Source organism: Vipera berus (assembly GCF_964194415.1).
Source record: "Vipera berus genome assembly, chromosome: 2".
Taxonomy (NCBI): domain Eukaryota; kingdom Metazoa; phylum Chordata; class Lepidosauria; order Squamata; family Viperidae; genus Vipera; species Vipera berus.
In genome coordinates this window covers 238,258,487-238,402,665 of record NC_138203.1, presented here as the reverse complement: position 1 = coordinate 238,402,665, position 144,179 = coordinate 238,258,487, and the positions used below count along the sequence as shown (strand labels likewise).

Here is a 144,179-nt window from a genome sequence, read left to right as displayed (position 1 = left end):
CAACCATTTATTTAACAAAACGTGGAGCTTCTGGTTAATATGCAGAAGTATTTTGCTTTTGCTAGTCCTGTTTTGCTAGTCCAAAGCAAGCAATACTGAAGTCCTCCTTTTAAAATTAGAAAGAATAATTTTTTTTAGTTCTACTACAATAGTTTGTTACAACTCAGAATCGATGAATTGGGAACCACAGTTCAGTGATAAGTAGATAAATTGTTGGACATATCTTTCCACCTATTTAGTGCTCAGAGGAGACTATAAAGTGGAAACAAACTGGAGCAAAAGGAGGAATAGAAAGGACAAATAAATGAGATTAATAAAACAAAGTATATATCATCAAGTTGAAATGTACAATTGATTTTTCCTTTTTTGTTGCATCAGGGCATTTCATGAGCAATTATTTAATCATAATATATAGTAGTTCCCAATTTTTCTCCATTATTCAGATTTTAGTGCACACCAATTAAACTAAGTGAAGATATTATTAAGCTAGAAAAAGTATGCTTGTTGGTCTGGGATAGGTTTTCATCAGACAGAAACTGTATGCCTTTCAAATAATGGGTACTATGCTCATCTCAGAAATGTATTAATTCTCAAAAACATTACTCTTAGCTTTATCTTGTTCTTCTAAGTCATGAGTTCCAGCTTGGAGAAGGAAATCAAACATTTTTAAAGATGCCTCTGAGGTACAGGGAGACAAGTATATCATTGAGGGAGCTAGTGGCAATTGTGAGAATCTCTAAGGGATGAGAAAAAAAAGATATAACCTTGATTGTAATATGCTAAAAATGAAATTTATTTTATTAATTGATCATAAATTTTATACAAATACATTTGGAAACTTCTTACACTATTTGTAGGACCCTTTAAATACTACAGAAACTATGATTTGACTCACTAAATGATACATTAGCAGTGGTTATCAGAAAGGTTGGGCTATCTTAAGTATTTCCTTTTTCCTTTTCCTGCTATATTCATCACAACAAAATCATGACAAAGAAGTGTGACCTTTAATTCTCAACTCTATTAAAGTTGTGCTGCACTGGTTAACAATGAAACATTTAACAACTCCAATATTCTATATTACTTTGTATCCCACCCTTCCTTCAAGTAAACCTTCTAAACAGTTATAGATTTATTCATTTTCAGAACAACTTTATTGAGGTAGATTAAACAAAAGCCACCTAATGAGACGAATGAGAAAGTAGATATTACTTAGAAGACGCCCCCCAAAAAAACCTCCTTTTTATCTTCAATAAATAATAAGAAATAGCTGGTAAAATAGGAAAGAATTTTGTTTCCTTTCCATTATACTCTTAAGAAGTTTATTCTGCTGGTGTCAAATTTCATGGGTTTGAGACCATCATTAATTCATCTATTCACGGTTTTATTCATTAAATCACACTAGCCAAATCTTGTAGAGACTGGATAGAAGTACATTTTTCTTTATATTGTATGCCTTTTGTATTCTTACCTTTCCTTTCTTCTCTGGCAAAACCTCCAAATCCGATGTAAAATCTTCAGTGAAGGCATAGCCCTTATAAGGCACCTAACCAAAAGAAAACAAACAAACAAAAACAGTAAATATATCCATGGCATTATAACTTTTAACACTATATGATATTTATGTTGGAAAGTTAAAATATACAAAGGTTGCCTTGTATATTTTACCTCTTTATTAATAAAAGGAGGCTTATGCTAAGGCGAGTAAAGAACTGAAATCTCGGTGACTTAAGTGGTTTGCACTGTAGGAACAGTGAAATATGATCCCAGTGAGAAATCAAAGCTAAGCATCTACTGAATTCTTAATATTTTTTAAAAAAACAGAAACCATCATGTAAGAACATGCTTTTACACATTATAATGAAAAAAATATGTTTTTGTTGATACCATATCAACAGGTTGACTCAGCCTTCCATCCTTCCGAGGTAGGTAAAATGAGGACCCAGATTGTTGGGGGCAATTAAGCTGACTTTGTAATAATGCCGCTTGGGTGTGTGTGTGAAAGCCCTAATAAGCAGGCATATACATAGAATGAAGGCTACTGCTAAGCTTGTAAGCCGCCCTGAGTCTTCGGAGAAGGGCGGGATATAAATGGAATTAAAATAAAATAAAAATAAATAAATATTCTAAACTTACATTTTAAAGAAATCCTACAACTAGAATTTCCCCTTGGTGTTATTATGCTAAAGTATATCTAACAGAGGGTGGCAGACTCTGCATCTAATATTAAATGCTGCTTCGTTTACTGGTCTACGTCTTTAATGCTCAGTGTGTTTTCAGGTCCTCAGCTGATTAAAGTAATATCAAAAGAGTACCTACCAGATATGAAGCCATCTCAACTGATTTAGGGACATCCATTTTGTATTGGTAATCTAAAAGCTGGCTTTCAAAAATATAGGATTCTAGAAAGGAGATCACAGTGGTGACACTTATATTGTAATACTACATGATAGCTAAATTTGGTTAAAAATCCCACTTAATTTTTTGTAAAATTTAGAATTAAACAAGGAACCCTAATTTACTTTTTGTGTGAATGATACATGTCCCAGGATAATGTTGCAGGATCCAATCTTGGGCTCATGCAGAAGCCCGTCATCAGGGACCTTCTCTCTCTTCAGAGTATCATGTATGTCTTGTATTCATTACTGATATTCTTTTATACTTTGCTCAAACGAATAGCAAACACAATTTGTTTTTCTTGAATTCATATCCTGACAAACTTGATGTCATTTTGAGTTCTTGAAGACATACATTACATGTAAAAAAGCCTTTAAAAAATTCAGTTTCTCATGTTCAATAATATGAATCACTTTACCCTTCCTTTGTTGCATTTAACCAGAAGCATGGGTATGAGCAGGTATAAACACCACAACGTAGGATTTGCAATGACACTGAGATACAAAAATCTAAAAGTGGGATTTCCATCATGACATCACCATGCAAATGTCATCATTTTGATGTAATTTTGGTTTGCTGCAGCTGCTCATGACCAGGAGTTACTATTTCAGTTAACTTCACTATTCACAGCTCATATAATAAAGATATGCAAATGTGTCACGAACCTTACTTATGAAAGAAACTATTGTTTCTCCTAATAATAATTATTGTGTCTCTTGCTAAGGAAAAAGCGGAATGGCAATATTATATTTTTGATGGGTAGCATTAAGCAGGAATCACTTGGAAACACTCCTTATAAAGAAATAATTAGTTTGTGAGTTTTGGTAACTATAAATTTTGCCAACTAGGATTTTCACAGCAAATAACTTGCTTGGAGGAACTAATGTGCATTCAAAAAATGGAATTAATAATGCAGGCAGGTAATTGGGCGGTCTTCTGGACTTGCAGGTACTGCTTGAAGAGATCTTGAAGAGACCTTGAAGAGACTTTGAAAAGACCTCAAAAAGATCATTCATATCCTTGTCCCTTCACAATTGTGATGTGTTCTGAGGACCATCTCAAAGCAACAGCTGGTTCAAAATGCAGCAGTGTGGAGAGTAATGGGTGTTTCTCATTACGCCCATGTCTTCACATTGCTTTGCAAACTGCATTGGTTACCAGTTGGCTTCAGGATATAATTCAAGATGCAGGACAAAACTTATAAAGCCTTTCATGGCCTGGTTATTTGAAGGACTACTGTCTTCATTTGTTTCTTCCCATCCAGTACAATAAGGGAGAGTAAGTATGTGCAGGTCCTTCAATTAAATGTCATCTTGCAGACCCAGGAAGCATGCTTCTCTGTTAAGCCTTTGCCCTCTTAAATAGTTCCCCAACTTATTTATTTATTTATTTATTCAATTTATATACTTCTCCCAAAAATATGTAGTTTCCATGCTTGCAGTCACATGGCTATGGTTCAAAGTGAGGTGAAGAGGTATCCTTGGAAATAGGCTATATATAATAATTTCCATGTTCAGTAGGTATGCACGAACATTATTCATCTGTTTTGAATTCCCCTTCCATGTAATTATTTTTAGTTCATGTTTTTGTAAATTTCCCAACATTTGCTGATACCTTCCCTTTTTGTGCAAATACTTTGGCTATCTGAGAATCCACATGCACACAGTGAATTCCCTATTAACACATAGAACAACTTGACACAAAGAGGCTGCAGCATTGCAAGGTCTTAAATTCCATTAAATATACTGTAGTAGTGTATGCATCTGAATTAAAAGGGTTGGGATAGACTGATATAAAAACTCAGTTAATATCATAATTAAGATTACCTGCTTCTGAAACTTTGGAAGTTTGAATACTAGTTCTCAAATTGTGCAACATTTTACTGTGATATAAGATATAAATATCATTTTTGAAAGCCAGTAAAATATCACCAGAATTATTGAGGAAACAGGCTGTGCTTAAAGTATTATCAAGTGCAATCTCAGCCATTAGATCTTTATCAATGTTCCACAGTTTTATTGTAGCATCTGAACTAGAAAATAAAAGAAATAATCATTATACAGAATTTTATTTATTTTTATGCAAATGCTTAAGTTCAAGATCCACATACTACTAAAATACATAGGAAGGAAATAGTATAGACATTTTTGCTTCAATTAAGCTTGTACAGTAGTCAAATTTCATCCCAAAATTGTATTTAAAGAGGGACTAGCTCAATACCTTAGATGAACAAAGAAAAATACTTCCTCTTCAAAATAGACAGTATCAGATGCATTTTTTATTTTATTAAATAATTTTCAGACTAAATTTATTAAGATTACTAATTTTGTTTACATTTCTACATTCAGTTCACATTTTCAAATATAATGCATTAAATGTATATAACAAAAGGCATTTACAGACAACTTCGATGTGCAATCTTTCTGTCTCAGTCATATAGCCCCAAATGAATAAATTTGGTGGTCTGTACAGAGCATTTCAGTTAAAATAGATAGATGAACATTTAAGGTGATAGCATTTTTGTACTTGTTATCCCTTGCCTACTTAAATGAAAAGCACAGAAGATTCTAAAACTGCAAATTTTACAAAGAGGAATGGAATTATAATGAAAGGGTATTCCTTGCTAAGAGAAAAAAAAATCAAGTATAGTCCTTTTTAGGAAATTCCTGACTTGTCTTACTGACAATTTTATTATTCAGATAATGGAGAAAACAGGAGAATCAGTTATACATGCTTTGATACTAATCAATAGGGAAGACATGAGGAAGTTTCTGTTATGAAACATTCTGTTCTGTTATAAGTTGAAAAACCAGGGATATGGGGATAAAAGATCATCATGCAATATAAAAGTCTTGCTTGTAACATAAGCTATAATTGAAAGTAGTCAAATATGTATCCCAGATTTCAAAACAATATATTTTAAATCAGTGGTACTTAAATCAGTGGTAAAATCCTTAGCAGAAGTAACTTAACAGAAAAGATTCTCAACTGGATGGGATTCCTAAAGTAGGGGATAGTAAAAATACAACTAATTCCATCTAATTCCTATGAGGAGAAAAAGAAAAATAAAGATTCAGAAGCAGCATTACTGTACACACAAAACTTATGGAGGGTCTAGAAACAAAACAAAAACAGCTACAAGAAATGGAAAGAGAGCCAGGCCACAAAGAAACAGCGTAAACAGAGGAACAGAGAGAAGGGAGAAAGGAGACGGTCTTTCACTGAGGAATCTAAGACTCTGGCTAAATTCCTCAGTGTAACACAATTCCAGCTTATTTCATTGGAAGAGCTGTGGTAGTGCAGTGGTTAGAATGCAGTATTGCAAGCTAACTCTGTTCACTGCCAGGAGTTCGATTCTGACCAGCTCAAGGTTGATTCAGCCTTCCATCCTTCCTTCCTACTAGATTTGAAAAGGGTTTGGGAAAATGCCATGAGTGCTTCCTATAATGTTGAGTTTGTTAGGTTGCAAAGAAAGAGACAATGCCCCCCTCTTGCTGGGCAGCAGTAAGAATGAGCAATCTAATGCTGAAGCAAGAAGTTTCAGAAATAGCTATGGCAGCCCTCCTAATCAGAAATCTGAATGAAAAATTAAGGAATAGCCGCCAAATACCCTGCCAAGCATTATTTTTCAGAGTACCAATTTTTCATTCTTTTTCAAAGAGGCACTCGTTTGTCTGCAAAAAGAACTGATGTAGTTCCCATCTTCAAAAAAGGGGAAAAATGGATCCAGGAAACTACAGACCTGACCTCAATACCTGGGAAGAGTCTGGAAAAGATAATAAAGCAACAAATCAGTGAACACAAAGAGGCAAACAAAGTCATTACCAAAAGCCAACATGGGTTTGTCAAAAACAGATCATGCCAGACAAATCTGATCGCATTCTTTGACAAAATTACTGGACCAGAGGAATGCTATAGATATAATTTACTTGGACTTCAGTAAGGCATTTGATAAAGTAGACCATAACCTATTACTTGATAAGACAGAAAAATGTGGGTTAGACAGTATCACCACCAGATGGATTCGTAGTTGGCTGATTGGACATATTCACCATGTGGTCCTCAATGGAACTGCATCTACATGGAAGGAAGTGTGTAGTGGGGTGCCCCAGGGTTCTGTTCTGGGCCCAGTGCTCTTCAACATCTTCATCAAAGATTTGGATGAGGGGATAGATGGGGAACTCATCAAATTGCAGGTTTAAGATACAGAAAGATCTTGACAGACTTGAACATTGGGCACTATCTAACAAAATGAAATTCAATGGTGAAAAAAGTAAGGTTCTACATTTAGGCAAGAAAAACCAAATGCACAGGTATAGTATAGGTGGTACCTTGCTCAATTGTAATCACTGTGAGATGGATTTCAGAGTCCTAGTGGACAATCACTTAAATATGAGCCAGCAGTGTGCTGCAGCTGCCAAAAAAGCCAACACAGTGCTAGGCTGCATTAACAGGGATAGAATCAAGATCATGTGAAGTGTTAAAACTACTTTACAATGCTTTGGTAAGGCCACACTTAGAATACTGCATTCAGTTTTGGACACCACAATGTAAAAAAGATATTGAGACTCTAGAGAGAATGCAGAGAAGAACAACAAAGATGATTAAGGGACTGGAGGCTAAATCATATAAAGAACAGTTGCTGGAATTGGGTATGTCTAGTTTAATGAAGAGAAGGGTGAGGGGGTAACATGATAGCAGTGTTCCAATATCTCAGGGGTTGCCACAAACAAGAGGGAGTCAAGCTATTCTCCAAAGCACCTGAAGACAAGACAAGAAGCAACCGATGGAAACTAACCAAACAGATAAGCAACCTAGAACTATGGAGAAACTTCCTGACAGTTAGAACAATTAATCAGTGGAACAACCTGCCTCCAGAAGCTGTGAATGCTCCAACACTGGAAGTTTTTAAGAAGAGACTGGACAGCCATTTGTCTGAAATGGTATAGGGATTCCTGCCTGAGCAGGGGGTTGGACTAGAATCTAGATGATCTCCAAGTTTCTTCCATCATCATCATCATCATCATCATTTCATTACTTTATGACCTTATTTTATAGAAGGGCAAAACTGATTTATTTACCTACCCACAACTCAGAAAGACAGAAAGATTCTTGCAGGAATCCACTGCTATCACAGGACCCTCATGGTAGGTTGCTGGAAGATTTTTTTCTTCTATTTTCTCTTGAAGAAAGAACATGAATATCAGTTCTGAATTATGCTACATAATTTCAGAGTTTGAATACACCTTTCAATTTAAATTATTTTAATACTATCTACAGGTTTATGTCTTTTTCTCTGCTTCACTGAGTCTATAGATTTGCTAATTGCATTATGGCTAATTTGGACAGTAATACTACAAAATATAGTATGACTAAAATTAACAGAGGAATATCCTGCGGGGGGAAAAAAACAATTCACACTTACTCTTTAACATATTGTAAGACACAGGGTTTTTTTTCCAAGCACTTCAATTTACCTTATATAAATCTCAATGGCAATATTTATAATGATAACATTTGCTATCATTAGATTTTTAAATTGCTAGTATGCTGGCCAAGACAACATATCCTTGTTGTGCAAAGACTGATCTGAATGCAGCATCCAGTCCATGCAAGATATCAAACACTTTTTTTTCAGGTACTTTCCATGTCCCAGTTATGTTCTGCACAGAATAAAGGGTCTATATCTAGTCAGTGGTGGGATTCAGCCGGTTCGCACCGGTTTGGCAGAACCAGTAGCTAATTTTTTGCTGACTTTGGCAAACTGGCTGAAGCCCTAGCCCATTTTTGCAAGGCCCAGAACTGACCACCGGACGTGTGTGGACACTGCTTCCGGAAGTCTGTTCTGAGTCTCGGAGGCCTGTGGGAGGCCACCCAGACCGGTCCACCGGAAGTGCATGGATGCCACTTCTGGAAGTCCGTTGACATCTGTTCTGGGCCTTGGAGGCCCAGGCCCAGAATGGACTTCCAGAAGTAGTGTCCACACAGAGAATAGGTTGTTCAGGTATTTGAATCCCACCACTGTATCTAGTTGTGATGGCTTTTAAATGCTGTACCCAACAAGTGCAGTTGGCTAATATTTCATCCTGTCAGGAAAGCATTTTAATCTGCAATGATAGGAATTTAACACTGTCATAACTGTAGTAGCAGTACATTACTCATAAACAGTACATATGCTAGTATTGCATTAAATTAAGTGGAAATGGATTTAGCTGCCTTCTTAAACATTTCACTTGTTTCAATTACAATCTATTGGAAAGTTAAATGAGACAATAAATTACAGCTGCCTATATCTTCCTTGAAAGAATTGATGGTGCATACTGTAGGTCGACTAAATAGAAAGATGTCTTAATTAACAGGAAGTAACACTGAACTATCCACCTACCCTTTATTGTACTTCATTTCCATATGCAGTGCAATTAATCTATCTCACAGAGTAAATAACCAGAAATACATGTTTTTCTTTATGTAATCTAACTTTAGAAAACTTCACACATTGTGTATTTTATTTTATTTTTTTAAAAAATCAGCTAAAAGCAGATAAGTGTGGAGGGAATGCTTTCCAGTGGCCAGCATGGGCTCTTCCTTCATTTTGTTTTCTCCACTTTAAGGCAACACACCTGGTTTCTAACTATAAAAGAAAAATGGTGATAAAACCAGTGTGTGTAGGTTGCAGAAGATTAGAGTTTTGTTACCTAGCAGAGAATTAGAATTTGCAGCAGCCAACCTAGCCAACCTTAACAGTGACCAAGGCATTGGAAAGTTTGTCTCTATCATGTTTGGCCCCAAATATGCACTTAAACACTGCTCAGGAGAGAAGTTCTTTTATATTTTAAATAAGTATTTAATATTTATTGTTACAAATGTGATAGTTGAGATACATCATGTCTTTATAAAGTATTGGGATCTCCCTCTTTGTTTCTAATTGTTTATTCAAAAAGATTTAATAAATAAAAAAGAAAAACAAATATTAAATAAATGGAGTGGTAATTGCAATTACTGATAGTCTGGCAAAACAATGTTCAACAAGTCATGAAGACTTGAAAGCATCTGAACAACAGAAGTTAAACCGTGCAAAGTATTTGAGAAGTGTTACAGAATTCCTAACTAGAATATTTTTGGGTGGAATTAAACAGGTGACATGAACTTCAGAGTTCATTCAATTCAGAGAAGAGCAACTAGGATGATCAAAGGCCTGGAGGGACTTGGGTTTGGCTAGTCTAAAGAAAAGAAGAAATAGGGGAGTGTTTCAGTATCTGAAGGTCTGCCACAAGGCAGAAGGGGTCAGGTTGTTCACCAAAGCACCAGAGGGCAGGACAAGAAACAGTGGTTGGAAACTGATCAAGGAGAGAAGCAACCTGGATCTAAGGAGAAACTTCCTGACAGTGAAGACAATCAACCAGTGGAACAGCTTACCCCCAGAAATTGTGGGCACCCCATCACTGGAGATTTTTAAGAAGAGACTGGACAATCACCGGTCTGAGATGGTGTAGGTTCTCCTGCTTAAGCAGGGGGCTGGACTGGAAGCCCCCCAAGGTCCCTTCCAGATTCTATTCTATTCTATTCTATTCTATTCTATTCTATTCTATTCTATTCTATTCTATTCTATTCTATTCTATTCTATTCTATTCTATTCTATTCTATTCTATTCTATTCTAACTATATTACACAATATGGTATTATTCAGAGAAGAACTCTTGTCAATTATGAACAAATTACTCAGCTTTCTGTCATCAACCTCATCATCAGCTTAGCCCATCCCATCCTAGTAATATTTGATCCCTTGGAAAAAATAGATACTTATGATTTATACCAGCAGTTATCAACTAAGGGTCAAAGAAAAAATTCTGCTATTATAATGATATGACAACTAGACAAAACTAGATCTAGAAACAAAAGAAAACTAGAATAATTAGACCTAGAGGATTTGACTATACAAATTGTATCCATGTACGTAATAGTCATCTTATCTATTTGAAGAGCCTTGTGATTTAAATAACAGTTGCACAATATTCAACTTGCCTTTTCTGGGCATGATGCCCAACTAAATGATAAGTATCTGATTTACAGATAGAACTAATCTAAGTGAATTAAATTGTGCGTCTGCTGCAAATAAGTGAAACAATCAGCCCCACCTATTTGCAATCAAATGGATTTACACAGCATGATGACCATAATATGATTCTGTTCTTACTGAACATATGTGAACTCTAACTGTTAAGTCATAACTATCCCTTATTTTCTTAGTCAGATATCCAGGGGGTAAACTGTGTTAGTGGCCCGTGCTAGAAAAATTTCTAATACAGAAATGTATGTTTCAATTCTTCTAATTGATTTGTACATTAAATTTTTAACAACAAATTTCATACCTTTTTCAGGAAATATCATTTCATTGTTTTCCTCTAGAATATTTAAAATATCCACGATGCCAGATTTCAGGCCAATAAAAAGTGATCTGTCCTGAAATAGGCAAATGGGTTCAGAATCAATAACAGCTTTATAATAGGTGTCAAATCATTGCTTTTTTCAGCTAATACATAAAACAGGTCTGTTTTCAGATAAACAGCTTCTGCTCCTAGTTTTTCTCTTTCCTGAAACAGAGGAATTAAAATAGCTATGTAATGAAACTGAAGAGTTAAGCATAGAAAATTAGTAAAAGTGTTTTCCATATAATTTCCCATATATTTACTGGTATTGTTCCACAAGTTCACTATTAACACCATTATTTTATGAAAGGTAAAGGCAGTTCAGTATCATTGGTCTAAAATCATAATAAAAAAGTATGTCATATTTATTTATTTATTTATTTGGATTTATATACCGCCCCTCTCCCAAGGGACTCGGGGCAGTGTACAGGGCAATTAAAACACTATGAACAACACATAATATACAAAAATTAAAATGAAATTAAACCAAATAGCCCTAAACAATAAAACACATTCTTAAAATTATTTTTTTTTTAAATTTAAGATCTAAAATCCCAGTCCCTCAGTCCAGGCCGGCAAGTTCAAATAGCCAAGTCTTCAGGTCACGGCGAAAAGAGCGAAGGTCGGGAGCCATCCGGAGCTCAACAGGAAGCTGATTCCAGAGGACAGGTGCCCACAGAGAATGCTCTCCCCCCGACGGCACCCTGAGGAGGCCCTCTCTGTGGGAGCACACAGGACGATGGGAAGTTAATGCCGGCAAAAGGTACTCCCGTAAATAACCCGGACACATACCATTTAGGGCTTTATAGGTCATCACCAGCACCTTGAATCTCACCCGGAAGACAACTGGAAGCCAATGCAGAATAATTAGACCTCGCGGAGCAGATGTGTTACATGGGAGTATCGGGAGACCCCCATCACAACTCGCGCAGCCGCATTCTGCACCAGCTGGAGCCTCCGAGTGGTATTCAAAGGCAGCCCCATGTAGAGAGCGTTGCAGTAGTCTATCCGAGAGGTCACGAGCGCATGAGTGACTGTGCGTAGTGCATCTCGGTCCAAGTAGGGCTGCAACTGGCACACCAGGTGAACCTGGGCAAAAGCCCCCCTGGTCACAGCTCCTATATGATCTTCAAAACTGAATGTCTAAAAGACAACTTGGCAAGAATTATACTACTTTAGGAATAATCTCCATATAAAGTATAGTGAAACCTGAAAGTCAACTGGTCATATCTATTCATACCATTTTTTCACTTTTTTTTACTTTGTGTGTAATAGAAGTGCTCATCATTCACGAGTCTTGGGATAATAAATTCAGTACAAATATTAAAAAGGTCTCCTCATATGCCTCCACAATTAGAACCCTTTTCTGCTATGTGACCAGCTGCAGAGATATACAGTAGCCAGATAGATCAAGCAACATATAGGATCCATACATTGTGATTAGAGGAATCATAAAGAAACAAGCAGTTATAATGAATAAATAAGTATAGTTCTTTCAATGCCATTCAACTCTACACTCACAATATTATACTCACAAGCCTTGTGAAAACAGTGGAATCGTTTGGCACATAAACTTGAAAGACCAGTTCCAGAGCAGGTAGACTCCTGTAGTGAATCAGTTTGTATTTTGGTTTCTGGCACATGATTACCAATTGATGATGGACTATATCATGATCCAAATGGATGATCTAAATGTTGGATGTATTTTTAATAAAAACAATTTCTAACTGATTAAGTGATTATATAAATTAAAAATAAAAACAAATGTAAAAAGTTATTGGATTAAATGGGTTAATACTTCTATATAGTTTTGGGAAACAAAATATTAATATTTGAGGAATACTTTTTTAATATAAGCTTAATAATATTAAATTCTTACAAAACAAGTTTGAAACTCAGAAATGTGATTGCATTTTTTTTATTACTATTGTTATTAAAACCACCTGGGCTGACCCAGAATGGTTGCTTGGTACTTTCCAAATTCACAAAATTTCACTGTATGAGACAGCGCCCATGTCAGCCTTGTAAATAAATATTCCTTTTATATAAACAAGTAAATGTCAGATAGGGTACGTAGCATGTTATTGATTTCATCATGATATTTAAACTCAGTGAATCAGCTAACATTTTACTTCCATTTCTAGAAATTTCAGTAACCTCAACCCTTTTTTTTCTGAATTCCAGAAGTACCAGTCATGAGAAAAACATGCTAGATTTAATGTTTAGTTCATAACATTTTAGGAGTTGGTAAAACAAATTTTAATGAATATTGGAATTTTGCGATTGAAAAATCTCCTCTGAAGCAACTGAAGTAATTTTTTGTGTGTAATACAGAGCTCTGTGTATATATGCAACCTTTTATGCATTGATCAAAAAACTGTGTCTCAACCTTTATTACATAAAGGACATAGCAAATCAAGATACTATAACACATAGGACTATTCTTGTAGCAGCTTTTGATAACTGAAATGATAATTTTTGCATAACTGTACTGAAATTTTCCGGACATCTAACATTCCAAAATGGATGAAGATCTGCCCAGCATAGCAGATCCCAGTGATATCCATTTTACACAATCAAACCTTACTTTAAAAGCATGACAAAGTAAATTTATAATTCAAAGTGGCATTATATTGAATTTTGAAACAAGAAACTGATTCATGTTTGTACATATCTTTGACATTAAATTAAAAGAAATATTAGGAAAGATGCACTTACAGGATCTTCATAAGTAGCCATCTCATAATATACCAAGTTTTGAACTGATGTATGGAGAAATAGAATTCTTCCATCCTTTTAAAAGAAATATATATACCAAGTATGATGAAAATATGATATACCACATGACCATATACATATAGATATATGGAAATCCACAATCAGAGATTTTCTATGGAGCATTATGGGATGATTTCTCATTGTATCACTGTGTTCAGGAGACAATGACTTTGTGTTATTCATTTTATATGAATAAGCTACTTAAAATGTTTAAATTCTTGAAAATAAATGTTTTATAGATCAGGGTTTTTCAAAGGTTTTTCATTCTAGCATTTCCTAATAACTGGAAAGACTAAGGTCAAAAAATATCATTCGAATGCAGCCAACTTTTTATTTCTAGAATTTTGCCCCTTGATCAAGGATTCTGGGAAATTCTAAACTGTTGCCCCAAAATGTTCAAAGCCCTGTTATAGATATCTACAGTTTGATAAAAGTCACCAAATAAAAATCTAATGACTAAGTTCTAAATTCAACCTCATATTTGTTTATAATCTTTGAGTCACAACTATCAAAATATTAGAGACCCACTCTACAATTATTTAGAGATACATTTTATGATGTACAAAACTCTGTGGCAAATTGAAATAATGTTACATCACATCTCATATGTACATTAATGAATGGATGAAATATAAAGTTGCTTATCCTTGTTTCCAGTAATCCTAAAATGATGTACTGTGTGTTGATTATACTGTTCAAATGTTTAAGTACCGAACAAATAAACTGATCATTTCATACTGCATTATACATAGTGCCTGAACAAACTAAAATATGTATTTATACATAATCTGAATAAATTGCTATACTTGCTTAAAATACACTAAACACCTCAAACATAATTACTGGTTGTCACCTAGCATGAAAGACAAGGAATATAAAACTAATGAAAGTTTATGCCCAATAATTAAACTCATCCTAAATCAACAAATCGAAGTTTAATTTTATTTAATTTTAATTTTAGCCAATGAAACTTTGATTTATTGACTCAAAATCCTAATTTAAATGGTTGAATGAAATTTAATTATTCCCTTGAAAAATGAAATTTCAGTGTTCCCTAGAATCACAGAACGTTAGGTTTAGAAGGGACTCTGGCAATCCCATCCAGTTAGGCAACCCCTAATATTGCATCTCTGGCACATGGCATTCAGCCTCTTTTTAATAATACTTCCATCACCAGTCAGCCCACCACTACTCGTGGGAACCTTCTCCATTGCTGAACAACTATTATCATTAGGATTTTTTTTCCTGATATTCAGCTAAAATCTACTTGTTTGCAGTTTGAACACACTATTTCTTCTCCTATCTTCTGCAACAAACCTGAACATTTCCACATCACAATTCTTCAAGTCTGAAGATAGCTTTCATGGTCTACATATTCTTCTCTTCTCCAGGCTAAACACAGTCGATACTTCAAATCATTCCTTACAGCTTTTTGAATTCCAGACACTTATAATTTTGGTTACATTCCTATGGACTTATTTTTTTCAATGCTATGTGCTCACCTGATACTATTTTATAATCCCCATGCAGTGGGCCACCCCTTTTTTCCCCTTCCATCTCCTTTGGTGAGTTTGCTCACTTTCCTCAATCTCAATGCCCATTTCCTTTCATACTCAACTTCTCATCTTTCATATCAACCAATATGTTAGATGAGAATAAACGTGCCTTTTAGTCTAAAATCTTTTCTCTCACACTGATCCAAACAAGCAGCATTTTGATTTTTAATTTGACACTACTTTACCTTTATTTGACAACGTGGCTCATATTATTTTCTTGAAAAGTATAATTCGATTTGTGATGATACTTTAAAGCAGGGTTGTCAAACTGGGGCCTGTGGGCCGGATGGATCACATGCAGGCCTGGCCCAGCCCAGCTTTGCAAAGGCAAAAAAAGTCTCGATATGTCATGTGAGGTGATCGAGTTTGACACCCGTGTTTTAGACTATATCAGTACATGTGAGCTCTACTAGGTAAATCAGACTAAAATTACTTTTATTAAGATTGACTATAATAACAGAATCTTAAAATTCTGATTGTGTGTACCACCTTCTTAATGATCAGTGATTTAGGGAGGAATATTTTTATTTGTAATATTTGTGAAACATGCCAAAGTTGTTATCATTTTCAAATCATCTCTAACAGCAAATACACACACACACACACACACACACACACACATATATATCTAGGTGCATTTTTACCTGCATACCAAGAACCAGAAATTCCTGATTATCTGCATACACCATTCCTTCATCTACCAAGTAACATAGTGGTGAGGACAAGCTACAGAGGCATTCACATTTTGCTGAAGTCCTAAAGTTCCTTTTCTGTGTATGTTGAAAATATCCATTTTTCTCAATACATCTAGAAAGGTATATTGAGATACCTTTTAATCAATCTATCAGTTGTAAGTCAACTTACTTTTATAGAAAAGACAGCAGTTTCATAAAGAGATTTTGATCAGTTGTTTTGCATTTACCAGCCAAAACTATTATCAATTATTAGTCATAATACTATATTAGTCATAATACCATATCATTTTCCTAATAAAGTTATTCCATCCCAACAGAAAAAGTGAGCAGACATCCACAAAGTACTATTTCAACATGGTGTTGTTATTAGTTGCGAAGTCGTGTCCGACCCATTGCGACCCCATGGACAACGTTCCTCCAGGCCTCCCTGTCCTCTACCATCTTCTGGAGTCCATTTAAGCTGGACTTGGTAGGCAGTAGCTTTTGCCCTTCTCAAAAAAAAACCTGTGTCCCTGAGTTGCTGAGAGTATAGCAGCATATAAATTTAATAATTTTTTATTATTATTTTAAGAGGTTGCATGTGGAAATGTAGTAGCCCATGGTCAGGGATCATTTCAATTTCAGTGAAAAGCCTCTTCAACCATTTGTAGACAATGAGAAACATCTTTCTATTTTAGTAAATAAACCTCTGCATCAATCTTATTTCATTTTTGTGAGTTCTTTTCTTCTTTTGAGATAGTATTACTCGGAAACTTATTTACCCTATTGTTTACCCCCTCCCCCCCCAAAAAGGTCTTAAGTGCAGTTTCTGTGCTTTTGGTTTAAAAGTCTATTCTAAAATCCTTTGTTCTGATTAGTTAATGTTCACACAGCTCAAAAAGAAAATCTTTCCCTTATATAAAAAATGTAAGCATCCCTACTACTTTGTATAATCTTTGGCTTATGATGTATTCCAATTTCTTTACGGCTTACAAAGATGAGAGATACACACTTTAAGCCAGAGTTCTAATTTCCATTCCTGCTCTGATCAGATGTTTCAATAATTTACTTAAGTTCTCAGATAATGACTTTATTTGCATGATATGACGGACTCAGTCAGCCAATCTTAGGGAAGTGCTTATCCTTCTGCACAGGCTACACAATCAGTTGATCCGGTCTGATGGAGAGCAGTCTTACAGCTACTCCAAAAGGGTAACTGGGAAGCTTTTCTTTCCTGTTTTGTTTATTTTTATGAAACAAAACAGGCTTCTACCAGGATGTAAGATTGAGACTGCTTTGACCATTGTGATGTGAAAGGGATAGGGAGAATGTAGTCCTATTAGTTTTCTTTGATCTCTTAGTAGGATATCAGCTGGGTTTGCATTAGCAATTAGCAGTTTTCATTCTTTACTTTCAGGCCATGTTCAGAACATGTTAAGTGATTATGCTACTTTAAACATTGATCTGCTGCTCCAGAAAGCTAAATAAGGTAGTCTTAACAATTCCCCCCCCCCCCCCGCAACACTGCAGAGGCTTTTTTTTTCATTCTTTCTGATTCTTCAGATCTTTTCCCAACTGTGTGATCATAAAAGGCTTTCTGGGGGAAAAAAACCCAGTCTCTATTCTCTGGAAAGCCATTAGGTGTGGACTTTCACAAGATTAAACCACCTTCCTTGTAATCCAAAAACTAATTGGTTTTTCCATTATTACCAATTCCTGCAGCATACGAAATAACAGTTCTAAGCTTCCATGCACAGCCTTAACAACCTAAAAACATAGTTCATATATTGTGCCATAAACCTTTGCCTTTTCATTTATAATTAAACCTACACTTTCATACCCTACATGCATTCAACTCTCTTCCGCTAGATTAGACTATTTCCTTGTCACTGGCCTGAGATGATATAGGTTCTCCTGCTCAAGCAGGGGGCTGGACTAGAAGACCTCCAAGGTCCCTTCCAGCTCTATTCTATTCTTTCAGACACAGGGAGCACTTTGCAAGTCAACATAGATTATTTAACATCTAATGCTGAAACACACTACGGATGTGTGTGCTGTTAACTATCACAGTACTACGCACATGTTACCTCTATGTTGCAATTCCTATACTGTTTTCAGTTTTATTCTGGCCACAGTATAAAATGTTGCTTTTGACCTAAGTATCTTAGGACTTGACTGGGAGACCACGTCTGGGTACTGATATCTGGACAAACCTTCTTAGAAATGTTTTCATTTTTGGTTGTTGCTCCAGGGCTATCGGATGCAGTTTCTTGGGAGATACCACTAATTGCTACTATTATTTTGACAAAGATTCAAGACTCTCCTCTTTAGCTGGATCCAGTGGTGGGATTCAAGTACGTAACAACTGGTTCTCTGTGTGGATGCCCCTTCTGGAAGTCTGTTCTGGGCCTGGGCAACAAAAAATTAGCTACCCGTTCTGCTGAACTAGTGCGAACCGACTAAATCCCACCACTGGCCTAGATGAATGATTTTTAATTTTAAAGGTGTTTTTATAATTAGCTATCTTCTGCACTTTCTAAATAGAAAAGATAATTATAAATGCAATTAATAAATAATTTTCATAATGATCATTATATTAGAAATTTGTGAAACAAAATTATGGTGTGTTTTGAAAAATGAGTTATATATACCCAATATTTTAAATGTTGTGTGCTAATACCACCAAAATGTCTCGTCTTGAACAAACCAAAATTGTTCATGAAATTCTCTATAACATATAAAAAAGCTGTCCAACAATTTGGTTTAACTACAACAAAAATTAAAGATACTTGCGAAGCTAAAGGGTGTTTTCGATGTAAATGTTCTTGTAGTTCTCTTGTGGTCCATACTGCTGCTCTACATGCAGGATCAGTCCTAAAATCAAAACCAACCTCAGGTATATAATATCAATAGCAATAATAATGGGACTAAGGTTAAATTGAAATTAACTATTGTATTAGGAAGAACAAGCAATTTACACCATATGTGTACGTACGTATGTATGTGTGTATGTGAATATATATATATATATATATATATATATATATATATATATATATATATATATATATATATATATATATATATATATATATATATATATATATATATATATATATATATATATATATATATATATATATATATATATATGGTAAAGGTTCCCCCGCACATACGTGCTAGTCATTTCCAACTCTAGGGGCCAGTGCTCATCTCCGTTTCAAAGCCGAAGAGCTTGTCCGAGGACGTCTCCATGGTCATACATACATACATATATACATACATACATACATACATACATACATACATACGTAAAGGTTCCCCCGCACACGCGTGCTAGTCGTTTCCGACTCTAGGGGCCGGTGCTCATCTCCGTTTCAAAGCCGAAGAGCCAGCGCTTGTCCGAGGACGTCTCCGTGGTCATGTGGCCGGCATGACTAGACGCCAAAGGCGCACGGAACGCTGTTACCTTCCCACCGGAGTGGTCCCTATTTTTCTACTCGCATTTTGACGTGCTTTCGAACTGCTAGGTTGGCAGAAGCTGGGACGAGTAACAGGCGCTCAACTCTGTTACGCGGCACTCGGGATTCGACCCGCCAAACTGCCGACCTTCCGATCGACAAGCTCAGCGTCTTAACCCACTGAGCCACCGCGTCCCTCTACATACATACATACATACATATATATATATATATATATATATATATATAAATATATATATATATATATATATATATGCTAAATTTTTGGATTGCTAACAAAGAGTTAAAGGGTGACTGGGATAGCTGTTTTGAGCTAATTAGCTCTCATCAGCCAGCCCTACCCTTCTGAGATTTGAACCTGGTCTGCTTGCACATTAGGCAGGTGTGTTGACCCTTGGGCCACAGGCTCTTTCTCAATTTGTCAGCTGTATCAGGGAGGGAAGAGACAGGGGAGGAAATATGTTTTGAGTGTTTTTTGATACACCTGTCGGCCCAAATATGGGAAGAAGAAATCTTTAGGATCATCCAAGTAATAAGTCATCCTAATTATTCAGCTAAGCAAATGTATATATTGGGCAGCAAAGATAGCTCATTCTTTCTCTTATTTCTTTCCCATGCAAATTAGAAAATCAAAAGGCACTATGAACACTAAGAAAAAAGAATTTATAAAATGTATCATATATTTCAAGATGGCATATTACTGTGGATTGGAAGCAAATTCATATTATTATATATTAATTTTTTATCAGATTAACAGTTTAATTATTTTTATGAATTAAAAACACAAGCAAAATTGGCACAACATAATTATACTGTGGACATACAAAAACAAATACATACATTTTGCAACTGTTTTGCTTACATTTATTAAAATGTTTTTATTTGCTAAGACATTTGAAGCTGAAAGCAAGTATACACTATGTGTGTTTCATTTTAGTTTTGAAATATATCAGCAAAACAAAGATGCTTTCTTTTTCATTGAAATAAGATCCACAACATCCTGATGTTACAAGTCTTGGCCCTTTTCTATAAATTAATTCCATCAATTCTACCACATATTAAAATTTAAATACAGAAAAAGGTACTTGCTATTTTTTTCCCCTTAGATTTTTAACTTCAACTTTTCTCATTTTTCACATCCAACTCATTATCCTCTCCAAAAATAATAATTACTATTTTGAACTGTTATTAAAATAGAGGTGTCATACTTTCTATTACCTTGCTGTATAAATCCATATATCATAGTGTGTCAATAGAAAATAAATAGTTCCACAAGTTCGGTTGTAGGTGAAACTGAGAACTGGCTGAAGCATAGGGGGATAAGGAGGTGGCAGAACGGTGCATAATCTCTTCCCAGTTTGAAGAGACAATATTCTTAAACTTTGAAAATAAACAGAGAAAATTCAGTATATCTTAAAAAAAAACACTTCACAGTTATAGCATACATAAATCTTAAGTAATGGTTTTGTTGTCATAAAATGCTTCCCTATAGACAGCCGTCATAAATTAGTGAAGTTTATTTTAGTTATATATGATAACATTTTAAAAGATATTATTATCTACAAATGTACTTATTTGGGCACTATTTCAGTTCTTATCAGAATTTATTATTATTATTATTATTATTATTATTTAAACTTGTATACCGCCCTATTCCCGTAGGACTCAGGGCGGTTTACAGGGAAAAATTAAAAATACATACATACAAAGTTAAAATCGAATTAAAACTAAAATTAAATTAAGTCCCTGAATTTAAACTAAAACCCCATTAATAAATAATTAAAACCCCTCAGTCTGGGCCAGACAGCTCAAAAAGCCAAGTTTTCAAATCCCTGCGAAATGAGCGAAGGTCGGGGGCAGTCCTAAGCTCCATGGGAAGATGGTTCCAAAGGGCCGGCGCACCCACAGAGAACGCCCTTCCCCTGGGGATAACCCGCCGGCATTCCTTGACCGGCGGTACCCTAAGAAGGCCCTCCCTGTGGGAGTGCACGGGATGATGGGAAGTTGATGCCGGCAGCAGGTGTTCCCTTAGATAATCCGGACCCAAGCCATTGAGAGCTTTATAGATCATTACAAGCACCTTGAATCTCACCCGGAGGGCAACCGGAAGCCAATGGAGTTCACGGAGAAGAGGTGTTACACGGGAGTATCGGGAAACTCCCATAACAACTCGCGCAGCTGCATTCTGCACCAGTTGAAGCCTCCGAGTGGTCCTCAAGGGCAGCCCCATGTAGAGAGCGTTGCAGTAGTCTAGCCGGGAGGTCACGAGTTCATATTAAAAACATTAATACCTAACAAAAATCCTAAGACAGTTTAAAGGAAGATTGCCAGTTTTATTATCATTTTCACATACCTGTTGTCAACACCCATTGCAGCCACCCTGCTGGATTTCCCAACAGCGCTATAGATGTGCAAGTGACTTATTGGGCTGTTAACATGACTCCAAAAGCTGGTAAATGAATTCAGATCATAAATATGAACATTGTGAGCTGAACAGCAGTAAAGAAATTTATCTTCCATCGTGCCAATTGAAAGTATTCCTTCTTGGAAGAGGGATAAACTGGATAAAGAAGAATGATAATATAGACCAAATGTAAGAAGAAAAAAGAAGTCAGTTGCCAGTTATGTACTGCTGAAGAAACCAGCTTCAAATGTGTTACAGAACAAAATTAAACATGTTCATAAAATGATAATAAAATGTGTATAATTGAACAAAATTAAACATGTTCACAAAATGATAACAAAATGTGTATAATTGAACCAGAGTCCTCATATATGTTTTAGAATATAATTCCATAGTTACTGTATGCATCACTGAGATATTTACAAGGATTCATGCAAGGGAAAAATCCAACATTTTTATAAAAATAAATTTATTTTATAGACAGTAATTCAAAATAACTTTTTATTAATATTATTTTATTTATTAATATTATTTTATTAATATTAGTTCCAGCTTAGTTTGAACCCTGTTCTGCACTACAACTTTAATATTTATATTTTTATATTCTATTTATATTTTTATATTCTAAAAGCTTAATACTAGCCTACTTATTGTAACTGATATGAAACTCATCCAGAGGTATCCTGTCACTCTAAGTCCTTCTGAATATTTTTAAACTGCCAACAGAATGTCTCATAGACTCTCATTTCTAACCTGATGTTTGTACAGCTTTCTCTTTCTGTATTTCTTGCTGAAAACTCTTTTCCCTTTTAATATATACAATGTTGCTGACATTACTCTATCAGTGAAAACTTCCATAACATTTGCGTAGCTCATGAAAATTCCCTGCTTTCCGTAGGTGGAATTTTTTACCATAAGCCTGATTCTTGACTTCAGTTTCACCACTTTATTTTCATCTGAAATCAGAGCAGGTAACAGTGTCTGCAATCAATCCTCTCCCCATGGCTCCATTAAAGTCAGTGTTTTGTAATGGAATTTCCATGCCCTGATATTTGTATATGCATTTTTATAGCTGCTATTCCTTTGTTCTCCCTACCAAAAGGCTTCTTAATGCAGGTTTACCACTATATCGCCATAGCTAAAAGCATGTGTTTATATTTTTAAAATTCCCTTGCTATTTATCTTTTAGCTTTCCAGAAGTGGGTAGTATATGATTTGGGGGTTTTTTTGCAAGCTACCCAATATTTCTTTAAAAAATTAAGGCATAGATTACATGCTATTTAATTGTTGAAAGGGAATGAAGAGTTTTCATTAACTCATAATCTGATGCACTGATAGTGGGTTCAAAGAAGAGTTTAGTTACTGGTTACCTCCAAGATAACAAGAGAAAATAATGATAATCTGACATCCTCTGCATGTTCCAGAGCTGCAAAGTATACTCACAATTATACCACTGTCAATGTTGGTATATAAAGTTTTTTTTAAAAAAGCTTCTGAAGCTCCCTGATTTTTATAGTACACATTTTAATATAGGAAACACATGGACTGATGCTCAGGAAACTTTCTTTATAACAGTGTCTTTGGATTCAACTCAGGGGATATGAGGATTTTAGAAAAAAAGTTTTTTTTCAGCTACCTGTAAAAAGCATCCATAGTATCGAATGACCAGAGTTTGACCGATCCATCTAGAGATCCAGAGATAAATAAAGAAGTAGTGTTTGGGTGCAGTAGAAGCTTTGTAACCGTTTTGGAATGACCTTGAAATACATGCAGCAAGCAGCCTTGGTCATTCCAAGATTTTACTGGATTAAAAAGATAAGAAAAACATAGATCCAGTTACATATATAAAGTTGGAATCCACGTATGTGAGGTGGGCAGTTATATGCATTGAACAAAGAAATAAACGTATGTGCATAAATTTTATTTATTTTTATTTTTTATTACATTTATATCCCGCCCTTCTCCGAAGACTCAGGGCGGCTTACAAGCTTAGCAGTAGCCTTCATTCTATGTATATGCCTGCTTATTAGGGCTTTCACACACACCCCAAGCGGCATTATTACAAAGTCAGCTTAATTGCCCCCAACAATCTGGGTCCTCATTTTACCTTGAATCACAATAAATGAATACAAAAGGTGCTATCTTATGGCATTTTCTCCTTGTAAAACCTGAAGGGAAGTTCATTGTGTGGCCCCTCTAACTAGATCATTATTTCCAACCTGGCCAAACTTGTATGTCAATGCATATCTGTCCCCAGTCAACATATTAATTGCTGAAAAATCCAGGAATTGAAATCAATACATATGGACATTGCCCAAGTGGGAAATATTAGTCTAGAACTAGATTGGAGTCCTAGTGGACAATCACTTAAATATGAGACAGCAGTGTGATGCAGCTGCCAAAAAACCAACACAGTGCTAGGCTGCATTAACAGAGGGATAGAATCAAGATCACATGAAGTGTTAATACCACTTTACAATGCCTTGATAAGGCCACACTTGGAATACTGCATCCAGTTTTTGGTCATCATGATGTAAAAAAGCTATTGAGACTCTAGAAAGAGTGAAGAGAAAAGCAACAAAGAGTGAAGACAGGCTAAAACATATAAGGAACGGTTGCTGGAATTGGCTATGTCTAGTTTAATGAAGAGAAAGTCTAGGGGTGACACGATAGCAGTGTTCCAATATTTCAGGTGCTGCCACAAAGAAGAGGGAGCTCAAATTATTCTCCCAAACAGGAGAGGGCAGGACAAGAAACAATGGTTGGAAACTAATCAAAGAGAGAAGGAACATGGAATTAAGGAAACACTTCCTAAACAGTGAGCACAGTTAACCAGTGGAACAGCTTGCCTTTAAAAATCGTGGGCGCTCCATCACTGGAGGTTTTTAAGAAGAGGCTGGCCTGTCACTTGTCTGAGATGGTACAGGTTCTCCTGCTTGAGCAGGGCCCTGGACTAGAAGACCCCCAAGATCTCTTCCAGCTCTATTCTGTTTGATCTTCTATACATTCATCTGAACACCTTCTTTCTCCAGATGCTTGGTTTTGTTCTTTTATTATGACAATCTTGTATAAAAATTTCCCTTGATTTCTGTAACTTTTTTTATACTTCCAATTTTCTTGTTTTCAGTTTTTTTGCACTGGTATTTTGACCCTTTGCAGGAGGTGTTTGCAAATATGTATAATGGACTGCAGATAGTCTTCATTAGGATGGATTTCCTACCCTTTTATATTATTTCAAGGAACTAAACCCAAAAATGCTACTTGCTGAAATTAAGCTATTGGGTCAAGAGACCAGAAATTGTAGTTCACACCAAAGCTCTGTTACCTGCTGTCTGTGTGTACAGACAGCAGGGCCCTGGACTAGAAGACCCCCAAGATCTCAGAGAGAAGCAGCCTAGAACTAAGGAGAACTTTCTTCACAGTTAGAACAATTAATCAGTGGAACAACCTGTCTCTATTCTATTCTATTCTATTACCATATTTTTCCATCTATAAGACGCACCCTTGTATAAGACGCTCTCCGTGCTGATCAGCTGTTTGGCAGAGCGCTGAACAGCTGAGCTGGCAAATCCACAGGTTTGGCAGGCCAAAGATCATGCCCCCTCCCAGCTCCTGTTAATGGCAAGCCCACAGGGGCTTGACACCTGCACCAGGTGGCATGGCAACCAACACAGGCATGCCCTGGGCTGCAGAGCTTACCATTATTTTTCCATGTATAAGATGCACCTGATTTTTGAAGAGGTGTTTGCAGGAAAAAAATAGCATCTTATACGCGGAAAAATACGGTATTTCACCATATCATTTTGCAAAGTATTAGTATCGCGCAAAGTATCGGGACAGTTTTGCCACTGCTGGCAATGGGATGGGCGTGGCTTCCGGATGATGCATCCAGCCCGTGGGCCGGCAGTTTGACACCCCTGTTGTACTCTATGTTAAAGCACATGCTCTTTTTCTATCTGTCTTAATTCTGAGGAATTAAAACTGTAGCTAGTAAGTAATATTTCATAAAAAAGCACACGAGAGATTTCTATGGCCCTAATACTGTAAATTACATTTTTGGATTTTGACAAAAGGTGTGAGAGAACATGGTGCCCAGAAATGGATAGCACCCATGCTGCTTTAAGCCCTCTCCCCAGCTGGTGTTGCATATTGACTATAAAAGCTGTTGTTGTAAAACAGCTTTGTAGATATAAAGAAGCCTGAAACAGATAGAAAGAGACAGTTTTCTCTAGCAATATGCACAAGGAGTAGGAATAATAGGACTCACAAGTAGGAGTAGTTGGAGTAGAAGTAGTAGTTAGCAGCAGTGGAGAAGAGTGGAGTAGTGGTGAACAGTAATAGCTTGTGAATGCTTCTGTGTGTGTGTGTGTGTGTGTGTACATGCGCACTGTCTAGAGACCCATTTTGAGTTGGCTGTTTTATATTTTGAGCCCACTTAATTGGGCATAGTTAAAAGAGCCCATGACAAAGAGTAGGTGCAGTATGGTTCAGGAACCATCTCAATGGAGTGTATGAGAAGATCAAAGAGAAAAATGCATCCCTTAGCATTCCTTGTTGAAATTTTTTTGCAGAGTAAAAATCCAAGGCCTAACTCCTTCCTTATTAAGCAGTGCAAGTACCTTGCACAAATGGCACTCTTGAATGCAGAACTGAACTCTGATAGCAACCCTTCCCCGTTCCAAGTCATACTGGAAATCTCCCCGGAAGGTCAGACTCCTCCAATTGAACTCCTTGTGTCTGTGGCAGGAATTCTTCTTCTACATACTACTACTTGGTTGCAATACCAACCATTCCCTCGAATATTCAAAACTCTCACACAGATACACAGGTATATGCATATACATATACTCTCCTTCCTCCTTATATTTCTCCCTACACTCTCCCTCCCTCCCTCCCTGTTGTGTATATTAATAACCAAAAGGAAGTGCAAATGAAACTGCAGTGATATAGCAATACAGTATGGGGACAAATCTCATCTTCTTAGGAGGCAACTGTAATATATATATATATATATATATATTCTTTTTAAGTATTAATTGTACAGTAGAATTCATAGAATAAAACAGGTTTTTAAAACTGCAAATTTCTTTTAGGGGTTTAATAGAATAGTTAGGAGAATTAAGAAGAAATTTGGGAGGGAAGTAGTAATTTAAGAAATATAAAGTATAAATCAATAAATTTCTCTTTGTAGAAAGCAAGCTCAAACCTCTGGTACTAGCTCCAACTGAGATTTAATCCATGCCAAGCATATAAATCCTTTTAAAGATTATTTTACATAAATTTTTGTATATCTGCTAGTCTTCACTGGATAAAAAGGTAGTATCTTTTGAGGTGTCACCCATTGTTCCTGTTCAATTTTCTGAAAAATTTACAGGTAACTAAATACATTAAAATATCTGTTCTGTTTTTATGACCTTGCTGATTAAGCAGTGTAAATTCCATGTTAATGAACATCTTTCGGTTAACACCATTATTTTTTTTAAAAAAATAATAACTGAGTCAATAACAAGATAAGATAAATGTTTGTACAGTATATTTGCTTTTAGGTGCCAACTTACTTTCATTGCCTTTTGAAGAAGTAAGCAAAATGTTAACATTAGATGAGTAGACACAAGAGAGAATAGAACTTTGGTGTGCATTGAGTATCTCAAGTAGCATTTTCCCATTGATATCATAGCAGAAGAAGTGGCCATCAGAAAAGCAGTAATATCTTTGCATAGTGACATCAAAATCCATGTTTGTACACCATCTCCTCCCCATATGTGGATATTCTGTACTACAATTCAAAATATTAGCAACATGTTGAATTATGAAAATGCCATAAACATTCTTTAAATCCTTTTTTCTTAAAAAACAATAACTTCAATCAGATATAGAAAGAGTCCCAGCATTGTAACAAATAAAAGCATATTTGTTTTAGAAACCTAGAAACAATGCAATGAGAAAACAATATTAATAATTTCTGCATATTTTTTATAAACCTACAAACAATGCTGTGAAAAAACAATATCAATAATCTCTCACTTATTGAGGATCACATTTCACACTGCTAATTTGCGTATTTGCTGAGAACTGAGCTGAGGTGACTGAGTTTTGGCAGAACAAAATCTGAAATAGCTTGAGTGCTTTTTGCTCTAAGCATGAAATAACATTTCTGAAATGTATTAAATGTTGCATAAAGAACAAAACATATGAACTAGCCAGTTTCAAGGCTGGAAATGGTTCTTGCTTCAAGGTGACTTTATATTACTCAACATTCAAACTGCAAGATTAGGACAAGACTCTCGGAACACATGGGATTTGTTTTGAAAGTCAGAATATTCAAAATGGTTGTTCTAAGTTCAAAATGTTTTTCACAGCAAATATAACATGACCATAGGAATTTAATTTTGTATCCTATTCTTTAGCTAGACATAGCTTTCATTATACTGCATTCCCATACATTTAAGTTACATAATTTGTAACAAAATACAATAAAACATATATACAGAGATTTAGCTCATAGCTACATAGTATGTAATTCAAAACTCAGATAAATAATGTACCTAAGGAAAAGACTGTAATTGTACATTGGAATAGGATTAAAGTCAAGTGGGAGCTTCTTTTCTTTAAACTTCCAAGTCTAAAAGACAGAAAGAAATATAAATGTATGTATAAGCTTACCTAAATATACATAAAAATAAACCAACTATGATTTGATATTTGAAGTGGATATCCAGGAATTTGAGAAGAAATAGTGTAACACAGTGCTGGGACATAATGGAATTATAGAGAAATTACAGATCATTTATGGTGTTTAAAAGAACTGTTTATTGAGATCCATGATACGATTAAAGGAGATTATTGTAGGTCAGGGTTGAAATGAGGGGTCCTTGGTGCTCTCATCCTCAGTGCTAGCACTGATGGTATTACCTAGTCTGGGTAATGAAACGTCTACAAGAAAACAACCAAGCTCAGAGAGCACCAAGGGCCCTTGAGATCTGTGGGAAAATGACCCAATTCATGGCATCGACACTTACCTTGATTACATTTCACCCACGCCTGTTTTTCTCTGGTGAGTATATGATATACTCTGTTATCTAATTCACAAAGATAAACCAGTCTATTCTTTTAAAAAAACTGCTTGGACAATATATTTATATAATTACACACATTTTTATGGGAGGGTAAAGATGAGCCTTATTTCTTTTATGAAGCCAATAAGTCTAGTTAGTAAGTCAAGAGAGAGATGGAAATTATATTTTTATGGACCAGATTGTTCTTTTTTGAATAAAGCTCCTGCATTCAACAGTACTTGAAAGGTGCCAATTATTAATAGAAACTACCTAAGAGGTTTCTGATCATATAGAGATATCAGGAATAACATATAAACCTGTAGGGCTTTAAATAGCAAGTTACAGTATCTCCTGGTTTTATACAGATCTCTTCCCCAAATATCCATTTTCACATATTACGGATCATTTCAGCAACAAGCCAACCTATCAATAATAAGGATAAAATAAACCATCACCTTTACTCCAGTGATTCCTCCACTGATAAGTTCCTCTTTCACTGGGTTAAATGATATAAATGTTAATCGACCTAAACCTGGATTTTCCACAGAGCAAATTTCAGCGTAGTTCTTGTTGTAAACCTTAAGAAACAATTACTGATATCAAAAATTGAGTGGAATACAAAACAAGCAACAAACCAAGAATTTAACTAGATACCTGATAACCTTTCAGAAGCTGAAGACCTTCATTTTAAGGATGGTCTTAGCACACAAAGTTTTTGCGTTTTTTTTTTATCAATTTCTGCTTTTTAAGCATGATTGGTCTTAGCTGCTGTTTTCTATTTTTTATTTGTAGTTTATAGCAATGATGTATTAATGTATTTGCTGTGAGTCACCTAGAACTCTGTAAAGGACAGGATATAAACTTTCTAAAATCCAAAATCAGCATGTAAGCACGCAAACAAGTAAGGAAGCAAACCTGTTTAAAACAGAACCAACACTGCAAAGAAAATCTCATCTACCAAAGGTGTGCACATGTTACCCTCAATATGTGAAATTAGGCATTTTAGGGTTAGAGTTAGGGTTAGACTAATCGTAACCTAAACTCTTCATGACTGTCTTTTCATACTTTGCCTGAATAGCTGTATAATAGTATTATACAAAATACCTAGGGAGAGTAACTATGTAGCATATTAAAACAAACCATAATACTGACATTTCATACTTTGCCTAAAAATGTCATACATCGATTTCCTAGACATTCTATACAATGTCAGCTTTCCACACATTGCCGGTACCGCCTATATTATATGTAATCTTAAATTTTAGCACAATCGTTATTGAGACTCCTTCCATGCCCCCCCATTTTTTTTCTGTCCTTAGAACAATTGCCACTAAGTAAGCGCTAAACAGAGTCCTCGACCTTTTTTAAACATTACCTATTGGCTAACTGTGACCACATTAGGTTTAGGTTAGATTTATTAAATTTATATAGGGATAAAATAGCTGCAGCTGCCCCAAATCCATTCTCACTGATGCAACACAGATTTTTTTTTAAGAAAAACATTTTCTAAACTGAAGGCTGCCCTTCTGGCTCCTTCAAGTGGATCGTGTTTTGTTAGAAACTCTAAGGAATTTAAAGAAACTCTTGGAATAAAACAGTATGAATGTGTGTATGTATGTACATATGATAAAGATGCTTGTCTGATCCAACATTATTCTCCTGATGTTCTTGTGGTTGTGGTTGGTTTTTTTAATTGATGCCGTCACGTCAGACTTGATTCCTGGCAAACTGCTTGAACAAATCCCTGCAGTTTTCTTGGCAAGATTTCAGAACAAGCTTGTCGTTGCCTGCTTGCTATGGTGGAAAGATTCAGCAAGATTCATACCAATTTCATTAATTTTTTACTGAAATAGAGGAGGAAGAACTTCTAAGGACCAGCTGTGAGACGTTAATATGACCTCAATATTCTTGGTCAAATCTTGACTATTTGCAGTCTATCGGAAGATTAAAAAAAATCAATAATTTTTAATTGACTCTTAAATACTTAACCCAACTTCCTGGATTAAAGGTTGCAAACCAAGTTGTGCAAAACCTCCAAGAGTGAGAACCATTATTTACAATAAATTGTAACAACCATATCTCTTTTTTTTAAGAATATGCATGCATAACAACCATTATTTGTTCTCAGAAACTCTTAGTTTTTAATGACATTTTTATATTACCTTAATGTTTATTGTAGTAACAATATTATCTCCTGAGGTTGAAGTTAGGATGAGTTCATCACATCCTAAATACATTTTGAATGAATCAATCTTATTCTCAAATCTGTAGATATCATTTTAATATATTAAAAAACCTGAATTCATTGCTATAACTGTCAGACCTTCAAACACTCTGAATACAGCCATTTTTCTTCGTTATTTGGCTGCCACAGCAATGGGAGGGGGGGAGATGCATTCTTATAGTTGAGTCAAAAAAATAACTTTCTTTTGGAGACCAAGGTCAAGCAGCCTATGTGTTTGTAGGGCTGGAGCTACTGTCAGGAAGCCTACCAAAGGTGTTAATTGGAGACTGTGATTTATGACACACTAATGGGTGGGGAGTTCAACTTTGTAACTTTTTTGGGGGGGGGTAACTTTCAGTTTTGGTTTCACTTTTGTTCGTGCTGATATTATGTAGCCATTAAAAGTGTTCTTTGAGGAAAGAAAATGCCTCAGAGTTCTTATTTCTACCGGTCTCATTTATCGGAACCATTACAATAGCTTTATCAGAAATGCCAATTCTTTCTTCCATCTTTCAAATATTCCAGAAATGTCCACTTAAAAATATTCTTGAGCTTTTGATAGAGATATAATGTCCACTTTAAAAATATTCTTGAGCTTTTGATAGAGATATATTATAAGGAAATATATTAGCTTACCTTTATTCCAAAATCTTTTTGCAGAACAAAGTAAACATTGTATTTTTCAGAGTAAGTGATTATTCTTGCCAAATTAAACTGATACTTTGGAAAATACATCTCTCTTTTAGCTAAAATGTGAAAATAAACATTCTGATTAAACCTGATAACCAAATGCAGTCTCTTAAATGAGTATATAATACTATTTTCTTAAAAATAATTAACTATTTGTCTATGAAGACACTAATAATTGTGTTTCTATGTTGGCTACATCAAAAGGGAAAACTATTGGATACTAAGCATAGAAATGCAACTACCTTTTTAGCAGACTGTTAAATAAATTACTCCATTTAACCAAGAAGACAAGCAGAGAAAGGAAGGAGTAATGTATACTCCATCGATGTGTGTACTTACTTGCTTGTGTTGCAGTATATGTATATCCTAGTGCCTACAGCCCAATCTTCCTAGTAAGATAATATGGTACAAATCCATAGAAACACATATGCATACTTAATGCATAAATATAATTTATTTGCATAAATGCTATCAAAATGTTAATGAAAATGTAAAATTTAAATTTTAAAAATTAAATTCATGTATTTCCGATAATTCTGTAATAATGGACAGAAAATTATTTTCTAAAAGGATTTAAATATCCAGTAAAAAGCAATCATACTATTATAAAAATATTGGAAAGCATTAAGAACACAACAGAGAAATGAAGCAAAAAAGAGTTAATATCAAAGTATTAAATATAATACTAGAACAAAGCTTATAAAGGAGTTCTGGATTCTTATAATAGATACATCTCTCCAAATAGAATATGTAAAATGAAATGGAAGACCATCCCTTGATTCACCTCACCAGTAGAGTTGGACGGTACCAAATCCAGACTGAAAAATCCTCTTCCATCTATCAGCACCAGTTTTTTACTCCTGTTATTATAGGTTGCTACAAAGGATTGTTAAAAGGAATGTTTTCAGATCACATCAACAAAAAAATATTGCTTTGTTTTATAGTAAAAAGCAACATGAGATTTAAAAAAAGAGGACAATAAATATGAAGTCTACTGAGTTTTATGACTAAGCTCTTCTCAAGACATGCTCCTTTGAAGAAAAATAGGTAAGAAGCAAATGTTGTCAAATTACTACTATTCCTGCTTCAGTCTTGGTCCTAAAGGTGCTTTTTCAAAAGGCAACTGGACTTTCTTGTTTTTGTCCTTGAAGAGTTTAACTTTTCATCCAAGAAATTCTTCAGTTCTGACTGAATGGTGGGGGAAGAGAAGGATTTATATTCCTTGCAGTTATCTGATCAGGTGCTCTCTGAGCTTGTTTGTTTTCTTGCAGACATTTCATTACCCTAACTAGGTAACATCATCAGTGCTAGTTAACTGATCATTAGCACTCTGAAGGATGTTCATTATTCTCTGAGAGTCATTGAGGCCACTTCTTGAGTCTTGAAGGAAAAGTCTTCACTTGAGTCTTCAAGAAAAAACAAAGAAAGTCCAGTTGCTTTTGGAAAGAATACCTTTGGGACAACTGTGACCTGGATGACTAAGAATCTCCATAGACATGCTTCAGTCTTTAGTGCAACTTCCTGATGCTGTTTGATGGTTCCTCCTATTCTGAAAAGCAAATTGGGAGTGGTGATCTACATGACCTCTTAGTTAATTCAAAACTTCTGTGGAATTCCTCCATGTTTTCAAAAGCAAAGACTAAGTGAAGGCAACAGTGTTTGTTACAGATTTAAATCAAGGCCACTGACTCCTCAACACCTCATGTTTTCCAAACAATAAATTTTTTATTTTTTTTATTTTAATTCCATTTATATCCTGCCCTTCTCCGAAGACTCAGGGCGGCTTACAAGCTTAGCAGTAGCCTTTATTCTATGTATATGCCTGCTTATTAGGGCTTTCACACACACCCCAAGCGGCATTATTACAAAGTCAGCTGGAGAGTGGGATAAAGATAAAGAGTTAAGGATTTACTCTGTGTCCACTATTTGCTTATCACTCTGGCTGCTTTTTGACTAGGAGATTGCTTAACTGAGATCATTTCCCTTTCTCTTTCTTCCTAGGCACTTACATATGGTGCATATGGTTTTTGACCACTCTCGTGGTAGGATATAGTACACTAGGGGTTGAGATTGGCCTACTTTACACATATGGGTGTAAAGTTTGTTTCACTCATCCTTGCTAACATGAGGTCTTGCTCTCTCTAATGCTCACATATATGCAAACAACCTTTTAATTTTCAACAATTTCTCCGGACTTTTTCTTTAAATAAGTAATTTATTTTTCTCTTACCTCCTACTATATCTAGACTGTGGTAAGGTAAGCTTTTAATAAAAAAAAAGCCAAAGGTAAGGTAACTAGGAGTCTTTGCTGTGACTCTGAAACAGAGGGGGGAAAAACCAAACGTTAGAACGCACTGTAACAGTTTTTAAAAATATTTATTTATTTATTTATTTATTTATTCATTTTATATACCGCCCTTCTCCCGGAGGACTCAGGGCGGTGTACAGAGCAAAGTAAGTATACAATAAACCAACAATAAAACAAATAAAACCCCAGATCTACAAATAAAACCCCAAATCTATCAGGCCAGGCCGGCTTGCTGGAATAGATAGGTTTTTAAATCTCGCCGAAAGGTGCGAAGGTCGGGGGCCATCCGGATTTCGGCTGGTAAGCGGTTCCAGAGGATTGGCGCACCCACCGAGAATGCTCTCCCCCTGGGGGTCACCAGCCGGCATTCTCTGACCGGTGGCACCCTGAGGAGGCCCTCTCTGTGGGAGCGCACAGGACGGAGGGGTGTTGACGCTGGCAGTAGGTGCTCCCGTAGGTATTCCGGACCCATGCCATGTAGGACTTTGTATGTCATCACTAGCACCTTGAATTTCACCCGGAAGGCAACTGGAAGCCAGTGCAGCTCACGAAGCAGAGGTGTAATATGGGAGTATCGGGGAGCCCCCAAAAGCGTCCGTGCAGCTGCACTCTGTACCAGCTGAAGCTTCCGAGTGATTCTCAAGGGCAGCCCCATGTAAAGAGTGTTGCAGTAGTCAAGACGAGAGGTCACAAGTGCATGGGTGACTGTACGTAAGGCATCCAGGTCCAGATAGGGTCGTAGCTGGCGCACCAGACGAACCTGAGTGAAAGCCCCCCTAGTCACAACTCCTATGCGATCTTCTAAGGAGAGCTGTGAATCTAGGAGGACACCCAGGTTGCAAGCCCTATCTACGGGGGGCAGTAACTCGCCCCCAATATTAAGGGATGGAATACTCTGAATATCCTGACATGCCGGTATGTACAGCCATTCAGTCTTGTCCGGGTTGAGTTGAAGCCTGTTCCTCCCCATCCATTCCCGGACCGCTTCCAGGCAACAGGACATCACGTCAAGGGCATCACTGATGTGGTTTGGGGTCGAGATGAAAAGCTGGGTGTCATCAGCATACTGATGATAACCCACTCCAAAACCACGGATGATCTCACCTAGTGGCTTCATATAGATGTTAAACAGGAGAGGTGAGAGGACCGACCCCTGAGGAACTCCATAAATGAGAGGCTTCGGGGTCGATCTCTGGTCACCCGCCAACACCCACTGTGAACGTTCCAGAAGGTAGGAGGAGAACCACTGAAGAACAGTGCCTCCCACTCCCAATCTCCTGAGACGCCGAAGTAAGATACCATGGTCGATGGTATCAAAAGCCGCAGAGAGGTCTAATAGGACCAGGACAGAGGAATGACCCCTGTCCCGAGCCCGCCAGAGATCATTCATCAGAGCGACCAATGCCGTCTCCGTGCTGTGTCCGGGCCTGAAACCCGATTGGTACGGGTCTAGATAATCAGTATCTTCTAGGAACAGAGGAAGCTGATGCGCCACTACGCTCTCAACAACCTTCGCAAGAAAGCGAAGGTTGGAGACCGGGCGAAAGTTGTTTAAAACAGCTGGGTCCAGGGAAGGCTTTTTGAGGAGGGGTCTCACCACCGCTTCTTTCAAGGCTGCGGGGAAACTGCCCTCTTTCAATGAAGCAGTTACCACTGCATGGATCCAGCCTCGTGTCCCATCCCGAGCCGAATAAACCAGCCAGGAGGGGCACGGGTCCAATAAGGATGTAGTGGAGCTTAGCTTCCTCATGATCCTTTCTACCTCGTCCAGAGTCACAGGATCAAACTCTTCCCAGATAACATCAACAAGACTGTCCATGTTCTCATCGTCAGACTCTGCCCAGTTGGAATCCAGACTGGTCCGGATCCGAGCGATTTTGTCCAGCAGATGTTGGCTAAATTCCTCAGCACGACCCTGCAAGGGATCCTCCTTCACCTCTAGATTAAGGAGGGAGCGGGTCACCTTAAACAGGGCGGTCGGGCGATTATCTGCGGACGTGATAAGGGCAGCAAAGTAATTAGACCTTGCCCTCCTTAGCGCCACGAGATAAGACCTCATAAAGGACCTTAGTCGCGATCGGTCGGATTCGGATCGGCTGGATCTCCAACAGCTCTCTAGGCCCCGTCTCTGCCGTTTCATCTCCCGGAGCTCCGTAGAAAACCATGGAGCCCACTGGGATCTGCAACGGGTCAGGGGCTGCATGGGTACAACTCGGTCGAGTGCTTCTGTGGCTGCCTTTTCCCAGGCTTCCACCATGGCACTGGCCGAGCTATGAGCAAAGGAGGCAGGTGGGGGGCCAAGCGCTGTTTGGAACCGCCCAGGGTCCATAAGCCGCCTAGGGTGGTACCATTTCATTGGTTCAGTAACCCCACGACGGGGAGTGGCAAAGTGGAAGGTCAGCCGCAGGAGATGATGATCTGTCCATGACAGGGGCATAACAATTGGAGAGCCCCCACCCAGATCATCTAACCACTGTCCAGATAGGAAAATCAAATCGAGCATGTGTCCTCCTACATGAGTTGGGCCCTGGATTATCTGCGTCAGGTCCATGGCCGTCATGGAAGCCATGAACTCCCGAGCCAACTCAGATGATCTCCCCAGGGATGGTAAGTTGAAGTCACCCAAGATCATAATTTTGGGGAACTCAACCACCAGTCCCGAGAGGATGACAAGAAGCTCGGGCAGGGCTGCTGCTACGCGACTAGGTGAAAGGTACACTAGCAGCAAGCCCAACTGAGCCTTAGGGCCACATCTAAGGAGGAGAGACTCACACCCGGCTATTTGGACAACAGTGGCCTCTCGCGGATACAGGTTCTCCCTCACCGCTACCGCCACTCCCCCGCCTCTTCCCTGAGCCCGAGGCCTGTGTAGCACCCGGAAACCTGGTGGGCAAAGATCTACCAAAGGGACACCACCCTCAGGTCCTAACCAGGTTTCCGTAATGCAGGCCAGATCCGCATGTTCACTCTCAACCAAATCTCGGATGAGAGGAGCTTTATTGACTATGGATCTGGCATTAAGATATACAAGCCTGAGCTCAGGTGGTTGATTATCTTCGCTCCCGGTACCACGGGCCGAAACCAGAGGGTCGGAGTGCATCAAAATATGTTGAAAACATATAAATAAAATATGAAGAAAAATGAATCTGAATCACAGCTAATTATCCTCATCTTCAAAAGACTTAAAAGGGGAAAATTTATCAACTTAGAATCTTAGTATGCTTAATATTAAAGCTCAAAAGAAAAGCTACATCCTAAAACTCAAAGTAGTACAAAATCACTTGTTCAAGGAGATGTGGAGAAACCCAGCCCATAGAATTGCCAAGAGTTGGACATGACTGAATGGATAACATCATCATTATTCAGGTAGATTCCACAGTATATATACTTACAAATGTTTTGATTCTTTTACAGTTAAGTCCTCTTCAGGATGGGTTTCATCTTGAAAAGTTAATCTTCACAAAAATAAATATATGAATTAAATAAGGAATTGTTATTATAATTACAATACCTCCTATTACTATGATAGCACACAAAACGTACCACAATGGCAATTTTTCAAATAAATCAGCAGCTTTTGGTCATGACATTGTTCTAGGGAGCAGGACTTGAGACAGTAAGAGGAACCAAGAGTGAAAGTAAAATTCAAGGCCTTTGTTCAAGATTTTCAAATTTGGAGAAGCTGGGTTCTCCTATTGAAATGTTGAGATGCTTTTGAAAAGTTCCATTTTATAATTCCTCAAAAATTAATCCAAATGATAATTATTGCAGCAGAAAGGAAAATTATTAATTATATATGAAATATATAATTGCATTTAAATTTACCATAAATTAAATTTAGTTTTTCTTTTAAAACCGCCCATTTTTTGTTCTAGCCTTCCAAACTTTCCTTTAAAGTCTTAGACACACCATTAAAAAGACAAATTATGAGTTTTAACCTGAAGTCTTGACTTCCTATATAGTTGAAGTCAACAGAGAAATGAAAGCCTGTAGTGTTTCTGACACATATTTAATAGTAAACCCAATTAAACTCAATATAACTGAGTTTTAAGTAGACATGGATAAGTAAATTGCATCTAATTTAATACTGCAGTCCTAGGTAATCTATGCAGCTATTCTTGATAACAATGGTACTCACATTTGTTCTTGTGTGCAATATGCAATAATCAAAATTCTTTTATTTGAACTGGTTCCTCCCATTTCCAAGAGATCGCCATTGACAGAGACACTCAGTTTTATGTTAAATATATTTTGGATAAAATTCAAAGGCTCTGTGGCCAAGGTTCTCTCCATGGTACCTGGCTAGCATTAAGAGGATGTAGCTTATAGATGGAAGGATTGTCTCAAAGAAAAGGGTTTATTTGGGGATATTGCAGTGTTATATTCACATAGCACCTTATTTCTTTTGTGGTCTTAACTTTTGCTGCATTTACTGTTTGTTCATTTCTTAGGTTGTACTGAAGCTTGTTGCAATTTCAATATCAAACAAATTGTGAGGATTGCAGTCTTTGAAGAATACAATTTTAAATTATCAGTAACTAGTCTACAATCATGAAAACATAAATATATGGATGGGTATGAGTTTCTTCCTCACTGAGAAACTTCAGTTTTCAATTACAAAGTCTTCAGAGTCTCGGAATGTCAGGAAAATAGTAATGCAGATAGTTCTTTATTTATGACCACAATTGGGGCAAAGATTTCCCTTGCTAACCAAAATGGTTGTTAAATGAGTTGTGCCTGATTTTGCTACCTTTTTTTGCCACAGGTGTTAAGCAAATCATTGCAGTTGTTAAATGCATCTGGCTCTCCCCATTAGCATTGCTTGTCAAAAGCTGGCTGGGAAGGTCAAAAATGGTGATTACATGATCTCAGGACACTGCAATCATCATAAATACATGGCAGTTGACAAGCATCTGAATTTTCTGCACATAGCTGTGGGGATTCTGCAATGGTTATAAGTGCGAAGACTGTTTTCAGTGCTGTTGTAACTTTGATAAGTAAACAAATGGTTGTAAATCGAGAACTACCTGTAAAGTGATTTTTCCAGGTCAAGACACTTAATCTGAATTTACAGAGCTGGTGTGTGATTACCTGGGGACACATTTTTAACCTAAAATATGTTAGAGTTGTTTTAGGGCATAATCCTTGGAATACAAAACAAATGAAATATTTCCGAGCATGTTCTAAAAATAAATTTATTGAGAATCAGCTTTTACTCATTTATGGTCAGTGAAAGATATTTCCACATTATACAATTACACAGTTGGAAAGAATCATTTGGGCTTTTGAACCCATGCTTCTGTCTAATGCAGGAATCTAAATTAAAAGCAAAAAAAAAACAAAAAAACAGCAGCTAGCTGCCTCACCTCTGGATGGATATTGCAAGAAAAATAGAATTTACTGAAAAAATTTTTTAGAAAAAGAAAAAAAAACAATACTGTAACTAAGCATCCCTGTCTATGAACTATTGAAACATAAAACACTAAAAAGACAAACCCTTGAGGAAAAAACAAAAACAAAATGCAAACATGTTTACATATAAAAATTCAAATTCACCTTTTCTTTTTATTTTTGACACCTCTTTTTTTTGGCTTTTTAATAGCACTGGCAGTTGTTTGATTGATATCCATTCCTAAGCCTGATGAGCAGCCAGAAGGAAACTTGGCTTAAGCAGCTTTCTGGTACTCAAGAATGCAGTCGTTAACTAGTAAAGCATTTACCTGAAATTAAAAACAAAACATTAATTTCCCTAATAAAGAGGAAGTGCCACACATTTATTTTAACAGGAGTTTGACAAACTCTTAAACAGAGTTCAGCTCAGGCTAATTCTGTCCAGCTAATGAGAAAGAGTGTTATAAGAATCTGATCGAATGCAAAATATTCAGTACCCTATTTTTTTTCATCAACTAATCTTAGACCTTGAAAACGGTTTCCTAACTGAAAAATAATTCTTTGTTGTTGTTAGCTGCGAAGTCGTGTCCGACCCATCGCGACCCTATGGACAACATTCCTCCAGGCCTTCCTGTCTTCTACCATCTTCTGGAGTCCATTTAAGCTCACGCCTACTGCTTCAGTGACTCCATCCAGCCACCTCATTCTCTGTCGTCCCCTTCTTCTATTGCCCTCGATCTTTCCCAGCATTAGGCTCTTCTCCAGTGAGTCCTTCCTTCTCATTAGGTGGCCAAAGTATTTGAGTTTTAGCTTCAGGATCTGGCCTTCTAAAGAGCAGTCAGGATTGATCTCCTCTAGGACTGACCGGTTTGATCGCCTTGCAGTCCAAGGGACTCGCAGGCCTCAATTCTTTGGCGCTCAGCCTTTCTTATGGTCCAACTTTCACTGCCATACATTGCAACTGGGAAGACCATAGCCTTGACTATACGCACTTTTGTTGACAGGGTGATGTCTCTGCTTTTTAGTGTGCTGTCTAGATTTGCCATGGCTTTCCTCCCCAGGAGCAAGCGTCTTTTAATTTCTTGGCTACAGTCCCCATCTGCAGTGATCTTGGAGCCCAGGAAAACAAAATCTGTCACTACCTCCATTTCTTCCCCATCTATTTGCCAGGAATTGAGAGGGCCAGTTGCCATGATCTTGGTTTTCTTAATGTTAAGTTTCAACCCATGTTTTGCACTCTCCTTCTTCACCCGCAACAAGAGGCTCTTTAGTTCTTCTTCACTTTCTGCCATTAGAGTGGTATCATCTGCGTATCTTAGGTTGTTGATATTTCTTCCGGCAATCTTAATTCCAACTTTTGATTCATCTAGCCCTGCCTTTCTCATGATGTGCTCTGCATATAAGTTAAATAGGCAGGGCGACAGTATACAGCCTTGCCGGACTCCTTTCCCAATTTTGAACCAATCAGTGGTTCCGTGTCCAGTTCTCACTGTTGCTTCTTGACCCGCATATAGGTTTCTCAAGAGACAAATAAGATGGTCTGGTACTCCCATCTCTTTAAGAACTTGCCACAGTTTGTTATGATCCACACAATCAAAGGCTTTAGCATAGTCAATGAAGCAGAAGTAGATGTTTTTCTGGAACTCCCTAGCTTTCTCCATGATCCAGCGTATGTTGGCAATTTGATCTCTAGTTCCTCTGCCTCTTCGAAATCCTGCCTGTACTTCTGGTAGTTCTCGATCCACATACTGCTGAAGTCTAGCTTGTAGGATTTTAAGCATGACTTTACTAGCATGAGAAATGAGTGCAATGGTGCGATAGTTTGAACATTCTTTGGCACTGCCTTTCTTTGGAATTGGAATGTAAACTGATCTTTTCCAATCCTGGAAAAATAATTCTATACAATATTTAAAGCATTTAACTTTAAAAAATGCCAAAGGTCATTAGATACCCAAGATTACTCAGAGGAATTGATCAACTGGGCTGGGCACTGAGTACAAACAAAAGAAATCAAAATAATTTGGCAGACTACATTGAAAATACTACAATATTAAAACCCCATCAAACAATCATGGGAAGTAGCACGAATGCATCAGTTTTAATTCTTAATACAGAAAATATAGGGGAAGTGAAAGAGGAAATATGATTATGACAGAGGCAATACCGACCCAATATAATTAAGTAGAGAAGAAAGTACGGTAGTAAGTTTATCTTCCTAGGTTCCAAATTCACAGATATAGAGTCTGTAGCCAGGGAATAATAATATTAAAAACGTATTATTATTGCTAACCACTGAATCTGTATTGCACTGATTCTGTGCTATCAAGTCAGGGTCAGTCAGCTCTATACAAGCGGAATGAATAAAAGGTGGAAGAGAGTAAAAGTGTAGTACAGTGATTAAAGTGTTGGACTAGAAATTGAGAGATCCAGATTCTATTCCACCTTCAACTACACTGGATGACTTTGGGTTATTTACCCTCTAGCAGCCTACCACAAGGTTGTTATTGTGGTGAAAAATATGAAATATTTGTTTCACAAGAGCCAATGGAGAAGTCTTAGATCTTTATAAGTCTATATAAGCAGTTTTCTCTAACTACTAATTACCAACTCTGATGATGTCAACAGGGGATTGACAAAAGCTAAGTTGTATCTATTAAAGTTTTTTGTATCCCGGAGTTCAGTAGCTCTATTGTATTTTAATGAATATACCTAGGATTCAAGTTTTTAAGATTATTAGAGATAATAATAATATACATATATACAATTGTAGTATATATACAGATAAAGGTAAAGGTTCCCCTGTACATGCATGCTAGTCGTTTCCAACTCTAGGGGGCAGTGCTCATCTCCATTTCAAAGCCAAAGAGCCAGCACTTGTCCGAGGATGTCTCCGTGGTCATGTGGCCGGCATGACTGGACGCCAAAGGCGCACGGAGCGCTGTTACCTTCCCACCACCGTAGTGGTCCCTATTTTTCTACTTGCATTTTTACGAGCTTTCGAACTGCTAGGTTGGCAGAAACTGGGACACTCTGTTACATAGCAAAACTGCCGACCATCTGATCAACAAGCTCAGCGTCCTAACCCACTGAGCCACCGCTTCCCTTTTGTAGTATATATAGATATATACAATTATTATCTATAATTTGTTTTCTTCCGAAACTTAGTCCTGGCACATACACTGCATTGTGAACCGTTTCCTATTAGGATTTACCCGTCAACAAAAAACAGAAGGGCCCCTAGGCTCATTTCGTCCCCCCCCCCCACTATCAACTCGCTTTCTACCAGTTACCAGAAGTGCTTGCTTCAGCTTAAAACAAGGAGATTTCCCAGAAATAAGAGAAAGGCGTGGAGGGAGAGAGCTTCATTTATGTCCCTCAAAGCAACAGGATAAAATGGCCAAACGGTGAGGAGAAAAAAAGGTGCTGGAGTTGGCGCTGGGAGAAACTTCGGATTCCCGGTGGGGCGGGGGAGAGAGATCCACGCAGTTTGTCAAGGAAACTCTCCAGGGGCGGCTCAAACAAGGCTGCCGGAGAACTTCATCAGGAGGAGGCGGCGGCGAGAGAATGGACAACCGCCCACCCTTCCAAGTTGGAACGCGAGGGTCATTCGCGAGCGCGCCGCCTTCTATTAAAAGTTCCCAGCGAGCGGGGGGGGGGGAAATGGGGCGGAGCCAATAGAATTCGACATTCGAGCGAGAGGAGAGTTGCGCTCGCCCGCTTCGGCGACGCTTTTATGGGAGCCATTCCCCGCAAGGAGAAGCGGAGGTGGCGGGGTGGGGTGGGGTGGGGTGGGGACGTCTCCCTCAGAACGGCAATCCCAACCGAACCGCCGTTCTCAGGGGAGATGGGCGGCATAAAAAAAAATCGATAGATAAATAAATCAATAGATAAAACACCGCTGCCAAAGAAGCCGCCCGTGGTTGACCTCTTTCCTTGGCTTTTGCCGCTACAGAAGAACGAATTCTTTGGAAAACGGAAGTCTGCCATTGCTGATAGAAAGGAATGTTTTTGCCGCCAACGTGAACGTTTTCTTGGCAAGACCAACTCCTGAAGCTTCTGGAGGCTTTTTTTTTAAGTGTTTCTGCTGAAAGTAGCCTTAATGAAAGGACGGGTTGAAGCGGACGGAGTCGAGTCTTCCTCAGGCTGCCCTGTCTGAAAATTGGGCAAATTTGCGAAGGAGCAGGACGGTCGGCCTGGAGAGAGTAAAACCTTTTTTTTTTAATACCGAGCCTCAGCACCGGCGTTCCCTTGCCTTCGTCGCTGAGGTTTGCGTGTGAACGTTACGATCGGTCAGATGCCTGTGGATTAGAGCCCGTCCCTTGTTGCTTGCACTTGACCGGCATAGTAACACCTCTTTCCCCTTGATTGCACGACCGTCGTCCTACCGTCTGGTGCCGCTGAATTAAAGCAATTTTAATTCGCCTTCAACTGGAATAAATGAAATATCTTCCCTTGGAAGCATTGAGTTGCTTCGCTGCAGGACTACAAGATTGTTTCTATGTGATACACACACGTTCTGGCGTCTTTCTGGGGAAACGCGTATATTGTTTATTCCTCTTTATTTGTTAGATTTTACCCACCGTTCTTCACAGGCTCCACAGTCTAATAAAAAAACAATAAAAGCGATATAATTTTTGTGCCTGCCTTAAAGGGTTGCGGAAGGAGGCAGCCTAGATACTGCGTGCAGCTTCGAACCACCATTTTATAATCCCATTTTGCATTCTAAAATGTATTTAATATTCTTATAATAATAGTATGAGTGGGCATGGTGCCTCAGTTATTAGCTATGTTTTTGTTTCAGATAACAGCACGGGGAAAAGTAGGCCAGTACAACTATTAGGCTCAGGTTCATGCCTATTTGAAGGAAGTTCTGCAGGTTCCAGATGTTTTCTTGCCGGCTAGATGAACCTTCTGCATGAGGTTAAGGACTTGGATGCTACTAGCATGTGATAACCCGTGATCTGTTTCTCTTGATTCACGTAGAATTGTGAATTGTGCATGATTTGGATTCTAGCCAGTGTTACAGACCAGCATTTTAGACATTGAAATTGGTACTTCCAGGTCAGAAGGTAGGTGTAAGATCTGTTCTAATTAAATTGCACAGTGCCTTGAAAGTAAATAATTAGTCTTTGATGAGGATAGAGGGAAATGCTTCCCCCCCCCAATCCTGATTGTCCTATTAGCCAATAGGGTTAGCTCTCACATGGTCAGAGAAAACTATGTAGCAGGACTGTCCATCACTGAAAAACCAAATAAGGGATAAATGAAAACCAAGCCTCCCCCCTCCCCACAAAGGAGGGTAGTTCAGACTAGTGTTTTTCAACCATGCTGGCTTGGGAATTCTGGGAACTGAAGTCCATCTGTCTTAAAGTGGAGAAACATTGGGTCAGACCATTAAGATAGCTTTGGGTAGGAGAGGTGCAAAAATTTGAACATAAATCTCACTATAAATAAGACTGGATTTGACATACAGCAGTTACAGTTATTATTTTGCAATGTTTTCTTTATATTTTAACAGCAATTTCATTTATCATATGTTCTTCTGCATACCTTCTTACAGTACTTCCTGGCAATAAAAATATTTGGAATTTTATTTATTGCATTTTTAAACCTCTAACCTCTATCACATAATTCCATTCATTTGAAATTAAAAAAAGAAATATTTTGAATTTTTCCACAGAAGCCATGTCAGGATTCCTGCATAGAAAAAATTGTAGATTTGAAATATTTGAGCAACTTGAGGCTTCAATCACTGCTCTAACATTTACTTGCACATTTTTTTGCCCTTCAAGCTAAATTGATTGCTAACATGTTGAAGTTTTTTTTTGAACCTGCAATAATTTAGATTGACTCAGATTCAATGCACACAAAGCATTGGAAACAAATGTTAAGTTATAAATTAACTTTGTTAATAAATTAACAAAGCTCCCCTCATCCGTGATCTGATCGAGGAGGAATGTGCGGATCTAGCGTGCATCACGGAAACTTGGTTGGGTTCGGAGGGAGGGGTGCCTCTCACCGAGTTATGCCCGCCAGGTTTCCGGGTGCTGCACCAGCCACGGGCTCAGGGCAGGGGTGGTGGGGTGGCAGTGGTTATTCGGGAGACTTTGTGTCCCCGGGAGGCCACCATTGTCCAGATGGCCGGGAGTGAATCCCTCCTCTTGAGATGTGGTCCTCGGGTTCAGTTGGGCTTGTTGCTCACATACCTGGCGCCCAGCTGTGTGGCAACAGCCCTGCCTGAGCTGCTCGACTCCCTCTCAGGGTTGGCGGTGGAGTTCCCCAGGCTTATTGTCCTGGGTGACTTCAACCTGCCATCACTGGGGGGGTCGTCGGAGTTAGCTCGGGAGTTCATGGCTTCCATGACAGCCATGGGCCTGACCCAGGTTATTGAGGGCCCTACTCACGAGGGGGATCATACTCTCGACCTGGTGTTCCTGTCTGGACAGTGGTTGGATGATCTGGGAGGGGGTTCTCCGTCCATCACCCCTCTGTCATGGTCAGATCATCACCTCCTGAGGCTGGTTTTCCGTCATGCCATCCCCCGCCGCTGGGCGGCGGAACCGACCAGGTGGTTCCGCCCCAGGCGCCTAATGGACCCGGATCGGTTCCAGAGGGCGCTTGGGCCGATACCTATCACCCTTACCCACAGCCCAGTCGATGCTCTGGTGGAGGCCTGGGAAACGGCTGCCACCAGGGCACTCGACTGTGTTGTACCCATGCGACCTCTGACTCGGCGCAGATCCCGTTGGGCTCCATGGTTCTCTGTGGAGCTCCGGGAGATGAAGCGTCGGAGACGAGGTCTAGAGAGCGGTTGGAGATCCAGCCGATCCGAATCCGACCGATTGCAGTTAAGAACCTTCATAAGGTCTTATCTTGCGGCGATAAGGACGGCGAAGTCTAACTACTTTGCCGCCCTTGTCGCGTCCGCAGATAATCGCCCGGCCGCCCTGTTTAGGGTGACTCGCTCCCTCCTTAACCAGGAGGTGAGGGAGGATCCCTTGCAGGGACGAGCCGAGGAGTTTAGTCATCATCTGACGGACAAAATCGCTCGGATCCGGACCGGCTTGGACTCTGACTGGGCAGAGTCTGATGTGGAGGAATCAGGCGGTCTTGAGCACGTTATCTGGACTGAGTTCGACCCTGTTTCCCCTGATGATGTGGACAGGATCATGGGGAGACTGAGCTCCACCACCTGTTTGTTGGATCCGTGCCCCTCCTGGCTTGCTTATGCGGCTCGGGAGGGAACACGAGGCTGGTTCCATGCAGTGATAACTGCTTCTTTGAAGGAGGGTGTCTTCCCTGCCGCCTTGAAGGAGGCGGTGGTGAGACCCCTCCTCAAGAAGCCTGCTTTGGACCCGGCTGTTTTAAACAACTATCGTCCAGTCTCCAACCTTCGCTTCCTGGCGAAGGTTGTTGAGAGTGTGGTGGCGCATCAGCTCCCTCTGTTCCTGGAGGAAACTGATTATCTGGACCTGTACCAATCGGGCTTCAGGCCCGGACACAGCACGGAGACGGCATTGGTCGCGCTGGTGAATGATCTCTGGAGGGCTAGGGACAGGGGTTGCTCCTCTGTCCTGGTCCTATTAGATCTCTCAGCGGCTTTCGATACCATCGACCATGGTATCCTGCTGCGGCGTCTCAGGGGGTTGGGAGTGGGAGGCACCGTCCTACGGTGGTTCTCCTCCTACCTCCAGGGCCGCTCGCAGTCGGTGTTGACAGGAGGGCAGAGATCCGCCCCGAGGTCTCTCATTTGTGGAGTCCCTCAGGGGTCGGTTCTCTCGCCCCTCCTGTTCAACATCTACATGAAGCCGCTGGGCGAGATCATTCGTGGTTTTGGGGTGGGGTATCACCAGTACGCTGATGATACCCAACTTTTTCTTTCCACCCCGAACCAACCCAGTGATGCCCTCTCCGTGATGTCCCGGTGCCTGGAGGCGGTCCAGGTCTGGATGGGGAGAAACAGGCTTCGTCTCAATCCCGCCAAGACTGAGTGGCTGTGCATATCGGCGTCTCGGGTTAACCAAGTTATTCCACCTCTAATGATGGGGGGTGAGGTGTTACCCCCCGTTGATAGGGCTCGCAACTTGGGCGTCCTCCTGGATTCACGGCTCAATTTTGAAGATCACATAGGAGCCGTGACCAGGGGGGCTTTTGCACAGGTTCGCCTGGTGCGCCAGTTGCGTCCCTATCTGGACCGAGACGCCCTACGCACAGTCACTCATGCGCTTGTGACCTCCCGTTTGGACTACTGTAACGCTCTCTACATGGGGCTGCCCTTGAAGACCACTCGGAGGCTTCAACTGGTGCAGAATGCGGCCGCGCGAGTTGTAATGGGGGTTTCCCGATACTCCCATGTAACACCTCTACTCCGCGAGCTGCATTGGCTTCCGGTTGCCCTCCGGGTGAAATTCAAGGTGCTGGTTATCACCTATAAAGCCCTACATGGCCTGGGTCCGGGTTATTTGAGGGAACACCTGCTGCCGGCATCAAACGCCCTTCGCCCAGTGCGCTCCCACAGGGAGGGTCTGCTCAGGGTTCCGCCGGTGAGAGATTGCCGGCGGGTGACACCCAGGGATAGGGCCTTCTCAGTGGGAGCGCCTGCCCTCTGGAACCAGCTGCCAGTAGAGCTGAGAACTGCCCCCGACCTTCGATCATTCCGCCGGGGCCTGAAGACCTGGCTCTTTGAGCTCTCGGGCCCAGACTGAGGAGGAATTTTTAATTTGGGGTTCTTTTTAACTGACTACAGGGTTAATTTAATATTTTTAATTTGGTTCTTAATTTTTGTATTTTGGATTTTTAATTCCCTGTAAACCGCCCTGAGTCCTCAGGGAATAGGGCGGTATATAAATATAACTAAATAAATAAAATAAATAAATGTTGTCAACTAGTGTAGAAATGAATCTTAATAATAAAACTTTTTTTCTATTTTATATACAGTCATGCTCGAAATTGTTGGCACCCCAGAAATTTTTCTAGAAAATCAAGTATTTCTCACAGGAAAGTATTGCAGGAACACATGTTTTGCTATACACAGGTTTATTCCTTTTGTGTGTATTGGAACACAACAAAAAAAGGGATGAAAAAAAGCAAATTGGACATAATGTCAAACAAAACTCCAAAAATGGGCCGGACAAAATTATTGGCACCTTTAACTTAATATTTGTTTGCACACCCTTTGGAAAAAATAACTGAAATCAGTCGCTTCCTATAACCATAAATAAGCTTCTTACACCTCTCACCTGGAATTTTGGACCACTCTTCCTTTGCAAACTGCTCCAGGTCTCTCTTATTGGAAGGGCACCTTTTCCCAACAGCAATTTTAAGATCTCTCCACAGGTGTTCAATGGGATTCAGATCTGGACTCATTGCTGGCCACTTCAGAACTCTCCAGCGCTTTCTTGCCATCCATTTCTGGATGCTTTTTGACGTATGTTTGGGGTCATTGTCCTGCTGGAAGACCCAAGATCTCGGACGCAAACCCAGCTGACACTGGCCTCTACAGTGCGACCCAAAATCCTTTGGTAATCCTCAGATTTCATGATGCCTTGCACACATTCAAGGCACCCAGTGCCAGAGGCAGCAAAACAACCCCAAAACATCATTGAACCTCCACCACATTTCACTGTAGGTACTGTGTTCTTTTCTTTGTAGGCCTCATTTCATTTTCGGTAAACAGTAGAATGATGTGCTTTACCAAAAAGCTCTATCTTGGTCTCATCTATCCACAAGATGTTTTCCCAGAAGGATTTTGGCTTACTCAAGTACATTTTAGCAAACTGTAATCTTGCCTTTTTATGTCTCTGTGTCAGCAGTGGGGTCCTCCTGGGTCTCCTGCCATAGCGTTTCATTTCATTTAAATGTCGACAGATAGTTTGTGCTGACACTGATGCTCCCTGAGCCTGCAGGACAGCTTGCATTCCTTTGGAACTTGTTTGGGGCTGCTTATCCACCATCAGGACTATCCTGCATTGCAACCTTTCATCAATTTTTCTCTTCCGTCCACGACCAGGGAGATTCGCTACAGTGCCATGGGTTGCAAACTTCTTGATAATGTTGCGCACTGTGGACAAAGGCAAATCTAGATCTCTGGAGATGGACTTGTAACCTTGAGATTGTTGATATTTGTCCACAATTTTGGTTCTCAAGTCCTCAGACAGTTCTCTTCTCCTCTTTCTGTTGTTCATGCTTAGTGTGACACACACAGACACACAATGCAAAGACTAAGTGAACTTCTCTCCTTTTTATCTGCTTTCAGGTGTGATTTTTATATTGCCCACACCTGTTACTTGCCCAAGCTGAGTTTAAGGGAGCATCACATGATTGAATCAATTTTGTTTACCCACAATTTTGAAAGGGTGCCAATAATTTTGTCCGGCCCATTTTTGGTGTTTTGTTTGACATTATGTCCAATTTGCTTTTTCCCCTCCCTTTGTTGTTCTGTTCCAATACACACAAAGGGAATAAACCTGTGTATAGCAAAACATGTGTTCCTGCAATACTTTTCTGTGAGAAATACTTGATTTTCTGGAAAAATTTCTGGGGTGCCAACAATTTCGAGCATGACTGTACTTTCTATAAGATTTTTATCTATACTACTCTTTAAAGTCCAATTTCACTATATCTTCACATCTATTTTATATTTCAATATATTTATTGGTGACTTATATTTCTAAAACTGTGGTTAAGGCATCAGTTAGAAACCTAGTGTCTCTCAAGGCATAAAAGCCATCTGGGTGGCATTGGGCCAGTCACTTTCTCTCAGCCCTAGGAAGGAGACAATGAAAACTACTTCTGAAAAACTATGCCAAGTAAACTTTAAGAACTTGTCCAGATGGATTTTGAGAATTGTGCACAACTGAATGAAAAATTGCTGTATATCTTTATTGTCACTCTATATCAGTGGCTCCCAACCTTTTCTATACCCCGCACCCCCTAGAATGGTTGATATATTCTCTCACCCCTTACAAAAGTTTTAAATAACAGCAACGAATTATGCATACACTATAATTTTGAAAAACCAAGTTTTCACACCCTCTGGTTGGGAACCCCTGCTCTATATAGTTGTACAATGTTTTCTACAGAGCTCAATCTATCTTTTAAATCTCTGTTTTCTATTTCTGTGAAAGAAATAGGTCTCTGTGTTTTGTTTGTTCCTTGCTAGGCTTCTTGAGTTTTTAAAATGGCTTGAACGTTTACCACACCACTGTGAGGGAAGGAAATACACACACACCCTCTCAAGTGGTCCTGTCCTGTTGCCTTTTCTCATGAAGGTTTAGTTTTAGTTTTGATTCCTAGGCTTTAGTTCTGTTTATTCAGCCCATTTGTTGCGAGAGCCATGGTTGCAGAGCTCCTAGGCAGCCATTATTTCTGCTTCTCCTTCCCACCTCTTGTCCAATGCTGCAATTTGATTTACAGCTGGGTCGTTTTTGATGGAGGAGGGCCAAGAAGTGAGTGGAGGAAGGAACACAGGCTGTCCTTTATGTCCTTCCACACTATACCTCTAACTAAAAATCGGTCTGACGTAAGCAAGCTTGTTCTTGCAGTTTCGCTCAAGTATATATTAACATGCAGTTGTAATATCTCAGCTTTAATTATTGGTTGTAGAAATCAAGCAACATGATATTCTACTTTTAATGAAATACTAATCCACTAATTAGCATTTAAGAAATAACCACCTTCCCTATTTTAAAATGAATCATTTAATAAATTGTTTGAACTTGTTCTGAAAGACCTAAAATCCATTATGCCTCTGGGTGCACATTCCAATTATGTTTTTTTTGTCATGGCCATGCATATATCTTTAATTGCATAAGCTATGAACGGCTCAGAAATATTTATATTTTTAACTGCCCTTATCACTGGCCATCCATTATATTTAATATACATATTTGAATAATTAATGGACTAACTTCAAACCTTAAACCTGATCAACAAAGTCAAAATTACAGAACTTATACTTTTTAATGCAAGTACAAATTCTTGGAAACTGCCACAAAGACTTCCAGCCTTCATCATTAGTGCATTCATTAATATAGAATATTTTCAGATATTTTGTTATCTACAGTAGTCTTGATGGAGGTTTTTACAGCCTGGCTGAACTGTCAGATACTAACCAACTTCTTCCTTCTCCTAACATTCCTCCCATTACTTTCCCAAACTTCTCACAATCTTTATCACGATGCACCTTTAAAATATGAGTTGAACCAACATATTTAGAATACATCTGTAGAAAGTGGGGGAAAATGATTTTTCAAGTAGGCTTACCACATTAGAAACAGGTCAGATAGTTCATCTCTCCTAGAAGTAAGCCCTTTCAAAAATACCCTGCTCTGAAACTAATTTTAAAATTGTAAACTTGTTTCCAAATAATCCAATTATACAACATTCAACAATTTGTTCTACAATTTGAAGTTGTTCTAATCAGCTATTCATGAAAGATTGTTTTTATCCAGCGGTTAGAGAGCTTGAACTAGATATGAGAATTAAGACAAATCTGAGAAAAAGAGGCAGAAGCAGGCATGGAGAAATTTGGGTGAGGCAGAGAGCCTTCATTCCTTATGGAATGTGGAACATGGAAGGTAAAGTATTATACCTGCCCATAAGCTTAATTGAATGGACTATCTCAAGAAAGAAGGGGATATCTATCTGAAATATTAACATGTTCCTGGGAATCTGAGAATGTACAATAGTTATGATTCAATGGGGGTGAGAATGGGGAAGGCAACCAGGAACTCCATTTTAAGCTAGAGAAGGGTTGAAGGTTTTGGTTTTTTCTATATTGTGGTTGTTAAGTAACAATATTGGTACTTGAATGTGATACTTATTGTAAATACAGTAATGGAGACATCCCACAGTCCTGGGCTGATTTTTTTCATCTGGGGTTTAAGAGACAAAATTGGTGTTTTAAATCTCTACAACATTAATATTTGCAGTCTCAAATGCAAATAATTTAAAACTTCTTACTTCTCTTCCTCAACATGAGGGTCATTTTCTATAAATATCATTGCCCAGATCCCTGCACCCCTCAGGCAGAACAGAAAATCCTGTTTTATACCCCATGGTAAAAAAGTTGTCTACGTGTCTCCTGGCACTATATGATTTTAGTTTTGAAGAATACAAATGCATATGTATTTTAGTAAAAGCTGCATTTTTAATGAATATAACAGTTTACACACATAACATTGCTTATTTATTGGACTTGTCTCCATGATGCATCATAGTTTAAAACTCTCTATGAAATACAATTTTTGAATTGAAGCATTTAAAACATACATATTTGGACACCCTCCTCAAGCTACCCTGAGCAGAGGATTGCCAAGGAGATCTCCACAGATTAAAACTATTTACTGTAATAGGAATTTCACAAAGCACAAAACCTAATTGTCATTGCTATGGCAAAGTTGAGGCAATGTATTTACAACTAGCAACCAAACCAAATACATTCATTGTATGGCTGAAATTATTTGCTTACTGCACAAACAGAAAACATAAACAGATGGTTTCAATTTTATTTGGGAATATTTTAGAATATATAAATGTGGGGGACGGAAGATTTTTTAAAAGGGAAATGCCAAAATAGTAATTGTTCCCCAAAAATTAGTAAAAATAATTTCATGTGTTAGCACTGTTTTTTTTTCTGATGACTAGAATTATAAGGATTTCATTTAAAAAAAAAACACATAACACATTTCATGTCATTGGAACTTTAATGCCCAGGGGAATGCAATGCATTAACAGATTCTAATAAATGAACTGGAATATTTATAAAAAATGCAAACAAACCTCAGCATTTATATTAACAATTAACAAAATGCACTACTATCTCAACAAAGTTAACAGGGCATGCTAGCAAAATTTATCAACCATACATTCAACTGTGCCTGAGTGTTTATACAAAACCACTGAAACTAAAAAAATTCCACCTGTGCAATTCAGACGTTTGTCTGGAAGAAATTTTTCTACTTGTTTGACTGGACGAATAGGTTTTCCCAACTTGCCTAGAAAGCATCAGTCATGACTCGCCTCCAGATGAGGTTCAGAGCCATAACTTCAAAAATACACTTGCGTGCCATTCTAATCATGTCAGGATTAATGTTCACCCTGCTGTTTTACTATTTCTGGCAAAGACCACCATCTTTTATAGAAGTTCAAAAATGCATCACCTCTAGTATTAAAAATACTATAATCACATATTTACCCGTGCATTTGGTATGCATTATGAAACTCCCAATAGGTTAGTAGCCCATCAGAAAATAGTTTAAACAGCAGGGTTTAACCTCAGCAACCACTCTGAGTGATATCTTTTCCTGAAGATTTTGTAATTCCCATTGTAGTGAATACCTGTAAGAGAATGAAACAGCAAAACTAGATTAAAATCCTAACAACAAAGCATATAGAATGCTTTCGATTATATCCTCCATTTTTACATTTAATAAAAAGTAATAATAGTTTCTTAATCAGTTTTTCGTCAAAGGTCAACAATATCTGATGAAACATTGTCTGTTCCTTATAAAAGAACAAGCAGTGTGCGGGTGAACATTATCGTGAAACAACAACACACTGAAAGTGGTGCCATAGAAAATCCCGCTGAATGTGAAGATGCCAAAGGAGTACTGCTAGTGAAGTTCCTGGATCGTGGTTCGACCATCAGTTTAGAAGTCTACTGTGAAACGTTACGAAAACTCAAGACGAGCCATCCATAACAAGTGTCGGGGCATGCTGACTTCCGGTGCAGTGTTGGTTCACAATAAAGCTCGCCTGCACACTGCTAGACACATCCAAGAACTTTTGAAGCAGTTCCATTGGGATGTTTTTGATCAACCTCCCCCCAAGCCCCCGTAGCCCAGAGTTGGCACCAAGTGACTACTACTAAGGAATTTCAAACCTTGTAAGACATTATGGCAAGTGCCTCAATTCGAATGGCAATTATGTCAAAAAGTAATCTAATGTTGTAGTTTTCTAATGTGTATAATAAAAGTTCTGTATCTGCGAATGTCTGTCATTGATAACCAAACGGAGGTTTATTTCCAAATTTCCCTCATATAAAGGAGGTTTAGAGGAGATGGGGGGAGGGGAATTGTACTTTCAGACTTGCAAGATATTGTCAATACAGCTTTAAAATGAAGTGGGATTAACTCATCTGATTGTGATTTCTATCTGGCTTACCTGGCAAGGCTGACACCTAAACAAAAAGTAACTCAACCTGAAATGATTACTATTGTTTTAGAAAATAACTTGTCAGAATCCATTTATATCACATTCATAAATGTATGTTTAAAACATTATTTCCCCCCTATATGGATTCTGCCATCTCCTGAGGAAGGAGGAGCATATGTGGATTCAGCCTGCCTTAGATTATTTCAGAGACCAAGGAAACCTTTTGAACTGGGGGGATCAAAAGGGAGGAAGGTATCTGGCTTGTGTCTTCTTTTAATTCTGCAGAGGAAGAAGGCAATAACCATAAAGATTCGAAATTCCTTTTTTGTCTTTCCCACGCAAGGGATGACACGAAGTAGAAGGATGGGGGCTGACCAAATGGCGTTGAGGGAAGGGGGGTTGAACCGGGTACTCTTTATAAAATTTCAATTTGTAAAACAATACTAAGTCATGTCTTGTATTCCCACAACCAAGCATGTCCTAGTAAAGATTCCTTTTGGACTAGAACTGACTCCAAGAGTTTTTGTCTTGCTAAGGCGTGGTTTGGGGTGGGTCCTGACAATAACAGGATGAATATGCAACATCTTTTAAGCAATATTTTTAAAAAGCATTATAATTATTACCTCTGCACTAGTTGGATGTATACCAATTGTTTCATCAAGTAATTCTTTTGTGATACCACATTTCATTGCTGCCCCAAAACCTTGGGTTATTTCCCCAGCATTCGGTCCAAGTACATGTAATCCTATTACACGGTTCTGTAATTAGGAGGTATGAGGAAGAGGAAGAGACAAGAATAGAGGTCAGTTACTTCATTTTTTTCTCCCTTTCTACAACTACTAAGAATAATGATCAAATTCCGTATGCTAGCACTTAATCTTGCTGAAAATAATAGAAACTTTTAACTTTTAACCTGCTTCCTAAAAAAAAATTGGTACATGTAAGATCAATTCTAAGGTAATGGAAGTACAGTCATAGAAAATTTGGATTGCCTGGCAAATTAGGAAAAGAAAACAAAATTATATCATCAGCACTTTAAATTTAGAGTATGTAAAACACACAAACCAAAAACCCTCAAATAACCCAAAACTAGGAGACAAAATGAAACTTTAATCCAGTTTTGTGAGAATACACAGAGAAGGCAGAATATGAGAATACAATTTATCCATACTTTTTAAAAATCAGCTGCAAGACCTGTGAAATTAAATTATGTATCTGCATACATAATGTTTATAAAATATACACAAATGGATTGTTTTGGTATGTAGTCTTCTTAGTGGCTTTAATAAAGTTAATAAGCCAGTTTGTTGGGAAGCCTACATAGGTATGTATCTTAACAGCTTTATATATATATATAATGGTATTTCAAAGCAATTAGATGGTTTGGATCAGGAATTAGACAAAGAATGAAATTCTACATGTGATATTACTAATAAAATAAACATTGAAATTGACCAATATCACATTCCACTTGATGATTACTTTCCCCAAAGGAAAAACTGCTTCAGAATAATGGGAGACAGCAAAAATTAATAATCATTTCTACTAGATCCCAGACCTTTGAAAGAACCCTTCTGATTAAGGAAGGATTTTTGTATCCAACCTACAGCAAATATTTTAGGATCATTGAAAACATCAATAAAGCAATCCATATACACATAACATTATTTCTGAAGATATGAACATAAAAAAATTATTTTAGAGCAAAATACATACATTGTTAAGCTTATTGCAGATTATTTTTGCATAACAGGTATTGTTGTCTCTATTTGGTATTGTCCATTCAAGTGGCCAGAAGTAAGTGTGATATACCTGAAGAAAAACAAAATTCAGCTGTTATATAGTTTTTTTTTTAATCTATGCATCTATTGTGTTTGACATCATGGGCATTTGCTGACTAAAGTTAGAGGTCGGCACGGCAAAAGTCTAAACTATGAAGTGAAAGCATGAATTCTTCTGCATTTATTTTACCAAAAAAATTATTAGGGTGGTCCCGTTCTGGGAAAAAAACCCTCCATTTTGGATACTTTGGTTTTTCAGTTGATTGCAATGTCTTCCTGACATGGTCTTCAATACCTGCCTTATTTCTCTCATCACACCTTTAACAGAGTAACAGAATTGTAAAGAACCTTGGAGGTGTTGTAGTCCAACCCCCTGCTCGAGCCCAATCTCTTCTTAAAAACCTTCAGTGATGGAGCACCAACAACTTCTGAAGGCAAACTATCCCACCAGTTGATTGTTCTAACTGCCAGGAAATTTCTACTTATTTCTAGATTGGTTCTTTTCAATTTTCATATATGCTTTCTTGCTGAATGACACTGGGATCCAGTATAGGTAGTCCTCAATGACACTGACAATTGGGACTGGGATTTTTGTGGTTGAATGAAGTGGTTGTTAAGCAAGATGCCCATGTAACTGCTTCACTCAATAATTGCAATCCTGGCTCTCCCATTTGTGGTCATTAAGTAGATACAGCAAAAGAGCTGCCTGGCAAAAGAGAGCAGGCAGCTCGCCTACATGTGAGGAAGGGAAATCCTGCAGTGGGCTGCAGAAATAAACCATGGATCATCAGGGTTTCAAGAGGAAAACTGAAGTATTAGTTGGTATGGATAACCTTTTCCAGACACTAATAATGAGTTATATTTTGATAAAGATATCTAGGAAAAAAAATTCCTTGTAAATTCCATTACTGGATTTTGTTGATTCAAGAAGCAGTCAAAATGGAAATTATTGGCTCAAAACACTTTGCTGAAGGAGCACTGAATCAAAAGGACATGGAATGCAGAATTCGTTTAGGCAAAGTGGGAAAAATCCCAAGTAATTTTGTAACTACTAACTGGAGTACCAATCATATGGCTTACAGTCATAATCGACTGTTTTTTGAATTTGCCTGATAACAATAGCCCTATTGTTGTATTGCTTCATTTTGAAAACTTGTGCTGTATATTAAAATCATTTTGATAGGTGACTGAAAATACACAGTATGTAAAGCAGATTTAAATAGTTAGCTTATGCAATGCAGATTAAAATAATTAGCTTGTGTAAAACTGGATGGTCTGTTGTAATATATAGGTCATCCTTGACTTAATCATTCTTTCAGTAATTGTTCAAGTTACATGAGTAATGAAAAAAGTCACATGACTATTTTTCACAATTATGACTGTTGCAGCATACCCATAATCGCATGATCAAAATTCAGACACTTAGCAATGGTATGTATTTGTGACAGTTACGATGTTCCAGGTTCATGTGATCACCTTTTGCAACCTTCTGACAAGTAAAGTCAATGGGAAAGCCAGATTCCCTTAACAACCGTATTACTAACTTAACTGCAGGTATTAACTTGACAAATGTGGCAAGATAGTCATAAAATGGGCAAAACTCACTTATGTATTGTCTTGCTTAGCAACAGAAATTTTGGGCTGAATTGTGGTCATAAGTTGAGGACTACCTGTATATTCCCATCAATGGTAGAGTTTATATCACATTACATTAAAACAGCAGACATTACCACAGATCATACTGTGGATTACATAGCTGGTGGTATGTTATATTTTTTTATGTAATGGGTTTTCAAATAAAAAATTTCAAGTGTACCTCTATATTTTCTTGACCAAATAGTTCAATAGCTTTTTCTTCTGGTAAGCCACAACAACCATATTCCAAAGGTGTAAACACTGTAGTTGGCACATTGACATAATCACACTAAAAGTAGAAGCATACAATAGGATTCAAAACATGTAACAGCAATAGCAAAGAAGCCAACAATTGTATTCTACTTTAAATATTTCAAGACCAAATGTATGGATAGTGGTCTACTCTGTAGTAAAAAAAACAATTTAATTTTCAGCCCTTTAAGAAATATTAGGTAAAGGGTATGCATATTTAAACTTTATGGAAGAGAAAAAATTGTGATATTATGGCCCAGGCTTATTTTTTTCCTTCTTTAGCAGTGATGCTAGATCAGGCAGAAGTTTCTTATATAATTTTTTTTAAATGATATAATAAATACTGTGTTACATACTGATGTTGCCAATTTTTGCTATTTTACTTTTAAAAATATAGATGATTTCTAAAGCAATATATTACAATCATTGCTAGCATTTTTAATTATTGCAAATCTTAAGTTGAGACATTTCAATCTTTTCCTTTTGACTATTTGTTTCTAACCATGTTGGCCTGGCATCATAATACAATTTAATTTGAATTCTGAATGTTATTACTGGAGTAACTTATCTAGACTTCCCCCCAGTTCTATTCCCATAAGAATTTATATAGTACTATGTAGGACCTGTGTTAGATTTTATTCAAATAAATAAATAAAATCTTGTTAGTTGCATTTTGAAAAACAGTGGCTACTGCTGTACTGCATTTGAGCTAAGTTTAGAATCAGTAGACAGATTAGTTGTACTTTCTACCAAAATTGTTAAGCTTTGTACTAAAATTTAGTGCAATAGCTCATAGAAATTTCAAGTTACTGAATATAAGATTGCCAGCTTTTTGTCCAAAGTTAAAAGTCTTTCACTACCATCACTAAGAATATACATTTACCTTTGTAGAACTTCCTCCAAAAAGTCTGCGAGCTAATAGCTTGCCTGCCTGTATGGCAACTGGTGTAAGTTCCAGCTTTCCTTCCAAAATATCCCCAATCGCATAGACATAAGGTACATTGGTTTGTTCTTCATCATTCACAGGTATTTTCCCATTACTTGTTATGAAAGGAAAAGATAACAGCTGAAAATCACAGCTCCATTACATAACTGCACTTCTCTCTCTCTCTCTCTCTCTCTCTGACACACACAATTTGTCTCAAGATTTATGCTTAATATGTTCCTCAAGCAAATAATAAAATGTTCCCAAAGTAAATAATCTCAGAGTTTGTCTAACAAATTAAAATTTAACTCAAGGAAGTGGGATCTTCCACTTTATTCATAATACTTATCTACAATCAGCAAAATAAAAAATAAATGAAAAATCTCAAAATTGAAAAAAGTTGTGCATTTTCATTACTGGCAATAAAAATTGCAAGCATTCAGTCATTAATCTGAACTAATCTAAAACTAAGATCACAATGCTTAAGATTCAGTCGTAACCTTATAATTCAGGACTTCTAAGAAAACATGTGGACGATATTCTCTTTGGTTTTTTTAATATAATTTTTTAAATAGAATTTCAAACAGGTTGTCAGGAAAAAAACAGATCAAATACTTACTTTTCATTCATTTTCACACCAATTTTATCCAAGCCAATGGTCCTAGTGCAAGCATCACGGCCAACAGCTATCAAAACCTAAATAAAATGAATCATGATTGAAATATAGTGTGGCAGTCCTATATTAGAACTCTTTTGCATATTCAGAAGTAGTTTTGTTTAAAAGCACAATAGATTTTGCTATAAAACAAATTCAAAAGTGTTAGCATCTTTTCTTAATTGATTTCTTTAATGTTATTAATGGATAGAAATTAGCAATTAAATCAAAGGGAGCAATCCAATAACAAATGTTCAATGATTTTTTGCAAAAACTGCAATGGCAGCTATTGCTAAACTCTATTCTAAGATTTACCAACCATATGCACAAAAATGCAAAAGTGTCTTACAGTGTTATATTCTCCTTCAATCACTTGTGATCCTTCAGTGGATTTTGCGATTACTTTGAGTTTTCCAGGCATACCATCTTCCAGCTTTATAACCTGCATGGAAGAAGAATGAACAAAAAACTTACAGCAAACTGTATTGCTAGTGTCTTTATTGTGATTTGTATATTAGCCATTCCAAATTAAATCATTGTTTATGCTTATCTGCCATATCACCCAATAATGGAAAGAAAAAAAATAATCTTACACCGAAGAGTACTTGCCTCAATAGGAACAAACTGTCTGATGAATTTTACTCCATGTGTTTCCATGTAGGCACCTGCTTTGTCTGCCATTTCTTGATCAAAACCACGAAGAAGGATTGAACGTACCATAACGGTGACATCCAAACCAAGGCCAGCAAGAAATCCTGCACATTCCAAAGCTACGTAAGAGGCTCCCACAACTAGGGTCCTCCCAGGGCAATAAGGGAGGGAGAAGAGGTCATCACTGAAAAGAAGAGATATTAGTGTAAATTATTTAAAAAAAATAAGCATTCTTTGCAACAAACCAAAAAAGTAATGATTTCATTTCAACTAACCTCGTGATACAATATTCTTTATCTCCTGGGATGCCCAAATAGCGCGGCCTTTCTCCAGTAGCAAGAACAAATGTCTCTGCTGTATAGAAAGTTTCTTGTCCTTTTCTGTTGATTGCCTAGTAAAATGAATCACAGCATCACATCTTCTATCCTTCTAGATATGAAATATTTTCCAAAAGCTATTTCTAGCAGAATATATTTATTATGTCCTACTGTTAAAAATGTATGGGGCATGAAACATTCAAAGGTTACTATCTTCTGTGTTTCGATTCTCCAAAGTGCCTGAAGGCAGGACAAGAAGCAACAGATGGAAACTAATCAAGGAGAGAAGCAAACTAGAACTAAGGAGAAACTTCCTGACAGTTAGAACAATTTATCCAGTGGAACAACCTGCCTCCAGATAGCTCTCAGAGAAAGCTTTAATGCTGGGAAAGGTGAAGGAAAGAGAAGAGGACAAGCAGCAGCAAGATGGTTGAACTCAGTTCCTATGGCAATGAATGCACAATTGGAAAACCTGAAAGAGCAGATTAAGGACAGACTGGCAATCTACGGTATGTGGTTGCTGGGAGTTTAGAGTGACTTGATGGCACATAATCAATCTTATGTTGATGACACAGCAAAAACTGTTGTTTTATTTTTTATGAGATTTGCAGGCAGGTATTCAAGTATAGGAACATATTGTCAGATCTGCCCCAGTCTGATCCCTTAGGGAAGAAAAACCCTCGACTCCATTTTGTTGAAAGGAAAAGTACTTTTACTAAGAGATGTTGGTTGCAGGAAAGTCAGATGGAATCTGAGATTCCAGCACAACAATACAAAACTATTTCCTTCAGTCCTGTCCCTCCCCCCATGACCAGTCCAAGCCTGGCCAACGGGATGCCACCAGGAAATGTGATGTTTTGGAAATGTTGAGGTATTTGTGCTAGCTGCTTTCCTCACTCAGGACAAACGGCCTTTAAAGATGCCTTGGCACTAACCAGTTCCACGTTGATCTGCTTTTCTTCAGCTGTCATCCCCCCTCCCGAATTTCCACACAAAAATGCATACAGTTTTATTGCCCATTTGTTACCCCCATCCCTCTCCCTTAGTCCTTTGATGGCAGGGCAACAGCGTAGCACCAAGCTGAAGGCACAAATAGGCACAAAATCTTAGGAAGAAGCCTCTAGTCAACAACTAAATAAGTATATTATTGCTGCTGCTATGCTGTTCATATATGGATATAAATCCTTCATTGAGAATTCAATACTGTTTCAACTGTTTCTGACAGGGATTTAAAAATATTTATATTTTATATAGTAAAAAGTTGCTTTCTTAACCAAGTTTTCTGTAGGCAGGAGACAGGCACCATACCTATTTTTGTTACTCTTGAACAAAAAAGGCTGATTTTCTTAGTTTCAAGTGCATAGAAAGCCTCTTTGAATTCTCACTACTTTACATTACTCGTATATGTAGTTTTACCACAGTAACTTCTTTCAAGTAATAAAAAATTAACATTAACATGCAAAGCACAGCAACATAATCAGATACTTGCATTTTTAAAAACTGATTTTCAATTCAATAATCTTCATAATCGAATGCAAATTCAATTTAATACAGTAGTCAGAGAAACATCTCATTCAAATGCATGATAAAATCAGCAATGAAAGTTGCATAATGTAATATCAATTTGCAAATATAAACACATGTAAAAATCTTAGAACTTTTTTCTTTTAGCAAAGCTCCAGTTAAAACTCTGTACCTACTGTATACAAGTACCTCTAAAACTGATTATAACATGTTCATGTATCTATTTGTTACGAATAGATTTAATGTTTTTGAGTGGTTTCAAAGTTAAGATAATGTAGTGTGCAACTGCAAACAAGGTTAACAAATTTCAAGTTTTCCTGACCCATATTCACTTTGACCCATTTAACTGATTTTTCACTTTACTATTAAACATAAGGTTGTACCAAAAGCCAGACCCCATACGCCAATTTCAATGTTTCATGATTTATTGTTTTTCAAAGGAGTTATGTTTAGAAGCAGATGGCAACCAGTCCAAACATTTAATGTAATATACTGTAAGTAATAAATTATTTATGAGGCCTGACTTCTGGTACACCCTGTATATACAACCAATTTTGGAAGATTAAAATCTATGTAAATTTCTGCAAGTACCTTGATCTTATGTGGTCCAATGAATTCTCCATATGCATTGAGGTATGTCACAGTCTTCTCACGTAAAGCCACCCGATATCCCCAATTCAAAGACCCTATGTAATTTTGAATTCCTTCAACCATGGTTTCCCAATTGTGTTTAACTGAAAAAAGATGCAAGTATCATAGATAAAACAGCATGCAAACAGATTTAATTGAGATCTAATTTATAGCGAGCTTGTACAAGTACAGCGCAATATGTATCTGGAAAATATTTAAAATCCAAATGCTTTAGAAAGAAGAAATCAATCATACCGAATACACAAACAACTATTTATCTGTCTGTCTCTTTCACACACTAGTCCTCTATATATGACCAGTCACTTATTGGGACCTTATCCAGATTTGAAGATACAATGGCTGGACCCACCTCCTGTGGTCACATCATCATATTTTGGGCTCCTAGCAACCGGCAATATTTACAGGCATTTGCAGTGTCCCACATGATATGACAATTTATGAATTTTTTTTTGTGCCAGAAACCAGCATTTATTTCTGATTTCTGACAAGAAGTGTCCCCTGCAGGCATTTGCTTAACAACGGCAGCGTTTGCTTCATGACTGCAGTGATCTCTTCATGACCATTATGGTGGCTTAGTGATCGCTGCAAAAAAGAATGTAAAATTGGGCAGTCATTTGGTGATCCTCTTAACAACTAACAGAATTTATGTTGCAGTTTTGGGTTGAATTATGGTCCTAAGTCGAGGACCACCTGTATTCATGGGAAAGAAAACTTCAGGGACTAAACCAGTCTTTCATAAATGGATACAACTGAATGGGGAAAAAATACACATGCATACCGTGTAAGACCTGGTCTTATCTTTTTTTGCTTCCAAAAGAGGAACCAGGTCTTAATTTTCAGGGGGATGTCTTTTCCACTCATCTCGCGGTGGCGGCACCGACAGCCCTGCCCATCTGCCCCACTTCTTTTGTGGCCAAAGGAGCAGCTTCATTCTGCAGCTGAGAATGGAGCTCTGGCCTGGCCTTTCCAGAAGGCCTCTACAGTCGAGAACCGAGCTACAGATTGAATCCATAACTCAGTTCTCAGCTCTGGAAAGGCCTCTGACTGCGAAATGCAGGCTGGGGGATGCCACAGAAGAAGGAGAGGCAGCTGTTGATTCATAGGAGGCCTGGTAAGTGGGTGCGGGGCTTGTGGGCAGCCCCACCCTCCCCAAAGCTTTATTTCTAGGCATGTGCCTTGCCCCCAAACTAGGGCTTATTTTTGGGGTAGGGTTTATATTAGGCCCACCCCCAAAAAATCAAACTAGGTCTTATGTTCAAGGTAGGTCTTACTTTCAGGAAAACACGGCATACATACATACCTAAATATGAACGATAAAGAATATTTATTGTTCTTTAAAAGGCAAAGTACAGAACAAGTCTATTCAGACCAGATTGCCAAGTTTGAGAATATTCAATGAAGAGAAAAATCTAGTTACACATTAATTGCAAAATTTTACATTCTAGCATCACCATGAGTTCTTATATATTGCCAGATAAATACATTTACAAACCTTGCTGATCATACTCCCATCCAAACTTTCTTGAATCTTGCAATGCCTGACCTAATAAAGCTGCTTGATGCATCAACTTTTTGGGAATGCAACCAACATTTACACAAGTACCACCAAGCCCTGAAATGGAAGGTGCAATTTTAATTGTTTGGTTTAATATTACTAGTATTCAAGAAATGTTATCAAAATACATAGCCCAGCTTATGTATCCTAGCTGCCTTTTAACATGATAATAATATTAATCTAATATCTCTGCTGGATGAAATGAAAAATAAGTTGGGCTGAATCATCATGTTATGTGACAATTTAATCACACACCTTTATTTTCCCTCACATTGCCATGTAATACACTGACTACCTGCTACTAAAAAAATCCTCTACATAGTGTAGTGACAGAAAGTAGTTTTAAACATGGGGTGAATTTCCTTCAATACTTAGCAAAAGACATTTTAAATACAAGTTTGAAGATTTAAAAACAATCATAATGAAAAATAAGAGTGGCTAAATGATTGATTTTAGAAAATTACATGCAGCCTAAAAGTCCAGATAAGTTTCAATAAGGATTTGAAATTAGTTATAAAGAATCCTTCCCATGAGCAAATGGTTTTGAGTTATTTTTTTAACTGGATATTTTTAAAAAAAGGATATTAAGAGAGAAGTAGAGGGAACCAAAAATAATAATCAAAAGAGGATACTTAAACTCAACTTACAATTACATGAAACAAAATATTTTAATACTGAACATGTTGAAGAATACTTTTGAACTTTTAATTTTAAGGGTTTCTGCTCCTATAGATAGAGCTATAAGAACAATATGGAAAAAGATCTTACATTGGATATACAAAAGAAATAAACAAGAAAGCAAGCTGATTTCTTAATAATTAAAAGGAATATACAAATAACAAACCAAGATTCACACGGATAATTTTCCTATATTGGATTTACAAGAGTCTTGTTAAAGCTTTGAAGAATTTTGTAAAAAGGGGCAAAGAAAAAAATGGGGGAAAAATCAAATTCTAGAACATTATTTAAAGGGACTAAAGGTCAAGATTGTTAAAGGTAAAAGGAAGGAATATAAGGTTGATTTATTTGATCAAAGCTGAAATAGCTTTGCTGTTGTCTATGATAACCCTTAATGGACTTTTGCTGATATCAGGAAGTCAACAGGTATGAGTTCCATGATGATACTAAGATGTTGCCTAAGTTGTTAGTAATATTTTTTCCAGTTCAATATTTAAATACAATATTTAAAAACCACTTTTAATGTACTTATAGGTGAATGGAAATTAGTGGTTATCTTAGATACCAGGAGAGCTAGGCAATACAATCTTTTGGGGAAATTTATTGAAAAGGGCAGGAACCATGGAAAAAAGCAATAGCAGAGTGGTATAATTAATTCTAGCATTTAAGCATGAATGAAAACACAAAGTATGGCTAAAACATAATAGAATAATAAAAAATCACCTGTACTCACTTCTGATCAAGTTTCTATTGTAAGCAAGCAAGAATTTCAAATCTATCCACATACAAAGTGCCTATCCAAGCAGATTTAATACATCAGAAAAAATAACATTTTACATATTTGCAGAAAATGTTTTTAAATAACAAAAAATAGCTACATAAGTAACTGCCTTTTTATGTAATTATAATTATAGAAATGGGCTTGAAAGAAAATAGAAATATGCTGACCAATGATTTTCTCAAAGATACATCTGTGAACCCATTAGACATAGTAATTTTATTGAACCATTTAGAACAGAATCAGGAACGTCAGCAAATTAAGCAATAAGTGGCATTAATAAAGTCCATGCAAGCGTGAAACATACCCCATGTAGTACCCAATGGTGTTGGCATAACATAGTCTAAGACCATGACCTTCTTCCCTAAGGTGGCAGCTTCCTGAAAAGAATAAGCAATAGATAAGAATAAATTACGACTCTAAAACATAGAATTTAAGAGTTACAAAATGTAGCAATAATTACTAATTAAAATAAAATGCCAAATCTTAAGTCAATTTAACATTTATTACATTTATTCAAAAGGATGATAAATAGAATTAAACATGGTTCCACAAAACCAGAAGTAGAAAATATAAATACAGAAAAGAAGTTCTGTGCACTGCTCAGCTTCCCTACATTATTAACATATTATTAAATCTAGTCAAAACCAATCCTGGAGATTTCTCTAATGAACATATGCAAGTTACACACTTGTGTACGTGGGCATGTACATGTTAAGTGTATGTATGTATTAATAAATTTATATGCTGTCCATCTCACTATTGAATTGACTCTAAGCGGCTTACAAAGCAATAAGATTACAAAACAATTAAAAGAGGGGTTAAATAAAGATTAAAAAATCATTAATACAATTCAGTATATATAGTGATGTTTGTCAAGATCATTACCATTTTTGCAGTGTATGTTCAGACAGATACCTTCCTTGTTGGGAACAGAACATTCTGGGAAACTCCAGAACATTCTGGAGTGGTCTTGAAGGTTTCATTGTGAGGGAGTTAATCCTCTGAAAGTGGTTTGGGTATCTAGAACATTGTATAGAGTTTTCAGATTTGAGGGTTAACTTCTGGAAGATTGCTGGATCATCTGGAAGTTTTTAAGAAGAGACTGGACAGCCATTTATCTGACATAGTATAGCGTTTCCTGCCTGATCTCCAAGGTCCCTCCCAACTTTATTATTATTATTATTATTATTATTATTATTATTATTATTATTATTATTATTATTATTATTATTATTATTATTATTATGTTATTTTGTTGTTAGTGTTGTCATTATTATCTCTAGAATGGCTGGAACAGTATCCTCAGAAAAATAGATTTTGCACACATGCTTAATTTTAAAGATTTTTAGTCTTTATTTAATCCCTCTTGTTTTACATTAACTTTTTAATCAATTTGCAAGCCACTTAGTTGCATATAAAGAATCCATTTATGAAATTAATTTATCCTCAACTGTATATATGAAACTTTCTCTCACATACAATACATAAGAAAATGTAGACATTCTTGACCCTGCTTCAAGCAAAAAAGAAAAATGGACATAAGAGAACGATGAGGAAGAAAAGAATGAACTTTAATTAGCAAGCATTACAAAAGGATTAAAATAACTAGGAATTGGGAAAAGGCCTATCACACCCAAACCACTGGTGAGGCTAACTTTTTAAAGATATCCTAGGCCAGTGATGGCGAACCTTTTAGAGACCGAGTGCCCAAACTGCAACCCAAAACCCACTTATGTATCATTGGGTGCTGGGTGGGCGTGGCCCTTTGGGTGGGTGTGGCCCATTGGGTGGGCGTGGCTGCCATGGAACGGCAGACTGGGTGGGACTAAAAAGTTCAATCAATCAATTCCAAATTTGCGAGATCTTTTTTTCCTGTGAGAAGTTGAAATTGATTGAGCCTTTTTTTTTTTGCACACAGCGGCGGAGGCCTAAAGCGAAAACGTTTTATAAAACCCAGCTAAAGGCCTAGCACTGGGACGATGGCGTGCGTGCCCACAGAGGGGGCTCTGCGTGCCATAGTTTCGCCACCACAGTCCTAGGCAACTATGATGCTTTTTGCATTTCTTCTGTTCATTTTCATCCTGATAAGATATATTTATTTATTTTCCCCCATGGCCTCCAAAAAATACAGAAAAGTATATAGTACCAATTTTTAAAAGAAAAAAAATGCTTGTATTAGATTAAGTAGATGAATTTATACATGAACAATATATACTGGAGCTTAGAAAGCGTAAGCCAGTCTTCGCAATATTATGAGCTATCAAGTCTGTGTTGACTCATAAGTGACTACATAGATTTTTTTCCCAGGATGATCTGTCCCAAATCTTGTCCTTTCACTCTTCTGTCAGTGCACCCATGACCCATCAGTGCTGTAATTGAGTCAATCCACCTTGCTGCTACTCATTCTCTTTTCCTCGTTTGTTTCACCTTTCCCAGGATTATATATTTCTCAAAAGAGGTGTTTACATTATAACAGTTTGAAGCTGGTCATTTGTGGGTTGAGTGAGAGCTCTGGGTTTGATTTGTTCTATTATCTATTTTTTTGTTTTCTTAGCTATTCATGGAATTCTCAGGACTCCTCTCCAATATTAAATGTGGTCTCCTTGCTAAAATGTAGGAGTGATTTGTCACTGCCCTCTTCTGAGCAGTATGAAATGATTTATCTGCCATGATTAGTAAAGTGTTATTTTACCTCCAGCATCTTTCGATATCCCTGCTGCCCAGTATAGGTGACTACTTACTTTACCTGAGCAAATAGAATCTCCTTCACAATTTCCTTTACCTGAGCATACTTGCTCTTGGGATACATTTCTTGCATACTGTACCCATCTTTCCCAAGAACCCTCAGTTATCACCACAATGAAGTAGCACCACACTACTTGGGGCTTGGGAGGGAGATTTGGGGTTTGCCATATACAGGCCTGTAACTCTAAATAATGAAGGGAGCTGAGGAAAATTCAATACAGAGATCACCAGGCCAAAAAAGGCCAATACATGAATATCTGTATCCATTTGCAGCAAAAGCTGATGTATAGTGACTAAGGTACATATGCCATAGTATTTGATGAAGTTTACATATAGGACTCTATGTATGACTGCAGCTTCACTCTATCTCTCCAAGAGCTACCTTAAAACTATGATGTAAGCAAACTGGTTTGCATATTGGTTCAACATCAATATGAAATATTGATGAATCTATCTATCTATCTATCATAACCAACAGGATGAATCTGAATTTAAAAAAAACTAAAACACTGAAGTAACATTTTTTTAAAAAAAATTTCATTGACGACATACCTTGGAACAAGCAAGTCCACCAGAACCACCACCAATAATAATTAGGTCATAATCATATGATTCCATCTCTTCATGCTTTCCATTCCCTAAAAGCTTCTGCAATGTACCATCGTGGTAAGCCTGCAATAAAAACATAGCTCATTAAAAAAGGATGAATCTTTTATTAGTTTTCTTAAATGTCAAATGCATAATTCTTAGATTATATCTAATGGGTTTCTTCCTTTTGGGGCTGGCTGTTTGATCCCATGAACATTTCTGGAAATGAAAGGGACTTTTACAATTTCCCCTTCAGAAGTCAGATGTTCCTCTGGAAAAGTGAAGGGCCTTAATATAAAAAGAATCCTGAAAAATTGCCTTCATTCCCTTTCCATTCGTATAAACTCTACTTGCTTCTATGAGTAGAAGGATACTAGATAAATCTCAATGCTGATCATCAAGGTCTGTTTAGCTAACAGATTACAACTAATCAGGTTAGCAACCATACTGAATATCAGTGCTTTCTTGAGCTTTAAGACATGATATACTACAAGTGGAAAATTCATTTTTAAGCAATTAATGTAATATATAGCTGTAGAGAACAACACAAAAAAGATAATATTAGGAAAAGCAGATACTACATTCTCAATTTTCAAAGAGAAAGGATACGTTGTATGCACACATCCCATATACATGTGCATGTTATTCTTTACAATAATTTATTTCACTAATAACCAGAATTTGTGAAAGTAATCTATTGGGGAACTTCTTAAAAATGTGAGTCACAGTTAATTTCATACATAAGTGAAAGAAGTTGGAAGATTACTTGAAAAGTTTGATCACATCCACCAACATGGTTTCCATTTATAAACACATTGGGGACAGTCCTTTGGTTCGTCAATTCTAGCAGTACTTGCTGGATACTAGGTCCATCATCTAGAATTGATAAAGGGAAAATAAAGTTTGTAATAGTAAAGTTCACTGATTTATTGTTCAGCATAAAAAGCATTACCACAGCCTGTTAAGATCCATTCAAGTGGTAAGACGTCTCTAATTAAAATAACCATGTCTATTGCAAAACAAGACCTGAAAGAATTAGTAAAAATATTCATTCACTAACTGAAGACTTACTAATGCTCCATATAAAAGTACACATTAAAAGTTGGGACTTCTGGTGGCTGCGCGGCGCCGGAGACAGCCTTCCCAGGCTGCCCGCGGCTCAGCTGTGTAATTTTCGCCCGAAACAGCGCCGATCAGCTGTTCGGGCGAATTTGAAGCCCCCTCCTCGGGAGAAGAGGAGGGGGTGAGGCCCCAGGTAGGGGTCGAGTTCTCCGGGGCCGCCTGAGCTTGGAGCTTGGGCGGCTGAAGGATTGAACTCCCCCGTAGCCTGGGTTGCTCCCAGCTGGTCAGCGTCTCTGCTCCGGATTTCTTGGAGCAGAGCCAGGCGTTTGCGACCACCCCTGCCTGAAGGAAAGACTATGGAATAAAAGGAGCAGGCAGAGCGGTACAAGAGGAAAAGGTGAAGAGGATTATTATATTTTACTCTCGAGCTTGATGGACTTTTTAAACTTAAAGTGAAAGTGCGTCACAATTGAAAGTAAAAAGATGGTGGCTAAACCTCCCCCTAAAACTCTTCGGAGTGCTGGAACTTCTCCGGTGCAACAATCATCATTGCAGGCGTTGCATCCTCCTGATGTATTGACACCGAAGGATTTACAAGATGCTCTTGAAAAACATACCCAGGTAATTTTGGAAACAATGGGTGATAAATTTGCACAGATGGAGGAGAAATTGGAGGAGAGAATGGAAGAGAGGATGGAACAGAAGTTCAGTGTGATGAAGGTAGACATTTTGTCCTCAGTGCATAAAGTGGCTGAATGTGTGGAGGATTTGGATGAAAAAGTGGAAGATTTGACTCAAAAGAATGCCATATTAGAAGCAAAAGTACTGGAGAATGAAGATTTAAGAGACAAAATGGATAGAGAATTGAGTCTTGCTCAATATTACCAGATGCAGTTTGCTGTTAGAATCAGAGGCTTAAAAGAGAATATTAAGGAAGATCTAAAGCAGCTGGTTTCTGAGGCTCTCGAAGCGGTATTGAATCAGCCAGCATTTGAAATAAAAGCAGGCATGGATAAAGTGTTCCGTGTGAATTCATGGATTGCTAGACAGAGAAAGTTGCCTAGAGATGTGGTGGTTTATTTTGCAAAAAGGGAAATTAGAGATGAAGTTATACAAGCTGCCTATGATGCCAAAGTTGTGATTGCTGATCAAGAAGTTTTGGTTCTAAAAGAAATTCCTCCAAAGATTTTAAGGAGAAGGAAGGATTTTACATTTCTTGTGCAAGAGCTCAAGCAACGAGATATAAGGTTCAGATGGGAGATTCCAGTTGGGTTGATGGTGATGCATGAAGGTAAAAGGTACCGTCTGGTTACTGTGAAGCAAGCGCGTGATTTTTACAATAACGTGTTAAAAGCAACCCCATTAACACTTCTGGAAGCTGCAAAGGGATCGGGAGAAGGAGAACATCAAGAGGCTGAAGATGGACAGACAGAGGAGAACGGTGCTGGAGGGGATCAAGCTACAACTTCTTTGGATGATCCTAGAGAGCAGAGGGTGACGCGTGCTGCTTTAAAACGATCAAAAAAAAAAAAAAAGAACAAGATCAGCAGAAGTCTATGGAACTTCCACAACGCACTTACAGCCAAGCAGTGGGAGGAGCACGGCCTAAAAAAGATAGCCCTATCAAAGCAGTGCTCCAAGAGCTTTGGGAGGATGTGCATGGCAACTAAATTTTTAACTTGGAACGTTAATGGACTAAATTCACCACAGAAGAGGAAGAAAGTTTTTCAATATTTAAAACAATTCAAGATAGATGTTATATGTTTGCAAGAAACGCATATTAGGGTTGTGGATCAAAAGTATTTATCGAACTCAAGGTTGGGTACGCAATTTGTTGCTTCTGCAATGAATAAGAAAAATGGAGTGGTTGTTTATGTTAAAAGTGCTTTAACAGCAGACTTAATTGAAGCAGATAAGCATGGAAGATACGTTATGATAGAGCTGCTGCTAGAAGGTAAAAAGACGCTTTTAGTTGGATTATATGCTCCTAATCAACAACAAGCTGACTTTTTTAGTTTACTTCATACAAAGCTTACCCAGTTGGATTATAAATCTTTTATTTTTATGGGGGATTGGAATGGTGTTTTGGATGTACAGATGGACAAGGCTGGAGCTTTTAAGCGCGTCCCAAGTCATGCTAGACTGCCTAAATCCTTTTTTGAAATGAAGGATGACTTGGAACTGCGAGATATTTGGCGCGAGAGACATTTGCAGGAAAAGGATTATACTTTTTATTCTGACAGACATCAATCTTTTTCCAGGATTGATTTTATTTTGTTGACTAATGATTTTTTTTAAGGACTAAAAAGGTGAAGATTTGTGCAAGAACTATCTCTGATCATAGTCCAGTTTGGCTAGAGATTGATAAGGAGAATAGAGACAGGCGCTCATGGCGCGTAAACGAGAATTTGTTTAAAAATCAGAGAAATGTGGAAGAATGCAAACAGCGGATGAAGGATTTTTTTGAAATTAATATGAATAAGGGTACCTCTATGGACATGGTTTGGGATGCTAGCAAGGCCTATATGAGAGGGGTGTTGATATATATGAATAATAAACATAGACGTGCTGTGGAAGCTAGGAGGAAAGAACTGGAGAATGAAATAAAGGAAAAAGAAAAGGCTTTGATTTTGAATTCAGAGGATGTGAAGACTAAGGAGGCTATTAAACTGTTAAGAGGACAATTTGATAAATTAATGGCTGACCAAGTGGCAACCAATTTGCGGTTTGCCAGGCATAATACTTTTTGCAACGCTAATAAACCAGGTAGATGGTTAGCTTATAGATTGAGGAAAAAACAAAGGGCTTCTAATATAGATAAAATCGAGTATAAAGGAAGGGTTGTGTTTCAACAGGACCTTATCAAGAATGCTTTTGTGGATTTTTATTCTAAATTATATGCTAAGGAGAAGATTAATGAAAAAGACATTGACATATATTTGGAGAATGCTAGCATCCCGGTTCTTACGCAAGTACAAAAAGAGGAGATTAATCAATTAATTACAGAAGAAGAGATTTTTACAGCAATTAAGGAATTGAAGGTGGATAAAGCACCAGGTACGGATGGTTTGTCTGTGGCTTATTACAAAAATTTACAATTAGAGATGATGAAACCGTTAAAGGAACTGTTCCAGACAATCCAGAGGGGGGGAAAGGTGCCACCGTCTTGGAGAACAGCTTTTATTTCTTTGATTCCGAAGGAAGACCAAGATGCTACTCAAGTTAAAAATTATAGACCGATATCGCTATTAAATACAGATTACAAGATATTTGCTAAGGTTTTGGCTAATAGACTGATGAGGGTTCTACAACAGGTGATTCATGGGGACCAAACGGGGTTTATTAGTGGTAGGCAAATGAAAAATAATGTGAGGCATATAGTTGATGTGTTAGAGTTTTTGGAAAGGAACAACCAGATCCCTGCGGTGCTAATTTTTCTAGATGCTGAAAAAGCTTTTGATCAATTGAATTGGCAATTTTTGATGAAAGTTTTAGATAAAATGGATTTTGGGGAAAATTTTTTACAACCGATTAGGGCATTATATCAAAAACAAACTGCCCGAATTATAGTTAATAATAGTCTGACAGAAGCATGTAATATTGAGAAGGGCACAAGGCAAGGGTGTCCATTATCGCCCTTGTTATTTGTGTTAACATTAGAGATATTATTGGTTAAAATACGGAATTCGGAAAAAATTAAGGGGATACAAATTAGAGATCAGGATTATAGATTGAGAGCATTTGCAGATGATCTGGTTGTTACGCTGACCCAGCCAGAGAACTCTGTTGTGGACCTGATGGAGATAATAACACAATATGGGAAGGTTTCTGGATTTAAAGTTAATATACAGAAAACCAAAATTCTGGCCAAAAATATGACAGTTTCGCAAAGGGCTCTCTTAGAAGGATTAACTGGATTTGAAATTGTTAAAAGGGTTAAATATTTGGGGGTGCTTTTGTCGCCCTCTAATACAAAGTTATATAAAAATAATTATGAAAAATTATGGGGGAAAATTCAAAAAGAATTGGAGAGTTGGGAAAAATTGCAATTGTCTTTGTTGGGACGGATCGCAGCAGTGAAAATGAATGTCCTGCCTAAATTTTTATTTTTATTTCAAATGATACCGATTCTTAAGAAAGATTCTAATTTGGAGGAATGGCAGCGAGGTATCAATAAATTTGTCTGGGCAGGGAAAAGGCCACGAGTTAAACTTAAGATTATGCAGGATACTCGTGAGAGAGGTGGTCTTAAAATGCCTAATCTTAAACTATGTTATGAAGCTGCTGCATTAGTAGGAATAAGTGATTGGATTAATTTGACACAAGAGAGATTATTAAATCTTGAGGGCCACGATTTGTTGTTTGGCTGGCATGCATATTTGTTGTATGACAAGAAGGTAGACAATGTGTTTAGAGTGCATATTTTAAGACAGGCATTGTTGAGAGTTTGGAAGAAGTATAGACATAAGTTAGATTGCAAGATACCACTGTGGGCAATTCCAAAACACGCAATAGAAAATATACATGCTGGTTTCAAACATGATGTGACTACGTACAAGGAGATCCTAAGCTTGGAAAGAAATGTTTGGTGTTTGAAATCATATAGCCTCTTGCGAGAAGAGAAGGTTGTTCAAAATTGGTTTCAATATACCCAGTTACGGGCCAGGTGGAAAGAAGATCAGAAAAATGGTTTTTCAATGACTGATGAAAATTTGATAAAGCAAATCAGAAATCAGGGACCAGCACATATTAAACGGATATATCTTGCGTTGATAGAGATTGATTCAGAAACAGAACTTGTTAAGGATTGTATGATAAAATGGGCCCAAAACATTCAGGAAGTTATCACAATGGACACGTGGGAAAAGATTTGGGTGAGGAATGTAAAATTTACACAAGCTCAAAATCTAAGAGAAAATTTTTACAAAATGTTTTATAGATGGCATTTAGATCCTAAAAAGCTTGCAAGTATGTATCCGAATTATCAGCCTAAATGTTGGAGGTGCGGTGATGAAGACGCAACATATTTTCATATATGGTGGACTTGTAAAAAGGTTAAGGCCTTTTGGATAAAAGTCTGGTGGAACATGCAGAAGATTTTTAAACAGAGGATAAAGTTTTGTCTGCAACTTTTTTTGTTGGGAATAATTACAGATGCTACAGTTGTGGACACTAAGTTGATGTTGAATTTAACTACGGCAGCAAGACTTTTGATAGGTCAGTACTGGAAGAAAGAGGAACTGCCGACTATAGAAGAGTGGACTTTAAAGGTTTCCGACCTGGCTGAGATGGCGAAGATTTCGGCCTATTTGAAAGATCACTCGCAAGAACGCTATATTATGGAATGGAGAAAATGGATTGAGTTTATCCAGAACAAGTATAGGGTTAAGAAGTTTCATGTAGCATTTGAATAAGTCTTCTTTCTTTTCTTCTTTTTTTTCTATTTTTGTTTTCTATATTTAATATTACTAAGGTTTGTTTTATCCTATATAAGCTAGAGAGTGATGGATTTTAGAGTTTATGGTTGTTAGTATATGGTTGTTTATGATTGTTTTTTTTTAATATATACCTTGTATTTAGCTCTGGGAAGTTGGGGGGGAGGGGGGGAGAGGTAGGGGGGAGGGAGAAGGGAGGGGGAGGGGGGATTTTTAAAGAAAAAATTGTATGTTAAAACTTTTCAATAAAAAAAAAAAGTACACATTAAAAGTTGGTTAATCTAAAACTGAAATATGTTTAAAGAGTCTACAAATTAAAATGTCCTTCAGACTTGTAAATGTCTGTGGAGATTCTTAGTCATCTTGGTCATAGTTGTCTCAAAAGTGCCTTTTCAAAAGGCAATTGAACTATTTTTTTCCCCTGAAGATGTTACACTTCTCATCCAAGAAGCCTCATTGGTTCTGGAAGGATGGTGGGGCAGTGGAAGGATTAGGTTTTTTAAAAAATATTTTATTAATTTTCCAATTTTACATTTAGGTATTTAAAAAGCAACGTGGTGACTGGGTTAATCAATAGTTTGATAACAAATCTTTAGTGCAAATCTCAGGTTACCACATCAGATATTTCTTCTCTTTTTCCCTTAGCATTTACTCTCTCGTATTCAAGCTAGTAGTTTTAGTTATATCAACTCAATAAAAACATCATTATTACATTTATCAATAAATTTTAGCTTATACATATATATCTTAATTACATTCAATCTTCATAAACAATCCATATCCTGTTATTAATTTTTATCCGATTTTTAGTTTCTTATCAATATTCCAATTTAACCTTTGATATTTATAATTTTCAGGCTTTGGGTAACCAAGATTTCCCTTCTCAATTCATAACAAAATATAATATCCAAAATACACATTTTATCTATTTGAATGTAATCTTGTTCTATTTCCTAAAAGTTATCTATTTCCCACCATATTAAATCATCTACTTAATAATACAATATCCCCTTTAATAAATCAAAGCCATTATGTATATCACCTGGGTTAATCAATAAATCAAATATATTCATAATAATTAATTTTCTTTTCCCTTTTAGGTCCAATTTTTAAATATTAAAAGATAAAATCCTTATTTTCAACTAATTTCCAATTAGTTGGAAATCTAATAACCAAAATTCCCCTTATCTCAACATCTCCCTTTAACCCTCTAATTAATAATATGAAATCCCCTCTAATAAAACCCCAATTTTCTTCTACTTTATACTGGCTTTCATCCTTCGCCAACTAGGCTTCCATATCAGTGCTTTTAGATCATCAAATAGATCTCCCTCTATTATTATATATGTTATTTGAAATAAAGGAGACCATTTAGTTGCCAGTTTTCTGGAAGGACTAGCCCATTTGTTAAATTGTCTCCCTGTTATTCCAGTTCCCCATGTTTGCTCTGATATATTTGCCTGTTTTCAAAAATAATCTACAGTACTCAGTTCCAGAATACAGTAATAATACAATAAAACTAGCACAATACAAGCTTCCCCCTTTTGTACTGGTATTGTGATGTAAGGGGTGGAATTTGTGTCATAGTTTAATACATCCCACTTCCAAGTGATTGTGCAGCGAAGGCTGAGTGACAAAAATCCAGATAATCAGTAAATATATAATGTTTGAATTATATAAATAAATATATAAATAAGATTATATAAATAAAAGATTAACAAGATGAGAGTTCAGGCCCTTTTTTATAGAAAAAAAGCACTGGATATAATTAATCAGATTTATTAAGGTTCAGATAAGGCAAAACACAATTAATATAAAATATAATTGAAACAAACTCTCTACCAAATCTTCAAGCTAAATAAGGAAGACAGGTAGAAAAGAAATTCAGACTGAACCACTTTCTTAAAAAATCTTTTCTTGCACTACAAGTTTATTAGGAATTAATAATTCCTATTTAATATTCCATCACTGGATTTATACAGTAAGGTTCTTTGTAGGAGTGAGTTGTTCTGTAACATATTGGTTTGGATCAATACAATTGAAGTCAACCACTTTTTGGCTGCTAACTTAATAAAACAGAAATAAGCTAACAGATAAAAATCTGTTTTGCAGAATTCAAAATTTAGGAATGCAGATGCAGTTCAAAAGTTTCTGTACATCTTCCAACTTAGTTACCACATCCGGCAATTATACAGAACTTGCTTGTCCCATCTGGCTGGTTTCTCAATACATAGAGTAACAGATACCACTAAACAAAAGATGAAGAGCTAAAGAGAAATACTATAAATATATTGCAACATAGGACAGAAATTTTAGCTTATGGAGAAAGTATTTCCTTAAAGTGGTGGTTATTTTTCAGTCAAATCCCTATGGCAAGTGTATTATTTTATTTTACACTGAAATTATATATAGGGAGAACTGTAAGCCAAACTGCAGTACAGTATATTTGGAAAACATTTTTAGATAAACTTTTGTTCTTTTCTTTTGGGGAGAAAATGTGATAAAAAATCTTTTGTTATATTGTGTACTCTATAACATAAAAGAAACAAGGCAAAATCTTCAGTTTAGTCTGCTAAAATAATAATTCTCATCAGAATAAGCCAGATTAATATAACTGAACAGATTAAGAATGGATATGATGTAAAGCCTAAGTTATTGCATGCATATCCCTATGCACCTCATACTGAAAAACTTAATATGGAATCTAGTTCCCTTACAATTACATAGTCTTGCTAATAACTGAACTCTTTGAAAGTTAATTATATGCTATGGTTTTCCACCTTTTTACCTTGATGGACACAATTCAAATGTTGAGAACATAACATGGATGTTTCCATAAATCACTGGTACTCTTGAGAAAGAGATCTATCTCTCCATTCACAATAGTCACAAATGATGATTGGCTTACCAGTGTTTGATCCTCCACAGAATGTTCTCTATCATCCTTGCTAGTCTTTATCTTTATCGTAAGTCTTTCCACATTGTCAAAGAAAACAATTACCTGCAACAACCTTTCCCCCCCCAGAGTCAGGCATTGTAGGAGTTAAAATGAGGCTGAAGAGTTGGCAAAGATTTACAGTATTCCAGTCCCAGTTGCTTAAAGGAACAGCAGAGAACCCGATAGGTCCACAGGTACCAATTGGAGGGACTCTAGTTTAGATTATTTTTTAACAAGTTATTAAGCAACATATACACTTTTTTGAGAGGAACCGTATAAATCCAGAAATAGAAGAAATTCACAAAAGCTTCAGTATGAATTTTAAGAGCTATTTGTTCAAAACAAAGTCTTGAAAAGTTGTACCATTTTATTATATATTCTAGTTGGAGGAAGTTTGAATTCTGTTTTGTAGAGATCAATATTATCCTTACCAATCTTGTCCAGTTCCAGAGCACTATATTCTACTCCCAGAGAATGAAAGAGATCTTTCACCTGTAAAAAATAAAGTCTGATAAGAAAATAAGAAAAGTCATAAAACCAGTATTTCTGTTCCTCTTGGAACAATGCTGCTTTAGGTTAAACAAGCATTTGAAATAAACAAATTATTGCTTAGTAATGGCTGCCTACAGTATTGCTTAAAATATATTGTATATAGGGATGCCAATTTTGATCTTTGTATATTTTTAGTACAAAAAATCATTAACTTGTTTTTTAAATACACATAACCATTAGAAAGTGTGGGGAAAATGCTCACTTAAATAAGGAACCAAAGCATTTGGAAACAGATGGAATAAAGTATCTTTTATCCTCAGGTACAACTACAGTGGTCACTGGGCTCTTGCCAGAAGAATGCAGGAGACCCCTGAGTTACAGGTTATACACCTTCTAGAAATGATACATAAGACTTACAAAAGCATGGTAAATTATAACAAAACCTTTACTACAGGAATGAGAGATCTGATAACAATATGGGGCAATCTTACTACAGAATGAGCTAACTCAGGGGTAGGCAACCTTGGCTCTTTTATGACTTGTGGACTTCAACTCCCAGAATTCCTGAGCCAGCATGGCAACCTCTTCCTTTCTCCTCAGCATGGCTGACTCAGGAATTCTGGGAGTTGAAGTTCACGAGTCATAAAAGAGTCAAGGTTGCCTACCCCTGAGCTAACTCAATTCTTCTGAGCTTGCATTGTTTTTCTAAGGAAACTCCAAATCCACCCGTTTTACTGATATTAGCAACTTCTAACATGAACAGTGTCCCTTTTTTTTTGTACCCACAGAATATTTGCCCCCTACTGCAGTTTAAGGCCACATTCAAACATAATATTCTGTTACATCATCTTGCAGTCATCTATATACTGCTAAAACTCTCTTGTCTGTTTGCAACCTTTAATTAATTCAAATTGTGCATCACAGCACAACAGTTTTCGAATCAAGTTACCTCAAACCTGCTATCTTAAAGATTACCGTATATACTTGAGTATAAGCCGAATTTTTCAGCCCACTTTTTGGGCTGAAAAATTCCACTTCGGCTTATACTCCAGTCAACAAAAAAACTTACCGAGGACTTGTGCGCGGCCGAGGCTTTGGTGCTTCCGGGATCGCCCGCACCTCTCCCAAGCCACCGCCGTCCGAGACCTGCCGAAGTTTGGGGAGGTTTGGGGAGGTGCGCGCGCACCTCCCCAAACCTCCCCAAACGTCGGCAGGTCTCCGGAGCTCCCCGCCTTGCCTGCCTGCTTCTTTCCGCAGCGGAAAGAAGCAGGCAGGCAGGGCGCGGAGGAACGGAGACTTGCCGACGTTTGGGGAGGTTTGGGCGCCTCCCCAAACCTCGGCAGGTCTCCGTTCCTCCGCGCAGACCTGCCGACGTTTGGGGAGGTTTGGGCGCCTCCCCAAACCTCCCCAAACCTCGGCAGGTCTCCGTTCCTCCTGCCGACCTTTGGGGAGGTTTGGGCGCCTCCCCAAACCTCCCCAAACCTCGGCAGGTCTCCGTTCCTCCTGCCGACCTTTGGGGAGGTTTGGGCGCCTCCCCAAACCTCCCCAAACCTCGGCAGGTCTCCGTTCCTCCTGCCGACCTTTGGGGAGGTTTGGGCGCCTCCCCAAACCTCGGCAGGTCTCCGTTCCTCCGCGCAGACCTGCCGACGTTTGGGGAGGTTTGGGCGCCTCCCCAAACCTCCCCAAACCTCGGCAGGTCTCCGTTCCTCCTGCCGACGTTTGGGGAGGTTTGGGCGCCTCCCCAAACCTCGGCAGGTCTCCGTTCCTCCGCGCAGACCTGCCGACGTTTGGGGAGGTTTGGGCGCCTCCCCAAACCTCCCCAAACCTCGGCAGGTCTCCGTTCCTGTTTGGGGAGGTTTGGGCGCCTCCCCAAACCTCCCCAAACCTCGGCAGGTCTCCGTTCCTCCGCGCAGACCTGCCGACGTTTGGGGAGGTTTGGGCGCCTCCCCAAACCTCCCCAAACCTCGGCAGGTCTCCGTTCTTCCTGCCGACCTTTGGGGAGGTTTGGGCGCCTCCCCAAACCTCGGCAGGTCTCCGTTCCTCCGCGCAGACCTGCCGACGTTTGGGGAGGTTTGGGCGCCTCCCCAAACCTCCCCAAACCTCGGCAGGTCTCCGTTCCTGTTTGGGGAGGTTTGGGCGCCTCCCCAAACCTCGGCAGGTCTCCGTTCCTCCGCGCAGACCTGCCGACCTTTGGGGAGGTTTGGGCGCCTCCCCAAACGTCCCCAAACCTCGGCAGGTCTCCGTTCCTGTTTGGGGAGGTTTGGGCGCCTCCCCAAACCTCGGCAGGTCTCCGTTCCTCCGCGCAGACCTGCCGACCTTTGGGGAGGTTTGGGCGCCTCCCCAAACCTCCCCAAACCTCGGCAGGTCTCCGTTCTTCCTGCCGACCTTTGGGGAGGTTTGGGCGCCTCCCCAAACCTCGGCAGGTCTCCGTTCCTGTTTGGGGAGGTTTGGGCGCCTCCCCAAACCTCCCCAAACCTCGGCAGGTCTCCGTTCCTCCGCGCAGACCTGCCGACGTTTGGGGAGGTTTGGGCGCCTCCCCAAACCTCCCCAAACCTCGGCAGGTCTCCGTTCCTCCGCGCAGACCTGCCGACGTTTGGGGAGGTTTGGGCGCCTCCCCAAACCTCCCCAAACCTCGGCAGGTCTCCGTTCCTGTTTGGGGAGGTCTGGGCGCCTCCCCAAACCTCCCCAAACCTCGGCAGGTCTCCGTTCCTCCGCGCAGACCTGCCGACCTTTGGGGAGGTTTGGGCGCCTCCCCAAACGTCCCCAAACCTCGGCAGGTCTCCGTTCCTGTTTGGGGAGGTTTGGGCGCCTCCCCAAACCTCCCCAAACCTCGGCAGGTCTCCGTTCCTCCGCGCAGACCTGCCGACCTTTGGGGAGGTTTGGGCACCTCCCCAAACCTCGGCAGGTCTCCGTTCCTGTTTGGGGAGGTTTGGGCGCCTCCCCAAACCTCCCCAAAGGTCGGCAGGTCTCCGTTCCTCCGCGCAGACCTGCCGACGTTTGGGGAGGTTTGGGCGCCTCCCCAAACCTCCCCAAACCTCGGCAGGTCTCCGTTCCTCTTTGGGGAGGTTTGGGCGCCTCCCCAAACCTCCCCAAACCTCGGCAGGTCTCCGTTCCTCCGCGCAGACCTGCCGACCTTTGGGGAGGTTTGGGCGCCTCCCCAAACCTCCCCAAACCTCGGCAGGTATCCGTTCTTCCTGCCGACCTTTGGGGAGGTTTGGGCGCCTCCCCAAACCTCCCCAAACGTCGGCAGGTCTGCGCGGAGGAACGGAGACCTGCCGAGGTTTGGGGAGGTTTGGGGAGGCGCCCAAACCTCCCCAAACAGGAACGGAGACCTGCCGAGGTTTGGGGAGGTTTGGGGAGGCGCCCAAACCTCCCCAAAGGTCGGCAGGTCTGCGCGGAGGAACGGAGACCTGCCGAGGTTTGGGGAGGCGCCCAAACCTCCCCAAACAGGAACGGAGACCTGCCGAGGTTTGGGGAGGTTTGGGGAGGCGCCCAAACCTCCCCAAAGGTCGGCAGGTCTGCGCGGAGGAACGGAGACCTGCCGAGGTTTGGGGAGGCGCCCAAACCTCCCCAAACAGGAACGGAGACCTGCCGAGGTTTGGGGAGGTTTGGGGAGGCGCCCAAGCCTCCCCAAACGTCGGCAGGTCTGCGCGGAGGAACGGAGACCTGCCGAGGTTTGGGGAGGCGCCCAAACCTCCCCAAAGGTCGGCAGGAAGAACGGAGACCTGCCGAGGTTTGGGGAGGTTTGGGGAGGCGCCCAAACCTCCCCAAAGGTCGGCAGGTCTGCGCGGAGGAACGGAGACCTGCCGAGGTTTGGGGAGGCGCCCAAACCTCCCCAAAGGTCGGCAGGAGGAACGGAGACCTGCCGAGGTTTGGGGAGGTTTGGGGAGGCGCCCAAACCTCCCCAAAGGTCGGCAGGAGGAACGGAGACCTGCCGAGGTTTGGGGAGGCGCCCAAACCTCCCCAAAGGTCGGCAGGTCTGCGCGGAGGAACGGAGACCTGCCGAGGTTTGGGGAGGTGCCCAAACCTCCCCAAAGGTCGGCAGGAGGAACGGAGACCTGCCGAGGTTTGGGGAGGTTTGGGGAGGCGCCCAAACCTCCCCAAAGGTCGGCAGGAGGAACGGAGACCTGCCGAGGTTTGGGGAGGTTTGGGGAGGCGCCCAAACCTCCCCAAAGGTCGGCAGGTCTGCGCGGAGGAACGGAGACCTGCAGAGGTTTGGGGAGGTTTGGGGAGGCGCCCAAACCTCCCCAAAGGTCGGCAGGAGGAACGGAGACCTGCCGAGGTTTGGGGAGGTTTGGGGAGGCGCCCAAACCTCCCCAAAGGTCGGCAGGAGGAACGGAGACCTGCCGAGGTTTGGGGAGGTTTGGGGAGGCGCCCAAACCTCCCCAAAGGTCGGCAGGAGGAACGGAGACCTGCCGAGGTTTGGGGAGGCGCCCAAACCTCCCCAAAGGTCGGCAGGAGGAACGGAGACCTGCCGAGGTTTGGGGAGGCGCCCAAACCTCCCCAAAGGTCGGCAGGAGGAACGGAGACCTGCCGAGGTTTGGGGAGGCGCCCAAACCTCCCCAAAGGTCGGCAGGTCTGCGCGGAGGAACGGAGACCTGCAGAGGTTTGGGGAGGCGCCCAAACCTCCCCAAAGGTCGGCAGGTCTGCGCGGAGGAACGGAGACCTGCAGAGGTTTGGGGAGGCGCCCAAACCTCCCCAAAGGTCGGCAGGAGGAACGGAGACCTGCCGAGGTTTGGGGAGGTTTGGGGAGGCGCCCAAACCTCCCCAAAGGTCGGCAGGAGGAACGGAGACCTGCCGAGGTTTGGGGAGGTTTGGGGAGGCGCCCAAACCTCCCCAAAGGTCGGCAGGAGGAACGGAGACCTGCCGAGGTTTGGGGAGGTTTGGGGAGGCGCCCAAACCTCCCCAAAGGTCGGCAGGAGGAACGGAGACCTGCCGACGTTTGGGGAGGTTTGGGGAGGCGCCCAAACCTCCCCAAAGGTCGGCAGGAGGAACGGAGACCTGCCGACGTTTGGGGAGGTTTGGGGAGGTGCGCGCGATCCTGGAAGCACCGAAGCCTCGGCCGCGCGCAAGTCCTCGGTAAGCTCCGGGCGGTCACTTGCTTCGCGTCTCCTGAGGGAAGGGGGGGGCGACTGGAGCGGGCATGTTTCCTCGCCTGCTGGGCGCCGCGATTTGCCCGGGTAACGCGCGCGCCCCGAATGGCAGCGTGGAGCGAGGAAGCGGACAGCCAGGGCTTCCCCGAGAGCCGCGGCCACACAGGGTATTCCTGTGTATTCAGGCTTGCAAAATGGCGGCAGAGGCTTGCAGAACGGCGGATCGGCTTATACTCGAGTCAATAACTTTTTCCAGTTTTTGGGGGTGAAATTGGGGGTCTCGGCTTATACTCGAGTCGGCTTATACTCAAGTATATACGGTATGTACAAAAACAGAAACACATTACTCCTTTGTAATTTAAATTCCAAGGATCTTCACCCCAGGTGTATTTGCAAAGTTGTGGTCGCTACAGTATCATCATAGCTGTGGTCACATGATTGTGATTTCCAGCACTCCCTGCCAGTTTCCCATAAGCAAAATCAAGGAGGAATTGGACTAAGGATAGAAACTACTATGTGGGAGAACGGCATGTTTACCAAGTGCGGCTTTCTAAAGCAGGGGTGTCAAACTGCCGGCCCACAGGCCGGATGCGTGACGCGACGTCACATGACGCCGCAAGTTTGACACGTGTTTTAGAGGGACAAGAGAATTAAGGGGAAAAGAATATTGTGGATGTTCTAGCTGTGGGAGTTTGCCACTAAGTTCTAATTAGTCTTTGCTTAGTTCTAAAATGAAATTAGTAATTACTTTACACATAGCAACAGCTTATTAAAGACATTATACAACTATTCCAGATAAAAAGATAGCTAATCTCAGAATGGTAGAGCAATCTGGCCATAAAACAGTTTGCTACATTCCATCTTCCTCCTGAAGTCAGAAGGAAGGTGAAACTTAAGTTCTATATGATATAGCTAAATGTCACTTGTATCATTATCTGAAGCAAGCAATCTCAAAGAAATCAATACTTTCTTATCTTGGATGTGCCTCATATAAAAGAACTGACTGGTTGACAAGAATATTTTTGCATGCTGTCTTTTGTCTGATCAATCCAAAGATTAAGTAAAGTTCTGCAAATCTTTCTAATTTTAAAGAAATAATTGTTTTAGGTAAAACAGAAATTAAAAGCTTTCGTTGTTTCAGTGTGTAAAAATACCTTAATGGTAACATATATTAAAACAGAAAACCTATGATGTCAATCTATAAATTTGCTTTTCCATCTATGACCACTTCAGAAATAAGCAATACAGGAAGTCCTTGGGATACAACCAGAAATCGTTCAAAGTAAGGTGATGGTGGCTCTAAATAATAACTGTCCATGTTCCACAGTTCCCATCTGCCCATAGCTCTCATTCACCAGCCTGCTTGTCTGGGACTCCCACCTCTTCCCACATCACAGCCATATGTGGTCCTCACTTAACAACCTGCATGGTACTGAGGTTACAGTAGCAACTGGGAATGCCATCACTAAGCGATGCAGTCATGTGACATCATGCAGTTCAGGTTCCAATTTCTGTGTTAGCCCAAGGGCTAATAACTATAGGCAGCAATTTGACACTTGAAAATACTGAAAGCTTTTGAGAGATGCAGAAAATTAAATTTGCAATTTAAATTACTAGAAATAACGTACATTGAATACAAGCACAACCGTTCAGTAATTTAATAGGCAGAAAATGAGAACACAACCCTTTATTTAAAAAAAAATTCTTTAAAATAGGACTAAATGTGTTATTAGGTACTCTGAAGGTATGGAAAGAGAATAAATTAACTGAAGCTTGGTGTTTTATGTAGTGAACCTTATTTACCACCTCCATTTTCAGAGTGCCATTTACTGTGTAAAATGTGTCTGCTTTAAACACTTAAACATTTCTTAAACGTACAGCCTTAGGGTAGCAGCTCTTTTAATTTACATTAATTGCTAATATGACTTTTTCTGTCTTGTACAGGTACTCTCTGGATAATTTCCAAAGGTCTACTCTAGTGGGTAATAGCAATTCCTTCTGCTAATATGACCAAGAGTTTTAACTGTGTTTTTTGGGGGGGTGGGGGGAAGAGGGAGTAGAACCCAATGGCTTTAGTGCAGTTTAAAGAATAATTTAAAATAATTTAACTTTTTGAACATTTTATTCATCCAAGTATCAATCCAAGTCCCCATCATCCAGGGCTGCAAGTGGATCAGTAACTATCATCCACAACTCCTCCCTTCACAGGTACATCTCCATTTTCTGACACCAGGAGAGGTAGTTTGTCTCATTCAGATGAGATACTATGAAACCTTCTCCCATTACGCTGATGGAGTCCATGTTGCCTGCTACCACCACAAACCTTAACTCCTCTGGCTCTGGGTCAAGCTCTCACTGGGTTTCTCCTCTCTCTAGGCCCATAACCTGTCAGAGTGTGCACAAACTTATTGCACTGAGATAACCCAGGAGTGAACACAGTAAACAGTGGTTTGTATTAAATAGTGGATTCTCTTACACTAGCTACAATATTGTACAACAGGAACAATATACATACATGTGCTAACTCAGCAGGATCCAACAAACCACAATTACAGCAGGAGAAGGAGGTGAGAGAACACATCAGCAGAGTCTTCCCTTTATAGAAATGCTCTTAAAGAGACACAAACCCTGCTGAGTCAGTCTCATCATTACATCTTACATCTTACATTACATAAGCTGGTTAGCTATTAAATCAATATCTTGACACTATTCCACATATGAGAAAGGAAGTTTCATGAATATTACCCATCAAATATAAAGATTGCTATTTCCTCTGTAGCATTCTGAATTTTTTTTCTGCAGGATTATGGGTCCGTCCAGAATAATGTGGATAGTAAAAAAAAGAGAATATTGAAAATGGGTTTCTTTCCCTGCTTTTGAATCCCAGTTCTTTTATTTATTTATTTTATTTTATTACATTTATATACCGCCCTTTCCCGAAGGACTCAGGGCGGTTTACAGGGTAATTAAAACCTGCAGATAACATTTCTGTAAAGCAAATGGGCTTTGTACACACCAAAGCATACAAATAACAGAGGAAATTCAGCAAAGCAACAGTATTGCTTCCAATTTGTGGCTTAGGTGATATTTAACTTAAAATATAGCTAGAAGCCACATACTATAATTTATATCAAGCACAAGAGTATAATTTGATTTAATTCCGTAGCAGAATCAGAAGGTTAGGTTTTTAAGTAGCCTAATGCTAAAAGATTAGTACCTAAACTATTTGCTAAACCAGTTCCAGAGATAAAATATGGGGAGATATTCACCACTTGGGACTAGGAAACTCTACCATTTTTTTGCCAGCACACTATACATTACAAACAATGTCAACTGTGGTACAAGTAAGTAAGGCACACATTACTATAGTAAACTGAAGAGTAGGAGAGAGAGTGTGTCTATGGTTTCATCTCCATACCTAGAGACACTTTCTATTTTATGGGAGATGTTATTAGTCAAGGAAAACTGCAAACTAAGCATGTTGATAAACAGCTAAAGGAGATGGGGCAAAAGTATTGGTAGCAAGGGGAAAAAGATGAAATTGTGGGAAACCAGAATATTTGAAAATCCACTATCAGATATAGAAAGGCAGTTAACTGAAAAACAGACAGGAAAAGTTCAAATGTATTTTTTTTTCTTCCTGTGCCAAAACACTATTGCTGGCTGAAAGAAATGGAAGCAACTGAAGGCTTTGATTGTATTGAAGACGTCTCTTGTTGAGATCACTCTGGGTATACATGATTTGATGAGTTCTATTAATATCTTGAGGGCACCTTCCATTTCTGTACTTTTGGTCAGAATTTATCTTTGTAAGAACTGGGAAGATCCATGAGACTTAAGTGTTGATTATAATTCACATCAATACTTACTCTGCTCACATGGTGATTTGAAAGTTGATTGGAAATTACTTTAGTGGAAATAGTTAAGATGGACAACGACAACTCAAGAATCTGGAAAAGATTGCAATATACAGCAGCTCTGAGTCTAGCTGCCAATCTGTTCACTGCAGGAAATATAATCATCTCTGTCTCTCTCTATCTCCTCCTCCCCCCCACCACAGAGAAAGCAGCAATTCAATATAATTTAAGTACAGCTGCTTTTCTCTGTTTTTCTATTATTATCCAGTGCTGCATATACAGAATTGTACCATAATCATTCATGACCATACCTATTTTTGAAGATGTTATAAATACCCCTTCTTCTGGATTATGAAAAACATGAAGATAACAAAAAAAATAGAACCATAAAAACAATTAAACTTTCTTAAGTAGATTTCACAGAACTATACAAGAATGAGCTTAACATACCTGATAATCACAATGAGGTGGTCACTGACATCGAGCCAGACATCCTAGAATGTGAAGTGAAGTGGGCCTTAGAAAAGCTGAGCAACAGCAAAGCTAGTGGAGGTGACAGTATTCCAGCTGAGCTATTCAAAATCTTAAAAGATGATGCAGTAAAAGTGCTACACTCAATTTGCCAGCAAATTTGGAAAACTCAACAGTGGCTACAGGATTGGAAAAGATCAGTTTACATTCCAATTCCAAAGAAAGGCAGTGCCAAAGAATGTTCAAACTATCGCACCATTGCACTCATTTCACATGCTAGTAAAGTTATGCTTAAAATCCTACAAGCTAGACTCCAGCAGTATGTGGATCGAGAACTACCAGAAGTACAGGCAGGATTTTGAAGAGGCAGAGGAACTAGAGATCAAATTGCCAACATACATTGGATCATGGAGAAAGCTAGAGAGTTCTAGAAAAACATCTACTTTTGCTTCATTGACTATGCTAAAGCCTTTGATTGTGTGGATCATAACAAACTGTGGCAAGTTCTTAAAGAGACGGGCATACCATACCATCTTATTTGTATCTTGAGAAACCTATATGTGGGCCAAGAAGCAACAGTGAGAACTGGACACGGAACCACTGACTGGTTCAAAATTGGGAAAGGAGTCCGGCAAGGCTGTATACTGTCACCCTGCCTATTTAACTTATATGCAGAGCACATCATGAGAAAGGCAGGGCTAGATGAATCAAAAGTTGGAATTAAGATTGCCGGAAGAAATATCAACAACCTAAGATATGCAGATGATACCACTCTAATGGCAGAAAGTGAAGAAGAACTAAAGAGCCTCGTGTTGCGGGTGAAGAAGGAGAGTGCAAAACTTGGGTTGAAACTTAACATTAAGAAAACCAAGATCATGGCATCTGGCCCTCTCAATTCCTGGCAAATAGATGGGGAAGAAATGGAGGTAGTGACAGATTTTATTTTCCTGGGCTCCAAGATCACTGCAGATGGGGACTGTAGCCAAGAAATTAAAAGACGCTTGCTCCTGGGGAGGAAAGCCATGGCAAATCTAGACAACACACTAAAAAGCAGAGACATCACCCTGTCAACAAAAGTTCGTATAGTCAAGGCTATGGTCTTCCCAGTTGCAATGTATGGCAGTGAAAGTTGGACCATAAGAAAGGCTGAGCGCCAAAGAATTGAAGCCTTTGAACTATGGTGCTGGAGAAGACTCCTGCGAGTTCCTTGGACTGCAAGGCGATCAAACCGCTCAGTCCTAGAGGAGATCAACCCTGACTGCTCTTTAGAAGGCCAGATCCTGAAGCTAAAACTCAAATACTTTAGCCACCTAATGAGAAGGAAGGACTCACTGGAGAAGAGCCTAATGCTGGGAAAGATTGAGGGCAATAGAAGAACGGAATGACAGAGAATGAGGTGGCTGGATGGAGTCACTGAAGCAGTAGGCGTGAGCTTAAATGGACTCCAGAAGATGGTAGAGGACAGGAAGGCCTGGAGGAACGTTGTCCATAGGGTTGCGATGGGTCGGACACGACTTCGCAGCTAACAACAACAACAACACATGCTTATCTATTCAGAAGTACATTTAACTGATTTGGTTTGAAACTTTCAGGAACATTTGTAAAGTAATAATGTAACCCCCTATTTTTTAGTACTAGGCCAAATAAACATTTTGAATTGATTCTTAATCCAATCAAGCCATCAGAAACAAACTCCACTTTAAAGGTTTTTTTAAATGTCATTAGTAAATGAATAAGGAAGAACTAATGGGAGAATCTTTTTAATTGCATGCAAATAAGATTCAGTGAAATCCTATCTAGGAAGAATTTCTCAATTCATACTGTTAATATTAGCAAAAAGTCCACATCTCTCTATTTTGACTCAGGAAACACCTACATATCCTGAAATCCTTGAGTATAGCCTCTAAAGGTCCTCCCAAAATTATTTCACAACGATGAGATTAACTGTAGTTGTTTTAATTTGTACTTATTTATATTTAGATTTTGATCTGGTTCCACCTGCAGTTTAAATGCAGCCATTCAGAAGTGAAGCATGAAAAACTCTGTGCCCTTTTGATGTATTTATACTTTCTTAAACCTAAGATTTTTCATATTCAGTATAATTTCTTCCCTATATTGCCTTTTGATTTTACATTTCTATAACATATGAAACTATAAATTACAGTTTTTTCCTTGTATAATTTCATTCTCTTTATCCAACTCATATTTTCTACTTATTTAGAGATAATTCTAGCCAATGCTTATTCACATTTGGTCCTGTTAAGTATATCATGATGGTATTTTATTACCACAGAGTTGAATTTCTACCATGACTCATTATATTGTCTTCCTAGCCCCACAATGATACCCAACACAGAGTGCAACACATTAGTGAGAGTTGTACAAGACAAATTGTTGTATAAGCAGTGTTACTCAATAACAAGCTGTTTCTTCATGATTTCCTGCATTTCTTTTATATAGAGTATTAGTTTACAAAATTAGCCTTAATTAAAGCCTGTGTGGCAACAAATAAACAATTAACTACTGCTGTTACAATTGATTCTATTTCCATGAAGAAAATCTATATCCCAACAACCTGAACGTAGGAGTTCAGAAATGACACACTAAAGGAATAAAAATTAAAATTATACAATATTTTATGCAAGAAGGCAAATTATACATGTCCCAGGATATTGTTGCAGGATCCAACCTGGGTTGGTCACCAGGACCAGTAGTTTAGTCTTCTGAGCTTTTGGACTTGTGCCGCAGCCCATCTTCAGGGAACTTCTCTCACCAGAATGATTGAAAGACTACACCTCTGGTCCTGGTAACCAACCCAGATTGGATCCTATCATGTTTTAATCCACACTTAATTACCATTATTTTAATTTTCATCATACAAGTATTGCACCTTCTGTCCTCTTAATATTTTAAATCTTTCTGAACATCTTAACATATGGCATAAGCATGACAAATAAGCTATGTAAATACAGGTGGAATTTCATGTTTGAACACACATTTGACTAATTGTCAAAGGACACATTTTACGTCCTTTCAATGAAACTTATTTCCAAAGAATGTGTAGCACAACATTTCCTAATAAAGGCCTTGGAAATTCTGGCACTGTGACTCCACCTTGGATTTCCAATTGAGGTTGATGATGAATTAACTCTTTAAAGAAACTTGGCAAAGCAAAGTAGATCTGGGCTCCAATTTTGGGGTGGGGGTGGGGGATTGTCTCTCAAAAAATCACCAGTGTGGACAAAAGGCACTGCCTGGACATAGGTTTTCTTGGCAAAATTTCAAAAGTGGTTCCACACTGTCTTTTCTGGAGGGCTGAGAGTGTTGGCCACCATGTATTACAAAACCCATCCTCTAAAGAGCGATTGACCCAGCTGGCTTAATGCCTAAAGGAGGCCAAGAATCCATGTCCTCCTGGTCTCTAGCCAGGTGCCTGTAATCACTACCCAAAAGTTTTCTTTGCCCAGTTATTACTTTGGTGCCTTCACGAAGAGGTTAACCCGGACGCCCTATTACAGGGGTCTTCAAACTTGGCCCTTTTATGACTTGTGGACTTCAACTCCCAGAATTCCTCAGCCACGCATGCTGGCTGAGGAATTCTGGGAACTGAAGTCCACAAGTCATAAAAGGGCCAAGTTTGAAGACCCCTGCCCTATTATGTCACTCCCGTCAGCCGGCCGGCCCGATTTCCCTGGCGCGAAAGCCTGGAAGAAGCCACAGCGATGAGGGGGCCTAGCCTGCGCCATGCCCAGGGGTGTGATTCAGCCAGTTCGGCAGAACCGGTAGCTAATTTTTCGTTGCCCAGGCCCAGAATGGACTTCCGGAAGCGGCAAACACACAGAGAACCGGTTGTTCACCTAGTTCAGGGGTAGGCAACCTCGGCTCTTTTATGACTCGTGGACTTCAACTCCCAGAATTCCTGAGTCAGCTCCGCTGACTCAGGAATTCTGGGAGTTGAAGTCCACGAGTCATAAAAGAGCCGAGGTTGCCTACCCCTGACCTAGTTGAATCCCATCACTGGCCATTCCCCCATTCCTCCGGATAGCGGAAGAGGCAGCTCGTCCCCTCCGGGAGGGAAGAGCTCACTGACCAAGAAGAAACGGGAAATGGCAACGGAAGCGCGTGCGAGGAATCCCCGACTGACCCGACACCAGCAGAAACGGCGGCCAGAGGGTCCGACAGCGGGAAAGGAGCGTTGCCACGGTAACTCCTGCTTCCTCTCCCCCCTCCCCACCTCACCTTCCTGCAGAAGGGGCAGTAGCTCTTGCTGAAGATCATCACCCAGTGGGTGCTGATTAGGCTGCGGACGCGGAGCTTCACCGCATCCAGGTCTGGGAGACGGACTTGACCCGGAGGCGGCATGGCGGGCCCTCGCCAATCCCCGACGGAGGCCGAAAAAACAACAACAGCAGCAGCAGCAGCAGCAGCAGCAGCAGCGGAGGACGCTAGCAGATCTCAACTACGCGGTCACCTCCCCTCCAGGCGCTCAGTTTCACTCTCGTGCATGCGCGGCCCGGTCCGCGGGAGCCCCGCCCTCAGCCCCGCCTCTCGCCCTTCGCCTCCTTGTCCAATAAGAAAGGGTGGGGGAAGGTGAAGTTTCCTCGGCGGTTCTCTGGGGGTTGGGAGGGCAAAATCGCCGAAGAGGAAACCGGAACGGGCGGGCCCACCACACAAAGGCGGCCAGATGGAAAGCGAAACGGATTGCGGTAATTTGCGCCGCCCCCTCCGGCCTCTGAGGCGCGAGAAACAAGGGATACGGTTTCGGCGAGTGGGAGAATATTTGGGTTCTAACTGGGAACTTAATTGACATATGCCTCTTTACAAGTATCCGAAGAACGTCCTGCAACTATTACGTCAGTGTACAGTACCAACTTTTTTTTGTATTGCAAATAGTAATAACAAGTAATGCGGCATAGGAAACATGGGAGATTTTTATTTGACTATGAAGGAGAAAAAGCTCCTTTGCACTTGGTCTCTGGAGTATAGAAAAATGTTTTCAAATGCAAGCTTTCAATACGAAGTATGTAGAAATGTCTTTTTTTTGGTAGATGCCTGGTTGCAGGATTTTTCCAGATTATTCTGTATCCACAATAATTGCTATTGTCCCTTCCTTAATGACTTTGAGCAGTTTTCAATAACTGTCTACAAACCAAAATAGCACTATCATATAAGGGGGTGTGTGATTGAAGGAAGGTCTGGATTAAGGAAGTTTGTTCTACTGAGCAAGTGAATCCAAGCTTCGTTCTGCATGCTAACTTTGTGCTTATCATTTATCCAGTTAAAAAACACCAGAATGATTCTAAAAATTAGGAAATGCAGAAGTTAAATTTAAATTAAAACTGGAACACAGGACAGAAGAGTGATTGGAATATGAGGGGAAAGACAGTCTAAATAGAAATTTCAGACTAAAAACATACATAAAACAACTCCCCATGTACTGGAAACATTATCGTCTGATTATGGGAGAGCTGAGCTGCAGTTAAGGCCAGCTTTAAGAAAAGAATACTAATGCCTTCACTTTAATAGTGGAAGCACTAGAAATAGAACCTTAAGAGTCTCCATAGGTTACCTGGGAGTACAGGATACCTCGAAAAGATCACACCTCTATGGCTAAGGAGAGTTAAAGTGCGATAGGGTTTAAAGAGTAATTATAGTAATTAGAATATTTTAGAGTAAGATTGTATGATGTAATACCCTGTATTTGGCTCTGGGAAGTGGGGGGTGTAGATGGGGTATATGTTTCAAAAATGTATTTAAAACTTTTCAATAAAAAAAGAAAAGATCTCCACACCATATACAGTGTGCAAATTGCTATGAAGGAAGTGATAGTCAAAGTGGGGGGGGGAGTTAAAAAAAAAGCCAAGATGGAGGGAGGCCTTGCCTGTACAATCAAAGTCTTACCAATCTTCTCTAGGTGCATCAGCCTCATGCATACACATATTCATGCTCGGGCCTTTGATCACACATTTGCAACCACCAAGATGGCTTTTGACTCTCTTTCTCCCTCCCCCAACGTGTATAAAGGACAAGAGCTTATCTCAAGCAGAAGCAGGCATAAAGTCTGGATGAAGGTCACATACAATGCGTCCCAGAACTGATAAATTAGTGTGAGTACAAAATATGCAAAAAATGATCACTCAACGCAAAACATCTCCATCTTAATGATGGACAATTTGTTTTCTATTTACTTTTCATTAGATAAGTTGACATTATATTAGTTATTCTAATATCCATTGCTGAGTGCTTAGTTGGCTGAATTAATTCCTGCTATTTATTAGTATTGAAACTTAACATTAAGAAAACCAAGATCGTGGCATCCGGCCCTCTCAATTCCTGGCAAATAGATGGGGAAGAAATGGAGGTAGTGACAGATTTTATTTTCCTGGGCTCCAAGATCACTGCAGATGGGGACTGTAGCCAAGAAATTAAAAAGATGCTTGCTCCTGGGGAGGAAAGCCATGGCAAATCTAGACAGCACACTAAAAACCATAGACATCACCCTGTCAACAAAAGTGTGTATAGTCAAGGCTATGGTCTTCCCAGTTGCAATGTATTGCCCTGTTCACCGCCCTGAGTCCTTCGGGAGAAGGGCGGTATACAAATTAAATTAATAAATAAATAATAAAAGTTGGACCATAAGAAAGGCTGAGCGCCAAAGAATTGAGGCCTTTGAACTATGGTGCTGGAGAAGACTTCTGCGAGTCCCTTGGACTGCAAGGTGATCAAACCGGTCAGGCCTAGAGGAGATCAATCCTAACTGTTCTTTAGAAGGCCAGATCCTGGAGCTGAAACTCAAATACTTTGGCTACCTTATGAGAAGGAAGGACTCACTGGAGAAGAGCCAAATTTTGGGAAAGATTGAGGGCAATTGAAGAAGGGGACGACAGAGAATGAGGTGGCTGGATGGAGTCACAGAAGCAGTAGGCGTGAGCTTAAATGGACTCCAGAAGATGGTAGAGGACAGGAAGGCCTGGAGGAACATTGTCCATGGGGTCACGATGGGTCGGACACGACTTCGCAGCTAACAACAACATTTATTAGTATGAGTCTCTTCTTTCAGTCATTCTTTACTCCAAGTTTTTTTTTAATTTCACTGTTCTCTCATTATGTCAAGCCTGTATCACTGAAAATTAATCAATACCACAGCCAAGACCTGCCTTTGCCAGAATGCCTGATACCCGAAGATATCGCATTTCCAGGGTGGTTATTGAATTAAGAGGCAATTTCCCCACACACACACATACACATCCTGTTCCGTCCTTCCCCATCTTTTAACTATATCTTGATTAAGATTTCTATTTTTATTCTTTTAACAGAATAACAGAGTTGGAAGGGTCCTAGGAGGTCTTCTAGTCTAACCCCCTGCTCAAGCAGCAAGCCTATACCATTTTAGACAAATGGTTGTCCAATTTCTTCTTAAACACCTTCAGTGTTGGACCACCCACAACTTCTGAAAGCAAGTTATGCCACTGATTAATTGTTCTAACTGTCAGGAAATTTTTCCTTATTTCTAGGTTGATTCTCTCCTTGATTGGTTTCTACCTATTGCTTTTATATTGTGGCAACCAAAACTGGGTGCAATATTCCAATTGTGGTCTTACCAAGGCATTATAAAGTTGTATTAACATTTCACATGATCTTGATTTTATCCTTCTTTTAAAGCAGCCTAGTATTATGTTGGCTTTTTTGGCACCTGCATCACACTGCTGGCTCATATTTAAGTGATTGTCCACTAGGACTGCAAGATCCCTCTCATACTACTGTTGAGCCAGGTACACCTATACTTGTGCATTTGATTTTTCTTGACTAAAACCTTACTTTTCTCTACATTGAATTTCATTTTGTTAGATAGAGCCTAATGTTCAATTCTGTCAAAATCCTTCTGTTTATTGAGCTATCTTCTGGAAGCTTAGTTATTCCGGCCCTTTTATCCCCTCGTCTAAGTCATTGATGAAGATATTGAAGAGTAGTAGGCTATTTATTTGTTAGGATTTAAGTGTTTTTAATGCTGGAAGCCACCCAGAGATGCTTTCTATGGGATGGGTGGGCAAATAAAATAAGTAATTTAACATATGCTATATGTACAGTGCAGTGATCATCATAAAGAATAATACTTTGACATTTTGAATATATAATCACATATGCTAATCAGAATACCACAAATCGTTGTCAGTTTCTTTCTTTTACATATAATACATACACTAAAAAAAGATGATATGCATATTTTAATTACCTGTATGGTTCCCTTAATGGCACGTTTAATGTGTCATGTTTAATGCTTTGTACGCTTCTAAATAGCTCTCTTTTTTAAAAAAAAGCAAAGCAAATTAAATATTTAATAATTTATTTTATTTAAATACATTGAGTGCAATACTGAATCAGTTTATGATATATTATTTGGAAAAAGTTCAGATAGTCAGATATTTTAGTTCATGCTTCTCCCGCTGAAAAGCAAGTAAAAAGTAAAAGAATTTAAGGCACTATTTTTTAATATATTTTATTATTATTTTTAACATAATCATCTTAATATTTGGTAAACAGCATGGTGTCTGGGTTTATATTTAAAAACAATAACAATTTCTATAATTCCATAATCCACATAGTAGCTTTCCTTGATTTTTTCTTCTTATAATAATATTCTCTTTTATCAACCTTGAATTAGTACATTTCTTACTATTTTGATAGATAACAATTGAATATAAATATTTTTCTAGTATTTCTACAAGTAATAACCACATCAGTATAAGCTGCTTTTCTAATGTTCTAATCTAATTTTCTAAAGATGTTTTTTAAAACATCTTCATCAATGATTTGAATGAGGGGATAGATGGGGAACTCATCAAATTTGCAGACGACACCAAGCTGGCAGGAATAGCCAACACTCCAGAAGATAGGGTTAAGATACAGAAGGATCTTGACAGACTTGAACATTGGGCACTAACAAAATGAAATTCAATGGTGAAAAAAGTAAGGCTCTATATTAGGCAAGGAAAACCAAATGCACAGGTATAAGTGGTACCTTGCTCAATAGTAGCAACTGTGAGAGGGATCGTGGAGTCCTAGTGGACAATCACTTAAATATGGGCCATAGTGTGCTGCAGCTGCCAAAAAAACCAACACAGTGCTAGGCTGCATTAACAGAGGGATACAGTAGTGGCCAAAATTGTGGAAACCTTTTGGGAAAAGCGTATTTTTGAGGTTTGATGGCTAAGAACACCACCTTTTTGGGAGTACTACCATAAAATTATATATCAATGGAAAGATAATTTAATCAAGAATGTAATGCAACATAGTTAGTTCAATTATCTGTACTACAGTTGCAAGAAAAAGTACGTGAACCCTTCGGGATTACGTGGAGTTTTGCATGAATTGGCCATAAAATGCGCTCTAAACCTCAGTCACAACAATAGAAAAACACAGTCTGCTTAAAATAATACTACACAAACATTAGCTGTTGTCATGTTTTAATTGAACATAAGATGGAAACATTCACAGTGCAGGGTGGGAAAAGTATGTGAACCCCTAGCCTAATGACTTCTCCAAGAGCTAATTGGAGCCAGGAGTGAGCCAACTTTGACTCCAATCAGTGTGATGATATTGGATGTGTTGCTGACAGCTGTCCTGCCCTTTAAAAACACACACCTGTTTTGGGTTTCTGGTCTCAAGAAGCACTGTCTGATGTGAACCATGCCTCGCAAAAAAGAGCTCTCAGAAGACCTACGATCAAGAATTGTTGACTTGCATGAAGCTGGAAAGGGTTACAAAAGTATCTCCAAAAGCCTTGATGTTCATGTGTCCACGGTAAGACAGACTGTCTACAAATGGAGAAAGTTTAGCACTGTTGCTACTCTCCCTAGGCGTGGTCGGCCTGTAAATGACTGCAAGAGCACAGCGCATAATGCTTAATGAGGTAAAGAAGAATCCTAGAGTGTCAGCTAAAGACCTACAGAAATCTCTGGCACATGCTAACATTTTTGTTGACACATCTACAATAAGGAAAACATTAAACAAGAATGGAGTACATGGGAGGACACCACGGAGGAAGCCATTGCTGTCCAAAATAAATATTGCAGCACATTTGAAGTTTGCAAAAGAGCACCTGGATGTTCCACAGCACTACTGGCAAAATATACTGTGGACACATGAAACCAAAATTGAGTTGTTTGGGAAAAACACACAACACTATGTGTGGAGAAAAAAAGGCACAGCACACCCAAATCAAAACCTCATCCCCACTGTAAAACATGGCGGAGGGAGCATCATGGTTTGGGGCTGCTTTGCTGCCTCAGGGCCTGGACGGATTGTTGTCATTGATGGGAAAATGAATTCCAGAGTTTATCAGGACATTTTGCAGGAAAACGTACGACCATCTATCCGCCAACTGAAGCTCCGCAGAGGATGGGTGATGCAACAGGACAATGACCCAAAGCATACAAGTAATTTAACAAAACAATGGCTTCAACAGAACAAAATACGCCTTCTGGAGTGGCCCAGTCAGAGTCCTGACCTCAACCCGATTGAAATGCTGTGGCATGACCTTAAGAGAGCGATTCACACCAGACATCCCAAGAATATTGCTACACTGAAACAGTTTTGTGAAGAGGAGTGGTCCAAATTTACTCCAGATCGTTGTGCAGGTCTGATCTGCAACTACAGGAAACGTTTGGTTGAGGTTATTGCTGCCAAAGGAGGGTCAACCAGTTATTAAGTCCAAAGGTTCACATACTTTTTACACCCTGCACTGTGAATGTTTCCATCTTATGTTCAATTAAAACATGACAACAGCTAATGTAATATTCTATGAAAAGTTATAGCCAAATAACCAGAAAAAGGAAACACAACTTACTTAGGTTGATATCAGGTGGCTTTCCTTCATCTGATTGTAGCCAATGAGCATGAGTTTTTAGAGAGCCAATCAGGTGTTATCTTGTTTTGGCAATGAGCCAATCCGATCACAGTAGGATTCAGTTATTGATGTCATGTATTGAAGCTGAGAGGAAGACATTTGTCAGTGTGTTATGTGATCGCTATCAAGGTGGCTGTTTTTTTTCTCTTTCATTTAGTGAGCTTGTAAAACGTAATAAAATTAAAGTAATGGTGCAAAGAGTTGACTGTTTGCCCAGAAGGGAATGTAAAATAGTATTATTAAGTGAACAACTCTACAGTTATAAAGAAATTAGAAGAAAAATCGGTGGAAACTTAACCAAAGGTGGCATTTCTACTGTACACTTTTCCCAAAAGTTTTCCTCAATTTTGGCCACTGTTGTAGAATCAAGATCATGTGAAATGTTAATACAACTTTACAATGCCTTGGTAAAGCCACACATGGAACACTGCATCCAGTTTTGGTCACCACAATGTAAAAAAAGATGTTGAGACTCTAGAAAGAGTACAAAGAAGAGCAACAAAGATGATTAGGGGACTGGAGGCTAAAACATATAAGGAATGGTTGCTGGAATTGGGTATGTCTAGTTTAACGAAGAGAAGGGTGAGGGGTGACATGATAGCAGTGTTCCAATATCTCAGGGGCTGCCACAAAGAAGAGGGAGTCAAGCTATTCTCCAAAGCACCTGAAAGCAGGACAAGAAGCAACGGATGGAAACTAGTCAAGGAGAGAAGAAACCTAGAACTAAGGAGAAACTTCCTGACAGTTAGAACAATTAACCAGTGGAACCACCTGCCTCCAGAAGTGGTGAATGCTCCAACACTGGAGGTTTTTAAGGAGAGACTGGACAGCCATTTGTCTGAAATGGTATAGGGTTTCCTGCCTGAGCAGGGGTTTGGACTAGATGACCTCCAAGGTCCCTTCCAACTTTACTATTATTATTAATTGATTATCTTAATTACCTTGTCATAAATCCTGTTTTCAGAGTTCTTATTTAGATTTGTTTTCCCTGCAATGTTCAAAACATTCTTACCAGTTAAGATTTTCTTAGAGTTAATTACACTTAAATAGAATTTAAGGCACTGTAAAAGTTTAATTTTTATTTTCTCTCAATTGTCAGTAATTTACCAAAATAGGAAGTGGATATTGAATAGTTACTACTAGTAAATATGAAAAGAATATCTCGTTTGTAAAGCTTCTGAAACTAAATATGGGCTTGATGTAATTTAGAGACCTCTTGTGTGGCCTACTGGAGGTATTCATTTATCACCAATTCTTCTGTATCACCATCTCTACATTTTGCTCATGCTCCATCACACCAGGGATTCCCTGGTGTCCACGAGCCTGCTTCCTAACATGGCTGCACTCCAAGTAGTGCCCCATACAGAAGTGTCACAGCCTGTCAAGAGCCTGATCTGTGCTGGAGGAATGTCCACATGAAGAATGTTTTTTTTTCCAAAGATTGATCATGATTGTTATAGTGAAAGCATTCTTTATTTTTATTTAATTTATTTACTTGTATCCTGCCTTTATTATTTTTGCAAATAACTCAAGGCAGCGAACATATCCAACATACCTTCTTTCTCCTGTTTTCCCCACAACCATGACAGACCTGTGAGATGGATTGGGCTTAGAGAAAGTGACTGATCGAAAGACACCCAACTGGCTTTCATTGGCTTAGACATGACAAGAACTCACAGTCTCTGGCTTTCCTGCCTGGTACCTTAATCACCACACCAAACCGTTACCTGTGCAATGTCACAGGTACTGCCACCTCTTGGCAGTATATGTTCAAAAGGCTTGATATGCAGGTTCTGAGGTTTTGCTTGGTAAACAATACAGGAAACCAGAAGTTGCCTTCAAGCTTTACATTTTTATTCAACTGAGCAAAAGATGGGCTCCTCTAAAAGAGAGCAGCAGTGAAAGATAAGAAATCCTTGGATTTATTCTTTCTGGTTACATAAGCAAGCCACCCAGCAAAGCTGACACACATACGACAAAGATTTCACCCAGTAAGTCTGGCATACTGTAGATAAGAGAGAAGGAAGTAACTAAACATGTTCCCTTTTGGGTGTTTCCCTAAAGATATTGCATGTTCTCAGATGGGTTGGGACATTGGGTGTTTTCCTTGCTGGCCTTTCATGACCCTGCACCTAGGACTTTGCAAGAGCCCAAAGGCAGCAGGGCCATCTGCACATTCACAATTGATATTTCCTATACTGTTCCCTAATTCCGGGTCATCAGGCTGCCCACCTTTAATAAAGACAAATTAAAGCACTTTCTGAGAATGGTAACAAGGTTGGTTAAAGGCATAGGAAAAAGTTCTCTGAGCAAGCTATTGAAGAAAGGACTAACTGGAGACCAAAAAAAAAACACTATGAAGGACTATCAGTGTACTAGATCTAATCTGAACAGGAACAGTAGTTTACAATTTATGAGTGGGAAAAAATCTTGACAATGAGAAAAGTTCAACACCAAATAAAAGAGGTGGTGGGCTGTTCCCCCCTCTGGAATCTTGATGACATCTGATGCAGAATTGTGAAAGAAAATTCTTTGCAATGGTCTAATTATACAAGAATGTCTGCACAGAGCATGAGGTCAGATAAAATAGCTTCAAGGGAATTTCTAGTCCTATAATTCTACATTTTAGCACATCTAAAATTAACTTGGTATAGAAGGGGGAGAGCAAAAACAACTGACTGGCAACGTTTTTCGGTGTGAAGCCTTGCCTCCCCCCTCCAGAGCAGAGCAGCGGCGGTGGCAACAGCAGCAATGACCAGGTCTAATACCTATTACCTAATTAATACCTAATATTAATTAATATTGAGTCCCTTATTACTTTAACATCTTACTAACATCTATCCCCATTTGTAAATTATGGCTTACACGGACATGATTATCAGCTACGAAGTCACTTCTTTAATCAATGACTCGTCTCAACTACTCCATCACTGCCTTATTTGCCCTTAGGGGTTCCCCTTCTTCCTGGATGCAACCCGCCTCACTTACCAATCTACCTCTTGATGAAGGGCCCAAATGTTGGGACCCTGAGAGATGGCTGGGCAGGGATAGGGGCCTCGGTTACAAACCTAATAGGCCCCTGGTTAATTTTCTAGCTAAATTTTTTGTGGGGTTAGGGAGAGGGGAGGGATTAGAGTTTCGGTCAGATACTGGGAGGTGTCCACCAACCGCTACTCAGGCCAGGCCTGAGATTGATCACGCTGAAAGGGAGCTTGGACTAGCTGCCCCCGGGGGCCCAAAGCGGAGTGTGGGATTACCTATTCCAACGACGGTAGGGAATGGCAGTAGGTGTACGAACAGAGGACCGCATCAACATCCGGGAGTGCGTCCCCGCTATCTTCAAGCGGTGATGCGCTCCGACCCTCTGGTTTCGGCCCGTGGTTCCGGGAGCGAAGATAAACAACCACCTGAGCTCAGGCTTGTATATCTTAATGCCAGATCCATAGTCAATAAAGCTCCTCTCATCCGAGATTTGGTTGAGAGTGAACATGCGGATCTGGCTTGCATTACGGAGACCTGGTTAGGACCTGAGGGTGGTGTCCCTTTGGTGGATCTTTGCCCACCAGGTTTCCGGGTGCTACACAGGCCTCGAGCTCAGGGAAGAGGCGGGGGAGTGGCGGTAGCGGTGAGGGAGAACCTATATCCGCGGGAGGCCACTGTTGTCCAAATAGCCGGGTGTGAGTCTCTCCTCCTAAGATGCGGCCCTAAGGCTCAGTTGGGCTTGCTGCTAGTGTACCTTTCACCTAGTTGCGTAGCGGCAGCCCTGCCTGAGCTTCTTGTCATCCTCTCAGGACTGGTGATTGAGTTCCCCAAAATTATGATCTTGGGTGACTTCAACCTACCATCCCTGGGGAGATCATCTGAGTTGGCTCGGGAGTTCATGGCTTCCATGACGGCCATGGACCTGACGCAGGTAATCCAGGGCCCAACTCATGTAGGAGGTCACATGCTCGATTTGATTTTCCTATCTGGACAGTGGTTAGATGATCTGGGTGGGGGTTCCCCAATTGTTACACCCTTGTCATGGACAGATCATCATCTCCTGCAGCTGACCTTCCGCTTTGCCACTCCCCGTTGTGGGGTTACTGAACCAACGAAATGGTACCGCCCCAGGCGGCTAATGGACCCTGGGCGGTTCCAAACAGCGCTTGGGCCCCCACCTGCCTCCTTTGCTCATAGCTCGGCCAATGCCATGGTGGAAGCCTGGGAAAAGGCAGCCACAGAAGCACTCGACCGAGTTGTACCCATGCGGCCCCTGACCCGGTGCAGATCCCAGTGGGCTCCATGGTTTTCTACGGAGCTCCGGGAGATGAAACGTCAGAGACGGGGCCTAGAGAGCGGTTGGAGATCCAGCTGATCCGAATCCGACCGATCGCAACTAAGGTCCTTTACGAGGTCTTATCTCGCGCCGCTGAGGAGGGCAAGGTCTAATTACTTTGCTACCCTTATCGCGTCCGCAGATAATCGCCCGACCGCCCTGTTTAGGGTGACCCGCTCCCTCCTTAATCTAGAGGTGAAGGAGGATCCCTTACAGGGTCGTGCCGAGGAATTTAGCCAACATCTGCTGGACAAAATCGCTCGGATCCGGACCAGTCTGGATTCCGACTGGGCAGAATCTGACGATGAGAACATGGACAGTCTTGTTGATGTTATCTGGGAAGAGTTCGATCCTGTGACTCTGGACGAGGTAGACAAGATTATGAGGAAGCTGAGCTCCACTACATCCTTATTGGACCCGTGCCCCTCCTGGCTGGTTTATGCGGCTCGGGATGGGTCACGAGGCTGGATCCATGCAGTGATAACTGCTTCATTGAAAGAGGGCAGTTTCCCCGCAGCCTTGAAAGAAGCAGTGGTGAGACCCCTCCTCAAAAAGCCTTCCCTGGACCCAGCTGTTTTAAACAACTTTCGCCCGGTCTCCAACCTTCGCTTTCTTGCGAAGGTTGTTGTGAGCCTTAGTGGCGCATCAGCTTCCTCTGTTCCTTGAAGATACTGACTATCTAGACCCGTACCAATCGGGTTTCAGGCCCGGACACAGCACGGAGACGGCATTGGTCGCTCTGATGAATGATCTCTGGCGAGCTCGGGACAGGGGTTATTCCTCGGTCTTGGTCCTATTAGACCTCTCTGCGGCTTTTGATACCATCGACCATGGTATCTTACTACGGCGTCTCAGGAGATTGGGTGTGGGAGGCACTGTTCTTCAGTGGTTCTCCTCCTACCTTCTGGAACGTTCACAGTGGGTGTTGGCGGGTGGGCAGAGATCGACCCCGAGGCCTCTCATTTATGGAGTTCCTCAGGGGTCGGTCCTCTCACCTCTCCTGTTTAACATCTATATGAAGCCGCTAGGTGAGATCATCCGTGGTTTTGGAGTGGGTTATCATCAGTATGCTGATGACACCCAGCTTTTCATCTCGACCCCAAACCACACCAGTGATGCCCTCGACGTGATGTCCCGCTGCCTGGAAGCGGTCCGGGAATGGATGGGGAGGAACAGGCTTCAACTCAACCCGGACAAGACTGAATGGCTGTACATACCGGCATGTCAGGAAATTCAGATTATTCCATCTCTTAATATTGGGGGCGAGTTATTACCCCCCGTAGATAAGGCTCGCAATCTGGGTGTCCTCTTAGATTCACAGCTCTCCTTAGAAGATCATATAGGAGCTGTGACTAGAGGGGCCTTCGCCCAGGTTCGTCTGGTGCGCCAGTTGCGACCCTATCTGGACCTGGATGCCTTGCGTACAGTCACCCATGCACTTGTGACCTCTCGTCTAGACTACTGCAACACTCTACATGGGGCTGCCCTTGAGAACCACTCGGAAGCTTCAGCTGGTACAGAGTGCAGCTGCACGAGTTCTTTTGGGGGTCTCCCGATACTCCCATATTACACCTCTGGTCCGTGAGCTGCACTGGCTTCCAGTTGCCTTCCGAGTGAAATTCAAGGTGCTAGTGATGACATACAAAGCCCTACATGGCGTGGGTCCGGATTACCTACGGGAGCACCTACTGCCGGCGTCAACATCCCTCCGTCCTGTACGTTCCCACAGAGAGGGCCTCCTCAGGGTGCCACCGGTCAGAGAATGTCGGCTGGTGACCCCCAGGGGGAGAGCATTCTCTGTGGGTGCACCAATCCTTTGGAACAGCTTACCAGCTGAACTCCGGATGGCCCCCGACCTTCGCTCCTTCCGGCGTGATCTAAAAACTTATCTATTCGAACAAGCCGGCCTGGCCTGATGGATTTGGGTTTTAAAATTATTTATCTAATGTATTCTTATTTTATTGCTCTGTACACCGCCCTGAGTCCTCCAGGAGAAGGGTGGTATATAAATCAATCAAATAAATAAATAAATAAATAAATAAATAAATAAATAAATAAATAAGTAGCCCAAGGCACCTGTTCCCCCCTCAAGCTTTTGCCCTGGACTTTTACCATCTTGCCTGACAAAGATGTCTTGAAAAGCTTGCGTGAGTGAGCAATTGGTCTATTAAAAATATTGCACCAATATAAATTTTGTATTCAGATATAAAAATGTACTACTGTATTTTGCTCTGGGAAGTGGGGGGGGAAGGGAAAGGGAGGGAGGGGTTGGGGAGGGTTGGGGAGGGGGAAGATGGTGGGAGGGGGTTGGGAGGGGTTTTTTTCTTTTTTCTTTTTTGGTTTGTTAAAGATAAAATGTAAAACTTTTTAATAATAAAAAAAATGTACTACTGCTATATTAATTCAATATACCAAATTTGTTTAGAGTCAATGGAATGACATTCAAGCTAAGTAAGTAAATAAGTAAACAGAGAACAAGAAAAACAAACAAACAAATATCTGGTACTACCAAATAGCAAAAGTCATTAAGTAATGCAAGATTAATGTGGGGGGGAAAAAGGCACACAGGAATTTTGTATATCTGCCTATGGCCTACTATAATTTAATCATGATTTATGGAATTAACCTAATTTTCTAGATTTGCAGAACATATTGAGACAAACTAGCAACACAGGTTGTAACAGGATAGACTAATTTGTCTTTGGTTAATTTGTTAATTCAATGTATTATGTGAATATAGCCCCTGTGACAAGCAATTAGTGTTTGAACAACATCCAATTAGCAACTGGACTTTCTTGGAGATTTTTTTCCTTAAAATTGTTTCACTTTTCATCCAAGAAGCTTCTTCAGTTTGCGAACCTCAGTTCCAGAACTTCAGAACTTCATTTCTAAAACTGAAGAAGCTTCTTGGATGAGAAGCAAAACATTTTCAAGGGGAAAAAATACTAGTTGTCTTTCAAAAAGCGCTTTTAGGACAACCATGGCCTGGATGATTGAGAATCTCCATAGATATCTATTAGCAACAATTGTATTATGTTCTTTCTTCCTTTTTCATTATGGTGCTGGATATTCTGGAAATTATTATCTAATAAAATTGACAAAATAGTAGAAGAATATTTAAATCTTGGATAGAGCAACGAATCAAGAACTTTTGGTGTAAAGATACATGATAATTTGATAAATCTGGTTAACTGAAAACCTTTTTTTTGGACTTTGATAAAAGAATATAAAATATATAATTCAATGGAATGTTTTACTAAATATATTACATCATTAGGGCTGAGTCCATAGTATGAAGGGTGGAGGTCTCAAAACTCTCCTAGAGATCTGCAGATTAGCTTGGCCCCCTGCCTTGGCTTAGCAACGTGGTAGTTACTCCTGCTTCTACCTGTCTTCCAGGGGGAGGCCATTACCTGGTGTAGTCTCACTTATTCCTGGTGTGGAAGAGATAAGGCCACCTTACAGAAAAAAAATAATGAAAATGTAATTATAGAGTTCCTGGTCTTTTAACGCTGAGGCAACAGGCTAGGGAAATCAGTTCCACTCTTCTGGGAGATAGATCAATCTCCCAAGATCTATTTGTAGTTTTGTTTTAAATAAGAGAATGGGTAAACTTTTTTTTTTACTTTCAGTAATCATAGCTAAAACATGGAGTGGTGGAGGAGATAAAATACAGAACTACTGACATTACAGACCCTTCAGTGGAAAAAGATACGGGAAAAGATAAAGTTCTGACAGATCACAGGATAATACTGCTCTTTTTCCTAGTTTAGAAACAGCTATGAGGTAATGGAGTTCCACATTGCACAAAAAAAGGGAAAAAATAGATCCAGGAAACTACAGACCTATCAGCCTGACCTCAATACCTGGGAAGATTCTGGAAAAGATAAACAACAAATCAGCGAACACCTTGATGCAAACAAAGTCATCACTAAAAGTCAACATGGGTTTGTCAAAAACAGATCATGCCAGACAAATCTTATTGCATTCTTTGACCAAGTGACAAAATTAGTGGACTAGAGGAATGCTGTAGATATAATTTGCTTGGACTTCAACAAGGCATTTGATAAAGTAGATCACAACCTACTACTTGATAAGATAGAAAAATGTGGGTTAGATAGCATCACCACCAGATGGATTTGTAGCTGGCTGACAGGCCGTACTCAGCATGTGGTCCTCAATGGAACCGCATCTACATGGAAGGAAGTTTGTAGTGGGGTGCCCCAGGGCTCTGTTCTGGGCCCAGTGCTCTTCAACATCTTCATCAACGATTTGGATGAGGGAATAGATGGGGAACTCATCAAATTTGCAGACGACACCAAGCTGGCAGGAATAGCCAATACTCCAGAAGATAGGCTTAACATACAAGAGGATCTGGACAGACTCGAACACTGGGCACTATCTAACAAAATGAAATTCAATGGTGAAAAAAGTAAGGTTCTACATTTAGGCAGGAAAAATCAAATGCACAGGTATAGTATAGGTGGTACCTTGCTCAATAGTAGTAACTGTGAGAAGTATCTCAGAGTCCTAGACAATCACTTCAATATGAGCCAGCAGTGTGCTGCAGCTGCCAAAAAAGCCAACACAGTGCTAGGCTGCATTAACAGAGGGATAGAATCAAGTTCACGTGAAGTATTAATACCACTTTACCATGCCTTGGTAAGGCCACACTTGGAATACTGCATCTAGTTTTGGTCACCACGATGTAAAAAAGATGTCGAAACTCTAGAAAGGATACAGAGAAGAGCAACAAAGATGATTGGGGGACAGGAGGCTAAAACATATAGGGAACGGTTGCTGGAATTGGGTATGTGTAGTTTAACGAAGAGAAGAATGAGGGGTGACATGATAGCAGTGTTCCAATATCTCAGGGGCTGCCACAAAGAAGAGGGAGTCAAGCTATTCTCCAAAGCACCTGAAAGCAGGTCAAGAAGCAATGGATGGAAACTAGTCAAGGGGAGAAGCAACCTAGAACTAAGGAGAAACCTCCTGACAGAACAACTAACCAGTGGAACAACCTGCCTCCAGAGGTGGTGAATGCTCCAACACTGGAAGTTTTTAAGAAGAGACTGGACAGCCATTTGCCTGAAATGGTATAGGGTTTCCTGCCTGAGTAGGGGGTTGGACTAGACCTCCAAGGTCCCTTCCAACTTATTATTATTATTATTAAATACAAGCAAGTTACTTGACGTATCTAGAGCATAAATATCAGTCAATAAATGAGATTTAAGCACCCACACTGAAAACTAATTTTAGGCAATGTTTCCAGCTGAACATTTACTAGTCTTTTCAAAGGTAGCCATTTTCTTGAAATAGATTTCTCTCTCACATGGTTCCTTTCACAATCCCAAGCATTCCACTCAGTGGGAGATGGAAGATGCCTTGTTTCTTCTTCTCATTCCTCACTTCTCAGCTTTCTTTTAAAAAGAGAAAATGATTTTTCTTGAGGAAAATATGAAAGGAATTAAGAGATTTGCTTGTCGTACAGGTGGTAAAATTCATGCCCTTCTGCTGAGCCAAAGAAGATGAGTATTCCGTCGGGAGAACATTTGTCAATATAAAAATTAATTATTATTGATTGTTAACGATTATTAATTGTATATTATTTTCTAAAAAATTTATGAACCAAGACAACACGCTGTACACCAGGCACTAAGGTTGTTATTGTAAAAAACCAATAAAACGTTTACAAAAAAAAAAAAGAATGATAGTAAGCCTAAGTCCAGGCTGGCTTATACCAGGGATCCCCAAGCTTTGCAGCTGGCAGCCTGGTTGTGGGGAGGAGAGAAGAACTGGGTCATGCGAGTGGCAGCCTGCTGTGCCCATGCAGCTCAACTCACACTAGCGCCAGGCTGGTGCCCATCTGCATGCTTACACAGCCTGACTGCAAGTGGAGCTGCACATGCATGTGCTTGCCTGTCACTGCTGCTTGCGCGAGTTGAGTTCTATGCATGTGTGCACTCTAGTCCGCCTCTCGTGCAGCCCGGTTCCAAGTAGGCCATAGCACGGGGGTTGGGTACCTCTGGCTTATATAATAGTATTTAAAAAAATACAGCGAATAATGAAACTAAAAAAGAGTTAATGTAGGTTGAGTAAAAATGATATATATGGAGCAAAAGAAGAAATATATACAACCCTAGTTTTTTTTTCTTTTTATCACTCATTTAGATTCTCAGAGACTGCCTGGACAAGTCCCTGCGGTTTTCTTGGCAGGTTTTTCAAAAACAAAAAACCAGCTATTTTTGCTGCTGTCTCCTCTCTCGGGCTGAGAGAGAGTGACTGGCCTAAGGTCATCCAACTGGCTTTGTGCCCAAGGTGGGATTGGAACCCACAAGGTCCTGGTTTCTAACCTTGTGCTTTAACCACAACACCAATCTAACCCTCAAGCAGAAGAACAAACATACACAGTCCTCTAGATATAGCCTATAGGTATAACCACTACAATCCTATAGGCATAGCCAGGTTTTCAAAGGTTTTCAGAACATCAGAACTGGAATCATAAAAATCTCTCGGGGATGTTAATTCAGAGCCCAGATGCTATCACAAAGATGATATTGTTTCCTAATAAACTTGTTTTATCAAGGAGAAATTGAACACGCCCTTCTTGCACAATCTTACTGGATGAGCAGAAACAATGGGAGTTCCTCAGATAATCAAGTTCTTTACTATGAAGAGCACCTTGAACTACATCCAGAAGTCAAATGGCAACCAGTGCAGTGTGCAACAATGCCACATGCGTATAGTGCACGTGCCTATCAGTGCCTAGGTTGCTATTGTACACTCTGGACCAGCTGTGGTTTCTAAATGGTTTTTTATGGGCAGCCCCATTACAACAATCCATTTGTGAGGTGACTAAGACATGAATGACTGTCTAAAGGCTTTCCTGACCTAGGAATAACATCTACAAACATCTGGCACGTTAGGTGAGTCTGTGCAAAGGTCCTCTGGGCCACAATTTCCACCTGTAGCTCAGGCAGACCCATTCCTGCCACCACCAGACATTTGGGAAAAATCTAAGCTCCCTTTGGAACCTTATCTCTATGGGGGTGTGATGATACCAGCAAAAAAAAGTCAATCAAAGAGCGATCTGCCTTCAATGTACTGAAATGTCATTGAAATGTCCTTTAGTGCCAGATTATGTGGCAGCTACTCCAAGACAAAAACACAAAGTGCAATGACTGGTATGCCCTGAGTTGTCTTCAGAATAAGTCCATGCTTACCATGGAGAGCCATGAACTCCTGTGCTGCTCTGGACTCAATGTTACTTGGCAGCAAATTGAAAATCCCCGAGGACTAACACTCTTGGGATCTCCATTGGCCACCATAGCTTGAATCCAGCAGGTCTAGCAGAGATGATGTATGCATCATCTGGATGGAATGGTTAGGAAGAAACCCTGCCCATATCTTACTATTTGCAGAGCAGATTCTCTGAAAGTCCTTCATGTTTCACAGATTACAAAAGTCACTCATGCCCCTGCACTGGGCTTTCAACTGATGCCAACCCTGAAAACCCAGGTGGGCAAGAGCAGCAATCAAAGTTCAGATTTGAAAATACAAAAGTTCACTTTAAATCACATAGTAAAGAGGCAAAAGGTTCAGCCAAATTTATTTAACAATAATTAGATTTTCTGTGATGAGTTCAGTAAATGAATTTTCCCAATAAAAATATACTTTCTGTATAAACTTTCTCAAGATAGTACTAATACAGTACTACTAGGAGTAAGTGTCATATATATCACACCTAACTCTATGTTGGCAACTGGAAATGAAATATTTATATGACTATATATAGCAATAATTATATGAAAGAGGAAATGGTTAGTATCTAATGGAGGTCTGTTAGATTATAACACTTGTCATCCAGTGATGGATAGCCCTTGCCAATACATCATTTGACTTAAAATCTAAGTTTCATCCACATACTGTATATTGTCCACTGTATTTCCTTGTATGATTATGCTACATAGCGAAAAATACACAAAGCAACTGGTTAAGATTCCATCAAAAGCATGTGTTGAATGGCACTACAATAAGGTGGGTCCATAACTGGGTAGTTAATTTAATAAATTTAAATTTCCAAAACTCATTTTATATTTTTCTTTCCCATGAGGTAGCTGTCAGAAATAGTGTTCCTGCTTAAGCGTGTAATTGCAAAAAGCATTTTGAAGAGAGATTCCAGCACAAAATTAGAATTTTCCATGAAGTAATTATGTTAAGGGCTATGGGTTTTCTTGCAAATCTTAACACAGAAAAATGGAACGTTTTGTAATATCAGTTGTTACTGTTGTGACTACTGTAGCCACTTCATATATCTAAGTCTTTGCTTGTCACTGATACAGGCTATACTTCTTACAGTTTATTGTGATTTGACCCTAATGACAATTAATAGAAGGGGCTATGAAGATTCTTAATTTGTATTTTTCTTTTATATATTTTTTCCAACAAGCTCTTGTATTAAAGGCAAAATTTCCGCAGTTCTTGTGAAGGATGCTTTGGATTTATGCTTCTATAAGAGTGTTATATGCAGTTATGTAAATTATGAAACTATATTTTGCTCATATAGCAAATGGAAACATCCAGCCAATCTTAGGTGATCCTGGAAGATAAGCACAGTTAGATGAAGGTCACGTGGAATTCCAGAGAAATTGACTAGACAGGGAAGGGGGTGGGAACATTCCAGAAGATGTAAATGATGAAACTGGTGAGGGATAAGCCAATGATTCCCAGGCCAGAGAAATCTGTTATGTAAATATATTTAATTTATTCAATATGTATGGCAGGGATATTGCACGGATGCCTCCCAAGTTTCAAAGCAAATCATTTATGTATTCATCATTTATGAAACTTCTGCATCACTTACAGTAGAATAAACTAAGCAGGACACATGTAATATACAGTACATAATACACCATAATACCCTATAAATGCCCATAAAACAATAAATTGCAATAGCATCTCCTAATGGCAATGCAGTACTACCTGCTGAAGTTCTTCCCAGAATAATCAAATTCGACCAAGTTTCCAGAACATAAGGAGGAAGGAGGCAGTATTAGTAGGCATTCAATCTATGCTGAAGTTCATTCTAGAACGGGTTTCCCATCTTACATACTATGCTATTGTACTTACTCATTCTTCTTATTAAGTGCAAACATTGTTTATACATGTATAGACGTAATAAGAAGTATGAGTAAGTGCTGGCAAAATTTTATGTGAGAGTGCAGCAGCTCATCCATCAGCCTGTTTGTGCATAAGCAGTTGACCTTGGGGTTAAAAGGCTGTGATTCTTGAGCTAGACTGCATAAGAAAGCATTGAAGAATAAGAAGAGGCAGGGAAATGCAGAGGCTTGCTTGTAGACATCTAAAGGGAAGCTGTTCTTTACAGAACAGTACAGAGAAAAATGGAATCCCTTTCCTAAATTTCTGGGCCAGTACAATTGTTTTCCACCAAACATACTTGAAAAAAATAATGGTAGCCTGTGTTGTCCCATAATAATGGTTTCATGTAAGAATAATGGGTCTGATATTGTCCACTGGGTAGCTTCTATACTAACATAAGTTTTCATATGGGCTATAAAGGCAGTAGAACATGGTTGTCCAACTTTCTGGCTTGCCTGGGCCACATTGAGTGGACAGGAGTCATCTTGTGCTGCATATCAAATATATAGTTAATGTATATAAATCACAAACTTCCTTAATTTTAAAGTTTTTTTTACAATCTTCTGGGGCCAATTACTAGCTGTCCAGGGCTGCGTATGGCCTATGGATCACAGGCTGAAAATGTCTGCAGTAGAATATAGAATGAGTGATAGTAATCCGATTGAGAAATGGCATGATTGACTGAACTCATTGCCTCCCATTCAAGGAAAGGAAACAACTGGAGCAACAGCCAAAGCTGAGCAAACAAGAAAGATGGATACCAGCAGGTTGCTACTGGTACCATAGCAGTTTATTTAACTGGAGCAGCAAAGGTTTAACATATCCATGTATGTATGTTTGGCTTCAAGTTCAATAGTTTATAAAGCATAGATTTTAGCTTAGCCTGATCTGTGAACCCACTCAAATGTCATTCATTCAACAAATCCCATTAAGTTACTCATGTTCTTAACATATTGTGTGAATGAGGACCACACTTTCCTTACATCTGATGAAAGGACTGTAGCCCACATAACTCAATGCTACTATAACCTCTGATTACAGAGTGTGATAAAATATGTTGATTTATTTGCTGCAGAGGTACAAAATATGGCACTTGAGTTTTAGTGGCCTAGTCTGTTTGCTGTTCTGGTGTGAGCCAGCCAAGGAAGTGAGCAAAAGGAGAAAAAGTAGCTCCCTTTTGGCCTTGGAGGATAGCTGCTCTGTCACAAGGCCTGATGAACTGGTGAGATTTCGAGTCAACAGTCTCACTGGTGCCTTGAGGTAAATAGCGATGAAGACTAGGGTCCTGGGGAGGGACTCAATTATTGCAGGAGATCCTGCCAGTCTATCCCAAAATTGAAAGACAAAAAAGTAAGAGAGGAAAGACTATAATTTGATTGAACTAATAAGCTGAGAGAAGTTGGAAGAGAAAAGGTAAGTGTACAGATCAGGTGTTGATTCCTGGTTGGGAAAGGAAGAGTGGTTTCCCTGAAAGAAGGGAAGTAAGGACTTGGGAGAGATGAGAGAGTTCTATGGATTTAAAAATCCAGTTTTGTAAAGTGATTTAGATGTATAATATAGTATGGTGGAGTAGGAGTATGCAAAGTGAAAAACTAGCAAAACCTGCCATCTGGAGGATTGGCTGTGGCACTACATTTTCACTATAATTTCTAAATTCCTGTCCTGGGGAAATCATTTTATCTTATTTTATTTTTTAAAAACCCCTCAAGGTGTAAAAATTTGCTCACAAATAACAGAAAGAAGGTGAAGAAAATGGAAAGTAAAATCTTTTTGTCAATTATGTGAAAGATACATTATTTATCTGATGCTAATTTATAATCTTGCATTCCGATGGTAAGTTTAATTATACAGTATAGAGAACTCACTAACTGTAATCCAGCACAGGATTAGGTTGCGTAAACACAATGTGATATCAATCAGTTTAAGAAACACACCTTAGTTTCCCCAGGAATTGGCCCCTGATCTTTAGATAAAACAAGGAAAATGGGGTGGGAGGGGAAGAGAGCCATCGTACACTTAGGGCTATTTGAGACTTGGTATGCATATATAAGCAAACAGGCAACAAAATCAAGAAGCCATACAGATCATTACATGTACAGGCCTGAAATGCATACAGTTATCCATACATAATACTTTCTGGGCCAGAAACTGTGATTTCCTTCACATAAATGAAAGCTACAGATATTGAAAAAATGTTAAGAGAACAAACACAGTTGTATGTAGCTGCATAAAACCTAATCAGAATATCTTTCTTCTACTGCTTCTCACAGTCTTTTCTATCTTTTTATTGCCTCCCCTACCTTTCTGATCCTTCCAGGTCTGCTGGATCTTCTCAAAGTGACCTCAGTCAAGTGGACTACCTTTCTATTAGTTTAGGTCTAACCCAGCTTAGATGACCTCTACTGCCACCTCCAAATCCACTGTTCCCAATGATAAATGATAACACAAAACATCTTCATCAACCTTCTCCAATCTAGTATTTTCCAAACATGTTGGAGTTCAATCCCTATTATGCTCTGCCATCATCAACACATGAAGATCAACACATTTCAGGAGGATCAGATTGGAAAAGCTGGACCTAAGCACCTAAACCTTTGTTCAGAGTCTGCATTTGATTTCCGTGACATATTCTCACACGGAGCTTGTTGATTTGAGAGAATCAAATGCCATATTTTTTTTTCATTTTTATTTGACTAGCTTGTGTTTTTTTTTCTGAGAAGTTAGGGCACCAGGCTTTAACTTGGTGCATTGTTTGCATTTTTAATAAAAGCAGACTCTTTGTGTCTGAACTTACACAACCAAAGAAAACAATTCCTTTCGCAGAGAACATTAAAATGATATTTCTCGTGATGAAAGTGTGAAGGAAAAAAAAAGTTTCATCAAAAATTAAAAAAAGAAAAAATCCAGACCAGACCTTTTTAAGTTAAATCCTGTAGTGAAATCAGGTATACAGTCCAGTTTGGTCAGTTTCACTGCTCAGAATGTTGCCCTTAGCTTCCATACAGAAAGGAAAAAGTAGTTCAGAGCCGAAAAAAAACCAAACCAAACCCTGATAAAGCAACAAAAGAAAATTAACATTAACATCCAGCAGGCAATGAGAGTAAATCAGCTTAGTTAACTTTTAAAAATAAGTATTAATTAAAAGAAAAAAAAACCTTTGAAATACACAGTTAAAAGCCAGCTGACAGGAAAGATGGAAACCAGGACTCTGACCACCTCTACCGGCAATTGCAGTCTCCATGGATTTCTCTTTCATGCTCATTCAAGAGTTGTCTTGGATCATTGCTCGCTGCTCCCATTTGATCTAGGGAGCTGGCTGCCAAAGAACCCACTTTGGCACTAAAATCAGCTGTACTTGTCTGGTAAACATGCATAGGATTCCTTCCTTCCTTCCTTCCTTCCTTCCTTCCTTCCTTCCTTCCTTCCTTCCTTCCTTCCTTCCTTCCTTCCTTCCTTCCTTCAATTTTTTTTATCCTGCATTTAGTTTCTGCCAATGTACTACAGAGTACATACCAAATGCTCCATACGGTTCTGCATTCCAATTTCATGATGGGAGCAGTGTTGGAGGCATAGTTTTTAAATAGGAAATGCACTTTAGTAGACCATCCAGGAGGTGATGAAAGGATGAGTTACCAAATTCAGATGCCTCTGTACCAGGTAGAATTGCAAGTGGTACACAGCTGTAGCTAGGCAAAGGCTCCTCTAGTCACAGCCTTTATGTAGTCTTCTTGCAGGAACCATTGATATGCAGGTTCTGAGGTTTTGCTTGATAAAAAAATACAGGAAACCAGAAGTCTCCTTCAAGCTTACATGTTTATTCAACTGAACAAAGACGGGCTTCTCTAAAAAGAGACAAAAAGCCCCAAATATCAGAAAAGCCTTATTTTCATACCTACTTTGATTACATAAGCAATTCACCCAGCAAAACTGACACACATAAGATTAAGACTTCGCTCTTTAAGGCTGGCACACTGTAGATAAGAAGAAGTAGCTAGTATGTTCCCTTTTGGGTGTTTCCCCAAGTCACTGTATGTTCCCAGGTGGGTTAGAATATTGGGTGTTTCCTTTGCTGTCCTTTCATGACCCTACATTCAGGAGTCTGCGAGTGGCCAGAGAGAGCGAGGCCATCTGCTTATATTCACAACTGATAAAGGTAAAGGTAAAGGTTCCCCCGCACATGCGTGCTAGTCGTTTCCAACTCTAGGGGCCGGTGCTCATCTCCATTTCAAAGCCGAAGAGCCAGCGCTTGTCCGAGGACATCTCTGTGGTCATGTGGCCGGCATGACTAGACGCCAAAGGCGCACGGAACACTGTTACCTTCCCACCAGAGTGGTCCCTATTTTTCTACTTGCATTTTTACGTGCTTTCGAACTGCTAGGTTGGCAGAAGCTGGGACACAACTGATCACAACTGATACTGTCCCCTAAGTCCGGGTCATCACCATGAGTCTTGAAGGACCCCCAGAGCCTAACCTGTTCTTCAACGTATAAGGGAGACAACAGAGATAACACTGGTGGCAACAGAGAACCTAAAGTACAAAGAATGATTCTGACTTACTTGGGTTCAGATTCGGTCTGTTCCGCCTCATCCAGACCATCATGACCTCCAATTGCACAATGGTCCCTGCCATGTCTCCCTCAGCTGGGATAGACTGCTTAAAAAACTGGTCAGATCCTGGGCCAGCAAGAAATACATCCCCAAAGAAGTTAATCCTTCATCAATACCAGAGGTGTCAAACTCGCAATGTCATGTGATGTGACGTGATGTGACTTTCCACTGCTGGCAATGGGGTAGGCATGGTTTCGGCATGACCATCCAGCCCATGGGCCGGCAGTTTGACACCCCTGACCAATACAATCCCATTCGAATCTGCTGTCTTCTCTTGGTAATGGTGATTACACAACAGCTGTGCTTGTTTCAGTCACTGAAGCAATGTTCCTACTGAAAGTCTACTGCAGGGGTATCAAACTGCTGGCCCGCGGACTGGTTTCATCATACTGAAGCCCCACCCACTCCATTGCCGGCAATCCAAAAAGAGTCGCGATACGTCGTGACACGTCACGTGACGTGGCAAGTTTGACACCCGTAGTCTACTGCAATGGGAAGTTCTTTAACTTGTAGTTTCCAGGGGAAAGGACTGGTATAAACTGAGGGAATGGGGTTGGGATGGGAGGATACAGTGTTCCAAAAAATAAACCCTTGAAGACAGCACCAGCAGATGCAGTCATGATCTGTCACCTCATACATTTCCTCTTCTCCCTATAGTGAGCTAGATTGTTGTTGCTTTGAGCCCACTCCAATGACAGAACATTTTTTTCAGTGTGAGGAGCAGATGTGTGGCTTGCTCCAAAATCTCCAATCCTTTATTCCAAGAAAACAAGAATGAAAAATAGAACCAAGAAAAATGCACATGATCAGATGCACTAACAGGAATAGCAAGTCTTTCTCACGTCCCTGGATGATTAAAGAAAAAATTCTGTGCTACTTGGAATTTGGGGAAAGGTTAGGGAACTTTGAATTTACTGTTCCACAAAACCTTGGAAAGAACTGACCTATTTATTTCCAAATTCCCTTTCAGGGCTGAAGGACAGTAAAGCATGCTTCCTATGCTGCAGGGTACATTCATTCATATGACAATTTAAATGCCTAATGTAAAACAATCCCAAGATTATTTTCAGCTCCCGAATATTTATATTTATATTTATTAAATTTTTATACTGCCCTTCTCCCGAAGGACTCAGGGCGGTGTACAGGGCAATAAATATCGAAATACAAAATACAAAAGTTAAAAAAGAATTAAATAATTATGCCCAATATAATACAATAATTAAGACTATGCTAAAACCCAAACCCAAACCCCAAACCCATCAGACCAGGCCGGATTGTTCAAATAAATAGGTTTTTAGATCGCGTCGGAAGGAGCGAAGGTCGGGGGCCATCCGGAGCTCAACCGGCAAGTGGTTCCATAGGTCTGGCGTGCCCACAGAGAACACCCTCCCCCTGGGGGCCACCAATCGACATTCTCTGATCGGAGGCACCCTGAGGAGGCCCACTCTGTGGGAGCGCACTGGACGGAGGGAAGTTGATGCCGGCAGCAGGTGCTGCCGTAGGTAGTCCGGACCCATGCCATGTAGGGCTTTATAGGTCATTACCAGCACCTTGAATCTCACCCGGAGGGCAACTGGCAGCCAATGCAGCTTGCGGAGCAGAGGTGTAATATGGGAGTATCGGGAGACCCCCAACACCACTCGCGCGGCTGCATTCTGCACCAGTTGAAGCCTCCGAGTGGTCCTCAAGGGCAGCCCCATGTAGAGAGCATTGCAGTAGTCCAAATGAGAGGTCACGAGCACATGAGTGACTGTATGCAAGGCATCCCGGTCCAGATAGGGCCGCAACTGGCGCACCAGGCGAACCTGGGCGAAGGCCCCCCTAGTCACAGCTCCTATATGATCTTCTAAGGAGAGCTGTGAATCTAGGAGGACCCCCAAGTTGCGAGCCCTATCTACGGGGGGTAATAACTCACCCCCCATAGTAAGAGATGGAATAATCTGAATTTCCCGAGATGCCGGCACACATAGCCACTCAGTCTTGTCAGGGTTGAGCTGAAGCCTGTTCCTCCCCATCCAGACCTGGACCACCTCCAGGCAACGGGACATCACGTCGAGGGCATCACTGGGGTGGTTTGGGGTTGAAATAAAAAGCTGGGTATCATCAGCATACTGATGATAACCAACTCCAAAACCACGAATGATCTCACCCAGAGGCTTCATATAGATGTTGAACAGGAGGGGCGAGAGGACCGATCCCTGAGGAACTCCACAAACGAGAGGCCTCAAGGTCGACCTCTGCCCCCCTGCCAACACCGACTGCGAACGTCCCAGAAGGTAGGAGGAGAACCACTGAAGAACTGTGCCTCCCACTCCCAACCCCCTGAGACGCCGCAGCAAGATACCATGGTCGATGGTATCAAAAGCCGCTGAGAGGTCTAATAGAGCCGCTGAGAGGTCTAATAGGACTAGGACAGACGAACAACTCCTGTCCCGAGCCCGCCAGAGAATACAGTGTAAGGCCATTTAATGCTGACTTTTGAGTGTAATTAACTACCCAGTTATGGACCCACCTTATTGTAGTGCCATTCAAGCACTACTTTAATAACTTGCCAGTAATAATGTTCTACAAAACCTTTTCATATGCTTTGCCACAGTCAAAATGATTGACGGTATTGACACCTGACAATCACCATAAGCCGTATTAGAGAGCCAGTTTGGTTAATGATTTAAGGTAGTAAAGCTAGAAACCAAAAGATGGTGAGTTGTAGGCGTGAGGCTAACTGTGTGACCTTGGCCTAATCATAACACTCTCAGCCCTGGGGAGCAATCAAGAGCAAACGGCTTCTGAAATCTTGCTAAGAACATTGCAGGAACTTGTTCAGGCAGTTGCCAGGAGTCAACATTAATACGACACCATCCCTCTCCAAAGCCACTTTGGGAAGATATTATTCTGATTGTTGGAACATAAATATTTATAAGAAACAAATTAAAAATTAAAATTAAAACAATGAAAAACAATGAAATAAATGACCTTATGCTGCAACTATACTCTAATAGTAGAAACATTTAATCTCTAAATGTTAAGAATAAGGTCATCAAAGGGAGAAGAATTAACAAGCACAGTCTACTGAAGATCCAGATAATAACACAATAATTTCAAAACCGGAAATAACCTTTGACGAAAACAACAAGAAGAAACCTGAGAAAGAAAAAGACCAGATCAAATTGAAGACAACTATACCAGAACAAACATGGAGATCTGGGAGATCAAGGTGACTTAATGATTATAAATGGGCCAGACTTCTTAGAAAATTAGCAACTAGATGGTCTCCTTTAATCCACATAATATACACAAGAATGAAGAGGGACCTATCTGATGATTTAAAAGCATTGATATGCAAACCTGGCTGGCAAAAGAAGAAAGCTAGAATTAGGTTGAAAAACTGGGGGCCCCTGTTTTATTAGAGGATCCTAAACTGTCAGTTAGTGTGCTAAAGGGAGATTTTGAAATAAAAGGAAATTTGAGTACTAGACTTAAAATAGTCAGAAAATAGTAAAAAAACGGGATTAATTGGTTGAATATTGAAGGTTCAGATTAACAAGGGAAATTTAAATTAACTATAAGAAAATAGGTTTGAATTATCGATTTGCCCAGTGTATATAGATGATGGATCTGAACTAATAAGATACTCTATTATTAAGGCGGTGATCTATTAGGATGGGAAGTAGAAAATGTTTATGGAATAGAATAAAAACATATTTAAGTTTTAATAGGTGTATTTTAGATATTATAATTTTTATGAAATGAGATAAAGGAAATTTGGGTTACCTGAAAGTTAAATGCTATGGATATTAAAGGTTAAATTGGAATACTGTAACTAAAAATTAAAATTGGTAAAAGTTTATAGCAGGACATTGATTGTCTATTGAGATCTATTAAGATATGTATAAGCAAAAAGGAAAAAATGTATTTATAAATGAGATACTGAAAATTTTACTGAATTTTGATATGATTAGAAATGTATTAGCATAAATATGAAATTGCAAATGTCAAGGGAAACTGAGAAGAAATATTTGATGGTGTAAGCTGAGATACTCACTAATGATTGTATTACTGACCTATTGTTTAACCCAATTACCACATTGCCTTCTAAAATGTTATTCTTAACCCTATAAAACCTAATAAAATCTTTATTAAGAAAAGGGAGAAGAATTGATTTCAATCAAAATGAAGAACCTTGACTGAAGAGGCATTTTTCAGACTAGCTCTTTGGTTCAGAAAAGCATTGCCTTGCTTCTAACCCACTCCTAAGATCCACAATAAAACTTCTAAAATCCCTTTTATAAGTAGTGTTAGAGATTAAACTTGATTTGGGTGACAATATTATATAATGGAGTAAAAGCACCTTTAAGGAGTTAAACGGCCTAAGGGTGTGGTTGTAATTATTCCACATAAAAGAGAGTTAGATGTTACACGTAGTTGCTCTTGTATATGTGTTTGATGTTAGTGTTTGGATACCTCTTGTTCTCTTGTTTGCTAACTTGATATTTATTCTATCAAGAATCAACTGCTTGCTACAGTGTATATTGTTTTTGATATTGGTAAGCAGCTTTTGTATTTTGATACTATGTTTTTTATGGACTGACTTTTATGTGCATGATACTGGATTGATACTTGGACTATTTCTTACTGTGTTTCTTTTTGTTGTCTGAGTAAAAATAAGTTATAAAACTCATGTTAGTGCATTACTGTTTGCCTAAAAGTCCCAGTACAACTTCCACTGTGTATTAATAATACTCTGTTAAACAAACCATTTTTTCAACAACATATTCTAACAATGGTTATGGGCCCAGATCCAGTGTGGTGCTGAGGACAGGCACAGTATTGTATTTATATTTCCTAACTGAGTTTTCAAATTCAGACAATGGCACAAGGACTATTCAATCCATTCTGCATTACCCGGCTTAATGGGTCAAACTACGTATCCTGGTCTACACAATGTAGTTTGCTATTACAAAATCAAGGTCTTTGGAAAATAGTCCATAATCCTCCTGATGTAACTGCCTGGGATCCAACAAATGAAGAAGATAACAAGAAGATTGTAGACTTCAATAAAGACAATGATAAGGCTTTATCTATCATTGGGCTAACATTAGGAGACCAACAGCTAGGCCATGTGCGTAGAGAAGAGTCTGCTGCTAAATGTTGGGCTAAGTTGAAAAAGATTTTTGTTCGGGACAGTGTTGGTGCTCATATAAATCTTACCAGAAAGCTATTTAGAGCTAGACTGGAAAAGGATGGCGATATGTTAGCTCACCTTAACTTTATAAAAGCAACTTTGTTGGAACTGCAAGAAAAAGAACTTATTTTCTCAGAGCTTCACCAGGTTTACATCATTTTATCATCATTGGATGAGAGCTACGATGCCTTTGTATCGTCCTTGGAGGTTTTGTCCAAAGAAGACCTAACTGTTTCTTCAATAACTGGAAGGTTGTTGGAAGAATCAAGATGTCGTATGGAGAGAAAACAGTTGAGAGAGCCATTGCAACAAGAAATAAAGAAGACTGAATCTGCTTATATTTTAAGGAAATGCTTTAATTGTGGGTTAAAGGGACATATTGCTAAGTTTTGTCAGAATAGTAATTGTCAGAGAAAGGAAAGCCATAGAAAGAATAAAAAGCTGATTAATGTAGCTGTAGCTAATAGAACTACTAATAACCACAATTGGTGGGTGGTAGATAGTGGAGCTACACACTGTATTTCAAAAATAAAAAGGGATTTTGAGAATATAAGGTCTAGTAAAAAATATATTTCTATGGCTAATGGCTGGAGAGTCAAGGTCTCTGGAGAGGGTAAGGTTTACTGTTCATTTTTAAAACAAAATTTGGAAATGCTATATGTTCCCAGATGTGATTATAATCTATTATCAGTTAAGGCATTATTGGAAGCAGGTTTTAAAGTTACTTTCCAAGGGGAGGAATGTCTTATTCAAAAGAATGAAGTGAACTTAATAGCTAATATGAAAGACGGTTTGTTTGTAATTAGCAATGATCCTATTATAATGGCTACTACTTGTACAAATCAAAAACCACATGATGAATGTATTCATTTATTACATAGAAGATTGGGTCATGTGAATTTTAATACACTAAAAAGAACTGTAGCTTTGTCTAATGGGTTTAAGTTAAAGGCTTGTAAGAAATATCTGCAGTGTAACGTATGTGGTAGAGAAAAGAGCAGGGCAGCACCAGCTAATAGGTTAGATGGATTTAAAACCACAACTCCATTAGAACTGGTATTTATGGATTTGATAGGTCCTATGAAACCCAGTTTAGGGGGTGCTTGCTACATATTAAATATTCTAGACCATTATAGCAGATATGGGTTCTGTTATCTCCTTACGTCAAAAACTGAAACTATACAAACAATATCTAATTGGCTCAAGTTTGTACAAAGGAAAACTCAGTTAAATGTAAAAACCATAATAACAGACAATGGAACTGAGTTTGTTAATAAACAGTTCAATGAGCTGTTAGTTTCAGAGGGAATAGAGCATAGACGTACAGCTCCTTATAGACCTCAGCATAATGCATTTGTTGAACGGAGGGGCCAAACATTGCAAGCTATGATTAGATCTATGATTGAAGATTCTGGTTTACCTGATAGCTTATGGGGAGAAGCAGCAAAATGTGCTAATCATATTTTAAACAATGTGGTTAGTTCAGCTACAGGTAAAATTCCTTATACCTTATGGTATAAGAGAAAACCAAATCTTAGTTATATTCACACATTTGGGACACCTGCTTGGGTACATATTCCAAGTTCAATAAGAAATAAAGGAGAACATAGAGCTAAACAATTATTTTTTGTTGGCTATGAGTTAAACCATAAGTCTTATCGGTTCTGGGAGAAAGGTACTAAAAACATTTATTGTAGTTCTAGCGCTGTTTTTCAAGAACAGTCAGGCTGGGAAAGGGTAGAAGATATTGTATATATTCCTCAACAAGATTTAACTAACTCCTCAAATGAAAGTGATAAAGAAGAGGAGGAACCTGCTAGAGAGATCAAACAAGAACCACTGATAGTGGAGACAGGAGAGGAAGAAGATAATAATGTAAATGTACCTATAAGTCCAATAATTCTCAGAAGGTCTAACAGGGAAAGACGACAGCCTGATCGTTTCGAGGCAGGTTTAATTTGTCAAATAGACATTGAACCTTCTAATGTTGAAGAAATAAAAATGTATCCTGAGAATGAAAGAAAGAATTGGAAAGTAGCTATGGATAAAGAAATAAAGTCTTTGCAAGATCTTAATGTTTATCAAGAGGTTAAAATACCTAAAACAGAAAAGTTAATTGGATGTAAATGGGTTTTTAAAATGAAAGAAAGTGTTACAGGAGAGGTAATACATAAAGCAAGATTAGTTGCTCAAGGATTTGCACAGAATAACAGTGATTATGATGAAGTATTTTCCCCAACGTTAAGAGCTTCCACTCTTAGGGCTGCTTTAGTTTGGGCAGCAAATAAGAATTATAGTATAAAACATGTAGATATTGAAACTGCTTATTTGCATGCAACATTAAACCATGATATATATATGAAAGTTCCATCAGGAATAGAAAGTAAGGTAGGGTACTGTTGGAAACTGAATAAGAGTTTGTATGGTTTAAAACAGTCAGGTTATGAGTGGAATAGATGTTTAGTAAAAGAGTTAAATAGTTTGGGATTTAAAGCTAGTATTGCAGATCCTTGTTTATTTATAAAACAGCAAAATAGTGAATTATCATTATTATTATTCACTGATGATATTGCTATTATAGCAAAAGATGAAACAGAAACTGAAAGAATAATTTCAGGGTTAAAAAGAAAATTTAGAGTAAAAGATCTAGGAGCTATTAGTCATTATCTAGGGCTGGATATTGTCAGGACTAGTAAAGGATTTAAACTGTCTCAAGCTAAGAAAATTAATGGTTTGCTGAAACGTTATAATATGGAAAACTGTAAACCAGTAAAAACACCTATGGTTCAAGGTTTTGAGAGTTCAGCAGATAACAGCAATGTCTTTGATAAAAAGATATATCAATCATTAATAGGCAGCTTGATGTATTTATGTAACTGGTCAAGACCTGACATAGCATTTACAGTTAATCATTTAGCTAGATATTGTGAGAATCCTACAACCAGATGTTGGCAAGGTGCGAAAAGAGTTTTAAGATATTTGAAGCACACCATACATTATTCTCTATATCTAGAGCCAACAAAGGAATTGGAACTAAAAGCATTTGCAGATGCTAGTTTTGCATCTGATACTGTAACCAGGAAATCCACTTCAGGAATGGTTGTATTATTGGGAAACGCTTTAGTAGGATGGAGGTCTAACAGACAGAAGCATATAAGCTTATCAACAACTGAATCCGAATTTTCTTGTTTATCTTTATTATGTACTGAGCTATTGGTATGGAAACAATTATTGTTTGATATGGGTTTAAATTGTAATGAACCAATAAAAGTGTATGAAGACAATCAAGCAGCTATAAAATTAGCAACTAATGCTGCAGTGAAAACTAGATCAAAACATACGGATCTACGGTATCTAAATGTCAGACAATGTGTTAAAGATAATTTGATTAAACTGGAATATTGTGCAACTGAAGATAATATTGCTGACCAGTTTACTAAGGCTCAGGGTGCTATAAAGCATAAATCTGTTTGTGATATGTGTAATTTGAGATTGTAAAAATATATGTATAATATGCCACCCAAAAGGGGAGATTGTTAGAGATTAAACTTGATTTGGGTGACAATATTATATAATGGAGTAAAAGCACCTTTAAGGAGTTAAACGGCCTAAGGGTGTGGTTGTAATTATTCCACATAAAAGAGAGTTAGATGTTACACGTAGTTGTTCTTGTATATGTGTTTGATGTTAGTGTTTGGATACCTCTTGTTCTCTTGTTTGCTAACTTGATATTTATTCTCTCAAGAATCAACTGCTTGCTACAGTGTATATTGTTTTTGATATTGGTAAGCAGCTTTTGTATTTTGATACTATGTTTTTTATGGACTGACTTTTATGTGCATGATACTGGATTGATACTTGGACTATTTCTTACTGTGTTTCTTTTTGTTGTCTGAGTAAAAATAAGTTATAAAACTCATGTTAGTGCATTACTGTTTGCCTAAAAGTCCCAGTACAACTTCCACTGTGTATTAATAATACTCTGTTAAACAAACCATTTTTTCAACAACATATTCTAACAAGTAGTACTCATTTGGAAGGGATCAAAGTGGAAAGGCTTCTTTTTCACCCTTCACCGTCAACTTTTCTTTCCATCACCCAGGATAACAAAATGACGGCACATGGAAAACTTTCCAACTGAACCCCTCAAATTTTGGGAGAACTGTACCTCCAATACAATTGCCCACTTTTAAACACCCATTAGTCAAAATGACAGAAGAATGGTAGGAAATGGAGGAATCTCTTCCTTGTTTGGTATTTGTTCTTGTCTCATCATTCTTCTGCAGCCATTACCAACCAATGGAAAGCATAAGGAGGGTCTAGTTCAATAGGTAGCAAGTTTTGAGGATAAGAGCAGTGTCTCTTCATGGTTTATTTTTTTTTTAAAGATAAAGGTGATTTTATCTGAACTTTTTTCCAATTAGGAAAAATTCACATCATATGTCATTTAAAGAACATGCTGCATAAGAATCTTCCCCTAGTGATAATTCTAATCATTAAAAAGCATACAAAAATATCTGCAGTCACATACCAGACATCAGGAGTTGTAGCCCAGATACAGAACTCAATTGAAGAAAAGACAAAAGGTAGACCATATTAAAAAAGTAGACAAAAATGAGTCTGCCTGAGGTAGTAGACATGAAAGGAGGACAAGCTTTATATAATCTGCATTGTTGATCTTATTCCAGGTGTCTGATCACACTAACTGCATAAAGAATGCTGCTGTAAGAAGTGTTGCCATGCACCACAGCAGCTATGTCTCTCTTTGTGATCATTGTATTAACCATTGTATGGTTTTATACTTTGTAAAATTCAAAGTTGTTTGCTTTGTCTTGCTCCTTTTATTGTCCTTATGTTCCATCTGGGAAATTCACTTCTCATAAAATCATATATGCACATTAAAAAAACCCCACCACACCATTTCCCTTGAGCGTAAAAAAATATTCCAATCATAGCAATCCACCTTGTTTAGAGCAACAGTTCCTTATGCCCCTTCCTTTCACCTAGTATATGATTTTTTTTCCAAACCTTCACATCAGTTTTCTCAATCTTGCACCTTCAGATAAGTTGGGTATTCTAGCTTTCATTTATGATTTCTGGAGGTTATATTTCAAAAGCTTTGTCCAAGAGCCTTGGTGGAGCAGTGGGCTAATGCCTCCTTAAGTAACACCAGCTGCCTGCAATTAGTGCAGGTTCGCATCCCACCAGGCTCAAGGTTGACTCAGCCTTCCATCCTTCCGAGGTAGGTAAAATGAGGACCCAGATTGTTGGGGGCAATTAAGCTGACTTTGTAATAATGCCGCTTGGGGTGTGCGTGAAAGCCCTAATAAGCAGGCATATACATAGAATGAAGGCTACCGCTAAGCTTGTAAGCCGCCCTGAGTCTTCGGAGAAGGGCGGGATATAAATGGAATTTTTTTAAAAAAAGCACCAGAGGGCTGCAGGTGGGAAAGTCTACCCCTTCAATCCTATGTCCTGTACAGTATGGATTCGGCAGATAATCCACTCTTCTTCCTCTCCGTGAATGCAATGCTTTAGTTTTGGTAGTACAGCATGCAAGGTAGCAGAAATGTTGGGATCTTGAGAAAGGGGACTTTTGTGAGATTTTAGCAATGTTCATTTTTATTTTATTTTTTTCAAGTTTTGAACCTTGCTTTAAAAGGATAGGGAGAGGGACAGGTAAGGGTAAAGATTCCCTTTAGTTAAGCTTCAGTTTTAGTGGCTATTTGGACATGTGCATATTCTCGGTAACAATATAGAAATGACTGATCATGGGTTACTGGCATATTTTTCTTCCAATTTTATAGTCTTGGTTAGAGTCCTTGTCTAATGGCTTCCCATCCAAGAAACAACTTGGATTAACTTTTTTTCAAGGTCAGCTCAGGTCATGTGGTCCTGCCACCTGCTATGACAGAAACATCAGCCACATATTACTTTTAATAGATGTTCTTTTTGATTGAAACATCTCCATGTTCCTCCATTAACTAGGAAGGACAAGTGGTGATTTGCTCTCAATACCCTATGATTGATGGTGATTTGTAAAAGAAAACATACCCATTGCCTTGCTTTCAGGGTTACTGAAATAGCTTGTTTAAGTCCTTCATAAACATGATTGATGACAATAATAATAAATAACTCAATAAATAATAACTCAATGAATCACCTCTCAATCCAATCTGAATTCCTATCTCTGGGTGGGTTGGTTTGTTTTTAGTTCTAAACACTTTCCATGCACAAGTCAGAGCCTTGGATGGGATACCCAGGCCAATGCCAATAAAAGGTTAAGTGAACTGGACAAAAGAATAATTAGATATTTTCTGCTTCTTTGTTTTGCACAGTTGATTTATTTTTTCTCCTTTAGTAGCTTAAGCATGCACAGCAGGGAGATCAGATAATAATTCAGAAGCAGAGATTTTTACATTGCCTTTTGTCATAGATGTATTCTCAGTAGGTCTCTTAAATTATATTTACTGGACTTTTTCTCTTTGGTAGGTAAATGATCTCCCATTCAGTGCACTGGCTCAGAAACAATTTTGTTTTTCAGAGAGGAATGAGCAGACAACCCATCAACGCAATTTTTAAATTGACCTTCACATTTTTGGTAAAACTTCAAAATATAACTTCATGACTGCTGTCATCAGTTGCAAGATAGAAAAAAATATTAAAGGCAGCATTCAGAGATATTAACTTTAGCCTTCTATTATTTACATATTTTTGTCAATTCTCTTTTATAGCTATTGAACAAATCTGGAAGACAGAATTTTGGGAAAAGGTGGTTTAACCTTTCTTTCTCCAGCATTTCACTGCAGAACACTGAAGTGCAGGGGGAAAAATGGCTTGCTAAAATTCAAAACCATACTTAAATATAACCACAAATTAAAAGTGTTGTAATGCCTTCTTGAACACAGTAATCAGGTCAACTATTGTGCTTTGTATCCAATGAAGTAGTACTTCTGGTGATGGAGAATATTGCATTAGAGTTACATTCCTTTCTAGTGAAAGGAATGTAAGTGCTGTATCACAAAGGCCAACTGCCCAAATCAAAGCTAAGAGAATTACTGATTGATTTAAATATAATTTTTAAAAAATGCCAGTGGTCATGATAGGCTTTATGCGACTTGACATCTAAGCTTGACATCTAAGAGTCTTATGACAATAAGTCTCTTAATAAGAGTTTTATTTCAGTCTTATGACATCTACCAAAAACTATTTAAAAGCTCCAAGAATTGCAGTTCAATATACCTGGGAGCAGGGCTTTTTTTCTCATAGAACGCTCAGAATGGAGTTCCGGCACCTTTTTTGGATGGAACCTTGTAGGGTAGGCAAGGCGGGTTGTATGACATGTGTGAGTTCCGGCACCTTTTTCTTTTACAAAAAAAGCACTGTGGGAGATACCAGTATAGCAAAGGCTGTACTATAACAACTCCTCCCTGCTCCAGTTCATGAATGATAGGTTGTAACTAGAAGTCAACTGATGCCTGTATTGACTAATTGCATGACTAAGCTTTTAATTGCCCCAAGGCCTTTCTCCACACTACTACTATGTGGCTGATTCTTGCTACACAGTGAAGCACAAACAGCTGAACCACATACAGAAACATTGTATTATGAAAACTGGATTCATGTGGTTAGATTCTGTGTGTGGAAAATTTGATGTGTGAAATAAATTAAGGATAAGCATGTTGTGCAATCAGCCACAGCCTATGTGATCATTTCAGTTTTATGCAATTTCTCAATGATTCTCAGTTTCTTGGATTGAGTAAAACTCAGAACCTGTTTTTTTTTGGGTGCACCTGGAAAACCAGCTCCTAGAGCTGGTGTTTAAAAGACTAATTCTTCCATTTTAACACGTTTGGTTTTTTTAAAGGAGAAAAAGCAAAAGCTCCAAGGGTTTCTGCTGTTTTATTTAGTGTCAGTTGCATGTCTTCAGAAGTTTGATAATAGGGTGTGAAAAGGAAAAAAATAACAAGAAAGAAAATCTTGTCCATCTTTTTCCCTTTTAATTGCCGTAGCTGTATTAGCCAAAAATTTGTGAATCTCAGCCTGCAATCCTCGCTTGCTACACTTTCCTGTTTTTCATGAAGGAATGGATCCTGTAATCGATAACCTTTTCTGCCAGAAGCGTGAAGGTTAGTGACCCATTTACAAATGCAAACAATATAACTGCTTGCGTCCATTTAAAAATGAGTATGAGGAAACAAATGGAGCTTTCACGTTATTTTTCATATACAGGGAAGATGCACCAGAGGGCAGCATATCATCAGGTTTAGTGAATCATGCAAAGAATTATCTTGCCTGGATGGGAACTGGGCCATGTTAGTGCCTGAAGAACTAAATAACAGAAAATTAAAGTACTTCCAACAAACATGAGGGTTTCGGAGGATTTTTTTAGAGCTGTCTTTTTATGCAGTAATGGTTTGACTGCTTTAATTTTTATAGTAATAGGAAACTGCTAGCACCAATATCTGTCCCCATTATGTATGATTCCTAACAGCAGCCTCATTAAAGAAGGAATCATGAAGTACAGATGATAATAATGCGGGCTGGCTCTCCATCATAATGTAAGATTTTATCACTGAGTGAATGTAGGGTTTTCAAACTGAAGCATTTCCTAAACCAGGGGTGTGAAACTGCTGGCCCGCGGGCCGGATGTGACATGGCAAAACCACGCCCACCCCATTGCCGGCAATGGAAAAAAAAGTTGCAATACATTGTGACATGTCATGTGACATTGCAAGTTTGACACCCCTGTCCTAAACTAACAGCCCCAGTGACAAGTGTTTTCTGGGGTATGATGGCAAGTAAGCAAGCAACTGGGATTACATGATAGGAAGCATCTTTGCAAGATGAGAGAAAAGGCAGGTGTTGAGAACAGACTTTAGTCACTTAAAATTCTTAAGAACTGTATCATCTCCTTGGGAAGCCCAAACATCATAGCTCCAAGTGGTGTCTCTGTTTAGACTTTCAAAAACTAATTCTCATGAATAATCCAGTCAACAGAATAGTGATATATCTAGACAGCAACTGTGGATCTCACATGCAATGAACATAGAAATTTGAAAATATCCAAAATCTCTGGAGATCCAAAAATCACATCTATCAACTTTGAGTAAAGTATCACCAATCTGATGAAGACACTTCATTGTGCACCACTACTATGTGCTGAGTTGGACATGCAACTGAAGCCCTAAACTGGTGCTTGTAGACTGTGAAGATCTGGACAGGGCAAAACAAGCTAAGATTACAGCCATAGGAGCTAGAATTGCTGATCATTAAGAGACATTGTTCAATCCCTGTAGTTACTTTGAATGTGCCTGGGTTGGTCTTCTGGCTCTTGCATAAATAGGTGACAAAAGGCATGGCGGCAACAGGGGATGCAACTTCTCCTGGTTTTGATAGGTATGCCAGACGTGGCCTTACCACACCTAAATAACAGTAACCTTAATTACTGTTCAGCAGGACTACTGCAATGTACTCTGAATGAGGCAGCTTTTGGAGCCAACCAGGATATCACAACTGGTACAAAATACAGTGGCTACAGTGCTTTCATGTCAATCTTGCCTGTGCATAGTGACATCTGATTAAAAGTCACTGCATTGCTTGCCAGCAGGCTTCCAAGCCTAATTCAAAGTTCTGGTCATTATCTTTAAAGAAGCAAAAGGTTAAATTGTGTGATGTGTAACATACTGTTCTAGGTAGAATCTGATCACCTGGTTTGGCCATTGTGAGAGGGATTGCTGAGAGTATCTCCCGCATCCCCTGTTTTTCAAAAGAGATCCAACCTCTCTCTCTCTCTTTCCCTCTGGAAAGATATACAGCTCACATTCTGGCTTTTCATAAATAAGTTCAAATGGACACAGTATTTCATTGTATAGTTGGCTAATGCAAGTGTCATGGTGGCCTTTTTTCAATACAAATGTTACTGTACTATATTACTAGTTTTAATATTACTGTTGTTTTATTGGGAATCCTTACAGAGGTGGGGTAAGCTTGAAATGCCAAAGTAATAGCATTCTTATTCAAGAGAATGCTATTGCAGTTTTAAAGAATTCAGCTTTCTTGTGCAAAATTTTGTGAGATTTAGACATTTTTATGTGAAATTTTAGTTTGGATTTTACAATTTCATGGTATTTGTATTAAAAAAGAGAGGACGTTAGGATCATTGCACAATATGATCCACATAATGGCACTTAATGCCTAAAAATGCTACCAAATCCCATAGTATCACTTTTCCTTTTCTTACAGCCTTCCCCACACACTGCTGGTTTTATATGTTGGATTACAATCCACCATCCTCAGATAACCTAGCCCATGGGTAGGCAACCTCGGCTCTTTTATGACTCATGGACTTCAACTCCCAGAATTCCTGAGCCTACCCCTGACCTAGCCAATGGTGAAGGTAGGAACTATACTCCAAAATATCTGGATGAGTGTATATATTTGCCTTTAAACAGTCCTGCTTAAGAAAAAGGAAGACGAATGTAGACCTGCCTGGATATAGGCTTGGAAAGAAAAGACAGACAGCACTATGCTAACAATTGAAATTCCTCTGCTGGTTGATGTGTTACAATTATTGTCTGTTGAGCCCAATCACCATAGCAATTTTCACCACACAATTATGTGACTTTTAGTCTGTTAGGTAGAGGGCACTGATCATAGAAAGCTGCTCTAGGTTGAAAGCACAAAAGATCATCTCACTGACTTCTACACTGCAAGGTAGGCTGTTTTCCTTAGGAGCAAATATAATTGGTGCTGAGTGCTCCATCATTAGCTACATTTCAGCTGGGATGTAATTGCTACTGAAGAAGTGTGAACGCTGCAGGGGTAGGGGCAACCCCAGTGGGTTAATTATATTATCAGACACAGTAACATAATTTTTGTGTGGAAACAGACTGCAAAAGAGTGAGTCAATCAGTAGGAAGCTCCTGCTTTTCTCTGGCTCTCAGCTTTGCACCAATGCTTTGGGAACTTTTGAATTTCTCCTAAGACCTTCCAGGCAGGTCCTAGCCTGAGTTTTTCAGTCATTCTGATATTTTTAGATGATAATCTATAGCAGGAGTCTTCAAACTTGGCCCTTTTATGACTTATGGACTTCAACTCCTATAATTCCTCAGCCAGTGTGCTTTACCATAGTTCAAAGGCCTCAATTCTTTGGCACTCAGCCTTTCTTATGGTTCAACTTTCACAGCCATACAATGCAACTGGGAAAACTATGGCCTTGACTCTGCACACTTTCGTTGGCAGGGTGATGTCTCTGCTTTTTAGTATGCTGTCTAGATTTGCCATAGCTTTCCTCCCAGGAGCAAGCATCTTTTAATTTCTTGGTTGCAGTCCCCATCTGCGGTGATCTTGGAGCAAGACGGACAGGTCATAGCAGAGAGTTCTGGCAAAATGTGATCCACTGGAGAAGAAAATGGCAACCCATTTCATATTTTTGCCATGAAAACCCTATGGACAATACCAAAACTCCAGTAAGAGCAGGCAGTGGGTTGCCTGAGCTTCAATGCAATGGACCAGTCCCTTTGTTTTAATAGTTGAACAGGTCCAGTTGCCAACATCTGACAGAAAGTTGATGATTTGGAGAGGCCCATTTTTTTATTTTTTTATCCCATTTGCAGAGGTTATACATTAAGATACTCTAATCTTCATGACACCTGTTTTTTAATTCTTTCACCTCCCCCCCCAATACTTCACTGGTCTGAGATAGATTGAATTATCACAAATTTCATTCCCTTCTAGCACTGATGATGTTACCTAGTAGGGTAACAAAACATCTACAAGAAAATAATTAAGCTCAGAAAGCATCAAGGACCCCCATGGAATCATCACAGCTGTGATAGAAAGAGATGGAGGAGCACAGGGATTCTCAGAAGAGAAGCCAATGATGTAGTTAATCAGGTGTGCAGAGAATATGTGGTAATCATCCAGATCTGGGAAAACTAGTACCACCCTTCCACAACTTACAGCAATAGTAAAATTGTGTGTGTCTCTGTCATGCTTGGGTAAAATACTGAAGAGCTAAATGTAATGTGGACCAATCCTTTAAAGCAGGGGTGTCAAACTGCTGGCCCACAGGCTGGTTGCATCATACAGAGGCTGTGCCCACCCCAGCTCCGACAATGCAAAAAAAGTTGTGACACATCACGACATGACGTGGCGAGTTTGACACCTGTGCTTTAAAGGTTTGGAGCTACTGGGAGAACTGTCTAGGTGGCCTCTTTCATTTCTGGAAAATGTAAGTATAAGCTCAATATGTTTGAGCTTGTCAATTAACAAAATTGTAGCCAAGTTTAAATTCTATTCTTGTTTGTGTCTATGCCTCTTGTTTGTGACTGCAAATATATATTTGGAGGGAGAAAGAGAAGACAACTTCAAGGAAGTGATGAATTTGTCCTAGTAATGATGACAGAGCTCATCGGAAGATGTTATTCAGCTGAATGGTTTGGTTTTCCAATCCATTTCTGCGTGCTTAGATAAAGTTCAAAATGACCTTTTAAAAAATCCATTCTAAAGATTCTCTTTACTTTGGGAAGATCTGACTTTAGCAGCTTAAATGTAATTTTGTTCTTGAGAGAGATGACTGCAGGGGAGGGTGGGTAGCACTGAAGTTGCTCACGTTATCCAAGTGGCGAAGAAAATGTCATTAAAAAAAAAGCAGAAAAAGCATATGCCAGTTACAGAAATGTAATTAATGGATTTCACTTTCTTCAGCTCTTTCTGGTTTGATATTCAAACTCTTGACTTTTGTAATGACTGACACTCTGCTACTGCTGCTTATGTTAACACAAAATTATTAATCTATTTAAAGGTATCTATGGGCAAAAGTGCAGGTTCCAGTGAGCAAATCCAGGGTTTCAACATTACATAGCGGCATTATTTCCCGTTTCTCTTGTCCTTTTCCCATTCCCATCTCTGCAAGGAAAAACATAAATTCTATTGTTTTTTTTTTCTCCAAATAAACACTACAAATGTAAGGAAGCCTAACTACCTATTCAAAAGTAATCCCAACTAAGCTAAAGTGGCTTTGATTTCTAGGCTAATAGGTATAGGGTTATGACCTAAGAAGACAATACAGATGAACCTCATTACAGGCTGGAGCAATGTCCAATGTTATACAATTTAGGTGGGAATTTATTTGGACTTTTAATAATGGTAGTAAGAAAATGTTAATAGTTAGAACTGGAGACAAGAAGCTAATGACTTTGCCCCCTAAGAGTCTTTGGAACAATTAATATTCTTTGAATCTACCCCTCTCTTGAACTTTTTATGTGCCTCTTGAAATTTGTAGAGTATTTATGTCACTAATTGCTGGAAGGGAAGCATGTATCTATTTTTCACTCGCTCCTTTAAAACAAAGGGGTAATAATGCTTTCTTATATGCCTATTTTGCTCTAAATTAGAGAACCGGCTACTATTCTTTCTTAATTATATCCAATCAAGGACTTATTGATTGATTCACTTCATCCCTCTCTTTCCTCTTCTCTGAGAACTCGAAAGGCAGTTTACATGGGGGCCTCCTTTAATTTTGTCCTTACATCAACACATTATGAAAAAGGTTGGTCCAATGAAGAGTAATTGGCCTAATGAGCTATGTGATCAAGTAGCTATTTGAGTCTCTTTATCCATTCTCCTACAGTTGTTTTCCATCAAAAAAATAACAGTGAAGAACTATCTTCAGCAGACTCTCTTTTATATTGGATTTAGATGAAATTTATGGTAGGTTTGAGTGTTTTTAATGAAATCTTTGAATAAATATATCTATAATATGGAGCTTGTTTGTAGGATATTTCAGATACCTAATATTTCTAGTTACCCATTCACATAGAGGCATCCTGTCCAGGTTCTATAAACATAGGAAAAACATCTTTAGACTCAAATTACTTAGTTCTGCTAGGATAGAATAATCAGTATTAACATAGATATGTAGGGCTGTAATTACAACAGCCATGGATATCATTGTGTGCAGGAAACAATTTTTGGAACAACATGGATCAAGCCTCTGAATTACCATCATAACTAAACCATCCTCCTCCTCACCCCCCTCACCCTTTATCACATACAGTATTAATGATATTACTATCAGGTATTCTGTGAGCCCTGGAGTTCTGGTTTAAATTTGGTCTTACGCTCTTAAGACAGGCTGTGTATAATGTCTTTTCTGATTCCATTTGCACATAAACCAAAATGTATTACATCTGTTTCAGCTTAATACAAATGCAACCTTATAGCTTATTGCATTATGTGAAACCAGAAAAATATGGGTTAAATAGCCAACCATATCAAAACATGGTTAGTGCAATTTATGAACCCAGACTTAAGTATCTCAGTCCTTTTTAATAATAATAATAATAATAATAATAATAATAATAATAATAATAATAATAATAATAATAATAATAATAATAATAATAATAATGTTGGAAGGGACCTTGGAGGTCATCTAGTCCAACCCCCTGCTCAGGCAGGAAACCCTATACCATTTCAGGCAAATGGCTGTCCAGTCTCTTCTTAAAAACCTCCAGTGTTGGAGCATTCACCACCTCTGGAGGCAGGTTGTTCCACTGGTTAATTGTTCTAACTGTCAGGAAGTTTCTCCTTAGTTCTAGGTTGCTTCTCTCCTTGACTAGTTTCCATCCGTTGCTTCTTGTCCTGCTTTCAGGTGCTTTGGAGAATAGCTTGACTCCCTCTTCTTTGTGGTAGCCCCTGAGATATTGGAACACTGCTATCATGTCACCCCTCACCCTTCTCTTCATTAAACTACACATACCCAATTCCAGCAACCGTTCCCTATATGTTTTAGCCTCCAGCCCCCTAATCATCTTTGTTGCTCTTCTCTGTACCCTTTCTAGAGTCTCGACATCTTTTTTACATCGTGGTGACCAAAACTGGATGCAGTATTCCACGTGTGGCCTTACCAAAGCATTGTAGAGTGGTATTAGTACTTCACTTGATCTTGATTCTATCCCTCTGTTAATGCAGCCTAGCACTGTGTTGGCTTTTTTGGCAGCTGCAGCACACTGCTGGCTCATATTGAAGTGATTGTCTACTAAGACTCCGAGATCCCTCTCACAGTTACTACTATTGAGCAAGGTACCTATACATATACTATACCTATGCATTTGATTTTTCCTGCCTAAGTGTAGAACCTTACTTTTTTCACCATTGAATTTCATTTTGTTAGATAGTGCCCAGTGTTTGAGTCTGTCCAGATCCTTCTGTATCTTAAGCCTATCTTCTGGAGTATTGGCTATTCCTGCCAGCTTGGTGTCGTCTGCAAATTTGATGAGTTCCCCATCTATCCCCTCATCCAAATCATTAATGAAGATATTGAAGAGCACTGGGCCCAGAACAGAGCCCTTGCCATACAAATAATACTAACTCTAACCCTAACATTTACAACCACTAATGAGAGAGCACATGGGAAACATTTTGGCCCCTAACATCAAAAACAAAGTTGTATACCTGGAAAACCACATATTAAATTGCATGGCAGGGAAAGCATTCAATTGAGCTCAATTAGTTTTCAGTATGGGACTGTGCAAGTCTCATTTATAATAACACTTTGGCTCCCGAGTGCCGCATAACAGAGTGAGCGCCTGTTACTTGTCCCAGCTTCTGCCAACCTAGCAGTTTGAAAGCACGTAAAAATGCAAGTAGAAAAATAGGGACCACTACGGTGAGAAGGTAACAGCGTTCCGTGCACCTTTGGCATCTAGTCATGCTGGCCACATGACCACGGAGACGTCCTTGGACAAGCGCTGGCTCTTCGGCTTTGAAATGGAGATGAGCACCGGCCCCTGGAGTTGGAAACGACTAGCACGCATGTGTGGGGGAACCTTTACCTTTACCTTTAACAGCTATTTAGGGCTCTTGCCAATAAACCACCCATTCAAGGATGGACAATGCTGGGTACTTCACCAAGTACCAATAGAAGAGAATAAAAGGTTGTTATATTTGGAGGGACATGACTTACAGCTGGGGTGGCACGCTTTTTTGTGTTATGGGAAAAACAAAATTCATGGATATTTTCAAAATCACTGTATTAGAAATGCTTTGTTAACAGTATGGAAAAAAATTAAAATGAAAATATATGTAAAAATTCCAGGGTGGTTATCAACAATTGAAGCTTTTTCACATACAAATTTGTTAGATTTTGAAAAAACCTGGACATATAGAGACATTTTAAATACTGACGGGACACTAAAATCGAAACAAGAGCTGGAACATCAGGGCATCAACATGTCATGGTGGGTATGCTTACAAATACAAAATAGATATGAAAAAGATATGAAAATGTATGGATTTTATAAAGAACAAAATGTGTTTGATAAGATATTATTAACTTCTGATAAGAAATTAATTAAGAAATTGTATATTTTTTGTTAACTTTAGAGATGGAAATTGAACAAATTAAAGGGACAATGATAAGGTGGGCAGAAAACTTTGGTTATAATATAGAATTAGAAAAATGGCAAAAATTGTGGGAGAGAAATCATAAATTGACAATGTCAACTGTGTGTAAAGAAAATTTGCATAAAATGTTTTATAGATGGCACTTACCTCCAGCTAGACTAGCAAAAATGTTTAAAAATGTATCAGGTAAATGTTGGAAATGTAAACATAACTTAGGTACATACTATCATATTTGGTGGACATGTGACAAGGTAAAGGCCTATTGGAAAAAAATACATGCTTGGCTAGAAAAAATATTAGGAGAACATGTAGTATTTAATCCTGATTTTTTTTAATCAGGTATAGTACCAGAAAAGATCAATAAGCAAAATTTATACTTGGTTTTACATATTGTAACTGCAGCAAGAATAAATTATGCACAATGTTGGAAAAATGAACAAATACCTTCAGAAAAAGAGGTAATAAAAAAGATACTGGAATGCGCAGAGATGGACAGATTAACTATGAGGCTAAAAGATAAAGGAGAAACAGAATATTACCAAAGCTGGAATTTATTCTACAAATGGTTAGAAGAGAGAACCAAAGAATAGGACTTGATTATGTATTAGCGTTTTATGAATCCAGATCGCATGCTGTTTGAAAAACTAACATATGTATGTAGAGGTTAAAAAAAATAATAAAAAACTTTATAATAGAAAAAAAGGGTTAAACTGTAGGGCCCTTGTTGCTCTCTGAGCTTGGTGCAGATGTTTCATTACCAAACTAGGTAACGTTAGTGCTAGTATGGTAGGAAGCAGGGTGTGCTCTCAATTTATATTCTAGTGGCCTGCCCTGTCAGTGTTACTTGCAAGTATCTTTTTGATTCTTTGGTCAGGCTGTTTATTGTTAGCTTATTTGGCAGTTCCTTCATTGGGGTATTGTTTACTTTTTGATTATTGGTCTAAAGTCTACTTATCTGCATGTTGATTGCTGGTGATGAGATGTTTAGATCTTTTTGTTCCCATTTTGGCTTGTTAATTGTCTCTTCAACAAGTATTTCACCAAATTCTGGATATTTAGACTTAGTTGCTCCTATTGGTACTATTGATTCAGCTAATGGGAAAATAGAATGATCACAGACTGTATATCTGGAGACGTGGTCCTTACTCTCTCAAGTCAGTTGTTCTGGTTTCTGAGGGATCTATGCTATATTTATTCATTTTGGTTTACAATCTCATATTTGGTTTTTAATGTTTAGGTTGCTAATCAACATTTTCAGGGTCCTTATTTTTGTTCCATCTAACTTTTTTCCCTCCACACCAACTTTTTACAGTACATGCATATCTGTGTACCACCGTTAGTTGTCCTGCTTGACCTATAATGTTTAATGTAGAGGAATATTTTATAGCCCCTTGCTAATATCTATTCTTTTAAAATGCTCTTACTCTGGATATTTTGTAGTTATTTTGTATACATGCACATATATATGGAACATAGAACAACTCAAAGATGTAGTGCAAGACTGGAAGATGTGAAAAGACTTGGCCCATAGTCGGACACGACTGAATGGATAACATCACACCCATGTACACATACACCCACCCACACATATGTTACTGGTTTCTAGACTGAGCCATGATATTAATCAACTGGGTACTGTATACTTTGCTGTTGAGCAAAGTTTGTCTCTTCTGATCTGGAAACCCTAACTGTAGGAGTCATTTCTAAAGAAGAATGTCTGTATGTGTATGTCTTCTGATAGTAATTATCAGTGAGGAGAGGAAAGAAGTATTATCTTGCTTAGGGCTTTATAACATGACCTAAATTTTAGTTGTTAATCAGTAAACTGCCTTGATAAAGGAGATTTGTATCACATGTATTTGCGTCTGTATTATTGAGAATATTTCAGGTCAGATGAAGTTGTGTACTGCTCTGGGCAACTTACAAGAAATGGTAAAAATGTATATTAACACCAGATTAAAACATAAGAGATAAAACACAAGGGATAAAATAGTAGCATTGTAAGCCTTTAAGAAACTTGAGCCCACTCATAAACTGTCACAAAGAGGGAATAGGCTTCAACTCCGGTGGCAATTTATTCTATATAATATGCTGTGGAAATTTTGAAATAAGTCTGCATGTCCAATATATTTGTCGCTCTCCAAATTCCCCATTAAGCAAGGCTGCCAAAACTGGGCTGCAAAAGTTTGCACAACCTCTTACTGGCAGCAAAGACTTTTCAACAACTTTATACTGGCAGCTGTTATCTAGCGATGAACCACACTACTTCAGATATAGTAGTCAAACCATGCAGCTTGTTTAATGCTGAGAATTCTGGTTGTTGAGTTCAGCCACCAGAGATCTGGAGAAAATGCAAATTAAGGAAGGTTGCTTAGGTTATAATTTAGAGCTAGATCTATGACAGCAAAGATACCTTACCACATACAGAGGAATGACACTCACCAGATATCAGACAAGAATTCATACGTGGGTGTGAGCCTTGATCCTTATCATATCAGTCAAGGAAAACCTTATTAAAGCTCACTCGCTTAAACTGGTACCCTCCAAATATATTCAGATTCCATCATCTCCATTTCATCAGGGCTAATGGAGAACATCGAGCTGTTTGGGAAATGCTACATTAATCCATGCTATAGTATTCACTTTTTTCCCAACCGTATCATTTTATTGAAGGAATAACACTCGCCTCTCCTCTGACAATTAATAAAAGAATCTGAAGGCTTTCAGTATGATAGGTGCCTCACTGCAAATGATTTGGATTGGATTTCTTCTCTAGTCACAAAGCAGTAAATGTTTGCTAGTGGCAGCCTGCACTAAGAAAGAACAATTAGACAAAGAGGGAGAATTTTATTGGCAATTCCCTACCCACCTCATTCTCAGAGTTGGGTTGTATTTGGGCCTCTGCTTACCTTCTCCACATGTGTCAGTTTAGCTTTTGGTGCTATGCAGGTGGGAGCAAAAGCCTGTTTTGAAAAACTGCCCAAGGCAGAAATCAAAGACAGCTTTTAAGGCAGGATAAATTATTTCACAACTGTATAATCCCCTACTAGCCTGGAGGTTTAGCATTGTTTTATACAGCTTTTGATGCAGAACTTACAAAAAGATGTTGCCACTTTCACAAACACTCTGGTGGCTTAGAAGCTGTTTCTACAGACAACTTTTCTCTTTCAGTGCCTCATCTCTCACCAGTGAAAACTGTAAATGGACAATACAGGGGTGTCCATAAGAGGGGTTCAAAAAATCAAGACAACAGCTGCCTTATCAAATCCTTGCCCCCTTTTAGTGGCGGGACTTCAATTTTACTATCCTTTCTGCCTTTCTGTCATGTGTATACATGGGCTGGTTGGGAAAAAGTCCATATTAAAATTGAGAAGGTTGTGGTTGGATATGAGTAAATTATATAGACCTGAATGTCTGGAAAGGAACTGGAATGAATAATTTCTTTGTGGTCAAGGCTTCAGTTTTCTGAAGATATTAATTGAGATCCAAAAGTCAATTGTGGGTAGGGTCATCAATTTTTACTCTTTTTTTATGTCGTCTTGTGATTTGTTTTTCCCAACTCAATTTGGAAAGAAATTTGTTGGAAAGAATTTTTTTACAAAGAAAGTCAGGACTCTGTCCGCTAGCAGGATAATTCTCTGAAAACTGAACAGGATGGAACCAAATCTGATAGGCAGGAGAAGCTAGCAAAAGAATGATTGAGGTAAAAAATGAGCAGGATTTGGCTGGAGCTGCACAGAAAATACAATTCTCCAGTGCACTCCTATGGGAAATGCTAATTAGTCCATTTTTAAGATCCTTGTGATCACATGACCCAGAGCATGCCACTATTAAGGGCTTGGGGGAAAAAATCCCGAATTTCTGCCTTTCCCCACTTTTTTTTCTTTTTTGGGAAGGAAAGTCTTGAAGTAGCCAGCCTGAATTCTTGTTTCCTTTTTATTTTTCCTCCTGGGACTTTAAATAGCCAGATGAGCACTGGACCACATCTGGTTTCCAATTATAAAAGGAAAATGCTGATAACATCTAAGTGTAAGGGTGTGTTGGAGGATAATTTGTGTGGTGTGGGAGAGCAGAGAGAGAAAATGTGTAGCTAAGGGAGTGGCACATCTGTCAGGAAAAGAGGACAGTTTAGCAGGGGAATAGGTATAGACCAGGGGTAGGCAACCTTGGCTCTTTTATGACTCGTGGACTTCAACTCCCAGAATTCCTGTGCTGGCTCAGGAATTCTGGGAGTTGAAGTCCACGAGTCATAAAAGAGCCAAGGTTGCCTACCCTTGGCATAGACTTCAGGATACCAAGAGCAGACAGACTGAAAGGACATCAGAGCCCCACAGCCTCACCAGGCCAGCAGAGATACTGCAAGCCTACAGCAAACCAGCATCTGGTTAAGCACCTACTTCTCTCTCTCCCGCAGCAAGACTGACACCATGCAAAGCCAAGTTTGCAGTTCAGAACAGCAGCTGACGGCAACAGAAGCCAACTGACTTTTGAAGGTGGCTAAAGATTTCATTAGATAACAGACCATAACAGAAATATTTGTAGGACTGTTTAGGAATTATATAAACACATAGGCATAGGCATTAGTATATGTACTGGATCTAAAGCGGAACCCGAACTCACAGTCTCCCAGTTTCTAGCTTGATGCCTTAACCATCACACCAAAGTGGCTCTCATAGCGTAACATAGCAGAGATTTAATGTTAAATGTTAGAGGTTAGGAAATAAGCACGTTTGTTTAGCTTTTTGTATAATAAAAGTTTTCCTGGAAACACAAGGAAGATAACAACAGAGTCTTTGTTGATAGTCTGTACCATTTCCCAAATAAACCCTCTCACATATCTATCACAACTTTTTCTTTTTTCACTCTGATCCATTTTCTTCTCTTTGCTAGTGAAGAATCAGATGGGTCTTCTCAGGCTGAATGTATTGCTTGGAGTGAGCTTTTATTATAAGAGCCGTGGTGACAC

At 39.1% G+C, this 144,179-nt stretch overlaps 1 protein-coding gene and 2 long non-coding RNA genes across 5 annotated transcripts; 1 reads left to right on the top strand and 2 right to left on the bottom strand.

Annotated features, from left to right (window-relative positions):
• Positions 1-27,268: 27,268 nt before the first annotated feature.
• Positions 27,269-29,503, bottom strand: LOC308660975. The gene is made up of 3 exons (XR_014024853.1): positions 29,228-29,503; positions 28,263-28,339; positions 27,269-27,493 (listed from the first exon to the last, which is right to left on the bottom strand). It is a non-coding gene; the product is annotated as an uncharacterized lncRNA (long non-coding RNA).
• Positions 29,504-52,515: 23,012 nt separating this feature from the next.
• On the bottom strand, positions 52,516-93,103 carry TXNRD3 (thioredoxin reductase 3). Of its 3 annotated transcripts, none has more exons than XM_081320742.1 (16): positions 92,867-93,103; positions 79,146-79,206; positions 70,046-70,155; positions 69,244-69,363; positions 66,251-66,323; positions 64,425-64,544; positions 62,873-63,015; positions 60,716-60,831; positions 60,399-60,624; positions 60,139-60,231; positions 59,754-59,830; positions 59,093-59,249; positions 58,139-58,246; positions 56,258-56,353; positions 55,165-55,299; positions 52,516-53,725 (listed from the first exon to the last, which is right to left on the bottom strand). In XM_081320742.1, the coding sequence occupies exons 1-16, from the start codon at positions 92,987-92,989 to the stop codon at positions 53,663-53,665; spliced, it is 1,821 nt and encodes a 606-aa protein (XP_081176868.1). In that variant the 5' UTR covers positions 92,990-93,103; the 3' UTR covers positions 52,516-53,662. The 3 variants fall into 3 exon arrangements, with proteins under 3 accessions (XP_081176868.1, XP_081176867.1, XP_081176869.1); XM_081320741.1 differs by lacking the exon at positions 92,867-93,103 and adding an exon at positions 88,169-88,617; XM_081320743.1 differs by lacking the exons at positions 70,046-70,155; positions 79,146-79,206; positions 92,867-93,103 and adding an exon at positions 66,832-66,966 and having other exon boundaries at positions 69,244-69,287.
• A 335-nt stretch (positions 93,104-93,438) lies between these two features.
• On the top strand, positions 93,439-116,447 carry LOC308663640. Its single transcript, XR_014025458.1, has 3 exons — positions 93,439-93,480; positions 94,652-94,734; positions 115,328-116,447. It is a non-coding gene; the product is annotated as an uncharacterized lncRNA (long non-coding RNA).
• Positions 116,448-144,179: the final 27,732 nt, after the last annotated feature.

Bases quoted from the DNA above. Each gene is read 5' to 3' on its own strand.
- TXNRD3 (XM_081320741.1), bottom strand. From the start codon at position 88,321: ATGATTATATTTCCTGCAGTGAACAGATTGGCAGCTAGACTCAGAGCT. The intron at 59,250-59,753 runs GTAAGTATTTGA...TTTCATAACAAG, and splicing joins GGTGTGAAAATGAATGAAAA to TAATGGGAAAATACCTGTGA. The intron at 55,300-56,257 runs GTATGTATTTTG...TCCTAATTACAG, and splicing joins TCTGCAATAAGCTTAACAAT to AACCGTGTAATAGGATTACA.